The sequence below is a fragment of the Protomyctophum parallelum genome (assembly GCF_964188405.1).
Source record: "Protomyctophum parallelum genome assembly, chromosome: 4".
In the NCBI taxonomy this organism is placed as follows: domain Eukaryota; kingdom Metazoa; phylum Chordata; class Actinopteri; order Myctophiformes; family Myctophidae; genus Protomyctophum; species Protomyctophum parallelum.
The window spans coordinates 27,912,782-28,056,960 of record NC_139700.1 but is presented as its reverse complement, the minus strand read 5'-3'; the positions used below and the strand labels follow the sequence as shown (position 1 = coordinate 28,056,960).

At 42.9% G+C, this 144,179-nt stretch overlaps 5 protein-coding genes across 14 annotated transcripts in view; 3 read left to right on the top strand and 2 right to left on the bottom strand.

Annotated features, from left to right (window-relative positions):
• Nucleotides 1-21,627, bottom strand: part of kif21a (kinesin family member 21A) — a 79,435-nt gene extending 57,808 nt beyond the window's left edge. For all 5 annotated transcript variants that reach the window (XM_083762648.1, XM_083762650.1, XM_083762649.1 and 2 more), the window contains exon 1: nt 21,233-21,627. In XM_083762648.1, coding sequence (XP_083618774.1) covers nt 21,233-21,276 — 44 coding nt within the window. In that variant the 5' untranslated portion in view covers nt 21,277-21,627. The remainder of the gene's footprint in view (nt 1-21,232) is intronic.
• A 13,733-nt stretch (nt 21,628-35,360) lies between these two features.
• Nucleotides 35,361-37,559, bottom strand: LOC310857141 (tuftelin-interacting protein 11-like; the record flags this gene model as incomplete). Its single annotated transcript, XM_083762752.1, has 1 exon — nt 35,361-37,559. One exon carries the CDS (start codon nt 37,557-37,559, stop codon nt 35,361-35,363), a length of 2,199 nt encoding a protein of 732 aa, XP_083618878.1.
• Nucleotides 37,560-43,220: 5,661 nt separating this feature from the next.
• On the top strand, nt 43,221-46,157 carry LOC310857140 (pre-mRNA-splicing factor ATP-dependent RNA helicase DHX16-like; the record flags this gene model as incomplete). Its single annotated transcript, XM_083762751.1, has 1 exon — nt 43,221-46,157. The coding sequence occupies exon 1, from the start codon at nt 43,254-43,256 to the stop codon at nt 46,155-46,157; it is 2,904 nt and encodes a 967-aa protein (XP_083618877.1). The 5' UTR covers nt 43,221-43,253.
• A 7,753-nt stretch (nt 46,158-53,910) lies between these two features.
• ankrd26 (ankyrin repeat domain containing 26) lies at nt 53,911-107,662 on the top strand. Of its 6 annotated transcripts, none has more exons than XM_083762508.1 (46): nt 53,911-54,050; nt 56,123-56,306; nt 56,678-56,825; nt 60,052-60,166; nt 61,194-61,367; nt 62,191-62,297; nt 63,193-63,330; nt 65,078-65,214; nt 67,182-67,218; nt 67,299-67,368; nt 67,456-67,513; nt 67,857-68,056; nt 70,444-70,636; nt 71,160-71,221; nt 71,554-71,650; nt 73,419-73,501; nt 73,862-73,931; nt 74,031-74,075; nt 74,685-74,990; nt 75,508-75,606; nt 76,204-76,286; nt 76,980-77,975; nt 79,135-79,355; nt 79,924-80,109; nt 80,472-80,502; nt 81,307-81,442; nt 81,739-81,952; nt 82,553-82,736; nt 83,299-83,445; nt 85,351-85,813; nt 86,637-86,836; nt 88,150-88,455; nt 90,410-90,562; nt 91,303-91,478; nt 91,710-91,803; nt 92,879-92,905; nt 93,862-93,939; nt 95,183-95,317; nt 96,055-96,167; nt 96,432-96,576; nt 98,241-98,380; nt 98,664-98,814; nt 99,269-99,504; nt 102,320-102,554; nt 105,654-105,699; nt 106,104-107,662. In XM_083762508.1, exons 2-46 carry the CDS (start codon nt 56,240-56,242, stop codon nt 106,232-106,234), a joined length of 7,233 nt encoding a protein of 2,410 aa, XP_083618634.1. In that variant the 5' UTR covers nt 53,911-54,050; nt 56,123-56,239; the 3' UTR covers nt 106,235-107,662. The 6 variants fall into 6 exon arrangements, with proteins under 6 accessions (XP_083618634.1, XP_083618633.1, XP_083618636.1 ...); XM_083762507.1 differs by having other exon boundaries at nt 53,974-54,044; XM_083762510.1 differs by lacking the exon at nt 53,911-54,050 and adding an exon at nt 54,830-54,906 and having other exon boundaries at nt 75,508-75,528.
• On the top strand, nt 64,001-64,546 carry LOC310857980 (ADP-ribose glycohydrolase OARD1-like; the record flags this gene model as incomplete). Its single annotated transcript, XM_083764024.1, has 1 exon — nt 64,001-64,546. One exon carries the CDS (start codon nt 64,001-64,003, stop codon nt 64,544-64,546), a length of 546 nt encoding a protein of 181 aa, XP_083620150.1.
• Nucleotides 107,663-144,179: the final 36,517 nt, after the last annotated feature.

Here is a 144,179-nt window from a genome sequence, read left to right as displayed (position 1 = left end):
ACCATTAGTGTTCATGTTCAACTCATCTCCGTTGTGTGCATTATTCTACAAAGCAACACTGCTGAAAGCAGCCACATGACGCAAGTAACGAGGCGCTGCAGTGACCAGTAACTCTAGTGTGATTATCAAATTTGGAGGAGTAGTGTTGTTATATTACTCGTTACCGACCAAAGTAGTGTCGTTACAGTAACGAGATTTTCCGTTACTCGTTACACCCAACTCTGCCGCTGAGCCACATTGAGGAATGTTAACCATGCCAAGTCAAGGTTAGCAATTTTTAAGTGTGTTGAGTACAATAATAAGTTTATGAAGTCAGAATATTCTTTGTGTCTTTATAACCCTGGCCCTTCTACATCAGGCAAATGTCTTATTACGGATATTGGCCATGTTCTTGTTTTAAACCCAAGGCTTACTGTATGAAACACCTTTGAATAAACTTCATGCCGGGGCGAGTGTCCTCGTTTTTGGGGGATTCAGAATATGGACAGTTGGACACCCTACATTTTAAAATGTAGTAAGTGTAGAAATGGGCACATAATGGTCCAGAGACTCCAGACACGTTCAAAGTTAAATTATTTAGTTCTTGTGTATCGCTGCTGTCTGGCGGAAACCTCTTATCTCCACAATTATTAGTCTTTTTGTCGTAAATAATTAATTCCCTACTTAATCATACTACAGCATCACACAAAAGTATCAAAAGAGCAGATCCACAAGCTCAAAATGCGGCATGAAGCGACACTATTTGAGCTGCCTTGTAGATCTGCTAATGTTGATACTTTAGGACTTTTGGAAATACCGTATAAGGTTTCCACCTGATAGACGATATGGTATGCATAATTACAAATGTTCTCATTTTCGGCAAGCAACATCACAAGACAAAGTGTGTTGGTGGAGGAATGTTCTTTATCCCTATAGCAGTAGAACAACCAACCAGGCGATCAAGAGGACAAAGTATTTTAAAATAATACCTGGTGCTCTTGGAATGATGGGGAAAAGAAAACAGGTTTCAGGTTCCAGGCACTCATACCAATTGTAGCAGGATAGAACAAATCAATTTAAAATCAGTTATTGAGGGGAAAAAAGGATGTCTACATGTTTTGACCACACAGCTGGTCTTCATCAGGACATAATGATAGTGGAACATACTGTATCTCTAGCAGTGCAAGTCATGCAACAGTCAAATCAGTAAGAGATAAACAATATGTATGCCGTTTCTACGCAGCGCCATGACATAAAAGCGCCCTCTTCCTTTGGAGTGGTCCATGTCCCAGAGAAAACACAACTCACAGTCTTTCTTTGTCTCTTTTACCTCGACCACTCCTAACGTCAACACGAGTCATTTTGGAAACATGTATTCCGAGACACTGGGTCCTGTTCTAGGCATTGTTTTTGGGAGGAAAACATTTGTCAGAGCAGAATGTGATCACCAGTGATGTAATAAACTGCATTTGATGATGATATAATATACAGTATAGTGACTTTTTCCCAAACTAGGTTCAGGATGGAAATGTATCCATTCACTTCATTGTTTCCTTTGTGACCTTTGAAGATTTGTCCAAAAAAGCTGTACCTTTCCAGCTTTGTAAGAGTTCACCACACTGTCTAGCGTCTGGTTCTCAAAGTGGGGTCCCCAGGTGTCCTCGAGGGGTTTCCAGTGGGTCCCCAGCTAAATTAGTTAATATAGCATAAAAAAAAAACACAACCACTTTAAAACTTTTCCGGAACAGCTATTTTCAAATACCTGATACAGTAGGGTTAAACATTTTGAATATTTTTGAAAGAAAAAATATCGTTTGTATGGGGGTCCCTGTACGACTAAGTATACAGTAGGTACATGATGACAATCAAAGGGGGGCGGGGTCCCCCAATCCCCATGTACACATAGGGTCTAACGTACCCAATCTGTCTCCTCATCTCAAACGTTCCAATATCAACAAATGCTGTTTTGGCAACGAAAAGAATAAAGAAGGAAAAAAACTAATGGGAAGGCTCAGTGTAATCCTAGTCGAACAGGTAAAAGCATGTCCCTCTCCAGGGAGACACTAACAGTGTCAGAAAACCAAAGCCAAAACCTCTGCTCGTGCAGCCTGAAATCTTCCTGTGCAAAGAAACAAAAAGGGATAGGAATTAATTGGACTGGTTTCTACACAAGAAAGTGTCATAATGATGGATTAGAGCCCAGCAGAAATACTGTTATTAGCAGGTCCACATATGCAGTATGCACTCAACTCTACAAGTACACAAAGGAAAAGGTAGACAGCTTATTACTTCTTGGTTATTATATAGCGATAACTCAGGAGTTCTATTGAAGACCTAGGATTAGAGATGGGCTGATGCCATTTTGTCCTTCCGATAACAATACTGATACTTCAAACTTGAACTTGCAGGAATAGGGTTTTAGGTCACAGGTTATGTTTTATGTTCTGTATGTTACGTTGCAAATTTGTACTACTGCTACCCTGAAAAAGAGAGATCTTGATCTCAATGTGTTTTCCATCTATAGTAAATCAATTAAGGGTATTTTGTTTTTAACGCATAAGCCGCACGACATTTATTGTCTCCACCAGGCCGAAGGCATGGGGAGAGAGTATGTTTTGCACTCTGTCCATCCGTCCGTCCGTCCGTCCGTCCGTGTGTGTCCGTCCGTCCGTCTGTGAACAGCTAATCTCTGGCACCATTAACCCGGTCGATGCCAAATTTCCAGAACGGCCTGTTATAGCGCCACCAGGATGCCACTTTGTGCAAAACAAGGTTTTGGACAGTACACCTACAGATTTTGTCCAAACATCACGCAAATTGGTACACAGTCTCTCTAGAGCCATTCAACGAAACAAGTCTTTCGGTTTCTCAGACTACATCCTGATTGGCTAAGATTGGCTTCCAAAGTTCGCAGGAGTGCTCAGTGTCAAACAAAATGCTGCAAATCATGAACACATTGTGTGATTTCCGTTAAATTGTGCACGCACATTCCCACTAGGCAGAGGAAGAAATGCCACATGAACATTTTCAACTCAGCCTCATGGTGGCGCTATAACTGGCCGAAAAGTGTTTTACCTCTAACTGCACGGATCTGTGGATAACTTTGTATGTCAACTACCTAGAGGCCAAGGGAAAACCTTTGCCTGGAATTTTTCACATCTGCTCTTTATAGCGCCACCAGGAGGCCAACATATGTAAAACACATTTTCTAATATTACTCCTTCAGATTTTTCTAGTTCCATTGTCTTCCATGCATAATATGCTAAACCCGATATTTGTTTAATTCGCCGTTGTTAAATGGTTATTATAAAAATATTTTTTTGTCGCGACCATTGTAACGAGGCGGACGCGTTATGATGACTGTACGGAAATCAACCAACCACCAGCTTGCAAGGGCTTCTGGGACACTGAACGAGGGGGTAGGGACAATATTGGCTCGCTTTGCTCTTTGTCTGTGACCCGGATCGAAAAAGTGGCTTATGTGTCGGCTCAATAACAAATCATGGGACTTTTCAAGCGGATTTTCATGGATCAAAGGCGCAAATACTTTGTGGCGTATGCTCCAAAGGTAATCCCGGCAGTCACGGTATTTTGTCAATTATACTATAACGCGTGGTATGTGTTAATAATAGCAATACAATACTGATCTGATACCAGTGCATAAATCTACATAGCTATTTATTTAATAAACTGTAAAAAATGCAGCCACAATAGTGCAGTACAGTATAATAAACAATAATACACATACAACATCAACTTAAAAACCAAACATAAAAATATCGGATCCTGTATAGACTTGCATACTCCCAAATATCAGCATTTTAGGGAGTATTGGAGGCATTGAAGGCCAAAGTTTTAACCTGTGCTAGTAAATAAAAACAAGTACCTAAACCCCGTACTGTCTCTTTTAGTTCCACAAAAAAGGGATAAAACAGAGCATGAAAAACAACAAGTTTCCAAAGACAAACATGGTATTAGGGTGAGCCGGATCTTGGGATGAAATACTACAGTATTATTAGCAGACTCCCAAATGACAGTTCCTGAAAAGCACACAAGGGAAAGTGCTAAAAATGAGATGGGTGTGTCTGATATCAAGAGGCCATACAACCTATTACTTCGCCTTTGATATTTCATGGATGTCTGTTGCCGTTTGCTCAGTTTAAAAGATAAGTCTTAAAAAGACAAAAGAGTGGCGGCACACACCGATAGCCAAAGTGCTGATTATTTATTAGGACGCAGAGTAAGAAACCAACTTTCGGCAGATGCAACTGCCTTCTTCAGGTATACCTATTTTCTTTTCTTATTAAGACTTATCTTTTTAGATGTTTCTGCTTCACACTGGCACCACTATTAAGACTGGTGTGCGTATAGCATCCTCCTGCACGCCATTTGCTCAGTTGCCATAGACCGAGTCAACAAAACTTGCATGTGGGTGCTCACTAGGGCATTAACCAAACGTGATTTTTGATAGTCGACTCGAATACCATCAAAATCGATTTATAGTCGATTAGTCGGCGGTAAAATATGATATTTATTCCATCCAATGAAGCATTAAAACATCGTGTTCTGAAACAGCCAGCGAGTGAAGCAAAACAGAGCCGGTGAATGCAGGCCGAGTGGAATAGTACTAAGAGAGTGGCGACACCTATGGGCTATAGTTCCAAACATTGGAACTATAGTCAACGCGAGTGTCACCACTCTCTTACTAGATTACGCTGAATGCCGCTCTGATTGGCCGAAATTAGCTCAGCTGTTTCAAGTCAAAGTTGCAAGTCCACAATGACTCACGGATGGACGCTTTGTGAGCTTGTAGATCTGCTATTTTTGATGCGCAAGACCGTTCTACGGAGCAGCATAGCATGTTACGTTGTTCACAATGTTTGGAGTGGAGACTGGAGCGGGGAGGAGGAGGAGGAATGAACCATGCAATGTTTTTCATACAACCCTAAATGTTCAACAACAAGTTACAACCACAGTTCCTTTGGTTTTTAGAAGGAGCTACAAGCTAGGAGGAGGTTATGATTACATACTAGGTTAGCTAGCTAGCAGGCTGCCAGGCTATGAAGATGATCAACTACTTGACTTCATAGCGACTATTATAACTATGATCGTGCGGCATAGCGGGTTGTTTTTTTGTTGGATAAGCATCACGGCAAGAGCTACTGTAGTTTGACTGTCACCAAACTGGATAATATTGGGCAGAGTGAGGAGAAACTCCTGCTATACTTTACTGTACCGGACGACACGACGACACGTCTCCAATCTAACTTGTTGAACAAACTACAGTAATAAACTCACCAATAGTAAAAGTATTTACACACTGTAGTTGTCCCCATTGAGCGTATGAGCCTATGAGGCATATCGCATTATGCTTTTCCCAAAGAAAAACTGTCTTGAATGCTGCTAGTGCCACCGCCGATCCGCCGCCGCACCTACACGAGTGAGGGTGACGGCAAAACCCACGTACAGTAGGCTGATATGAAAACAATCAGCCAGGAATGGATTAGTACTGAAGTTGGCGAACTACCAACAAAACAACCGAGCTCACAGCTGCATGCCTGCATGTCTGCTGTAGAAAATAAAATCATAATCATAAATAATATTAAAAATAATATTAGCGAATAATCGGATGTCAATTAACAGTGTCGAATAGTGTTTTGCTAGTCGACTAGTCGACTATTCGATTATTATGTTAATGCCCTAGTGCTCACATGTTTTGTTGACATTTTAACAACCTCTAGGAAGGAAGAGAAACCACATGCCTGCATGCATCAGCCCCACCTAACCCTTATCTGACATCTTATTATTGGACTTAACAGCCTGAAATTGAAGCCAGACCTTGGATATGGAACATGTCTGGCAACCTGTGAGGCCGTAATGTTGCCCTGACTACAAATAAAGATAAAGCAAGTCAGTAGCCGGGTGGCCTCGCTTTGGTACGATTACATTAACTGTCTGGATCAGTGGTTCCCAAAGTGGGGTCCGGGGACCCCCAGGGGTACTTGAGGGAGTTCCAGGGGGGACCCAGCTAAATGATAATTTGGAACCAAATGGACCCTTTGGGTCTGTAACTCAGAGTGTACAAATGGAATGGAATTTGTATGCTCAGAGTTAAATTAGCATTGATTTTACCAAATAAATTGGGGGTCTCAGAGATAGAAATGTTATTCAATGGGGGGTCCGTAGATTAATGCATGTCAAACTGGGGGTCCTTGAAATTAAACAGGTTGAAAATCACTGCTATAGAGCCATACAAATCTTCTCTTATTGGGGTCCCTGGCATATATTTTCAAATGGGGGTCAGCAGGCAATTTAGTGTCAATTTGGGGGTCCTTGACATGAGAAAGTTTGGGAACCACTGGTCTAGATGTCCAGTTCAATCCAACCACAGCATTCCTGTCCTGGACACAAAATGTTGTCTAAATTGTGTACAGTATAGTAGTACTGTTTGCATTTGGTTGCACAGATAGTGCTGGCCTGCTGGGTGTATTTTTGAGTGGTGCAACCACTCCAAGGAACATCAATGTCCGTGTGTATGCACCTATGTGGCCATGAGCACCAGTATATGACTATAGGGTACCAGTAGGGGCGCTGTTGTGCCAGAGAGAGAGATAGTATTAGTGCTGCACTGTTGCCTGTTATGAGAGAGAGAGAGAGAGAGAGAGAGAGAGAGAGAGAGAGGAGAGAGGGGGGGGGGGGGGGAGGGGAGTTGCACCACTCAGTTCACACGGGTGTGATTCTTTTCCTGCAACACAAAAAACACCTCTTCTTGTCTGGGCATTATTGCAAATCATCATCAATGGCTGCTGTGCAGTGTGCTATGTCCAGAAGTGAAGCTGATCTGAGATCTGATACACACGCACGCACGCACAGTCGCACACACACACCCTTCCAAAACAAACAAGGCTGTGTACCCTCTGTGGCACGTTGATAATGGCTTTACTGCTTCCTGTGGGGTCAGGAGGTCATCAAGCAGACCGCCCCCATCATTATAAGAGGTGTGTGTGTGTGTGTGTGTGTGTGTGTGTGTGTGTGTGTGTGTGTGTGTGGGGACAAAATGTCCCCACAAGTATAGTAGAATTTGAGAGGACTTTTTTTTAGGGGCTCTCATATGCACAGCTTTGTGTGTAGGTGTGTTTAAGAACGTGTTTGTGTTTGTAGCACGGAATGTGATGATTTGATTGGCTGATATATGATGATAAGGGCGGCCCTCACTTCGCACAAGTGTGTTTTTTATGTTAAATATGATTTTTAGAGTTAGGATTACATTTAAGAAGAGATTCAGGGTGGGGTTAGGTTAGACATTTAGAGGTTAGGTTTAGGGTTAGAGTTTTCCTTATTTTATACTTAGTTATACAGTGATGTCAGACACAGAATAATTGCTCATCTGAGAAAAATATATGTAACTAGAACTGCACTCTGTCGAGTGCATACTTGCTTGTTGCACACTAGTAGGCCATGAATGGCCAACTAGTGCGCAAGCAGAGCGCGCAAGTACTTTCGACCGCTGTAAACTGTCAAATCTCAGTATCTCTTTGAAGGAACGTTTGAAATGTATAATTATTAGATGTAACTATTTGCTACCTACCTACCTACCAACTTTATGCATAATCACCTAGTATTATTAAGTATGGTTCAAGTTTCTATCTATATAAGAAATACACTTTTATCAATGTAGTTATATTCTGGATCCCTTTTTAGTTGTTTAAAGAAAAATAAATCATTGATATGTGATGAAAAAAAGGTATATAAACTGAATTAAAATATATTATACAGTATAATTATTGTATTATTTATTGTAAATTGTCAATTGTTTTAAATGTATTTCATCTTGGATTATAGAGATATTAATACTAAATCATGATCAGAGTAATATGTGTCTCTAACTTCAATTTCTGTAATAATACTTTCACATTTGTTAAAATATACATGATCTAAAATACTTCCGTAATCTGTAGTTGGATTTGTATTTAATTGTTTAAAGCCTAATCTTGACATGAAGGTCTTTAAACTTCTATCTTTCTCAGTATAATGGTCTTCATTGAAATCTCCTATTATCATAATTGCAGAAGTCGGAGATGATAGATACTTTACCATGTTTTCGAGAAATGTGTTTAATTTTGAAAGGTCTGTTTTAGTTGATCTGTACATAAGAATGATATATAGATCTTTATCTTTTACATGTATACATACGTGTTCTACTCTTTCTAATATCCTGATTTCATTTTGAATTATTTCAATGGAAATATCTTCTTTTATAGCAAACATAACTCCCCCACCTATATCATATTCTCTGTCATTCCTGATTGTATTGTAATTCGTGTTTTAATTTAAAAGTAATGTTATTATTTTTCTTTAAGTGTGTTTCAGTAAAAGCTATTAGATCCAACATTTCGAGTTGGGAATCTGAGTTTATATCTTCTAAATGTGTTAGATAACCTCTGACGTTCAACAATCCAATTTTTAATGAATGTTTTATTGGTAATTGAATTATCTTCCGTATATTTGGATTTTCTAGAGGTGATTGTCGTAATCGTATCATTTCTCTCTCTACATTCTTATCCACTTTGATCTTTTTAGGATTAAAGTCAAGTATATATAGATCTCTTATCCTTCTGGTCCCAGCAGATCAGGCACAATTAGCTGTTTTATTTTTACTGGTTATGTATATAGTATACGTATGAGTAGCTCTAAATGATGACGTAAGACATACGTATACATATACATATACTATATAGAGTATGTAGTTGTAAGTTGATTAGCGGTATACTGTGGTTACTTTGCGCCAAAAACCGTGACAGCCAACCCGCCATTTTATGATTATGCAAAAAAACATCAAATCTGTGCCTGTTTTGCTGGGACCAGATTACACAAATGACCAAATGAGCTAGTCATACATATACACACCACGTACTCTGGTCCCAGCAGATCAGGCACAATTTGCTATTTTATTTTTACTGATTATGTATATAGTATACGTATGACTAGCTCTCAATGATGACGTAAGAAATATGGTCATTTGTGTAATCTGGTCCCAGCAAAACAGGCACAGATTTGATGTTTTTTTGCATAAACATCAAATGGCGGGTTGGCTGTCACGGCGAAAGAGACTGGGCGAAATTATTACTTGCGCGCTCTGCTTGTGCAAGTAACAATGTCAATGCCGTCCTAAAATATTGATGTCCTCTGAAGTGTAGTAATAAAAACGTGTTGGTTGGAGGGGAGGGGAGGACAGGAAGAGTCAGGAAGGGATGATCTATTCTCTAGCTGTCAACATAGAGAGGAGACAGAAACAAGACCCTTCCCTCGTCGCATATCCATATTGCTGACACGACAAACACACATTCACACACCTACACATGCAGAGACGTACTACTACTACTACTACTATAGCCTCACTTGACGGTATGCAGAAAAAACATCTGGCAATGCACAATGTTTACAGTATTTCCTACAGCTCCCTGGCTGAAAAAGGCTAAAATGACACGATTTTAACTTGCCTAACGTGCAGGCCGGATACTCAACTGTAAAGTGCAGGGTGCTATCCAATGTAATGACACGGCAGAGATCATTCCTAAAACAACTCAAAATGCTTCTTGGTCATCATGCCAAATGACATAATTGTACTGAATAAAAAAAGTAAAAACAAACAGACAAAGCATAAAGCCCTGCAGATTTCGGTACAACCTTTGTTTGCCATTTGCGCCCCTAAATGTAGTCTGCTACTCTGTCTACACAATCTCCACACAGAGTTTGGTCCACAAAGCACGTAACAACATGTGTAGAGTACAAATGGCGAAACGGAAGAAATAAGAGTAGCAAATGTATCAAATCAGAGGCATGCATTCATTTTAATGCATGCATGTGTTAAACAGCATGAAAGGAGTCAGCCACACTAGTGCTTTGTTTCCTATACAATCAACACAATACGTAGAATTACGTTTATTCTAAACATTCTAAACCCAGTATGTTCATGCTTTTCTACATACGGCCACCCAGTTAAAGAAGATGAGGCCTTAAAGGGACATTTCAACGCTGGAAGAAACTGCAGTCACTCAATGTTAATAGTATTTGTAGTAGATAACAGTAGCACAATTTGAAATTTGCACCCTATGGCCAGAAAGAAAACACAGACTTCATGTCTGTGTGTTTGATTGCTGAATTCCTACAATGACCATAATGCTTTGGTCAGTTTGGTGCACTGCTCCTCCTTGTGGAGAGGGGGAGGGCTGTCTTAGTTGAGGCAACATGTAGTCCAGAAAGGAAGTGAGACCAGTGTATATGACATCAGTCACATCACTGGCACTTTGAAATACTAAAATATATATAAAAATAATAAAAACATCTTACACACAAAAACCCCAGGAAAATGTTTCTTGTGTCCTAAACATCATTAAAATTAGATCTGGTTGCAAAAGGGGTGAAGTGGCCCTTTAACCTTTGCTCTTATGAAACATCCAAGGTTTTTATGAAAGACAGTTTACAATTTAAGCAACAGAACATTCTAAGGCTACTCTGATCCACTCGTATACTCTTTAAACTCGTGAAAATGACTGAAATCAGTCGTGGTGACTGACAACTACAAAGCATGCACATGGATGGTGTTTTTGCCCTCTTCCACCAGCACTCAGTCATGTCCTGTTGACACAGGGTACCATCTCTGTCTGTGTCAACAACGGGCCAGTGGCCCAGGGAGGGAGTGACACTAAGGCCAGCCCTGAAAACATGGCTGGCCAACAGCTTTCAAGGAAACAAGATAACAGAGATAATGGGTCGGGAGATAAGGTTAGGATATATGCAGCTATTATTGCACTTTTACTAAAGTAGAATGTCACAATACAGCAGGCCTTTCACTTGTAAGTTACAGTATTTCTATATTGAAATATTGCTACTTTTACTTACTGTAAGTACTAAGTAAAGAAAGTTGTCTACTTCTTCCACAGCTGGTTATAATGTGCCAGAAGAGCCTAGGTCATGACAAAGTTAACGCATGTCTATGGTTAAACATTTGTGTCTCTGTTTAGTTGGGAAGATTTAATGTAAACTCTAAAAGGGCTTGGAGATATGACAAATCAATATCGTGATCACTTTTGCCTCGATTACGACTTAACTCGCCTGCCGCGGCGCCATCACCTCCATCTGATTGCTGAATTTATACTCCAGATCCGCCACCGTTCACTGCAATGATAACTGTCTATATAAATGCACCATTCTTTATTCTCTCATGTATCATCGAGCCTTGCACCTATAAGATTTTTTTCTCTAACCTGGAGTATTGCGGGTTGTCTGCTTCGGCAGTACTCTTCTCTTCTCAGCCCTAGAACTGCACTGCTATCTTTTGCCAGTGATCATTGTGTAACAGTGACATGATTAATGCAGGTGCTTGTGGGCTTTGCTGAACCTAAACAATTTCACAGTTTATTGGCCGGGTACCTGCCGCAGTGTTGATGCAGTTGTCTCTCTCTCTAGCTAAGGCCCAAATGTATCATTCATTACTTGGTTGGCAGAGCGAGGTTAATAACACTGTCTGGTGGATCCTTCCTCACACCTGATGCAAATACACAAACTGCTCACACTTCATGGATATGCAGATTAGACAGCTGCGGGCATGATAGCAGCAGGTGGACTGGGATTAATTTGCATACACTGCTTACTACACAGTCTATACGTAGCCTATATTTTAGTCAAGAGACACAGGGTCAGACATTCTAGCCTGCCTGGCGGTGTGAAAACTAAAAAGCACTGAATAATAATAAGCTACCCTTAGTTCGCGGCAGCATGCTTCCTTACTGTATTTGGAAACACATCGTTTAATAGTCATTTGCAGATATAGACTGGAGCAATAAATAACAAGGTGACAGCTCACTAAAACAAGCAAACCGCGCTATTTGTGACCGTCTGAGATCTATTTCTGATGCTGTTCTTGGCAGTTTGACGACGGTGGAAGTTAAGTTACATCCATAGCCTATTTGTAGTATGGTCTCCACTCCACATAAGATGAGGTGCAAACCTTGTCCACGCAGCAGGGCCCATAGCAGGCCAGTTGATCGGTATCTTGAGGAAAAGCAAGATTGTACAGATAAAGAACATTGTACGGTACTGAAATAAAAAGGTTATAGAGGGAGCAGGAACATAAGAGACGGAGAAAACAATTAAGAGAGGGGGAAGTGCTGTCCAGCATGTAAAGACAAAGACAAGAACAGAACAAGCGACTTGCTTTCATGCGCGTGGATTGAAAGCGAGTTGCTGTAGTAACTGTACTGTAGTACTGTACTATGCAATTACAACCGATTTATCCTGTGTCAGCTTGCTTGCTTTCTGTGCCCGTGCGGTTAGAGCATATCACAATGCATCATCCGAACACCAACATGAGCTTCTAGATTGGCCATTTTTGCTAATTTGTGTAAGCTATAGAGCTTTAATATAAGCATGCAATTTGTTGTTTTTTGGCATTAGTAAATGAAATAAACAAACACCAGAAAGCTTGGGAAACCACTGCCTACCAGGCTACCACTATCCATTATTCTTTTTCTAAAACACGGGTACACACACACAGGCCTTACGGGAGGTCCAGTAAAGCCACATATATCAGATCGAATTGTAAACTGTAAACACACCATCCCACAACAGTAGGAGACATAATCTCCATTCCATGCCATAAACATGTCTACACGTGGTGGCAAGTGGGGGGGACGCATGGTTTCTGCGTTGGTGTGGATGCGTCTGTCAGAAATGTGCTGACTCCTCACACAGAGGTCATGATATATAGATAACTGAGGACTTTAAGTGACGCTGTGGTCGCTCTGCGTCTATTTCGGTGACGACTTCAGTCTAAGTGTAGGCTATGCTTAGCGGTGTCTTGGAACACAACACTCATCAGTCTAGGTCTAGGAAGAAAAGTGTGGCTACTAAAGAGCGAAAGCTCTTGAGAACCACGCCCCACTCTTTTAGACGACTGCATTACAGAGTTCTATTGACAAAGGCCTTTACCATTCAGGTTTTGTCCTGGTGCAGAATGGCCCTTTGGGGACTGAGTGACTATGCATGACAACAGTAAAAGCAATGAGTCCGTTAGCTGATTTGAGCGTAAATCTATGCATTTTCCTCTTATTTCTGACCATTTGATAAACATAAATGCTGAATTTTTGCTTGAGTTTATTGAACCCAATTAACAACATGGTGTAAATAACTGTGTTAAGCCCGACAGCGATTTCCACTGCCATTTTACACCACTCCACCCTGTGTCCCCGTTTTTCCTACCCGATTTCGCACCAGTGAGGGGTGGGAGGGGCTGGGGGCCGTCTGGACGGTTATGAATCTTGAACATAAGGAAACTAAAACAATTGTAAAGGTTGTTTGCTGTAGTAAATAAGGCAGTGTTTGAATCTCACTGGTGCGACATCGGGTAGGAAAAACCGATGATACCAAGGTACTGGTAGTAGTGTCAATGCCAATTACCCATCACAACGCCAAGTAAGGTCAGTTATGTTGTGAGCTATTCAAGTCTAATCAGCTATGAGCCAAGTCTATTCAAAGGTGATATTGGTTAAGTTCCAAACAATCCTTCTATTTAGCGCTCAAGGCAAAGTCCTTGTAGATCTGCCTCGGTAGTGATACAGTTACATTGAGTCATGCTTAAGTTGCAAAAAATAATTATCTTCGTATAATTCTTCTCTGAATGTTCGACCCCAGAATAGTGACACTTCTTCATCAATTACATGACCACTCATCATTCATTTAAATAGACTATGCTGCCTGTAATATTCATGAAATACAGAACTATATGTTCCTTGGGTATAAGGAGAGTTGGGCTGTTGATGTATGGTACAAACCAAAACTAAGAACATATCGTCTTATTAAAAATAATTATGGCCCTGAACCTTATGTTACACAAAATGTATCCAAGATCTTTTTGTGCACAGCTGCATTCTGGGACCTTACCATTTAATTAGCTTTAGAAACGGGTAGATTGGCCCAGGCCGTAGCGTAACGGTCTGGGCACCGGACTGGTAATCCAGTCGCAGTGTGCCGCGGGTTCGACTCCCGGACCCGACACGGCCTTTACTGCATGTCATCCCCCCATCTCTCTCCCGTTTCCTGTCAGCCTACTGTCTGTCCCTTCAAAAATCAATAAAAGGCGTAAGCCGCAAAAAAGAAAATATAAAAAAAAAAAAAAAGAAACGGATAGATTCATTGGTACTCCTGAGGAGGACAGAGAGACAGTGTGTGAATTGAAAGATTTTTTTTGTTTTACTGCCCATTATATGAATAATTAAGACATTATTTTGTAAAATGACAACCATCTGTGTTTTACCAACTCATGCCGGGCGTACACCGGCAGAACTGCTCAGCCTGGTATTCCTAAAGTAAACTAAGTAAATGATGCTTAAATGGTTAAACCTAGCCTGTATTCCTAACCTTAACCTCAGTAAATTGGAGCCAAAACCTAACCTTATTCCTAAACTGGTTGGTTCTTCTGAATAGAAGAACCTTCTGAATAGAAGAACCAACTGCACCAAGCGGTCGGCATGAGTTGGCGGGGGAAAAAAACAAGTGTGAGAAGGATTATGGGCGACGGTACCCGTTAACCTTCCAATGAGTATGTTTAACCAGAGAGTTGAAAATGATCACTGTGTGTGCGCTGAGTGCTCTCAGTTCTAATTGGATGTGGCAGTTCCACCCACTCCCTCTGCATTGTGTTGACATGTTCAGAGCCGCCCAAGCTCCACAATGGGCTGAATAGTTGGAAGCAATAGGCAAAAGAAAAAATCACACCCGTGTGAACGGAGTGGTGCAACTCCCCTCTCTCTCTCTCCCTCTCTCCCTCTCTCCCTCTCTCCCTCTCCCTCTCTCTCTCTCTCTCTCTCTCTCTCCCTCTCTCTCTCTCTCTCTCTCTCTCTCTCTCATTAGCAGGCAACAGCGCCCCTACTGGTACTCATTATATGATGCTCACACATACGTCACATACATAGGTGAACACGAACAAAGCTGTTCCTTGGAGTGGTTGCACCACTCAAAAAATAGATCACTCTCTGCTGATTTCTAATCGTCTGCACCTTTGATAAATTGACGCACACACACACACACTCCAATTCGAAACTGGCCCCTGTAAAATCTGAATCTCCCCACCCCCACCCCCCCCCCCCTTTTCCCCTCACTGTATATGTTTATTTTCCCTTTTTGCTTCCTTTATGATGAATTCCTGTTCTGTTCTTTAACTATATAGAAGTGTCTATTTGTACGTCTCTAAATGTTTTGATGAATTGAACAAGGTGGACCCTGTTGTAAACAAGTGTAATGCTTAATTGGGTCGTCCACTCACAGTTAACAGTCTTTGTATTGAGTTTGTGCTTGAAATGTACTGTAATTCTGCAAACTGTTAATAAATATTTCAATCAATCTCTGTCGCTCTAATTAATTAGTCTCATGTCGCGCAGCATCTATGGCATATGCCTATCCCTATGCCATAGAAAGCATAGGTGGACACCAGGCTAGCGTATCTGAAACACAGGAGGATGGGCTGTGTCCGAGGTGAAGGCTAGGTGTGAGGTGATGACGGCACTGAACAATATCATCACTGTCGAGTGGAAATGTCCAAAAGTGATACTTTTCAAGGAAATGGAAAAGGGAATCTGTGTTCCAAATGGATACAAATAGTAATTTAGTCTCAAGCTCTTGTTAATACTATACATTGGTTCAATATTGACTGAAAATCTAAAATAGCCGATCTACAAGCTCGTACAGCAATTTTTGCTACTTCAATGGGAGGCTAGGGTATTCATTTGCAAATCATACAATACGAGATAAAAGGTTTCTGCCAGACAGCAGTGAGATTTACTGTTGAGGTTGTTATGCCACTGTTCTTTGATTATTTACCTTTAATATATTATATATACAAATTTCTCTATTATACAACCTTGAGTCGCAGTGTTGTTGTGTGTAATACGTTTGGGTTAAGGAGCTTGAGGTTTTTGCCTTGGGATTGAGCAATCCCTTTAACCTTCCCCCAGCTTAGTTCAACACAAGTCGACCTGTTCTTCCAAACTCTGTCAAAAGGTACACAACACTCTGGACATTTTGCTCCCTGGGTGTGCATTAGCCCGGCTAGCCCTGGCATAAACATAGTTTATGTTTACATAATGTGCAATCAGCAAGCTGCACAGACTGCGCCTTGCACATCACAGCATGCATACAATATACAATATATTGTAGTTTTTGGAGGGACGTTTTATTTGCTTAGTGCAATGTACCACCATTGTTTGTTATTGAGGGTTAGGTCAACACTGAAGGGAAGGGTGGTTCTGTAACAGTTCTGGTTGAACCAGCCTGCTAAGGTTATTATTTCAGGCAGGTATAATTGATGTTCAGGGTGATGGCAGACAAGCTTTAAGCATCCAAGCAACAAGTGGAGTATTATGGTTTGTGAATATATACACTACCAACTACTAGGAGTACTTGTCTGCTCTCTCTTGTTCTATAATGCCAACAACAAGGCTGACAGTTTGCAGAGATTAAAATACTGTAGGGTGCATGTTGCATCCCAAAACGCAGTTTATACTTAAGGGACGCAATAAAACAAGGACCTCTGCATCCACGCGATGCACTACTGCAATGTTTTTATTCTAGTTTATTTTGCTAGCTTTAGTTATAATAATCATTTCTTCTTCTGTTTTCTACATGAATATAACCACATTATAATGATATAAAATGAAATGGGAGTTAAATGCTGCAATTTGTAAAAATGGCAAAATATGACTCCTAACGTCGTTGAAATGGGACTCATAAAATGTCCCTGGGACTCATCTAAAAGACCATCCCTGCATCCCGGGACTCATTACATAGAAAACCTATTTACATCACTGAGTTTGTACTGTATGCCACCACTTCTGCTTGACATTCTAGGTGACGACAGCCATGTGGATCAAATATAGAAGGCGTGTCACATCCTGTGATTTTCTACAACTCGCTGGAAGTAATTTTGCAATTACCAGTGACATGACATGATCGTTTAGCTTCAAATTAAAACCTGCAGGCTGTAGGCTACACGTTGGCCACTTCCAAGTTGTTTCAAAGCAGGTGGCGTGTTCTTCCTGCTTACTGATGTTTCTGTACAGTTGAAATGCATAAAAATGCTAATGGAAAAATGAATCACTACATCACTTAACCACCAAGTTAAACCTATACTGTACTTAGTTGAACCAACAGAGTCCCCCAGGTCTCTATACTAGGCCCACCGGCCCAAGTTGGTTTATGGGGGAATATTAAGGGCTTTGGAGTAAGGCAAACCATTCCGGACATTTGTAGTACTGTATATATAATTATATATATGCTAGAAACACACTACAGGACTATTTGTCACATCTATTGTCTGGACACTCTATACTAGGCCTACTGGTTAATAGTAATTTTGACAAATCAAACTAGAAAATTCAACATTATTAATTGCACTTTGATCATGTTGTCAAGAGCCTTTGCCAAAGGCTTATACATTTAACATTCGATACCAAACAGTGCTCAGACTGCTCACTGATTCGGAATGAAATACATACTTAATATGGATGAGAGGAGGAGCTCAGATGTGTGCCTGTCACCCATGGCAGCAGTGGTCAAACACAAAAGGTCTGACAGAGACTAAAGCCTCCCCAGAACCTCTGCTTTGTTCAGCTCCGCCGAACCAAGCAGCCTGGGTCAGGAGTCAGCCACGGACCCACAGACACTAACAGCACAAACAGACTACCCAGGGTACCTGCTCTCACTACACAGTTGATTCTTACAACAAAACTGACGATTGCTGGGATGGGTTATGCTGCCGTACACTTCAAATGGACAGCTGAACCTCAAGCTACCATTAACGTCTGTTCTATATCTCTTCGTATTCATTCATCAGAGGTCATTTCATCAGCACCATTGATTCTGTTGTTCACCCCGTCAGTATAGTCACACTGGAACAACTGTGACGCAGCATCATGCTTGTTTACACTGCAGCACTGCTTGCTCACAGCGCTGGATAGAGGATGCAACAGCTCGTTGACTGTCTGACTCCTGAGTGGTTTCTCTGTAATCTTGTGTCTCGGTGGTGCTTTGGTTGTAATTCTAGCTTTGCCTCCTCCACAATGCCTATTTAGTCTCTTCACAGTTCTGAGACCGCTCTCCGAGATGCTCAAACCAATTTGACTTGACCATAATAAAAGCATGTATTCTAAACCTTGGGACTAAACTTATCTGAGATAAACAGGGGCATTTAGGTGAATTGCACTGTTATTTAAATGTCCCATTTCCTCGTTTAGTGTTTTATGTTGTCATTGTGCAACATGAAGAGCACCGTTTCCATCAGACTGAATCTTTTTAAACCTTAAAGCTCTGTGGCCTTGTGGTTAGAGTGTCCGCCCTGGGACTGGGAGGTCAGGGTTCGATCCCTGGCCAGGTCCAGAGCCATCTAATAGAAGAGTTGCGATATTGAGGGGGCAAATAACAGCCCAGCCACGTGGTTCATGTACTTGCACGAGCCCATAGACTCCAATGCATTCCGTAGACTTCCAGTTATCCCCATGCTCAATATAAGTCTATGTAGAAGAGCCGCCATTGGACTAGCCCCATGAAGTGAACGGAGTTTGCGAAACTCTGCCTAACTCTATGGCTCTGGCCGGGTCATACCAAAGACTCTGACAAATGGGAACAAGTGCCTCCCAGGCAGCTCAACCATTGATGTTATTGTTGACATCAAGAGTTGGATTTGGGTAAGTCCCTGCGTCATAATAGTGTCATGTCCAGAGGGTGTACTTGTACATCATGTCCAGGGGGTGTACTTGTACATCATGTCCAGGGGGTGTACTTGTACATCAAGTTGCCACACGCTAAGGAAACAGGAGATAGGCTCCTGCCTCCTGCCCTATTATAATATGGGGCTCATGGCTCGGCAAGGCTTACTTATGGATTCCCTTCCTCTAGGGAAACCTTGCCAGTCTCCATCTGAAGTTTGCTAGGGATTCAATGCCTTGCTCCAGAATAAGCCCTTAAGCCCTCCTGTTTTGCTTTTGTTTTGAAAATTATCGTTTTTTTAATCTTTGAATTTTCATTTTTTAATAGACAAATTGTTGTGAACTTGTGTAACTTGTAAAATATTTTCCCACTAACCCTGGGGGAGCCTATGCAGTCAACTAAGTGCATATGGGTTTAAGTAGTTACTGTATGTGACAACCTCAGCAATGAACCTATCATTGTAAATGACTACCTTGAGCACATGATAGCCAACATTCAAGGGTGGCCATAACTGAATGGACAGAGTTGCCTTCTGGGGATCAGAAGGTCCCTGGTTCGCCCCGCAGCCATGGCCTGTGTCCCTGAGCAAGTTCAACCAGGTAAAGGACAGGACAGGAGATGGTTGTCTACTTTAACTAGTGATCGGAAATATAGTCCATTAGGTTTACCAGTGTGTCCTTTAGCAGTACACAAGCACATGCCACACACACACACACACGTCACACACACACACACACACACACACACACACACACACACACACACACACACACACACACACACACACACACACAGTTATAAGCGTGTCAGTGAAATGTCTGTATATTCAAATGTCAAATCAGACTGGCTCCAAAATACACATATAGAAGGGTGTGTACATATAAAAATGCACTTGACAGTAAGCACTGGAAACATGTGAGGTCATTAGAGCTATACACACCCAAACCCACACAATGGGAATTCAAAACCCTGCAACATTATAAAGATCAATTATCTTTTTCAATAGATGCAAAATGTGAGTGCTTCAAGTAAATCCTGATGTGCATGCCCACATTTTGCATAAAACAAGAGAGGCGGTCAAAAGACAGCATGTAGAGACTAGAGAGACAGAAAGGGTGACAGAGGAACATGACAGAAAGAGACAAACAGATGCCAGCTGTCTTGCCCTGCATCTTGCCTGTTACTGTGCCACATCACCAGGGAGCGGTCCATTTCATTCAACACAGTGGCACATCGATAACACACATGTAGGCCTACAGTATTGAACTGATGATGGACCTGAGTTTGGTTAGTTTGTTGACAAAACAAACTAAACATTGTGGGCAGTGGGCACCATAGATATGGTGTGGGCACCTCAAAATCACAAATGGGTGTTGGTCTCAATCAGGTAAAAAAAAAACAGCCTCAATCAACATTACTAAGTAAAGTAACCGACTGAGTAGCTCAGCCAGTCTCGTTTGAAAACACAAAGCACTACATTTAGCACAGTGCAACAAAGCTCTGAACGGTTGCTTTCCTTGACAGTTAGCTGTCTATGAAGGACTTTCTTTCATCGATTAACCGTCGCTCAACAAACAGTCGAGTCTTTGAGGGGGTGGATGGATTGATGGACGGATGGCTGGCTGGCTGCTGCCCACACGGGAGGAGAGTAAAACGCTATGTCCCCGGTGAGGAGGCCTTGAGGACTGGCTACTGTACAACCCTCCTCCCTCCCTCTGACAAACTCCCAAACCCTCCTATAACCCGCCGTAGTTGACGGTGTCACTTCCCCCCCAAAAAAGAACTGAGCTACAATTAAACGATCAACGCGTTGCATGCATCGCGACGCATTAATCGTAGACCTTTTTCTTCAGCCGTTACAAAAGATGATATCATCCATCCGTCTTTATGTCAACACGGGCTGGCAGGAAATCGGCTCCTATGCGCCGCCGCCTATGCACCTTGCATCGCCACGGGGGGCTGTAGGCCTACTGTATGCAATGCTGTGTCATGACAAATAAAAAAGCACCGTAAAAAAGACCGCAAGTAGTAGGCTACCTCAAGACAAACAGCGTCATGGACATGGAGGCTCACAGAATGTCAAAATATCCTCATTATTGCCGGCTGACTGGAAATGGGTCAATAGTGTGCTACAGCTCAAAACATGATGGGAGATCATGGGACTCGTCTCTATCTGCTGGCCTATAGGCTAGCCTTGGGTCAATACTATCATATTTTATCGAGTCTGACTTTCGTATCGTAGATGTCAAAATGATAAAAACGATGAAATGCATAGACCGTATAATTATATAGTCTTGATCTTGATCCAAGGCTACTGCTGGCCATCATCAACACATGCTGCATGTCATGACCGATTCGATCAAGCACACCAGTGACAGGTGCAATTAACATGATTATAATATCAATTAACATATCGCAGCACTCAAAACAAGATATGCTTTTTTGCAGCATTTGTACTAAACTTGCATGCAAGGTGCAGTCAAGAGTCGCTTACCTCAGAGCCACTCGAACAGTGCTCTCATCCTGGCCCGTTGTCATGGCTCCTCCACAAATAACGGATTTGTTGTTTTCTTCGTGAGAGGAATGGAAGCCGAAAAGAATCCGAAATGTGGCGTTGTTAAAATATTTTCATTGGAATCTCAAAAAAAACTATAGCGCGCGCACACAAGCTGGCTAGCGAGTTGAAGGTTCAGCGGAGCCGAGCAGCGCCTCACCTCGACTTCAACATCGCCATATCTATTAATAATAGCAGTAGAAGCTATAATAATCACCATAACAACCGGTTAACAGAAGAGGCAATGTGCGCCCTCATGTTGTCCCCGCGTTTTGTTGCGTGCATTCATTCCCCCCCTGCTGCTTCTACACGTTCACACGGCACTAGACGGCATCAGTACACTACACAGGGACAAATGCACGAGTCTCTCTCTCTCTCTCCCTCGCAGCTCGCTCGATCCGCAATGCGTCATCAAACCACGCCTTGCGAGCTGACGTCATTCTTTCCACACATGATCAAAAATGTAGCCCAGCTTTGCATAATAAAACAATTAATAACAATAATTGTATATTATATAATATGTATAACTTGTTGCAGTCTTGTATAGGCTACAAACATTGTTTTTATGGTAGCTAGCTATATACACTTAATAATAATATCCCTGGCCTGCTGGCTGCTGGCCTGCACACTAAAATGAATAGTCCTGTGGTGCTGACACACACACACAGTCACACAGTCACACACACACACACACACACACACACACACACACACACACACACACACACACACACACACACACACACACACACACACACACACACACACACACACACACACACACACACACACACACACACAAGAAACTGAATCCATTCTCTTCAGATCTAATAGTAATCTCAGCAAGGCAGATAGAGGGCTTCTTGGTTAGAGTGGGTGACAATATTATCATACGAAAAGATGAAATTACCTACCTAGGTTCCATCCTGGAGGCCAATCTTTCCGGTGATAAACAAGATTCCTTTAGTTTACAGGATCTCCTCACTGTTCAACAAAAACACCTTGAAGACCTTAACAGGATCCCTCGTACAAGGTTTCTTTATATGCATCCACCTCTTGGTACCACAGCACCTCAAAGGCCCTTAAAACAAGGCTCCAGACCTCCCAAAACAAACTGGTCAGGCTTCTTGGCCTCACCCCCCGAACCCACCTCACCCCTGCTCACTTTGACAGGCTGGGATGGCTTAGGGTCGACGACAGAGTACAGCATCTTGCAATGGGTCTGGTCCACAAGATTCGATACACCACCAAGATACCCATGTACCTGTCTAAATACTTCCTTAATGTTAACGAAGTCCACACCCACAACACCAGAGGGAGTGCAACAAACCATGTACAACCCAGATTCGGCACAAACAAGGGACTAAATTATTTTCGCTCCTATGCCACCAAAATGTGGAACGCCCTACCAACAGTCATTAAGACATGTGAATCCCTTGACTCCTTCAAAACCGCTCTCAAAGGGCACCTACGGATGGCTGCAATTCGAAACTGGCCTCTGTAAAATCTAAATCCCCCCCCCCCCCTTTCCCCTATGTATCTTTTCCCTTTTTGCTTCCTATATTATGATGAATTCCTGTTCTGTTCTTTAACTACATAGAAGTGTCTAGTTGTATGTCTCTAAATGTTTTGATGAATTGAACAATGTGGACTCTGTTGTAAACAAGTGTAATGCTTAATTGGGTCGTCCACTCACAGTTAACAGTCTTTGTATTGAGTTTGTGCTTGAAATGTACTGTAATTCTACAAACTGTTAATAAATATTTCAATCAATAAAAAAAAACACACACACGCACACACACCACCCACACACGCGCACAAAATGCACAGGCTTTTACGTACCTACGTATCTTTAGCGCCATCTGGTGTCTATGAAGGCGGAAACATACCTATTCTAATAAATGAGCTTTGAATACCCATTACCCAGCACTAACAGCCTGTAATTTTAGGGAACGAATGAATCAAATGAATTGTAATCTCAATATCTGCTTCACATTAAATGATCAAATATATATTTATTTTCATGGCACACTTATCATGAAAATAATCCCATACATTCCATCATTGTAGCTGGGGGCCACAGATTTGGCTTTTGGTGACTAGTTTTTGAATTTCTGCGTGGTGTATATATAGGTATATATATATAGGTATATAGCCTATTATATATGTTTTCAAAAAGCTGTGCAAACGCATAGTGAATGGATAAAAGAGATTTTAAATGGATTCTGTTACTATTGGGTGTGCTAAATAACACGAACATTTTAGGAAAACCAGAAAGGCATTGTTTTCAAGATGGCGTCCAGGTGGCTTTTTGGCACGTGCGTGCATGCATGCGTTCGTTCGTTCGTGCGTGCGTGCGTGCGTGCGTGTCTGTGTACAGTTTGGGCAACTTCACAGAATTATAAGAATAAATATTTCTTACATGAATACAAGCGGCCAAAATGAGTTTTCTTCGACGGGTGGCTGGCATCTCGCTTAGAGATAGGGTGAGAAGTTCAGTCACACGAGAGAGACTTGGAGTAGAACCGCTACTCCTTCGCCTGGAAAGGAGCCAGCTGAGGTGGTTCGGGCATCTGGTTAGGATGCCTCTCGGGCGCATCCCTAGGGAGGTCCTCGACGCACGTCCCACTGGGAGGAGACCCCGGGGCAGACAAAGGTGCAGTTGGAGGAAACACATGGAACATCTCGGAATCCCCCAGGAGGAAGTCACTAATGTTGCTCTGGAGAGGGAAGTCTGGAGCACTCTGGTGGAGCTGTTGCCCCCGCGACCCGACTACGGATAAGCGGTTGAAGATGGATGGATGGATATTGTCAGTATATACTGTAATAACATGTGCTGAACTAGGCTACCGTCCAAAAAGGCACATTGTGTCAACAATTGTCCAAAATGACATGTTGATTGATAGAAAGGGGCACAGCCGCACAGCTATAGGGAACCAAGAAGATAAGATAGTACTCCTAGTGCCATATATGGGGCCGTATTACCATATATGGAGCCACCACTGCATGCAAAGCTTGGCCTTGTGGCTATAAAAGGTATGATATGTATACTGAGTTATCATTTTATGTGTAACCTGTTATGTGGTGTTAATATAGGAAACATTTATACTCTATCCTGTCTTCACCATCACATAATATTAAGAAGCAACACTTATATTCAGCAGCATGGCAGCAGAGGAGCAGGATAACAACGTAAATCATCATCAGATGCAAGATTCCTCCACTCAGACAGGACCTCAAACAGAGCAGGACAACAGCTTAGACAAACCAAAGGCAAAAGACACCTCCACTCAAACAGAGCGCAGCCCTGATGAGCTGGACAAGACCTCAGATAAACAGAACAAGGAAGATGCCTGATGAAGGGAATCTGCAGATGAAAGGTTGAAAGGCTGAGGCCGATTAGATGAGATGCTGAGGCTGACAAATAGGACGAGGCAGAGAATATTGACCTGAGGAGAGAAAAGGACCATAAAAAAAGTTACAGAAAGAGAGTGACAACCCTTCATTAAGACTCTCTGTTATTCTGAAGCTATGTTTTAAACCTTGTTATTATCAACGACCGCCAGTTTGGCTTGCAGGGTTCATTTAACTCTTGAGTGTTTCAGACCCATAAGAGTCTATTTATTTTGGGCTGGACCCAACGGTGATAAACAGTATTTTGAGCGGTGCTAAGCACTCCGTGTGGCTTTGTGTCTATATCTACCCCCTATGACATCATCATCATTATACATCATCAACATGACAAAAGACACGGCTCACTGAAAGCTCAGTTATTGTTAAACCTTTATGCTGCCTGTTGTGATAATGTCATTGTGATAATACAATTGATACAATGTAATGTTATGAGGAAACAATAAGGTTTAATACACTTCTTTGTCAAGCAGAAGAGGAGCGGCGCTAGTGGTATTCATGAGCAGGTCATGGTTAGAGCACTGACTGAGTACAAAAACATACTATTTATAATTTTTAAAATACTCCGTTTGGCCAGAAAACAATCGCATTTTGGTCATTTATTACATAATTTAATGTGGAAAGGCTGTGCCTGTTGCCTTTTAGAGGCCCGTAGCATAAACACTACTTTATCCGACATCGACTTTAGCAGAATAAAGAAATCCTATAGTACCATATATAGACCCATATTACCATATATGGAGCCACCAACACACAAAGCTTGAGCCTGTAGCTATAAAAGGTATGATATCTACTGAGTTATCATTTCATGTCTAGCCTGTTATGTGACTGCTAATATAGGAAACATTTGTACAATATTCTGTCTTCAGCATCATGGATAAAGCAATCACAGAGCCATCGGCAGTCCATGACAAATCCAAGGCTCATCTAAAGTCCAAGGGCGAAAGATGTGCATGCAACAAATGTGCTTTGAACGAACAACAACAGAATTGGGACAAATCTAGCAAGGCTAAGCCAAAGAGAAGAAAAGCTGTAATTAAGGAGCCAGAATATATGACACCTATCTGGGTGTCGCCCTTGCGCCCCATTCAGAGCATGCAGGTTAAAGTGAAGTGTCAGCTAGAGGACGACTCAACTCAAACAGAAAAGTCCGCTTTTACAAAGGATGATGACGGTGACAAGGCTGAGGTATGGACCAAGATAGATGCAGATGACACGCCCAAGTCAGATCAACTGGACGTGGCTGAAGCTGGTAAAGGGGACATGTCCAAGGCAGATCAACTGGACGTGGCGGAAGCTGATAAAGGGGACATGGCGGAAGCTGATCAACTGGACGTGGCTGATAAATTGGGCAAAGCAGTGGTTGATGACCAGGGTAAGTCCATGACTAAGCCTAAGTTGAAGATAAGAAGTACAAAACCTTCATATACTACCCCTATGTGGACATCATCTGTGCCCCCCAGTCCGCATGTGAAGCAACAGCAGCTGCAGCACTCCTTCACTCAGACAGGACCGTTACCAGATCCGGTCATCACCTCAAATGTGCTGGAGGACACCTTCACGCAAACGGAGTGGGACTCTGGTGAGCCAGACATTAAGGCAGAGGCCGGTGAAACGGTTGAGGCCAACTCTGAAGCACAGAATGAGGCCAAGGCCGATGAACAGAATGAGGCCAGTGAAGGGGTCACGACGGAGGCCGGCGACCAGGGCAAGGCTGAGGCAGACTAAGGAAAGTCTGTGGCCGATGAAGCGAAAGTCTGCAGAACCATAATCAGGACCACAAGGCTGATGAACAGGACAAGTCCATGGTTGGTGATCAAGGGCAAGGCAGAGAAGGCTTAATGAACAGGACGAGGCTGATGAACAGGACTGTCTGAGACTGCCAACTAATGGGACAGCTGGGGACTGGAGGACAACAGGACAAGACTGGGGCTGACTAGGGAAATCTGCAGCCCATGAAGGAATTTTTTTGTCCCTCTGCTTTTTAGTTTGCAATACCTTGCAATTCATACACACATGTGCCATTGTCCACTGTTAAAGCTACAGGCCATGGTGTGTATTGTGTTTACACACAGGTACAGATCCTGGTGCTGAATGGAGTAGAGTTAAGTTTAGCTTGCTTGTTGTGGTTGTAAATTGAACTGTTTAGGCCCTAATTCAATTTTTTTCCTTAGTAGCAATCCACAGAATAGAGAATTACAGTTTGTCTCCAGAGAAGTTTCAGTAAATGAGAGAGGAGGGGGGAAAGAGAGAGAGAGAGAGAGAGAGAGCTACCGTGGCATGCAAAGAAAGACAGACAAAAGTGATCTGAATAATCCAATCATCTTTTTTGTTTTACTTATTATGCTATATTATGTTTTACTTTTTACGTTACCGGTATTTAGATGTCATCTCTCAGCAGCACTATGGTAATTTTGCCCAATCAACAGCATGTAGGCTACAGATTTTGCAAGTTATGCAATGTCTTGAATACAAGGAGGTTTTTTGTTTGTGTTCATTTACAGCGAACGAAGAATTTAAAAAACAAGAAAATACTTGATGAATCGAAGTATAAAAAATGATTAACAACTGCAAAACGATATCAATATGTGTTGGTTTGTAAACAACACTCACAGTGTAATCCAAATCACGCAGTGTTTACCTTTCTAAAATATAACCATAGATGAAGAAATCAGAGCCTTTAAACTACTTCCATGCAAAATCATCTCATACTCGAGTGATGCACCTCCCTTGGTGTTTGAGTGAGTGTGAATGAGCTTCTGTGGAACGACCACGAATCACGCCATGCACGCATGTCATGTTCGTGTGAATGTGCAGTTTGTAGGCTACATCCACAGTGAACATTTACCAGTAGCCTAATTGATGACAATGACAATTTATTATGTATGATTCCATTTTTGCCCAACTCAAACAACTCAAACAACATATTATACATTTAAAGTTGTATAGGCCTATGTACTGTATGCATGTTTATATCCAGGATTTTGCATATATTTCATGTATATCTACATGAAATGTACACATTTGAAAGTGCAACTTTCTGATTGAGAGCATTAAATAACACAGTCTTATATATATCATCTTTCAAACTATGGCTCCATTCTGATGGGTAGGGTCAACGGGTAGTATTGGGATTGGATGAGATATATAATCTGTGGAGCATCTCCTTCTAGTTTGCAATATTCCTTCTTGTTGCATGTTGTTCAACCTGCAATTTCAGCTGTTTTTGTTGTGTGGCCGGCTGCTACACTACCATATATGGAGACAAATTACCATAGCCTATATAGTGAAATATCACCATATAAAGAGCCACCAACACACGTCCAACAAAGCGCGGCCTGTTGGCTATAAAAGCTTGTATGTAACTGAATCATCACATGATAATGTGCAACTGCTAGCTCACAAGCAAGATAAAGGAGAAAGAATTATACTACTGGTTTCATCAACATGCACACAGACAAGAAACTCAAAGTAACCGAACTAGAACCGGTCCCTGTCCGGGACAAGTCCAAGGTCAAAGATAAACATAACAAGGACAATGGTGATCTCGACAAGTACAAAGCCTATATGGCAAAATATAGAAACAGCACACTTAAGGCATATACTACATCCATCGGACCCAAGCCCACTATCTCTGTCATACCCAAGTCCACATCTAAGCCCACATCTCTGTCCACATCCAAGTACACCGCACCGTTCACACCTATGTTCACACCTAAGATCACATCTAAGTCAATCATTCAGCGTGTGCTGAAGCAAAGTGTGAAGACATATCCGACGCACATCTCCACTGCTTTATCTGTGCCCATCAATCAGTGTGTGGTGATGGGAAGTGTGAAGACACATCCGAATCAGGAAATCCCCGGTCAGACATCGCAGGACTGCTCCACTCAGACAGAACGTATAACAGAGCTTCACCATCCAGATATGTATCAACGACAGGACTGCTCCACCCAGACAGAATTTATACTAGAGCTGTACAACACAGATAAGCTGCAGGACTGCTTCACTCAGACAGAGTCTACACTAGAGCTTGAGATCACCTCTGATAAGTCCTCAACAGAATGGAACAAGACGGAGGCCGCAGAAAGACCGGACAAGGCAGAGGCCAGAGAACGGGATGCGGAGGCAGAGGCCTTAGAAAAGGCTGGGGAACAGGCCAGACAATGGCTGGAGATGAAGGCCAGACAAGAGGTAGAATCCGGAGAACGGCTGGAGACGGAGGCCAGAGAATTGGTAGAGGCTGCAGAATGGATGGAGTCCATGGCCAGAGAACGGGTAGAGGCCGCTGAATGGATGGAGACAATGGCCAGAGAACAGGTAGAGGCTGCCGAATGGATGGAGTCGGTGGCCAGAGAACATGTAGAGTCCAGACCTGGAGAACAGGTAGATGAAGAATGGCTGGAGACAAAGGCCGAAGAACGGGAAGAGGCCAGAGAATGGATGGAGACAGTGGCCAGAGAACAGGTAGAAGCCAGAGAATGGCTGGAAGAGAAGGCCGAAGAACGGGAAGAGGCCGCAGAATGGCTGGAGGCGGTAGCCAAAGAACAGGAAGAGGCTGCAGAATGGCAGGAGGAGGAGGCCAGAAAATGGTCTGAATGGCTGGAGGGTGAGGCCAGAGAACGGGTAGAGGTGGGTGAAGCCAGAGAATTGGTAGAGGAGGGTGAGGCCAGAGAATGGGTAGAGGAGGGTGAGGCCAGAGAATTGGTAGAGGAGGGTGAGGCCAGAAAATGGGTAGAGGAGGGTGAGGCCAGAAAATGGGTAGAGGAGGGTGAAGCCAGAGAATTGGTAGAGGAGGGTGAGGCCATTGAATGGGCTGCAGAGGCCAGACAATGGTCTGAATGGCTGGAGGGTGAGGCGAGAGAACAGGTGGAGGAGGGTGAGGCGAGAGAATGGGTTGCGGAAGCCGGAGAAAGGGGTGAGGGCGAGCCCACTGAACAGGGCGAGGCTGCTGAAGGGAATGAGGATATGGCTGCTGAAGCGATCAATGAGGTCGTGTCCCCTAAAGTCAATGACGAGACCAACACGGAACCTATACAAGAGCCTGACACTAAATGGGACAGGGAGGAGGCCGGTGAATGGGATGGGTCCGAGACCATTGAAGGGGACGTGGACCAGACCGAGACCACTGAACGGGTCGTGGCTCAGGCAGAGGCCACTGAACAGGGTGAGTCTGCGGCTGGCAAAGGTGACAGGGCCGCTGTGGCCACCAAAGGGGATGAGGCTGTGGCCACCGAAGGGGATGAGGCTGACATCGCTGAACAGAATGAGGCTGTGGTCGTTATCAGTGATGAGGCTGTGGCCGCTGAACAAGATGAGGCTGTGGTTGCTATCGGTGATGAGGCTGTGGCCGCTGAACAAGATGAGGCTGTGGTTGCTATCAGTGATGAGGCTGTGGCCGCTGAACAAGATGAGGCTGTGGCCGCTGAACAAGATGAGGCTGTGGTTGCTATCGGTGATGAGGCTGTGGCCGCTGAACAAGATGAGGCTGTGGTTGCTATCGGTGATGAGGCTGTGGCCGCTGAACAAGATGAGGCTGTGGCCGCTGAACAAGATGAGGCTGTGGCCACCGAAGGGGATAAGGCTGACATCGCTGAACAAGATGAGGCTGTGGCCGCTGAACAAGATGAGGCTGTGGTTGCTATCGGTGATGAGGCTGTGGCCGCTGAACAAGATGAGGCTGTGGCTGCAGAAGGAGATAAGGCTGAGGCCACTGATTAGTCCTCCACTAACTGATGCAAAACCTATAGCTATAGAGCCGGCCTGATAACGTTATCAGGCCACTATCCAAGACCAGGGACGGCTCCGGGGACGGCTTAACCCCCTCTGTTGAAGGCGTAGGGCTAGGGCCCCAAACAAGCCCAATTGACTGACTCCTATGTAAACCAGCCCCCCCCCCCCCCCTCTAAATAGCCAGCATCCTTATAGCACCCCCAGTCAAACATTTATGGAGCCGTCGCTTTCCAAGACTAAGTAGAAGAAAAGGGGATGACTAGGACAAGTCCAAGGCTGATAAATGGGACACGGTGTATCCATGTCACTGATAGAGGCCAATATGATGTGAGGGCTGCATGGGATCAGCTGACACCAACTTGACTTGACTTACCACCTTCTACTCTCCCCTTCCCAGCATAAGGCCAGACCTTGGCAGTGTTGCTGGCCCTGCTGTCATGACACAATGTGGTGGTTGTCTTTTTTTACCCCCCCTATTATTTTGGCCTTCTTTTTTGGGTGTGGCTTTGTGTGTTGTCTATGCATTATTATTCCACCCCAATTCCCATTAAATTAAATGGGAATTACTTGTGGGTTTGTGTGTTTATGCATTATTATTCCGCCCCCAATTCCCTTTCAAGTGAACGGCAAAACAAATTTACTATGACGTCATCAGTGAGAGTGGCGACACTAGCGTTGACTCCCATTGTAACAATGGGATGTGGAAGTGCTCCTTCTATCTCAATGAGATAGTTCCAATGTTTGGAGCTATAGCCCATAGGCACCCGCTTTGCGGTGAGATCAAAGCGTGTCATCACTCTCTTTCTTACTATTCTTCTCGGGACGTCATGTGGGCCACTACATCATTATCAGACATCATCATCATACATCGTCAAATACTTGCTAGTGGGTATACATTAGATCAGCCCATCAAAGGCACCGCTCACTTCACACTGGGGTGTGATTTTTTTAATCTCAGTTTAGTCATTATACCTCTACCACTGTATATGGTCAATTGTGTTCTCTGGAGCACCACCCCTGTGGCACCCGGATGCCCCATGGTGGCTGTCTTGTGTACACACAGACCTTGGCATTTCTTTACTGTACTGAGTGGGCTGCACTGTCATGTGGCCACATGACGCCAGAGATCCACGCGGAAGCCACACCATTATTAAACCCCCACATTTCTTGTGCACACTGTCAGTAGTCCCAGTCCAAATGACTACCCCCACTCCACACATTTTTTTCAAATTTTTTAATATTTAATAGGACTGTATGTTTGTCTGCAGCTAACCTCACGAATCACTTGAACAATCAGTGCCAGTTTTCTTTACACTGCCAGTAGGCCAAAGAAGTTCCACACATTTTTGTATAGTCTCATACTTTTTTTAACCACATTATGTTCTTAAATATCAGTCCAATCAATGCCGGGGTATAACTGGCTTTCGATGGTGACGTAATAAAGATAGGTTTCAGATTACATAGACATATTACCTTTAATTCACCCAACATATCTTCATTACGTCACCATCAACATCAGTATATTATACCTCTGAGCATACGCACATTCGTACGAGCACGACCACAGTACTTAACACACACACACACACACACACACACACACACACACACACACACACACACACATTTTGTATCTTATACTTGGCACAAGATACATGAGATATGAAAATATACTTGCCGTATATATGGCAACATTACTGGCTGCTATTACCATATATGGATCCATATTAGCATATTTGGACTGGAGATACCAAAACCAGTCCCAACTTGCATGACAAAGTAGCGGCCTGGTTGCTATATAGGTTATGGTTGCCTGCCGAGTCATCAGTTAATCGGCAGCCAATGTGATACTTTACTGAAGCAATTTACTCTGCTTTGTTTGCCCCATCATTAGGTTATGTTGAATGTACTGGTGATAGAGAAGATGTCCAAGGCCAATGAATGGGACAGGTCTAAGACCAATGACCTGGTCATTGGCCTCAGCCTGGTCCCCGGTCAACGGGACAACACCGAAGCTGAAGACCAGGACAAGTTTATGGTGGAACAGGACATGTCTAAGGAAGACCAGGACATGTTTAAGGTGGAAGGGGACACTGCTATGGCTAGTAAACAGGGTGAGGCTGAGACCGAAGAAGAACAGGACCGGTCTAAGGGATCGGCCTCAGAATTGTCCATGACAAAGCTGAGGCTAGTGACCAGGTCATTCTCCTCAGACTTTTCAGAAATAACGACCTTGTCCAGGCTGAGTGAATGGGCTCTGTCCAAGGCTAATGAACTGGACCCCCATAAATGGCCCAAAGTACAGGACAAGTCTATGGTTGATAAACAGCCCTCTGCTTTGTCCATGTCCTTGGAATCTGCCTTGACCTGTTCATCAACCATGGACTTGTCATGTGTTGATGATGAACAGGATATGTCCATGGCTGATAAATGGGACATGTCAGAGGCAGAAAAACTGGGCTTGGTTGAGGCCGATGACCTGGACAAGACCAAGGCCAATGACCTAGAAAAGGCAGAGGCCGAAAAACAGGATAAGTCTAAGGTTGATGAACAAGATGAGTCCAATGTTGAGAAACGGGACACGTCAGAAGAAGAAAAATATCTGTCTAAGGTCCATGACAGCAAGGACAAGTTTGAGACTGATAAACAGGTCCAGTCCAACCCCAAGGTATCAGATAGGTCTGAAACATCTGAGGCAGAGGCTAATAAATTGGTCAAGACTGACAAAGTTGTTAGACAAGTCAAGTCCAAGTCCAAAAAACAGGACGCATCCAAGGCCGATAAACCGCATTACAAGTATACTGTCGATAAACAAGGCGAGTCCAATAAACTAGACAAGTCAAAGGCCAAAAAACAGGACATGTACAAGACTGCTAAATCTTACAAGATTAAGACCAATGACAAGGACACTTCCAAGGTCAATGAACAGGAAGAGACGGAGGCTGATGAACAGGAAAAGAGGGATGCCATTGAACGGGACAAGTTATTCATACTGGAAATGTTCAAGCCCAATAAAGAATGGGCAAGCTGTCAAGACACAATGTGTCTATGTTGTCGATGGAAGCCAATTTGAGGCGAATGCGTGATATCTCCGGGATCTCACCATCCATCTACTCTGTCCTTTATAGCATTAATTGTCTTTTTGTATAGACACTGTCCAGGGCCTTCTGGGAAAGACATGTCTTGGCCCTGTACAGCAGTATTGATTCTACTGTAGCCACTAGCCAATAAGCAACCCAAAGTCAGTGTAGCAGAGTGGCTCAGAGCCTCTGCCTGATGGCAAATGTCTAATATCTTCCCCAGGTGGTTAAGATGTTGGACTTTCACGCGGGAAGCCCGATTTTGAATCCCAGGTGTTACTTTGGTGCCGTGACCCGGATCGGGTTTCCCTGTGGGAGGTCAAAAGGGGGGTGAGTGTAGCAGAGTGGCTCAGAGCCTCTGCCTGATGGCCTCAAAAGTCTAATATCTCCTCTGGTCCAGAGGGATATCCCTTTGGTCTAGTGTTAAGCTTGCATACTGAAACCTTAGTTTGACTTCTTTCCAACTACAATATCAAAATATTTCAAACTGCCCACTGGCAATGTACACAAGATATTTGGTCCTGAAACGGTTTGGGAGATTAGATCCTGGACAAACAAACCTGGACACATGCGCATCAGAAAAATTGCTTCATAAAAATATGCCATACTCTGGTGAAATGCATTGTCAAACAGCCACACTATACAAACCTGTAATAAATCCACATAAAATACTGTGGTCAGAAATACGGTATTTAAAATACTATAGCCTATAGTCGTATACATACATGCACCCATGATGAACTTTATTTATTTTGCAATCACTTTGTTATGTTATGCACTTTATGTTCTTTCTCTCTACCTTTAACTGCAATATGAGCCTGCACAACCAAGTTTTTCACCCACCTTACTTGTAATGTGATGTGAAAATAAAGATTGATTCTGATTCTGATACCATACACTACTTTAAGGGTTTCAAACTCATTTTTGGTCACATACCTACCTGAATTGGCTAAATTCAACTTAATCCAGGTTGAACCAGTTGTCCACATTCATGCAAGAACCTTCTCTTATGTATCACAGTCTCTGCTTCTACTGTTCTACAACTACACAATGTTTAGCTTTATGAATTTAGATTTTTGTTTAATAGAAGAATATTGCTGATTTCTCCCCCCTCATCCAACAAAAATGTTTGGTCAAACCATGTGACTCCCATTGAAAATGAATTGGAACAGCAATCAAACAGCAATCAGACATCGCACACGGACCGAACATTTGTTGTGTAGGTGTGTATGAAGCCTCATCAAACGTTTGTGCTTGATTGCTGATGGTGTTCTGCCACTCCCCCCTCATCAAACAAAAATGTTTGGTCAAACCATGTGACTCCCATTGGAAAAGCATTGTGGTGGTCCAAAAAAACGACCAAACATTTGCTTGATTGGTGTTTGGTACGTGTGAATGAGGCCTCAGGCCTAAAAAAATATTAACTAGTAATAGCCGGTAATATATGTTGCCGTTTTAGACTTACTTAGAGTAACTGCATAATGGTACGCCTCAGTAATGGCTGCGCGCAACACCTCTCTGTGGATTCGTCTATACTCTATACTACTAAATTAGGCTTAGGTCAAGTTTTTGATATAATGTGTGGTGACGTTAGAGTTGTATGTATCGGTTGTATGACCGTAAAGCGGAGAAGCGTGTTTTCAGTCCAGGTGGTCAAGTGTTGGCTTTATTGCCTATATTGTGGGCTCACCGCACGTTCCAGGCTAAATTGTGGTTATAATGTGGTGAAACAGCTGTCTGATCAAAATTATCTCATTGCCAGAATAATAACCCATACAACTGTCACAACTCTGTTTCAGCCATATGTGGACAAATAATAAATTAACAGCACTTTTCTGAGAGCATCATTTGGCCATATCTATCAGATTCTGTAACGATGTGGGTACCCATGTCTTTTCTCTGTGTACAAATACTACTCCTCTGTCAATGTAGATGACAATACGTCCAAATGTGTACAACTGTTTGCCCTCGTGGCGTTTGGCCACCAGGGGCATGAAGACGATGTTGTTCTCCTCTGCTTTGGTCTGGATCAGGTCTTTGAAGTTTGTCGGCAGACTTGCACCATGGCCCCTCTGAGCCACGCTCTCCGCATCCCTACGCTCCTGCAAGGCTTCGTATTGGAAGTCCTTATGTCTCTGTTTGCACGAGCTATACGCAATGTTCTCCCAGACCCTCGCACCAGGCTGCATGTATTCAGCCATGCCTGACGACACTGCCCGGTTCATAATGTACAGTGCTTCATTGAATTTGTCTTTGATGAGTGGTTGAGATAACACCATATCGCTGAACATGTTCTTCCAACCTAGGTACCACTTTGTGATTTCCTCATAATTAGGACTGTTATTCAGCCACGAACAAAGGACCTGCAGCCACTTGGGAAAGAAGTTTTTGTCCAATAAGAACACAAGGCTGGATGGGGACAGCATGCCATCCCAGTCCATCACCCAGTGGAAGTGCTCCATCTGCTGGTGGTGAGGATTAATAACCAGCTCCACAAGACACAGAGCTAGTTTAGGGATGATGTTTTTAACCATGAAGGCTTCCCATGCTCCTGAGGAGAACACATCTTTCCACGGCTGCAGTATGAGGCGAGCCGAGGTGTCACTGGGATGCCACCACTGTAGAGCATTGGCTAGCTTGCTGCGGATGGGAGGGTACAAAGGCTCGAGACGTGATTGGAGTAATGGTAGCCATGGGTGAAGCCAGAAATGGATGGGCACCGTGTCAGTTAAAGGGTTCCAGTTATCCACCTCTCGCTGAAGGCGGGGTAAGATGAGTTGTTCTAACAGGTGATCCAGTATCCAGAGGGGGAGGATTGGAGCCCATACTTCCACACAGTCCACCATGGGTCCAACCAAACAAGGCTGCCAGCCTGACACACAGGTCCGCATCACTGGGACCCACACCTCCCACAGAATTCTATGGTAGGGGTCCATGCTTGCTTCCGTGGTACTAGAGTGCGACTGTCTCGATTCAAGGATTGCCCTCCATTGCCCAACCTCTTCCAGACCATATGAGCTGTCCTTCAATGGGTCCCAAGTACGCAGCTTCTCTTTAAGTAAAGGATGAACCACAGCCACAGCCAGATCACCCATTCCCATAGTCTTATATTCTTCATAATATTCTGTCTGCAAGGTTTCAAAGATCTGAGCACATTCCTGCAGGCTGGGCCCCACCCCTGGTGCCAAGTCTCCAGACTCTAAGCGCTCCACCAATTCCAGCACAGCCTCCATTCTCTGAATGGCATCTTGCTCTACTGTCAACCTAGTCTGCAGGGCAGCGGATTCATGGCTCAGAGACACAACATCTCGCTCATGCTTTAGACGTCTGGCACTGTGCTTGTTGCTCATCTGACTGTAACCGTAATACACCTTCGGTTCTCTCCCAGTCATATCGATCACCTTAACCTGTGCCAGTTCTCCAGCAGGTGTTTGCATGCTCCATCCAGCCAGCTTTCCTTTTGCCTTCAACTCCTCTACAGTCCTGTAGGAATACTTGGGCTTCTTCTTTCTTCCTGCATCTGTAGGATCCCTCCTCCACTGGCCGAGCTCCTTCTGGAATTCCTTTTCCTCCTCATCCTCCGAGTAAAAAACGGGAAAGTCCTGGAGGCTCTGCTGGGTTAGCTCATTGCTGTAAGCACCAACTGCTCCCTTGCCCTTGTGAACCTTTGCCTCGATGGGGGTTAGAATACCTTGCGCATTCTTGCCCAGGCCTTTTCCTGGTTGGTAGCCCATCTTCAGTAGAAGTTTCTGTCCAATCCCTTTCGTGTGCTTCTCCCAGCCACCCAGGTCTTGACCAGTCCATATCCCAGCTGCAAACTTCTTGGACTGGTGCACACGGAAATTACCCCCCATCTGGAGTTTGGTGGACGCAGACTCAGTCTTACGGATACCTCCTCTGACAAAGCTCACTGGTGCAGTATAGTCCTTAGATCTCTTGCCTCCAAAGCTGGGCCTCTCATCATCTGAATCTGAGTCAGCCCAGATGCCATAGGTGGTCTGATCCTTGGTCTGTCGTGTCTCTGTGTGTCGCGACTTTAGCATTGTAACAATGTGGTAAGAACTTAAACGAGATGCCTAGGTCCTTGTATAATGTAGAGATATCTGAGTTGTACAGCCGAAGGCAATGGAGTCTCTCTTTGTGAGGGCTGGACTTGAGAAGACGCACGTGGGAAGGAATGTAGCTAATAGTGCTTTCATTATTTAACGGGTAATAGGGCTTGGCTGGATGCTGATGTCACAATGACATGTCAATTGTCTGGAAGCTTGTCACGATGACGATGCATAATGGAGTTCTGCATTAATGATCCCAGTGCTAGATGCCCATATATGAGGAACTACATCAGCCTGGTCCAAATACGAGGCGGGACTTCCCCCCTTCTTCTTCGTTGGTTTTTATTTTGACTCGAGTGGGTGGGAATCCCGTTCATAGATTGTAACGGTAGCCACGCCCCTCAGAACATACGCGACTTTATAATTTTCTTTTTAATAAATGGGACCATAATTTTCCCAAAAGAATATTATGACATTAGAAATGAGACTTTAAACTAGTGACTGGAAGCAGAAAGTATTCATGACCATGTTTATTAAGGTAATACAGTCTAGGTGAAGTTGGGCCCAAATACATGGATCTCTATGGAGCTATGGGGTTTTTTGAGCCCAATGACAGCGCCACAACAGGCCATTATATGAATTTTCAGGAAATCCCGATTTCCTTATGGCTTCACAAAATATCTGTCTGACTGCCCCCCTGACTGTTATTCTCCCTTTGCACAATGTAGGAGGCGGGACTTCCTGTTGGAATAGAGCCCCTGGGATCACTTCCGCCCTATCCACATTGCATGGATTCCGTTGTTTTTCTAAGGTCAATTATATTATTTTCTCATCACTCGTATTTTTTTTAATTACGTTTAAAAAAAACTTTTATTTGTATGGTTCATTAATATACCTTTCGTTTTTATCGGAATTGTTTCGGAATGTGTTTATTTCCAAAGAGAAATTATGTGGATTCTACACTGCCTAACACTGTAGGGCAGGCGAATGGCTGTGCACACTGCTAGATTCTAAGGTAAACATATTTTATTATGCTACAATCTGTTTATTAAGCTAACGTTTGTTAAGTGTTTTTATCAGTGGTATCTTTTAAGCTTTTGGGGCTTTATTTAATGTATAAAAAAACGTTTACCGTTAGAGCAATGCACAGTTTGCTGGTTTAATCACATTTGTTTGTGCATGTAAAGGCAAGTTTTCAAAGAAAGGATGCCAGTGAGGGATATGGTGTGAAGCTCTTTCCAACGCGTGGTGATGATGACAGTAACTCAGGTCGTCTCGTTGGGACCGTACCTATGTTCCCTCAGCTCTATGTTCCCTCAGCCTACGACAACCTACCTCCTCCCTCACCCTAACCCTAACCTCCACCGGGGCAGACACCTAAACCTAACCGCAACCCTCTCCCGACCCGCAGCGCACCTCGGGGCTGAGGGAACATAGGGCTGAGGGAACATAGGTATGACCCCGTCTCGTTGAGTGCATTTAAAAGGTTTTATTTTGCTTGCAGGGTGGATAAGGCATAACATAAACCCGGTACTTAAACTTTAACTTAAACAATACCTCGTGATGCAAAATAAACAAAGGATAACTCAAAACAACTGAAAACAAACAAAAACACGCACGATTGAAAAACTGTGTGGCGTTTCCCAAAATCCCTGCTGCCGTGCACCTGTGACGCATACAAGTAGGCTGTGCCTGTGATTGACTGAACCCGCCTATGCCCAGGTTGTCATAGCAACTTCACAACAAGTTAACCACAGAATAAAATGATCAAATTGGCTACAACAGTGCATATACAGCATATATCATTATATGAGACATATCAATTCAATTGTGTCACCATCGCGTTTGTTAGACCTAGACTCGTTTGATAATGACAAAGAACACTGTTAGCAACATTAGCATCATCATCATGACATTAGCATCACAGATTAGCTCCGTCTGAAGCCAATCTCTCTCTATATGGCCATTAAATATATCCCTATAGAACGTCTGTGCTCCACATACATTATTCATAACTCTAGGAGTTACATTATACTACTGCTAACTCAAATGCGCAATGTTAAATGGGGGACCTGTCTAATTCGGTGTTGTCCTCAAAGTAGACTTGTGCGATGCCATGCTACACATATGGATATGGCTTAATAAAGTATACATGTCCCTCTTTGCTCTACATCAGCTTCAGTCTGTTCGGTCAGTTTCCATGACATCCCAGCTGATGCTGAACTGAGGGCAAGGTGGCTTGTCAACATCAAAAGGGATGACTTCATAGTTACTTATGGATGTGAAAGCAAGGCATTGTAAGAATGGTAAATGGACTAACTCACAAGCAAATGTCAAAAATGTGTTTTTCTATGACAATAAACATTTCCAGCTGACTGGTGGGAAGATCCTCCAGAGCTCAGTCGAAAGGAAATTGAAAATATCGCGCAAAAGTGGGTGGCACGAGAGATGGAGAAGGTGCACAGAGACATCAGTTTGGCCACATATGTTGTGGTGGAAGAAGAGACACCCCCAGGAGAGGATGGCAGAGGGACATGGCAGGGAGGAGAGGAGGCGAGTGTCTCTGAGCCGACCCCTCAGGCTCTGGAGAACATTCTGCAGCTGAAAGAGATCCGACAGAAACAGCTGACGGACCCTGCAGAAGAGGACGGGGAGGACGGTGAGAATGAGATGGCTGTGGAGACGGGCGGCTCCTCATCTTTCAGCGTCATATCTGAAGCGGAAGTGGAGAAGAAAACTGCAAGCAGGGTGCCATGATCAGCAGTTTGGCTGAATCAGCTGTCGTGAGGAGGCTGATAAGAGAGGTGAGAAAGCCACTCTGTGGAGAAAGGCGTCCTTCCCCATTACAGAAAGCCAGTGGTGGAAAGACAAATGGCACCATAAAGGAAACCACAAATACATCTGACCATGACCAACAAGGTGGCAAGAAAGAGCCGCCTCTGAAGAAGAAAAGAAGATGGCATAGGAACCGAAAGAAAAGGAACAAAATGCCTTCCCAGGAGAAGCGAGAGCAGAAGGAGAAAGAGGATGATGATGTGACAAAGGAAAGGGACTACGACCTGCTTTGCTTACTGTGGTGGCTTGAGGGCTACATCAAGACTTCTCCAGACTCATAGGCATCCGTCCGTCAGTGATGACGATGGATTGCGCCTGGGTGGTCATGATTTCTTGCAGCGGCGGCTGTGGCTGGACAGCCCCGCTCCGGAGTGACAGTCTTTAGCGCAGTTTGTGCAGACAAAACGAGAGGGGACTGGCACAGGAGTGGGGGCTGCTTCACGCAGTTTCCTCTTCTGTCTCTTCGCCTGCAGCAAAGAGATGTGTCTCTCCTCGGCACGGCGAGTTCCTGCAGCGACAGTCCGCCTCCATACGCCACGGTCCTTTGCAGCTTCCTCCCAGCTGTTGTGGTCAATGCCTGCCTGCTTCATGTCACGTTTGCAAACGTCCCTGAAGCGCAGGCGTGGGCGACCAAGAGGTCTGGAGCCTGTTGACAGCTCTCCATACAGGACGGCCCTGGGGAGCCGGCTGGGGTCCATCCTGTGGACATGGCCAAGCCACCTGAGGCGGCGCTGGCTCAGCATGGTGAACATGCTGGTGGAGTGAGCACGTTCCAGGACTTCTGTGTTGGGAATTTTGTCCTGCCAAGAGATTCCCAGGATGCGACGTAGACAACGCAGGTGGAAGCTGTTGAGTCGTTTCTCATGTCTGGTGTATGTGGTCCAGGCCTCGCTGCCATACATCAGGGTGCTGACGACACAGGCTTGGTAGACCTGGAGTTTTGTGCGCGTAGATAGGTGGTTGTTTGACCACACTCTTTGTGACAGCCTGGCCATCACTGTGGCATATACCACATACCTTGAATAATGTTTTTTGTGTTTGGCTTCTTAAAATGTTTTTTTTTGTAATTGTGTCCATACTGTGCACAATTAGGGGGGAGTGTAGAAGCCATCCTCACTGTTTATGTATGTCTACTTATTATTATTATTATTATTATTATCACAATTGTTGTAGCTATTTGGCATTATTGGGCTTTAGTTTGATGGGTTATACAGGGGCACGCCTCCCCAGGCCTACGTAATTGCTTGCCAGAGGGTATAAGTAGGCCTGGGTGATTGGGGAGCGGCATGCACCTGGTGGACAAACGGTTTTCAACAGATAGACAGAGTGAAAGACAGCACAACACAGAGATCATGCCTGCACTTCTAAAGGAAAGTAAATGCAACCCAAATTGACATTGAACCTGTGGACAATCTGTTTCTTATATCTGCGTACATCCAAAGTCTCTGGGTGCATCAGTGGGCTTGTTGGCAATGTGGAAATGTTTGGAACCAACAATAGAGCCACGACAATATTATTTGGTGATACAGGAGTATTGTTTGGACAGTTCTGTTTTTCACCAACTTTTACAGAATGACACAAAACCACAACATTGCAAGCTTGATCAATTTCAGTGGTTACTTGTTTTTATGGAAACTGGCATGCATGTGTTCACTAAAGATTTCTGCAATGATTCCTTTTTTTCTTTTCTTTTTTTCCTCTTTTAATCTGTGATTGCAATTTGAAATGAATACAGATTAGATTTAATCCATGTTTAAAGTTACAGCAAATATACTGCAAATAGATGGGTGGTCTAAATTCGACACACTCGTTCCACCCCACGACAGGGGGTGCAGTGCCTGCATGGTGTCGAGTCGGTCAGACAGAACCGCCCCAAAAAGGCCTCTGCCCACGGGCTCTGGACCTGGCCCCTGCCCATTGTCCAATGTCCATATAAGCTGGCCTGTTCTGACATCACACCACTCCATATTTGGACATGCCTGACACAGAACTCCATAATTATGCTGGCCTGTTCTGACATCCCAACACTCCATATTTGTCGGACCCACAGTTGTCCAGAACCCCATGAAGGCCTCTGCCCGGGCTCTGGACAGTGCCCCTGCCCAGTGTCCATATATGGAGCTGGCCTGTTCTGACATCATTCTGACGTCTGCATAGACTCCATGCCTGACAAAGAACTCCATATATGGGCATAAAAGGGACACAGACATAATACAGCATCTGGGTGCATGGGCCACCACTGTAGAGGCTCCAACGGGCACCGCTCTAGTAATATAAAAAATATATATATTGAAACTGTACAAACTTACCAGGTCAACAACTGAACCTAGCATCTGTCAACATTTAAATTACATTTTACCTTTGTATAAGTGTTACGAAGGAACGAAGTGCCTCTCTGACATCATCACAGGGGTGTCAGAGGTGATGTCACTCTGACATACCTCTGACATCTCAACACTATAAATATAGGTGCCTACTCGAGCATAGATGGATTTAAGCTAAGAACCGAGATCAGGATGCCGACCTAGGACTTCATACCAAGAACCGCTCGTCTCAAGAGGATTATCTATCCCTTCCGAAACTTTGGAAGGTTGGATTCTCTCGGCCCTATCCCCGACCAGATCCCCATACTTGGGCCTCGGTCACAATAAGACTGCATATAAGACTGCATGAGCAAGTTATGTGTTGAGGTAGGCTATACAGAGTTGGTAAGACAAGTTTGTTATATTATATTATGGTAGAGTCATACTGTAGCGTGTAGCCTATGAAGGGGACTGTAATCATCTGTATTACGGTATTTTGCCAGTTGTTGAGAAGCCGGCGAGAGCGGTAGAACGACATGCCATAGAGATGGACAGGAAGAATCAGACGTACACCTTACTGGAGGACAGCGAAAGTGATGGAGAGGCAGTGAAAGAGAAGGAGAAAGGGGAAAAGAAAAGCAAGGACAAAGGAAACAAGAGGAAGCACATCAGGCAGAAAAAGAAGAGTGAGTCATCAAGTGAAGATGAACCCACAAAAAGAGACAAGCAGGAGCCCAACAAGAAAGAAGTAGAAGAAGAAGAGGAGGAGTGGGAGAAGGAGGACAGAGAGCGAATACAAGACCTAGAGGAGAGGGATGCTTTTGCTGAGCGAGTGAAACTGAAGGACAAAGACAAGACACGGAACATAGCGGAAAGGACAGACAAGAAGGCTTATGAAGAGGCTCAGAAGAGACTGCAGTTGGCTGAAGATGACCAAAGGAAAATGTTGCCAGAGCTGAGGAAGCGATCCCGCTGGGAGTACCTGCAGAAGAGAGAGGCAGAGAAGCTGGAGGACCTTGAGGCCGAGATCAAATACGACGAGTACCTGTTTTCTACTGAGGAGCTGACAGAAATGGAAAAGAAAGAACTGGAATACAAGCGCAACCTCCGCGACCTGGCCAAAGACTACAAGAAGGCCGGAGCCCACGAGAAAGATGAGAGAAAGAACAGATACTACATGCCAGAAGAGAAGAGAAGCAAGGAGGTGCCACAGAGGGACCTGGAGTTCGATGACATGCCCATGGAGCTGGGAGGAGAGCAAGGTCGCTGGGAGGAGGAGAGGCTGAAGATGGCCTCCTTGAGCTTCGGGGCCAAGAAGGAGCGGGAGCAAGGCATGCAGGAGGAGCGAGAGAAGTACCAGTTGATCCTTGAGGAGGATGAGATGATCAACTTTGTCAGCAGTGCCATCACCATGAAGGGTACCCTGTCAGAGAAGGAGCAGGAGGAACCGTCCGTGTCTGAGGCACAGCGAAAGAAGCAGTCCCTTCAGGAGGTACGACGCAGCCTACCCGTTTTCCCCTACAGACAGGACTTGCTGGATGCCATTCAGGAACACCAGATCCTGATCATCGAGGGGGAGACGGGCTCCGGAAAGACCACACAGATCCCACAGTACCTCATTGAAGATGGCTACACCAGAGGAGGCATGAAGATTGGTTGTACGCAGCCTCGCAGAGTGGCGGCAATGTCTGTGGCAGCCAGAGTGGCAGAGGAAATGGGCGTCAAGCTGGGCAATGATGTGGGATACAGTATCCGTTTTGAGGACTGTACCTCAGAAAGAACAGTTTTGAAGTACATGACAGATGGCATGCTGCTAAGAGAGTTCCTCACCGAGCCTGACCTAGCCACCTACAGTGTGGTCATCATAGATGAAGCCCATGAGCGGACCATGCATACAGACATCCTGTTTGGACTGATCAAGGACATAGCCCGCTTCAGACCGGACCTAAAGGTTTTGGTGGCCAGCGCCACTCTGGACACGGAGCGCTTCTCCAACTTCTTCGATGACGCTCCCGTCTTCAGGATACCAGGCAGGAGGTTCCCGGTTGACATCTACTACACTAAGGCTCCAGAAGCAAACTACCTGGAGGCATGTGTGGTGTCTGTGCTACAGATCCACATCACTCAACCTTTAGGCGATATCCTGGTCTTCCTTACTGGACAGGAGGAGATTGAGACTTGTTGTGAGCTGCTTCAGGAGAGATGCAGACGACTGGGTTCCAAGATCTCTGAGCTGCTGGTGCTGCCCATCTACGCCAACCTGCCCTCTGACATGCAGGCCAAGATCTTCAACCCTACTCCGCCTGGAGCTCGTAAGGTGGTTGTGGCTACCAACATAGCGGAGACCTCTCTGACAATATACGGTATAATCTACGTCATTGACCCCGGCTTCTGCAAGCAGAAGAGTTACAACGCCCGCACTGGCATGGAGTCACTAATTGTCACGCCGTGCTCACGGGCATCGGCCAACCAGAGAGCAGGCCGTGCTGGCAGAGTGGCTGCTGGGAAATGTTTCAGGCTGTACACGGCCTGGGCCTTCAAGCACGAGATGGAGGAGACCACAGTGCCTGAGATCCAGAGGACCAACCTGGGAAATGTAGTCCTTCTGCTCAAATGTCTGGGTATCAATGACCTGATTCATTTTGACTTTATGGACCCGCCCCCTCACGAGACCCTGGTATTGGCTCTGGAACAGCTGTATGCTCTGGGAGCTCTAAACCACATGGGAGAACTTACTAAGATGGGTCGCAGGATGGCTGAGCTGCCAGTCGATCCAATGCTGAGCAAAATGATCCTAGCCTCTGAAAAGTATAAGTGTTCAGAGGAGGTGTTGACCATAGCAGCAATGTTGTCAGTGAACAACTCCATCTTCTACCGACCTAAAGACAAGGTGGTACATGCCGATGATGCCAGGATGAACTTTGTGGTGCCAGGAGGGGACCACATGGTGCTGCTTAACGTCTACACTCAGTGGATGGAGAGCGGCTACTCCACCCAGTGGTGTTACGAGAACTTTATCCAGTTCCGCTCCATGAAGAGGGCGCGGGATGTAAGGGAGCAGCTGGAGGGTTTGATGGACCGTATAGAAGTGGAGGTCGTCAGCTCCCAGAGCGACATCACTCCCATCCGCAAGGCAGTAACAGCGGGGTATTTCTACCACACTGCACGGTTGAGTAAGTGCGGCTATAAGACGGTGAAGCATCAACAGACGGTCTATGTCCACCCCAACAGCTCCCTGTTTGAGGAACAGCCACGCTGGCTCATCTACCATGACCTGGTCTTCACCACTAAAGAGTTCATGAGACAGGTGATTGAGATAGAGAGTGGCTGGCTTCTTGAAGTGGCTCCTCACTACTACAAGAACAAAGAGATGGAGGACAGCAGCAGCAAGAAGATGCCACGCAAACAAGGCAAGACAAAAGAGGAACTGGCTGAGCATAGCAACAAGTGACACAATCCCACCCGCACTGGTGACGGCTCTGTTTGCCAACACAGAACTGAGTGATCGGTCCAGAAAAGATCAAAACCTCACGTGGAATTGTGCATACGCTATTATCGTTGTGTGAGTTCAGCTGCAAAAAGGGAATGCTTATGTCCTTACATTTGAACTCCCTGCATCAACACAGCCATGCCTTGCAGCAGCAGAAACAGGACTTGCTGGGTTGGTTTTTACGCCTCAGTAGAAAACATGAGACTACTACTGCTTTGTAGTAGGGACCATCCTTTAGTCCTGTAGTTAGTTAACCATCCTCAAGGAGACCCTCAGCCCGAGAGGTTTAACAGAACCCTACTGTCAATGTTAGGCACTCTGAGTCAAGAGAAGAGACGACAATGGAGCCAACATGTGCCATATTTGGTGCATGCCTACAACAGCACCAAATGTGATGCAACAGGATATTCGGCCGTACTTCTTGATGTTCGGCAGAGAAGCAAGACTTCCAGTAGATGTATGTTTTGGGACGTCTCCAGATGGAAACAAAGGGGGTCATCACTCGAAGTATGTGTCAAAGCTGAAAGAAGACCTGCAAAGAGCTTTCAAGTTAGCTTCTGCCACTGCAGACCAAACTCACCAGCGGAATAAGAAGAACTATGACAAAAGAGTGATCTTCCAGACTTTGGAACCAGGGGACAGAGTGTTGATGAAGAACCTGGGTGTGCCGCCCTCGTTATATAGAGAGAATAATTTGGCGGTGAGCATAAACGCCTTCCCTTCATCAAGACTCTGGAGACGTTCTCTCTTTGTCCACAGGTTTATTGAGAAATAGAAGGGTAAAACTGAAAGCAAACAAAAGCATAAACAAAACTATGCTTACTGTAAAGTGTAAACTGCATATACATTGCATGTATAAACTGACTGCATGTATAAATTGCATGTACTGGTAATTAAATCACAAATGTAACTAACATTTATCCATTGCACATTACACAAATTCTATAATTACATTCAAGGCTTCTGTACTGATGTGAGAGTTACAGTACAAAACACAAATGTGTCCCATTGGCATAAACACTATTGTTGCACAACAGATTGAATTGTACAATGAGGCCTTTCTGCATCAGTAGGCCTACAACAAACTCAGATAGGTAAAGGGAATCAACTTCACAAAAACGTACTTTCCGTACAGAAAATAATTAACTAAAGATTCATCAGGTGAAAAGATCACAATACATACCAACGATGCTACGAGTAGGAGAACATATGAGCAGATGTTTGCAGATACAGAAAGACAGGAGCCTTGTGCTCATGTGCCATGAATTGTTTGCAATGGAAACTAGTGCACTTCCTGAAAGAAGTCACATGACCTGTGTCACATGACAAACTGAAACCCAACTTCCTGTATTTCTTAAAGGGATACTACCTTCCACAAGAAAACAATGAATTCGCATATTTTTTAAATAAAACACAAAACATGAAATAACAACCGTAACAGAACACTCCCCGTCTGGCGTGATACTACCCAAGTCAGTTACTAAGGCCTCTTTTAGACGGCGACCATCTCCATATAACACGTCAAAGTCCCGTTGCGTTCTCATTTTTTCTTACCCTTTACACGAGAACGCACACGTTATGATATGATGTGCTATTATGCTATACTGTCGCTAGGTGGCGATAACGGGCTGCCAAATAGACAGGTCACCCACGTACAAGAAGAAGAAACCTTCACGCAAGCCTGCGCAACACGGCTCTGGGCGCGCCACGGGATGGTATATATTTTATAATACATTAGGCTACATAAACGCTGCTGCCGCGGCTGCCGTCTATCACAAGGCTTTTTTTTTACATCATGGTTTTACATTCAACATCGCTGATGAGCAGCACTTTGTAGGCGAGGAGGGAGGCTTGTTCAGGAACTCCATTATATCATAATGATATGGCTCTGCATCAATGTAATAAACATATGCGCTGTGAGCCAACGTGAGCCATGATGTCATAAGTTTTGCGGATTCACCGTTTTGCCTGTTTATATGGAGACCATAGGAAACGGCGTTCTGAATGATTTCCACTCTGGGAGGTGGTTTCACTTCGTTGTGTTTTCACCTCCTGAGAACACGGTTCTCGTCTAAATGACAGCAGCAAACGATACTTTATTTTGACGTTTTATATGAACACCATCCTCGTGTAAATAGCACCTAAGACTCCCTTTCAGGAGGGAGGAGCGGGATTGTCTTTAGTGTCGCGTCGTGGTGTCCTTGACTTCCACTTGCGTGCGTGCGTCTATTTTGAAGTCATGAATGTTCTTGAAAGAGCCTTCCCTGTATTTGCGAGTGGGATCTCCTAAGGGCTCCTTGCAGTAGGCCCGTGAGACTGCTGATGCATTGGGGGTCCGGATAGCTGCGGCCGTTCGACTTGTTTGGCCGTAATGTGATTGGTGATGGCTGGGGGCTTTAGACATGTAGTGGTGCTCTTACTCAGCCGTGACAGAGCTCTGTTTCCTCTGAGAGCACTGGTGTTGGTGGTAGTAGCACACCTGGAGGTGCCAAGGGGTTTTGTTGCAGTTTGGTTGGCAGTAGGACAAGTGTTGCCGTTGTTGCAATACTAGTTTTACTCCACTACATTTATTTGGTTCATAGGCTACTGCATGTATATGAGAAACCATACATTTCCATGTTTACTATTGTGTCTTGTTGAATTTCAACAATTTAATGATTTTGATGCGCACACACACAATTTAATGATTGTGCTATATCTGGCACAATCAAAGAACACTTCATAAACTTTTATTGAAAGCAATGCTGACCTTACATTGGTTGAGGTATTTTATGACAAAAAAGATAACCTCCACTAGGCATATATGCCTTCTCAAGTTCTCAGGTAGCCACCTTTCAGGACTCCCAACTGTTTGGTTGAAATATTATCATCTCAGAGGTGTAATGATTATGTAACTTGATAAAATAAAATAAATGTCTAATGGTCTAACTTTTTACAAACAATTTCGTTATGCCAAATTAGTTGTTTAGTAGTGATTAAGCTATACTAAAGTAATTAAAATGTACTATTCGCTATGAATAGAATTTATGCTATTATGGTCCATTTAATGTAATCTTTTATGATAAAACTTTGCGTGAAATGTTCTACACACAATCTATAGACCTCTAAGATATATAGCTGCAAGCAGCAATAACGGGTACTTTATTCCCCATTCTTCTTCTGCCAAAAATTGCAGTTCTGGCTTAACCGCTGCTTTTTGTGAAACTTGGCAATATATCCTATCCAATTAGGAGAGAGAACTCATACAGAATAAAACAACTACTACAAAAAACATGCCATCAATAGTAGACCTCAGGTAGCACAAGAGCAGCAAATATACTGTATTATAAGTTATTATTTACTTGATACTGATTGATTTTTAGAGAGAGTTTGCCTGAACAAGCTTAATGCAGATCAAAGCTGTCCCTCCCACTACAGTATATAATACTATACAATAGTTATAATATAACTGCCATTATGGTGGTATAATGTCAGAAAACGTGACAAAGTTATGTAGTGGAGTAGGAACAGGAAGCTGCTGAACTGCATTTGTCCTCACAAGGACATGACTTCCCACAGTGTCCCTGATTTTCAGCCTGCACAGGTGGAGTAGAGAGGGGAAACCCTCTACATGCACGCACACATGCACACACACACACACACACACGCGCACACACACACGCACACACACACACACACACACACACACACACACACACACACACACACACACACACACACACACACACACACACGTTAAGTGTCACTGTAAATATTGCTGTTGAAAGGTCAATATATATATATATATATATATATATATATATATATATTATATATATATATATATATATATATATATATATTATATATATATATATATATATATATACAGAGAGAGAGAGAGAGAGAGAGAGAGAGAGAGATATCTAGTCCTATTAAAACACTGCGCTGATTGGTTTACAGTTAATGACAAATATTATGTATGAAAACATAATAGTGTGTGTGTGTGTGTGTGTGTGTGTGTGTGTGTGTGTGTGTGTGTGTGTGTGTGTGTGTGTGTGTGTGTGTGTGTGTGTGTGTGTGGGTGGGTCCTTGGGTACCTTCATGATGCTGCAGTGACATCATAGAAGGTAGGTTTGTTTCCCTGCCATTTTTGAGGGGTGCTAGCCCCTCCTATATTCAGCTATTAGTGTAGATTTTCATCTTACACAAACATTCAATTCCCATTGACAATGAATGGAGAATTTACGTCATGTGTGGGTATCTATTGCGTAATGTATGACATCTCTATCAACCAGTTATATACAACTGGTGGTCCCCGCCGTGGCACTGCTGGTACAATCGTTATGCGATGCTTAACCTATGGCATGCACTTCTCCCACCCAATTTGCGTCTTCACTTTTCTGTCCCCACTTTTTTCTTTGATGTTTGTGTTTTTAAAGAAACTACAAGTGAATGTGTTGTACAAACCAACAGGCCCATCTGGTATCCAGGTCTTGCTTTTCAGTCGCTGCTGTAGTACTTCAGATAGTTTTGGCGACAGAGTTGTCCAGTTCATGAACGCCAGCAGGTAGTTCAGCATCTTGTTGTCTACCGTTCTAAAGCTACAGTAGAATGATTGATCAGTTGAGTCATTAATGCATAATGCACATCAACACTCTAGCACAGTGGATTTCATATCAAGGTCCATTAATTATTCTGCATTTGAGCCACAGACCACCATTTGATGAAATTATGCCTCTCAGACCCAATACAGAATATGTTGTTGTCATTGGATAGGATTTTGTCCACAATTCCATGTTGTATCGATGTGGTACCATTAGGAGAGATGACAGGCAATTCTCTCTAGGTCATCCTAAAATGTGTCCCTTCTTGTAAATTAAGTAATGCAGATGTATGAACAATAGTTTTACTCTTGAGAGTGTAAAATGAAACCAAAGGTTTTTTGGTTTCATTTTACACCCCAGCCTGTCAAAGTGGGCAGGGGTGAGGTGGGTTCGGGGGGTGAGGCCAAGTAGGAGCCTGACCAGTTTGTTTTGGGAGGTCTGGAGCCTTGTTTTAAGGGCCTTAAAGGTGCTGTGGTACCAAGAGGTGGATGCATAGTCAAAGAAACCTTGTACGAGGGCTCCTGTTAAGGTCTTCAAGGTGTTTTTGCTGACCAGTGAGGAGATCCTGTAAAGGAATCTTGTTCTTTGATTGACTTTTTTGATTACGTTGGTGGCCATTTTATCACCGGAAAGATTAGCCTCCAGGATGGAACCTAGGTAGGTAATTTGATCTTTTCGTGTGATAATATTGTCACCCACTCTAACCAAGAAGCCATCTGCCTTGCTGAGTTTACTATTTGATCCGAAGAGGATGGATTCAGTTTTTCCCAGGTGTAAGGATAGTTTGTTATCAGCGAGCCAGGTGCAGATTCTACCGAGTTCAGAGCTGAGGGTCTTTTCAACCTGCAGCTTTTTCCTGTCCGAGACCAGCAGTGCTGAGTCATCTGCGAACAGGAACAAGTTGCAGTCACAAGCTGAAGTCATGTCATTAACATAAATTAGGAACAGTAAAGGCCCTAGTATGCTTCCTTGTGGGACACCACAGCTCACTGGGAGGGGAGGGGACAGTGTTCCGTTCACCTCCACCATCTGTTCTCTCCCCTCCAGGTAGGATTGCATCCAGCTCATTGATGTGCTATCAAAACCAATAGCTTTAAGCTTGTTAACCAGTATGGAGTGGTTCACGGTGTCAAAAGCCTTTTGGAGGTCCAGCATGACCATGCCGCAGTATTTTCCAGCATCCACCTCGTGTTTGATGTGATCGCTCAAATAGAGGAGGCATGTGTCAGTGGAGTGGGATGTTCTGAAGCCAGATTGGAACTCGTACAGCAATTTATTAGTGGCAAGATACTTTTCAACCCATGTTCATAGACTATTTTTTCCATCACTTTCAAGATGGAGCTTAGAATAGAAATAGGGCGGTAGTTGCCGGGTTCTAATTTACTCCCTTTTTTGTACAAGGGGGTTACTTTGGCCAGTTTAAAATCTTGGGGGACCTGTCCCTGTTTGATGGAGAGGTTAACTATGTGGGTGATGACTGGAGCTATGGAAAAGGCTGAGTCTCTGAGAAATTTGGAGGGAATATTGTCATGGCCAGTGGCCTTGTGGGGTTGGAGGGCACTCAGTTTTTTAAGTACCTCCTCGGTTGTTACCATTGCCATTTTAAAATCATCTTTACAAACACCAAGGTTTTTGTAGAAGGCTTTGATGTGCTCTACAGTCTACACCAAAACGCCCAGAGTGGGAGGGCAGTTTGCTAACCAGCTTTGTGCACATGACATGAATGACACAGCCTACGTTTTTCACTTCACTCGAGTGACGAGTCGTTTTGTTTGTGAGCGAAGCGGCTGTGCACTCAACTACATGTGTTCAGCTTGTTTGTGTTTGGTTTCCATTGTGTGTATAATTCCACTTTGTGCAACCGCGGCGGCGCGGCCGATCTACAAGCTCAGTCTCGATGCGTTGTGAGCTTGTAGATCTGCTCTAATTCTGCAGTGCATGGCACGGGTGGATTCATACCACATGCGATGCGATGTGCGCCGCTGATGATGCGGCCAGGCAGGTTAACTTTAGAGATCGGGGCCCCATGACGGAACGGCCGGGCGTCGCTTAACGGGAGGATGGACCGCGTTAACCGTAACGGTGCCGGAGATTATAGCTGGTAACGACGTACGGACACATGGACGGAGGGCAAAAACATTTGATACAAAAACATTTAGCCAGGCTACTTTACAGTACTCAAGCTAGTAAATGCACTTTTTTACTTTCCACCACTAAATAATACAGAGTTTAGCTATGGCAAACGTTGGACTGGAGGAAATAGGAATGATTGTGATTTGTATAACATTGGCTATACGTTTACATGGACAGTTAAATCCCCTTTTCATTCAGAATAAAAGTTAAATCCTATTAAAAGTTCTCATGTAAACACCTACAAAAACTTAAATCGGAATGAAAATGGTCAATCTGATTTAAACTTAGATCTGATGTAACTGACCGGTTTATTCCATTTTTAAATCCTATTGAAACAATTGTGGACTGTAAACACTCATTCGGATTGAAGTTCATTCTGGTCTTTCTGTGCATGCTTGTTTCCATGTAATTGGTATGGCTATATTATGCTCTTGTTTTGCGATTAATTATATTAAGAAATTATATTAGAAACCTCTCATAGGCTACAGGATACATCAAATATAAAGTAATACGGCATAAAAGTGTTTTTCTATTATTATTATTTTGTTTTACTGAAATGTAGTGTAGTAAAAGTAAAACAATTGGAAAGTAAAGTAGAAATACCTCAAAATTGTACTTTAGTACTAAAGTAAATGTACTTTCCACCACTGCATGGACGTAAACATATCCACCCGCCCCCTATCCAATCAGAAGCCTTCCCAGCCCCAAACCTGATGTGGAATGAAATAATGGGATTTAAAAGTATTGTCCATGTAAACACTCATTCGGAATGACCTTTCCCATGTAAACACGCAGCAAAAAACATTACTTCTGAATTAATTCATTCTGAAGTTTTCATTCTGAATGAAAAAGCCCTCATTACATGTAACCGCAGCCATTGTAAATCACATTACAGACTCCGAGACTACCGAGAAGAGAGATGTCGCCATCATGTGGTAACGTTTAGCCAACGCATACAAATCCTTGGCTGGTAAACCAAACTATATCTCATCCTCAAGCTGCGCTGCTGACTGGCTAAACGAACGAAACATTTGCATCCACACGAATCCTGATTGGTTCATACTGTCAACTGACCAGCATGTTTTCTTGTATCCGCTGCTCTGCTTAACAACCAACACGGCATCAACAGGTTTGTGTACGTCTCTTCAGTTTAACATGATTAATATACGAGTTTATCTTGAAAGAATGTGGACTTACATGAACGGTTGTTACGGTGTTTAGTAGTTATACCTTTACCTAGCTGGTATCGGTTGCCACTCAACGCCTTAAATTCTCACTGATCACACCATTGCTACTTGAAGCTGACCAAGCAGGAACAGTCAGATTAAAAACGTTTTATTATGCCGGGTTTGCCTTCATTTTACAAAATAATAACAACGCTCCGCGGTGCAACGCGCTGTTAGCTTATAGATCAGATATTTTAGGCTAGCGACACCATTCTTCGTGGAGGGGTGTTAGCCTACAATGTTACCGAATTCATTTCAAATGTGGCGGTTTGTATGGTTTTGTGAAGTGACGACGTGGGTGGTCTGCTCTAGCCTCTGTATGACTATGCCCAGATAGAAATGACAGCAATAATAGGCTAATACGATTTAAGGACTGACAACATTACATTATTTTTTATTTTACTTAGAAAACAGAAACTGTGTAGCCTATAGCTTAGGCTATAAGTGTATATCAGTAAAATGTATATAGTTTACTATATCAAACGTGCACTTTTACATGGAAAGTCTATTTAAACCATAAAAGTCAGCCTGTCAGTCAGTGAGTTAATATCGGAAAATTACGGAAATTATATGGATAAATAACGGTCCCCGGCCGGAACTTGCCGGAAGATACGCGAAGCATCTGTGCCAGTCTGTCCGTTACCATGGAAACGTGGTAAACCCGTTGGTTTTACAGGGACTAGCTTATAGCCGGTTGTGTTGTAAGTGTCTGTCGCTGTCTAGGCTATGTGTCAGCTGTCCGCCCTCAGTCTGAGCTCTGCACAGGTTGGTCAAATGTCGTAACCACACAATGATCCAAAACGGTGTGTTGTCTGTGTGCTGTAATTCTACTCTAAATGGTAGTATTTTTTAAGCGTGGTCGGTCGTCGGTCGCTGTGTGACTGTGTACACGTAACGTTGTCATTAGCAGGACAAGCTATAGCCAGAGTGAAAGATGAAGCAGACACCCCCACAGCCCATTTTGTAGCCTAAAATTGTGTTTGCATATTCAACTTTTTCATAGATGGCTTCATAGACTTGATGACAGCACTATCATCTGTTTTTGTGTAACTAAATTAACGTTTACTTATGTTAATGTTTGTTTTCACATGATCTTTGTTATTAATGTAGTATTGAGGGGTATTATTAATTAACCCCTCAATACTTGTACATAGCTGTTAGTCTTGACCTTTGGCTCTGTACTTGGTTGGCTCTTTTTTCTCTGCACTAAACATCATATGAAATACCACAGTTGAATTTTTCTTTGTAGTCTATAGTGGCTCTGGTGCTGACAGATGGGACTATACTAGCGATGTGGGTGAATTTCAAAAGTAGTGTAAAGTGATATGTTGTGGCTAAAACAAAGAGTTTTTGAGCGGTGCAGCCGCTCCTATGCACAGCTTTGTGTGTATGTCTGTCTGTCTGTCCATTTGAGCACAGTTGACATCATTGTGATGAAAGGCACTGCTCACTTCACACAAGTGTGATTTATTTAAATATATTATATATATATTGTTATAGATAAATTATATGTCATAGCAATTATTGCTCAGTAACAGGGGTCTGCTCTGCCTGTCTCTCCAGCTCTTTAGTTTAGTAAACAGATTTATTTTAAATTATTTTATCCAATTATCCATTCAGTACCCATTCAATTGTATAGTGCTCCAGTTTTGATCTTGTCTGCTTATTCCTTTGTATCAGTTATCACTCCAAGTTCACCCCCCCCCCCCTGTAACATGTATAAGTTCTCTCTCTCCTGATTTGATGAAAGTGGTATCCCAACCTGAAAATAGATTTTTCTGTTCACTAAAGAACTGGAGAGATTCCCTGTTCCTGAACAAACACTATAGCATCAGAATATAGAACTATTGAACACTCATTTTAACGAAAAAACATATCACAGCACCGATAATATATCCCATTTGATGTCAAAGCAGCATGCTCTCAAAACGCCGGGTGTTATATCGAGTGGCTAATCAGCTTTGCACGCCTTTATTTTTAGAGATGGGAGAGACTATAGAGAGATGCCTGTGGTGATCCTCCACCCCAGTGGAAGGTGGTGACCGGGGCGAAGCAAGGCGATGTGGCTGTGTAGCTGTCAGCCGTATAGCCGTAGACCATGAAAAAGATCTTCAGCTTCACCAGGAAGAACAAGTTCTCCTCTTCTTCCTCCTCACTCAACCAAGGTTATTATAGTTTTGCATGTTTCATTAGTTTGTTTTTTATTCTGTTTTCATCTTTGAATTTTTAGTTTTGAATTCAAGCCCACAACATTTTGTGAGCTTCAGCTTGTAGATCCGCTGTTTTTGAAGAACAATATTGGAAGATTTCAATGCTAGTCTTATGTATGAAATACTGAAACAAAGGACATCTTAGGACTAAGGACTAAAATAAATATGTGTTAGTTTTGCAAACAACACATTTCAATTAGTTATAGTTTTTTATTTTGTTTTTTAGCTATATTTTTTATTTCGGTTGAGTTTTGTCAAGTCTACGTTTTGCTATATTTGGCCAGTTTTAGTTAACTATTCTAACCCTTCCCCCTCAACGCCACCAGACAGTGGGAGTGTGCAGTCTGCACATGGCTATGAGCTGAAAGAGAAGGACCTGGGCAAGGTTCACAAAGCTGCCTCAGTGGGTGATGTGTCCAAGATCAAGCAGCTTGTCAAGAAGAATGATGTCAACCAGCCAGACAAGGAGAACAGGTGAGCAGCGGGACTCCCATCCGAGTGGTGGAAGAAGTATGCCGCTGTTTTTCACTTAAAGCTAAGCTCCACTATGTGACTTTCCTGTTCTACTCTAGATTTGAACCCAGGTCTTCTTCCGGTGCTGAAATTTGAACCACTGAGCTACTACTAGAGCATGCCTGCCTTTCTTCTCAGGGGAGACATGCAATCTTGCCCTTCAGGCAGACCTACCACTTGTCAACAGCTGACAGGATCAAAATGTCCCAATAGAAGAGCAGGGAGACAGAATACAACCATCCCAATTATACAAGTTATATTGTATTAACATTAACATATAGGCCTACACTACCATACAGATTTGACAAAATAACATTGTAATCACAAAACAAAACACTACATAGTAAAGCTTTAAGTAAATACAACAATATAGAAAGAAATACACTGTTTCAAGCAAATACACTGTTTCATTCAAATTGTTACTTGAGTAGGAGTACAAAATTATCTTTCGCTAAGCCGTAGTCCAATGCCAGCTTACCAACCTTTGCTAAACTGGCATCTGGTTCGACAAGTCATGGCCACATATCATTGGAGTCAATGTAATCTAGCCTTTGTACAGAAGATAATTTGCAGCATTAATAACAAGATTTATTAAGATTAATACTAATTAATAGTTAATACTAATACTAAGTAATAATAACACTGGTGAAAAGCTGCTGCTGGGGGACCTGCCACGGTGATTCCACCTAGTCTACCAGAGCGGTTGGAGGGGACTTTTCTCATTAATTTCCCCCAAGCTGAAATTGGCACCGGCAGGCTACACATGCAGTTGAAGTGTTTATATTTTTGATAGCAGGTGTGTATTTGTCATGGTTACGGTCAGTGACTTCCAAATGGAGTCTTGGGGTCGGGTTCGTGTTCAACAAACCATATCACAAAGCAACTCGTATAGTACCACACTGTTCGTGTTTATTCATCTATTTATTCAAACAAGGGTTCCTTTAATCCTTTTCTAACATTGGGTGGCGGAGATGTAGGGGGAGAAGTTTGGTGAAAGGTCTAGTCACTGCATGGCTTAACAATATACCTAAAGTACCAAAAGTAAATTTATTATTATTATTATTATTATTATTATTATTATTATCTTTTTTATTTGAATTTGTCAAAATCTTTCAGAAATCTACAAGCTTTGCGTGAGGGTCTACTCTAAATCAACCTGCCATGGTTTAATTTACATTAATGATCCCTATTGATTCTCCCTCTGCTCATCCATTTTCCCAGCTAAAATAAGTACAGGTATGCTTGAACCAAAATAACCAGAATAGCATGTGTGATAAATGTTATCTTATCAGACTTGTTGGAGTTTAGACACTGGGTCAAATGAACTTGACACTTAAAAGCCTACATGACATTATTTTGTTTCTTCTTATGTTTCAAAGTTGGATCTAGTTACCTCTGACCGGTAGTAATTGAATTGGGAGTTTTAAGTGGAGTGCCTAAGCTCATTTACACAAATGATTTCTCGCTAATGAGAATCGATAGCGAGGCACCTGCTATTAATTAAATGTAAAAATGAACAAATTCAAATTGGCACAGAAAGACATTGTCAGGTGCTCTTTATAAGTGTTTGAGACAACCCTAAGCAACAATATTTCTAAGACCTACAGTAATGACATAAATAAAATGTATCCCAGTGCACATTAATACCTGTTAGAAACAATAGAAATATAATTATTTCCAGGGAAATTTTGGCTTTTTATAGATTATCCAATCAGTTTTCTAAATCCATAGTTTGTACAAATCATGTTTTACAATGTGTACTGTATTCTATGGTTTGTAACATATTTAAACAAACCATAAATGTACAGACCCCTGTTTAATAACAGGGGTCTTCCTGTCTCTCCAGCCAAACAGAAAATACATTTTCAGGTTCAAGGTTTTGCTTTATTGTTACATCTAAGAGTAAAACCTATTTTAGCAGACGAAATTAGAACTGGAACACAACCTGATTAATGATGTTTATGGAGTTATCTCTCCTGAAATACTGTAGGTGTCCCATCTGTAAATCCATTTTTACTAAAGAGCTAAAGAGCTGGAGAGACTATCATTGGTCTCTGTAGCAATGATTACATTGTCTCCACCAGCCGAAGGCATGGGAGGGATGGGGAGAGTATGTTTTGCACTCTGTCTGTTTGTCCGTCCGTCTGTCTGCGTACAGCTAATCTCCGGCACCGTTGGCCCGGTCGATGCCAAACTGCACACACACTCCCTGGATGCCAACGACGAACCTATAGCGCCACCATGAGGCCAATTTAGGAAAAACACATTTCTGTATATTACTTGTACATATTTTATCCTTACATCACGCAAATTGGTATACACTATCTCCATAGTCATGTAATCAACACGCACCTGTCCGCTTTCCCATATACCATCCAGATTGGCTAAGATTGCCTTTCAAAGTTTGCGGGATTGTTCCATTTTGAACAAAATGTCTCAAATCTTGAACACGGCGTGTGATTTCTGTGAAATTATGCACACACAATCCCACTAGGCAGAGGAAGAAATGCAACTTAAATGTTTATACCTAACTGCACCGATCTGTGTACAACTTTGTATGCGCACTACTACACGTTATGAATACACTGTTATGCCCTGTTATACAATCACGAGAAATGGTAAATGGTGCATTTATATAGTGCCTTTCCAAGGTGCTTTATTTGTGCATTACATTCACCCATTCACACACACATTCATGGCTGCGGAAACCATGCAAGGCACCAACCAGCACATCAGGAGCAATTAGGGGTTCAGTGTCTTGCTCAAGGACACTTCGACACCAACTCTGGGGAGCCCAGGTTCGAACAGGCAACCTTGCGGTTGCTATCCAGCCACTCTACCCCTGAGCCACCGTTGCCCCACCAGACAACAGATTATTGCAAAAAAACAACAAAACATGTTTGTAATACTCCTACACATTTGGCCCAAGCATCACAAAAGCTATTATCCTGGTTTTAGACCAGTCCCCCGAGAGGCACTTTTTCTAGTTTGTCTCTGTAGCAATGGAATCTATAATTGCTACACAGTATTAATAAAGAGCGTTACCCTTTTAACAAAACATGTGTTCTTTTAACCAAAAATATCACTTGTACACTTTTTAATCAGTTCCTTGTTTTGAACAGAGATACCTCGGCTCAGTGTGTGAAGGTTTGCATGTAAAACATCACCACCCTTTTCTCTGTTACAGGACAGCTCTTCATATTGCCTGTGCCAATGGCCATGTGGAGGTGGTTCACTTCCTGGTTGAGGGCAAAGCCAAGCTTAACCTATGTGACAGTCAAAACAGATCCGCCTTGATGAAGGTAATTGCCATGGATCTTTTCCACTTTAAGAACTATGTGAGCCAGCCTTGATGTGCCATCTAATGTATTTCACGGGATGTCATGCATTTGTTTGCTATGGCTCGGTTTCAGATAATGTTTTCAGAACCACATTTGGGCCTTGCTCAGGAAGTAGTACTACTAACCCTGAGATCGTGAAACCCAGAACATAGAACTTCAAAGTAAACAAGAAAAAAAACTAAGTACCACAATTGTTTTGGTCGTGTTGCGGCGTGCTATGAGCTTGTAGATCTGCTATGTTTTAACTCTGTGGTTCTCAACCAGTGGTCCGGGGACCACCAGTTGTCCTTGACGAGGTTCCAGCTAAATGATGGAAAGTTGGTAACCATGTGGACCCTTATTAGATATTTTTCTCTTTCTCGAGAGTGTAAAATGAAACCAAATTAACCTTTACTGGTCCATTTGTGTTTCATTTTACGCTCTCAAGAGTAAAAACTATTGTTAAAAATCTGCATTACTTACTTACTTAGAGAAGGTAGAAGAATTGTTATTTTGATCAATGTTTGCTTGTTAGCTCTCCTAATGGTACCACCACATCAAAGCAGCATGGGACTGTATACAATATCTTATCCAACGACAACTAAATATTCTTAAGTTTAGCCTAAGTCCGAGAGGTTAAATCATGTCATCAAATGGTGGTCTGTGGCTCAAATGCTGAATAAATAATGGACCTTAATATGAAAAGGATTGAAAACGACAGTTTGAGCTAATGTTCTTCCCCCAGAATATGAATGCTGTGCCTCAAGTGGTAATTAAAGGACCACTTTTCAACGTATCTTCATATAATTGGTCCTCACTAATGATCATGATAAAGTAGCAAAAAATAAATAAAAAATGTAGTGTCTCATAGGAGGGCTTTGGGCAGTTCAGAAAGAAAAAATAAATGGTGGTATTTTATCATGATCATTAGTGAGGACCAATTATGTGAAGATGGGTTGAAAAGTGATGAAGTGGTAATTAAGTGTGTACTCCGTGTCCACCACGGCAGGCGGTGCAGTGCCAGCATGAACGCTGTGTCAGCATCCTGCTGGAGAACCATGCAGATCCCAACCTGGCGGACACCAATGGGGACACAGCCCTGCACATGGCTGCAGCCATCCCTTCCATCTCCTCTGCTGCACTGCTGCTGGAGCACAGGGCTGCCGTTGACGCCCAGAACAAGGTGACTCCCCCTGTCTGCATGTGGGGCCAACTGACTGGCACAGCACGTTGTTCTAGGCCTCAGACCCCAATGGTTCTCAATTGTTTTTAATATGATTTTGGCCGCAGACCCACATCTGAAAGTACCACCCCCCCCCCCTCATCCCAGTACAAGATTTGTGTTGTTAAAGCGGTTTTAAAATATATTAAACGTTTTCCAATGTTTTTTTCAGACTTCATGTTTGAATTGGTAAAACTAGCAATAGAATGTTCAGAAGCATCTTCCATACCCTAAAGCTAGTATATATTTTTTGGTTATTTTCTTTTAATCATCATTGTTCTAGACTGTTTTTTCAGTAACAGGATTCTCTCCATATCTTTACCTCCAGCTCTTTATTAAACAGAAAATACATTTCAGGTAGGTGGTAAAATGTCAGGAGAGAGTATCCATTTATCAGCTTAATTTCTTTTGTATCATCATTTCCAATTCCAACTTCACTGGTTTAATCTGTATCTTGTCTGATTTCTCTATCCTGGATAGAATTGGTATTCCCACCTGAAAATACATTATTTTATTTAATAAAGAGCTGGAGAGACATGTAGACCTATGTTACCGAACAAACACTCTAACAATGAGTGGCATCAGAATATAGAGCTATTTAACAGTTATTTTACCAAACAAAATCGCTTACCCTACCTGTTAATTGTCTCTGATATTTCATAAAAGCATACATACAGCGCTGATTTGATGAGGGTCCTCCTTTCACATTGTTTCACAAATCACGGATTGGGACATTTTTGTTGTGAGATTTGTTTTAGCTTTAATCCCTGTGATTTGCTTCCAGGAGGGTGTCAGCCCCCTGACCACGGCAATTCGTAAGAGTCACGTGGAGATGGCCGAGTTTCTCCTCAAGGATGGTGCCGACATCAACGTTAAGGACCAGGATCAAAGGTCACTTGCTGGTCAACATGCATTACGTTTCTGTTGGGCAGAAGCATCCTATCTATATTTTAACTTTTTGTGATTTTTTTTGCCCCACCTACACTTACTACAGCGTCACACAGAAGTATCAATAGCAGATCTGCAAGTAATCTGGACAAATAGTGTAACTAGACGATTTTAAAGCACCGTAAATCAATTTTTCTTTTTTTTTTGCCGCATTTGAAAATATAAAATAATTAAATATGGCCCGTTTTGGCCATGGTACATTATTGGTTTGTTCAATTGCACCAGTCATTTCTTTGTATATATCTTGTAAAGATACATTTTTCATATCTGCCCCGTGCAACAGAAATGTATTTATATGTTCAAAACCAAATTCAATCAATTCAATCATCAATCACAATTATTTGTACCACAATTAATCCTCAATTGATATCTTCTGCCGAAATGGCTGGGTACTGACCAGTGTGGTTTTTGTCAGGACAAAATCTACGGTTGATTTTGTTCGACTAAAATGTATTTTGGCAGGCCTTGATGCCGTCGTAATGACTGATTTTACACTTGCTGAAAATAGCAGATCTACAAGCTCACAACGCGTCGCAGCGCAACATGTTGTGAGCTTGTAGATCTGCTATTTTCAGCATGCAACCAAGTGTAAAATGACTTCGGATCTCTTGTCCACTAGTACCCTTCCTAGCATTTTAGTCTAGTTTTTAGCTGTTGACGAAATTGTCAATATATTTAGTCTTAGCTTTAGTCATCATAGCTTAGTTTTCATTTAGTTTCGATTTAATTTTCGTCAGTGAAATAAAGTAGTCGACGAACATTTTTCGTCTTAGTTTTAGTCAACGAAATCAACTACTGACACTGTGTAATACCACTGTCATTGTCACTCTGCCTAAAGGACACCATTGATGCTGGCTGCTGGAAACGGACATACGTGCATGGTGCGACTGCTCCTGCAGTTTGGCGCCGACATTACACTGCAGGACGCCAGTGGCTGCACCGCTGACAGCCATGCAGTGAGGAATCAGCACCATGCGTAAGCTCTTTTAAAAAAAATTGCATCAATCCGGCTTCTAACTTGCGCACTCCACACACTCACAAGTCTCACGTTTTAGCTCTGGCCCCAAACAATTTAGTTTAAAGTGTCATAGTCTTGCGTAGCCAGCAACTATTCCACAATCTCTGAATGCTGAGATAGTCTGGAACTACACCTCCAGAATTATGAGTAAGGAAGCTGACATTTCGGGAGGAGTCTCCACTTCCACTTTATCACTTACTCATGATAGAGCTTCCGTTGCTCCAGACTGTATGACGGAAGCATTTGAAAATTGCAAGAGTCTTTTAGTCTTGAGTCTGGCAACGCAAGACTAAAAGTGTCACAATATGAAATGGACTAAGGACTGTTAGGACTACAGGTTGGCCTTTCAGTCTCTGCTCTGATAGTTACACGCTGGTGGAAGCTTCCTTGGCATCCGGAGGTCACTGCTATTTGCTCTGTGTGTGGGTCGACTATTGCATCATCACTGTGATGTCAGTCACGCCCAAATATGGAGCTCTATGTCAGTATTAGTAACCCCTATTCCGCTGGTATCATCACAACCACTTCAGTGTTGTAGGTGCCAGTTACATTGATTGGGTTCGTTTTGCAGACAGTCTTCAAACTTCAAATTGCTCTACTCTACGATTCGTCGCCACCAAAAGCCGTCATGTCAAGTACACCAACCAAGTCTGCCGGCTGGAGCCCGAATCTTGTGAGTGGGGATCTTTTCTCCTGTCCCGAGGACGAGTCTTTGGCCCACTGCATCAGCGAAGACTGCCGCATGGGGAAAGGCATTGCGTTGCCCTTCAAGAACAAGTTTGGCGGCGTGGACGAGCTGAAGGCACAGGGCAAGGTCCCGGGACAGTGTGCCGTGCTGAAGAGAGGTGGGCGGTTCATCTACTATCTGATCACAAAGGAACGGGCCCATGACAAACCCACCTACGAAAGCCTCCGACAGAGCCTATTGGACATGAGGTCGCACTGCATGGAGAACGGCGTAACCGATGTATCGATGCCGCGGATCGGTTGTGGCCTTGATAAACTGAAATGGGATAACGTCAGTGAGGTATTGAAGGACGTTTTCCAACACACTGGTATCTCTATCACAGTCTACAGCCTCCCGGAGAAGGGCACATCTAAGCCACAGCAGGGACCTAGGCCAAAGACGTCACATCTACACAGGACTGGGTTGACTCCTCGTGTGCTAGAATAAAATCGTACAACATAACCACCACTCACGTCCTGAGTACCGACTTCAGCTGGAGGTAGTGATTTCTTCATTTAAAGGACCCCCAGTTTGATATGCAATTAGGCAAAGAGTGCCATAACTTCCATTCCTGAGTACAAACATCATCAGATGGGGAACTTGATGCCCCCAAACATGGTCATCCCTAACCCCAATCTCTGAGCCTGAGCAGTGGTGTGGTCGTACGTGGTTGTACCACCCAGGCACCCACACTCCCTGCCGTCCCCCATAAGACGCCAAATCAATACAATTTTTATATTCAGAGAGGTTTAAATTCCAAATATTACCATGGCAGTCCTCAACCAGGTATTTGGACAACCCCACCAGAAGGGTTGATTATCGATTGGGCTTTTTCAAATTGATATAGTGCCAGACCCGGTCAATCATGGTCTTTTTTTTTGTTTGGCAGAGGAAAGTTTGAACAATGCTGTGCTGCTGGGGGGACGCTCAGAGTCTCAGACAGTTATTTTAGTGTTCAATGTTGTGTCTCTGTCTCAGGTGTTCACTCCTCATCATTGAGCATGGCACCAAGCAGAACATCATGCTGTCCCTGTCTCATCAGCTTCCCAGCAGAAGTCCTCTGCGTGGAAGTGAAGCAGCCTTCTCTCTGGGAGGACCAGCCACTGACAAAGACGGTATAGGAAAACTACAGCTAATCAAACTGATCTCCATCGCATGTAACGATTTATCGTAAATCGATTAAGTAAAATTGTGATGCAAACAGCAGAGGGCGTTTAAAAAAAGAAAAAAGCCTAGTATTACTTGATTATTAAAAAAACTATCGATCTATGAAGCAATCGATCAATACCCGATCGCTATTTTGGGCATGGGTGAAAAGTAAAAAAAGAGAAATCGTGAGGGGCACTCTTACCATCATACATAATCACACATCTCATTCAGTGCACAGCAAATAATTTCCATGGTACACACAGACACACACAGCTGGGCATATAGAGGGCTGGCACCCCCTGGGGCGGCAGTGAATAAGTCACCATCCATCATCACTGGATCATGGAATTTTCTATTGTACATCATATACATTGCGGGTTTTCAGCGAGCTCACGCAGTTTCTGCAGGAACTGCTTTTGTAGTTATTCAAAGGAATCAATGGTTGCATTCCATTGGCATTGAAGAATTGCTATGTGGTTGTGTCAGACTTGGTATCGGATGCCTGTTCATCACTGACTTTGATTATGTTATTTATTTTGTCTCGGGATTATTTCTTAAAATCCTCCTTTGCCAAAATGAGAAATCTCTGGTTTCTCTAATGACAATTAATCCAGAATTAATAGTATTTTATTTTCCGTTCGTTAGCTGCTTTTTAGCATCCATCGCTAGCCTCCGATGGCTCCCATGGTGTGACGTCATCTATAACTCCTTCGATTTTAAGATTTTATTATTAACTTTTAACACATTCAGACCGTACGTGTGGGAACGTCATAACTAATCCAACCGACGGATTCATAGGACGTGTGTACACACGCATTTTCATTGATATCAAACGAGAGTAAAATATTCCGATTATTTTTTGGGGTCTTTAAAACGACCCCAAACATATTTGGGGTTGTCTACTCAGTATCTTGTGAGCATCCCAGTTTTAAGCTTGATTCAGTATTTTTAGGTACCGGTATTTGATATTTAGCTGCCCGCCCCCTTCCTATACGAACCCATTGTAATTTCAAACTCCACTAATATGTGGGGGGTCCCATGTTTTTTCTATAACTTGTTTTTCATTAATTTAATGACAATATGTATTGTATTTAATTGTTTTCATTTCCCCCCAAAATTACAAACGAATTAAAAAAAGTTATTGAAAAATCACACCCGTGTGAAGTGAGGGGTGCTCTTATCATCTACTGCTTCATTGTTTTCTTTGTGTAGCACAGAAATAGCCAATTTGCTCGTCTACATATGACGTAAATTCTCCATTCATTGTCAATGGGAATTTAATGTTTGTTAGGACAAAAATCTACATAGCTGAATATAGGAGGGCCTAACGGTCCCCTCACGCATTAGAAGGACAAACTAACTAGAAGGACAATATCATTCACCAGAACCAAGGATGGGTGTTTTAAATGAGTCTAACATGGTTAAAATGGAGTTTGAAGTTACAATGGATTTTTATAGGAAGGGGGCGTGTCTGAAAAATACCAAATATCTAAACACTGAAGCAACTTAACTGTCTGGGGAGCTCAGAAACGCCTGAGTAGACATTAAAATGTCAAACTAAAACATTTTCACAAATTGTGCCCTTTTGAGGAAATTTGTATAAAAAAATCACACTTGTGGGACGTGAGGGGCGCTCTTATCATCATACATCACAATAGTCATTCCGGCCATTCACTTTTGGCGTCTTCACTTTTCTGCCCTCACTTTTATCTTCAATATGTACTTTGCTCAGCCAATCAAATCGTTGCTATGGGGTGATCATCCAATCACAAGCCAATGTTTGTGTTTACACAAACCCGGAAAGCTGGGCATAGGAGGCGCTATCGCCCCACTGAAATAATTAGTTTTAGAGAATAGAGTTTTAAGCATATTTTATTTCCCGTGCTAATATCGTTAAGCACAATATTTGACTACACGTTGTACTGTGTTGCAGATACTGAGGACAATTCACAATCTGAGTCGGCAAGTCGGTGAGTAGGCCTATACATTTCTCTTGGCGGTACGTACACTCAGTTAGTTGTTCCTTCTCAAATCCTTCTTCCCTGTTCAGGGCTTCAAAAAGTGCCGTGGATGATTGGCCATCATCAGGAGACGATGACGAATTAGATTTAACACCAGAGGTGATTGTTCACATTTATTTGTTACTGAAAGGATTGATTCAGATGCACACATTATTTTGTCACATTCTCCCTTCCTTGTCTTTTCAGAAACCACAGAAAGTGAACTTGAAGAAACTGATTGCTTCCAAGAAGGGAGAAAATGCTGGTAATAGTCCCCCCCTTCCCTCCCCCCCTTAATAGATTGAGGTTGTCTGACAGTGGTGGACAAAGTATACTTAAGTATTCAAAAGTACAAATTACAGTACCTTTTCTTTATCAATGCGTCGCTGTATTAACATTTTTAACAATTCAAAAATACTAACTGGGTTAATTGGTTCATTTTAGTATAAGTTCGGGTCCCAAGAATCCCTTGGAAATGTAGTGGAGTCAAAAGTAAATAATTTCTATTTTGAAGTGTTGCAGAGTGAAAGTCATATACTTAAAAAATCCAACTTAGTCCACCACTGTTGTTTTGGTCGTAGTAACCTCTTGCCCTACCTTTCCTGTAGCTTCCACACAACCCGACAGATCCTCAAGCGGTGTCGCGTCTGCGCCCGAGAGCCAGCACAGAGTCCTCCAGAGAACCCCGTCCTTCCCTAAGGCTTTACCAGATAGCCAAGCTCCTCACAACCCATTAGCTCCCCCTTCTGCTCCCTTTTCCATTGAACCTCCCCGGATGACGCACACCCTTCTCCAGAGCTCCAGAAAGGTAAAATAATCATGTTAATAAAACGTCAGTTTATAAGGTCTGTGACATGTTCCGTGTTTTCTCCCTCTCCTTCTATTCCTGCACCTCAATGCCTCCGGTGGAACTGAGCCAGAAGGTAACAATGCCACCTCACAGCAGCCTTCAACTAGCAGAACGAGATCAGACTCGCCTGAGGGGAGCCCAGAAGCAGAAAACTCTGAGGAGGAGGAGGAGGAGGAGGAGGAGGAGGATGAGGAGGAGGAGGAGGATGATGAGGATGAGGAAGAGGAGGAGGATGATGATGATGATGAAGAGGATGATGAAGATGACGAAGATGATGACGACGACGACGAAGATGTTGAAGACGAGGATGAGGAAGATGAAGAGCAAGACGGTGAGGAAGAGGAGGGTGACAATGTTGCTGTCTCTGTCCCAGAGAAGAACACTGGAAGGCATATACAAGAGCCCCCCTGTGCTGGAACCATCGAGGTTAGTGGTGGCGGCACAGATGAACCTACTGACATGTCTGACTGCACAGCAGCTGGTGCTGCTCTCGTGGGTACGGCTGAGGACGTAGAGGCACAGAAGAACGCAATGAGCGCAGAGGGCACGACTAACAAAACCGTCACCACAGCAGGAACCTCAAGTATAGGTTTGCCGATGACACTAGACCTAGAGGATGGCTTCATTGTGTCAGCCATCAGGGTAGAAGCCAAGTTTTCCGATGAGGATGACAGCCTTGGAAAGGTTCACGAAGGAGATTTTGATAAAGAAGGCGATGGCGATCTTCCAGAAGGTGATGATCGTGGCATTGATTCCGGGAGTGATGAACCAGACCATGGTGATACGATATGGAATGACAGTGATGATGACGTTGAAGTTGATCAAAAGGTTGCTTCTGGTCGCTCCACAGTACTCGCCAGGAGAAGCCGCATGATAGCCGGGGGAGAGAGAGAGGACGGTTCTTTAACACCTAAAGACGACGACGAGGGATTAAATGACAATATTTCTAAAGCAGGGAAACGCAGATCATCATGGGGCTCATCATTAGACGAAAGTGACGATGACAACCGCGTCTCAACAACAGAAAAGAGTGACAGAAACGAGGACACGTTTGAACAGGATGGTCAAGGATCAGAGGAGCTGCCAGGCCCAACAGTCACTCCCCATTCAAAATGCATATCGCCAGAACCAGATCCAAAACTCGATACACCGATGTCTTCCTCCTCACCGCGGCTCCTTCAGTCTAGTTATGGATCCCCAACAAAACAGAAGGTGGTTGAATCCGAAACGCAGTGGGATTCTTCTTCAAGTGACAGCAACCCAAAAGATGGGGCCTTCACTATCAAAGGTGATATGTTGATGGTTTCAGCAGAAGATCAAAAGCTGTCCGAAGAACAGCAACTTTCCGATGACTCTTGGGAAGATGACAAAGATGTCTCCCCAGCACTGTCACAAGAAGCTGAGGGTCAAAACGCCAACGGTAAGGTAGGAAGTAATGGATCAATTGATAAACCTGCAAGTAAGGAAGGAAAATCAGAAGAAGAGAAAGAAGATGACAACAGTTGGGATGATGACGACGACGACGACGACAAAGAGCCTGCGCAAAATGAAACGTCTCGCCACCAGGCAGAAAGTTCAGAACATGGACATACTACTGGTGTTTCTCTGTTACACCAGAAAAAAGAGCAAAAGGAAGCTGACTCTGATATCTCTGAACCTGAAAACTATGATAAGGAAGGAGAGGATGACCATGTTCCAGTGTCCGTTATCTGTGGGGATGAAGATTTGTCAGAGGATGACATGCAGAATGAAAAGGGGCTCGCAAGTGATAAGGAAAGGACAGAGGATTCTGACAGCCAGGACCAAAAGCTGCGGTACGATTTCGTCAGTGGCTTGGTCAAAGTGCCCGACGCAGGAGAGGATTCCGACAACACCCCCGATGGATGCCTGAGTGACGAGGATGAAGGGCATGAGTCTGCGCATGAGGACGAGCCTAGATTAACTGCCTTTGTTTCATTAAGCAGTAAAGACGACATGGTCGATACAGAGGCTGTGAAGCAGGCCCACTGTGATGGATCCTCTGATGAGGAGTTACCCCACACCGACATAGACCAAGTTCACGTGGATTCACCTGTTGAGCTAGAGGACAGGGACAAGGGAAGGACAGAGTTCAGAAACACCAAAGAGGCAGAGAAACAGGTAAACCAAGTTGTGTAGGTGGCAGCTAGTGTATAGATATGTAGTGTAAGTAGGTGGCTCCTGCAGATGTAGCATTGTAGGTATTTGGCCTCTGTAAAGTCAACAGTCGTGGTAAATGGCACTGTGTGTTTGTACATGTCTGTAAGTGGCAACAGCATTTGGTATACCACTTCATTGTGGATGAAATGCATCTTTTCATTGTACAGAAAGAAGATTCCACAGAAGATGACGAGGAGGAGGAGGAGGAGGAGGAGGAGGAGGAGGATGAGGAAGGTAACTACAGAGATGAGGAAGAAGGAGACAATGAAGTGGACAAGGAGCATTTTGAAGAGGATGGAGACTCGCCCGTTACCAGCACACCAGGGCCAGAGAATGAAATCTGCAAAGACAAGCAAAGGGGTAAGGACTAAGGAGTGAATCATGAAATACAATTATGTGGCTTACCCCATAATGGGCCATTTTTAAATGCAAAAACTAGAGAACTATGATAAACTATGAAATAAAGGTCCACAGAAAATATCAGTGTATTGACCACTCTATTAATTATGTAATAAGCAATATTTCACGAGAGGGTGTGTTTTACTCACATGTAATATTGCAATTACACAACGGTTACCCTTAAAACTAAGATATTTGCACACAAAAAAGAAATTGTTAATGACACATGTAGCCACTACGACCACAAATCCCAAGAAACTCGCTAGCCTAGCAACCCAGTCAGCTGCACTCTGGGAGAACAGAGCAGCTGATTTCTGTGTTTTGATTTGATCATCATGCTCGTTTGAAGCAACCAATCAGATTGCTTCCTCGAAACGACCTGTTAGTATTATTAATTAACTAATAATTGGCAAACTGCCAAATGCTCCACAGATATGTCTTTGACCAACATTTTAATCAGTCCTCCATAACGTGTCGTCCACAGATTTCCTGTCAGAGTTGGGTCTTGAGAAGGGAGAGGAAGAGGAGGACTCATGGGACTCTGAGGCACAGTGGCATTTATTTATGACATGTCTTTATAAGATCACACACATTGTTTTTTTTTTTTTTTTAAGATATTTTTTTGCGGCTTACGCCTTTATTGATTTTTTAAGGGATAGAAAGTAGGCTGACAGGAAACGGGAGAGAGATGGGGGGATGACATGCGGTAAAGGCCGTGTCGGGTCCGGGAGTCGAACCCGCGGCACACCGCGACTGGATCACCAGTCCGGTGCCCAGACCGTTACGCTACGGCCTGGGCCAAGATCACACACATTGTTATTCACGTTGTTGTTCTTTACAGTTTACACGTGAGTTTACGTGATCTTTTTAATTTTCAGTCCCGCTCTGAAAGTCCCCAGAAGACACGGCATGAAGCGGAGAAGAGCTCGGTTGCCAAATCTCCCATGTCTGTTGTTCAAGAGGAAAATAAAGAAGGTAAATCCTCTTTGTTTTATCCAACAAAATAACTAATGACCAACATTAGAGCTTCAGCCTCCATTTCATGCAGCAGAAACATTATGGCCTTAATAAATTAAAATAATAATAATATAATAATTGTATTGTTGACGGTGCTGCAAGTGATATTTATAGTCTCAACAGCGATGATTTCAATCAGAATATAGAGCTTATATCAGAATATGTAGTGTCTGTTCATTAACAGGGGAACTGAGCTGGTCCAGAATTTTGTCACTTCAAATTTCAATTGTTTATTATATATCCTGTTCTCTGACCTGATTGTATGCTGACCTGAAAATGCATCTTCTTTTGACTAATAGCTGGAGAGACGGGTAGAGTAGTAGACCACCTGTTATTGAACAAACACACTATAGCAATTATAGCGGCATATAATCGGAATGCACTTGTGTCCGCCACCAAACGAACCGTGCTTGTCCGCCATATGTAACAGAATGTTACATATGTTCTCCTTTGTAGACCTGTTTTATGTTAGGATGGCCGTTCTAGAGCCCTGGAGGAGTGTAGACAGCCCCAGAGGCTGCCAGGCACTGCTGGGTAGGAATGTCTGTCTGAAAAGCAGCATGTTCACCATGTCAGAGGACTCACCATCATATCATGATCATTATACTGTAGGCGAATGCATGCCCCCCTGAACCCGAGCATTGAAACCTATATACTCTATTGATATTTTCCATAACTTTATGGCACACGTTATATTGCCATGTGCCCATCCACATGGTGATGGAGGAGGTATAAACAAAATGCTAAGATAATGCGAATGCAGACTAGCCAACACTAAAACTCAGGACTCCTGGATCGCTGCCCTTCACACCCTCCTGTCTAACATCAGGTCCACGTTTCTGATGTGGTCCGCCCATGTGACATCAAATTACATTCTCTCTGATGTGGTCCGCCCATGTGACATCAAATTACATTCTCTCTGATGTGGTCCGCCCATGTGACATCAAATTACATTTGTAGCATTCTTGTGTAGATGTCATCCAGGGCCTTTTTTTCTTTTGTTTAGCAAACCCCTTTTTCATATTGTATCCTCGTTTTGAAATGTAGATGCCATATGCAGGCTGAGACTAGAATGAACAGAACCGTAACTGGTGTTCATTGCCTAATCACACACCTTCATGGCACGCTCATTAACCACACGCTCAACTGCATGGACACGCTACTTGTAGTGGCCTGGCTTCATGGAATAGCATGCTGTGCAAACTAATCCACTTGGCTCTTTCCCATTATATTATAGGGTACTTAATCCAGAACCTTCCAGAACCTGAAACCTTCCAGAACCTGTGAAGTTCTGTGATGGTTTTCTTTGCATACGTTTCTAATTATAATAACCACAACCAAGTTGGACCAACCACCAGTGAAGGTGAAGGGGCGGTACTTATGTCATGGAAACAGCCGGTCAACAAGTGCACAACTTGTCGCAATACGACACATTGTGAGCTTGTAGATCTGATTTGAGCTATTTTAGAAAATACATTGAAAGTATAATCTCTGTGTTTGAGGTTCCCTGAAACAAATCCACAACCTGTGAAATACGTTTCACAGCACTGTACAGTTCACTTACTTGTTACTACATTCTGTCCAGTTGTGCTTCTTGTGCCGTACACACACACACACACACACACACAAACACACGCACGCACGCACACACACACACACACACACACACACACACACACACGTTTTTGTTTTGTTTTTGATTACTCGTTTTTTTTCCTCCTTTCAGTTGTTAAAGATGATGTTGGCGGGCACAGTGACAGCAGTGGCAATGATGGTGACATTAATGACCAACACGTGTCACCGAAAGAGGTAAGTTCATCAAATGAATGAATGTAGGAAAATGCTGTTTTCCTTGAAGATGTAACTAGAGCTGCAACTATCAATGATCTTCTTGGTGATTATTCTATCCATTACTTTTTTTTAAATATATTTTTACACATGTTTATTAAACAAAATGACCGTAGCCCTATTTTATACTTATACAACAGTGTTGCATGAAACTGGAGATTTACAAGCTCACAATGCGTGATATGCTGTGATTTGTAGATTTTTGGCTCTTTTTTTTTATCGATGACCATTACAATAAATTATTTATTTGTGATTGATTAAATCGGCTAGTTTGATTATCCAATTGCATCCCTAAATATAAATACTCATCCTCTCTGCCAGACTGAGAAAGCAAAATGGGAGCCACTATCTGTTCTGAGCAAACTGAAAGGAACCGGTAATGGAAAGACAGGTAGACCTACGTTAAGTTGTATAGCCTTCCTGAATTCAATTATATAATACATTGCTGACTCGATTTACCCTTAATATTTTACTTAATTCTGCTTGATAGACTTAATGGAAGAGCTTGGTCTGGGCGATGTTGATGATCTGGAAGGTAAGAGAATGCATTTAATTGACTTTCTGTGTACAGATCATACGAATCATACATGCAGTGAATCTTATTAAGTAGGCTACCCTGAATATAAATATGTTTTTCTTTCTTCGTACTTTTATGAAGCTCACAAAGCAGGTCAGTGTCTACGTGAAACACACTAGTTGTAGTTGTTCCCTAAAGCCTCCTAAAGTCACTAGGTAGCATAGACACAGTGGTGGATGAAGTACTCCCATTTTTTATTTTTTTACTTAAAGCTGTACTATAACCTTTTTATTTTGTCCAATCTGTATGTTAAGGGTGGTTGTATTTGCTCTTCTATTGATATTTAGATCCTGTACTGTGTGTCTGGTTTGATATGACCTTTTGACCCAATCCTGTTTCTGATTAGCTTTGAACCTGATGTAATTTCTCCTCTGAGCAAGCAGACTATAGCTTAGTGGCTTAGTGGTACAGCACTTGTGCATGCATGCAGGAGGCCGGGTTCAAATCCGAGGTAGAACAGGAAAGTTTCATAGTGCAGCTTTTAAGTGCAGTACTTAAGTTACATTACACCACTGATAGTTAGGCACACTTGGTCTCCAATGGTTTCTATCATGTTACTGGTACCAGATGCCTCAGACTGGGACTCGGCCAGCACCACCAGTAGGAGGACGCTCCCTGGCCGCAGGACAGCTTCCTCTCCTGGGGTGGAGGAGCTGCCAGAGTCCTCCAGCCCTTCCCCAGTGCCACTGCCGTCTGGTCAGGAGCAGGAGGAGGTGGCGGCGCCTCCTGCGCTTCACGGGTCAGGCCAAACGTTGACACCACTGCCACTGCCCGGTCCGAGGTCCCTCGCCTCCCCGTCCCCGACTCGGGCCTTACCCAATCCCCAGCCCCGTGCCAGGAAGATGGCGCCTCAGAAAGCAGAGAGCGAAGAGGGTAAGGACCTTGTGCGACCTTATAATTTTCTAATTAGCCATAGTACTGTTGGATTTGCTGGGGTGGATGTTTTATTTATCCATGCTTCTGGTCACACTGAATTTAATTATGAATTTATGAATGAATACACACATTTATTTTGGGGAAATGTAGAATGTAGTCTTTGATATTTTTTACAATAAAGTGTTTGTTTTTTACAACAACCACACATTGCCGTAGATGTACGGCAATTGGTCTTTTATAGTGTTCATGATCGATCAAGTCGTGATGCTACTTACATTAGCACTGGGTTGCTAGGTGATGTTGTCAACAGCGATGGAGTGCGCCATCTTGAACTGCACACGCACCCGTATCTGTTTCTTTCGATCGATGTCCTATTCCTTGTCCCAGATGGCATTTCTGGTCAAAACACGTTTTCTTTTTACTGCTGATAGCCAACACTGCATGTCCCTTTACCCTGATTTATTCTTTACAAATGTAACACTGATGGCGTTTAATTTCCCTCTGTGCTTTTCAGACTCTGATTGGGATTCAGACAGTACGTCCTCCCCTCCCCGTCCGGCGAAGACTTGCAATCAACTGCCACATATAAGCGAGTCTCAGGTGGTGATCTCGGGTAATAAGCTAGACTGTTTGTGTCGACATGTGCTCTATGCTCGGCCATGTAGAAAATATAATATTGCTAGCTATGTAGTTGCGCCAAAATATCGCAATATAGTATTATTGAGGAGTGGGGAAGTAAAGGGCTGTTCAATACTATACTATACAATAACTATAGCTTTAACCCTCTAACACCCGCATTAATTTCTACTTTCAACCTTACTACTACTTTGTACTACTAGGACTAAGACTAAGACTTTTATTAGGGTAAAGGTCAAAAGTCCAGACATTTTTTATTTGTGTGAATTTCAGCCTCTGTGGGGGGTATTTATATGCAAATATCATGACCAATGGCATTGAAATTGCATTGCAATGAACATCACTGATGACGTTTAGGTGAAAAAATAACAGAAAAAAATCATAATTCAGTAATTAAATTAAATAAAATTGTTGCTAAAAAGCAACGCTGGAGAGGGTTAAAGATCTAGTTTTACAAATCATTCTATCCCAAGTGAATGGCAACGTATTATGGAATATCGGCCCCATTCCTATTGTCATGTGTTGTGTTCTCACCCTGTGCACGAGCCTTCACCTGTGTGTTCTCTCCCTGCAGATTCCCCACACGCTGTGCACGAACTTTCACCTGAGGCCAGAGACCGGGAGATCATTCTACAGGCGGAGGAACACACACCAGAGGTAGGTCACTGTCACTGAAAGCCCTGTTCACATCCATCCTACCTCATTTCTCATTGTCATTGTTTTCATCCATTCGTACAATGTTCTTATGGTCTCCCACGTGTAGCAATAGTCAGTCCATTGAATTAATAGGTGCTCCAGTCAGTTCATCTACTTAACAATGTTTTGTTTTTTGTTTATTTGTTATTTCTGAACAAGTTTGAGTGCAAACTCAGGTGCACGAGTTCCAAGAAAATGGTCTGAGACCGCCCATCAGCAGTTCTGAATGGCATCAATTTGTAGTTCTATCACCTCCCTTTCTGAAAACTTCGGAAGGAGCATGTATTGCTCTTTAGTCCTACTGGAGTCAAGGTTGACGATTTCAGTGTTGTATCCTAAATACTACCAGATGGATACTACCACTATAGATCTGCTAAATGACTCCCCGCATTAGCATGCACAGATTGAACCTAAATAAAGGGATAAATCTTTCCCTCTTATCACAAGATATTACTTTGAAAATGTAATGCAGTAATTGTGATTGAAGGAAAGGAATTCTAACACATACTAACAAGCTTCCACATCCGGATGAATCTTGCCAATGCCATACTGTAATCCCTGTGTGTTAACTTGTAACATCAATGCCAGGTTTGTGTCTTTTATTTTTGTCAAGTCCCCGTTAATTGTATTTCTTTGTCTGTCATGCTATCAAAGGAGAAGGATGATGCCTCAGATACATATGAGTTAGATTCAAATACGCCCTCTGGCCACGGGGGGCCTGAAAGTGGAAAAAACAAGAATGAGGTGATTGAGGAAGCTAGGCCCAAGGCGGTCGATGAATCCGATTCCAATCAGGAGGAGTTCCCATGGGAGAAACGTTACGAGAAGCTATGGGTTGAGGTGGAGAAACGGGAGGTCAAAACCACCTACAAGAATGTGACCGCAGAACTGAAGGAGAGGTTCGGAGAGTTGCCCGAGTCTCACAGGTGTTCCCCGGAAGACGGTGCAGAAGAAGAGCAGGCCATGGACGAATCTACTCACGCCGAAGAAACATCGAGCGACGAAGAGGAAGGCGAACCCATCGTGCGTCCCACAGCCAGGGCGAGGAGCACGGCTTTGCTCACCATACCCGAGCAGAGGGAGTCGGGCTTAGAGGACTCCCAAACCGAATCTGCGGAAAACTCCCAGTTTGAGGAGCAGAGCCAGCAGTCAGTGCTTCCAGGCAATGAGGGCAGCAAGGCTGAAGAAATTAATCTGACCAGCGACGGTGCAAGAATGTTTCCTTCTCCACAACTCTCAGCAGGGCTTGGCTCTGCGGACAGCGACATGAATAATGATGCTGAGGCTTTTGCCTGCGGTCTTGCCGAGCACATTATGTCTGAGGACATTGACCTTGATTCGCCTTTGAAAGATGAGACCAAAGCTGAGCCACTCCAGTGCTCACCACCAGAGTCTACCATGGAGGACAACTATACACTTCCAGATGAAGGCGAGGGGGAGCAGAGCCCCGCTGGTTTGGAAGAGAATCCCCAAGAGATGGTTGACTCTCAACCTTATACAGTTCAGTCAGTTGGCATGCGTTCAGCAGCTAACCTCGGTGTCTCTGATGAAGAGCTGGAAGAGGACATGCAGAGGTTCAAGCAGGAGGTAGGGATGCTGAAGGTTGTGCTGCTGGACTTGGAGAAAGAGAAGGCCCAACTCCAGAGCGAGGTAGAGGATGGCCGTCACTCCCTCCCATAGTCCGTCCTAGAGAGCCTCTCTTTCTTCATCTTTCCCCCCCCCCCCCATTTCATTTCATTATCTTCACTTGTTGTGAGAGTTGTGAGAAAAGCCCCAAAACCATGGTCACAGATCATAACTTCAGTCTGTTCCTGTGTGTTAATTAACATAGAAAAGATATCCTTGCATGTTTCTAGGGTTTGTCTATGTAGCTCGCATTGCCATTAATTTACATTTTATCACCTTTTCTCAGAACTAACGGGTCACTTTAATAGTTCCCTGACATCACTAACAACAAGCCGTTTGTCCTCCTAATCTATAACATGTGTTATAGATATGTTCCACATATCAGAGGCCCTCTTCTACTCCCGTACTTGTGCCTTTTTGTGTTTCTTCATGCATGAAGTTTGCATGTCACTTAACATTGTGGATTGCTTCCATCTAGAATCTAGATGGCGTGCTGTGAAGTGGGTGTGGCAAACGATGCTCTTCTTTTCTGTGAAAAGAAGTTTTGTGAATGATGTGTCATTGGCAATTATTTTTTATTTTTTCCTGCATGCTGTTTGATGTCATCCTTCATGTGAATAATTTGCTCATACAACATACCATCCATATACTTAAAAGAATAATTCAACTTTTGGCCAGCCTTTTCAATGTTTTCCAGCACCAGTGTTTTCCTAGGAATAACCTGAATGTGACGGTTTCAGATTTTAGTCATGCATGACTTTGACAATGTCCAGGGTGAAATTCAGGGGATATGTTATGGTTGCGAACTGAGAGTAGGATTATGACATGAAACTCAAACAAACAACAAGAGTCAGCAATCTTTAGCCAGTGTCCAATTCTTTGACAGTTACAGGGCACTGTTCACAAGTAGGGTTTGGGGAATCCAACTGGAACATACTGATGGAATGCAAGTTGACCAAAGAAACAACGCTTCATTGTAATTAGCTCTGACTACCGTATTACATGGTGTAACCACAGTTAGGTGTTAGGTCTCCCGAAGGAGGGGTTACATGCTGAATTATGCATGGCAATGCGTACACGTACCTGCTCCAAATTGCATTTTTAAAGGCTGGCCGCAACCCGCTTCACTCTGGCCCTGATCATGCTCATCATTAAACATTTACCGGTACCCTTGTCTTTTAAGGCCGGCAAAGAGAGGACTAAACCCAAAACGGAGGCACAAAAGCCCAGTGCTTTCTGGGATTTTGGACCAAAAGAGGAAGGACTGGAAGCAGAGAAACCTGAGACCGTCTCAAGACAAACAGAAGGCTGTGCGTCTGGAGGAGATGGAGCAACTGAAATGGAACAGCAGCTCACTGCCACTGACAATAATGCCCAAATACTGGCAACTAGAAATCCAAAGAGGTATGCACTTTTCTGTTTTCTTCGTCTGTGCATTAGAGAAGAATATCGTTGCTGTTGGCCAGATATACCTCTTACAGTATCTCCAAATTCTAACTTTTCTTGTTTTTTTTCGAAAATGAATCCCCTACTTGATCATACTACAGTGTCACACAAAAGCATCAACAGTAGCAGATCCACAAGCATTTTGAGCTTGTCGACAGAGACCATGTGTGTTTGGATTAAAAAACATAAAGTGTACAGTGCATTCTATTCAGCAGTGGTGCTCAAACTCTTTCCTTTGAAGGATCCACAAATGAATATGTATTTAGTTGAAAATTGTTTATGCCAGCGATCCCCCTATACACTTTGATTTGTGTCGTTTAAAATGTAAAAACATTTTCAACCAATTGTTGTGCACGCATATCATTGTTCATACATACAAACATACTTGTTGCAGGATAGTTAAGAGGAGGACTTAAACCCCGATCTGAGAGATGATGCCCAGAGCAAAGAGCATGCAGCTGTTAAGTGTTATCATGTCATGGGGGTGTTACCAGTCATTCACCAATAGGTTTATTGCTTTCCTTAGTGGCGGCAGAACCCCAGCGCAGCCTCATGTCCCACCCCAGCAGGTAGAGGGGACCCCACAGCCGCAGGCGGTCCGAGGGGCGCGCCGCCGCCGCACAGCCCCTCAGACCTCGGTCCACATTAACGGAGACCCTCTGTCCGTGTTTGACGATAGCACTTTAAGCGAAGTGTCGGACGATGAAGGAAGGTATTCTATGCTGTATAACAACGCCGCCTTTTTCCTTGTCCCTCGCCACATCACCTTTTCACTCTCTCAACACTTCTGCCGTCGATGGTGGGGGGAAATAATCGGGAAACTCTTTCACCTCTCTCTCTCTCTCTCTCTCTCTTTCACCTGGTTAACCCTCAGTCTAGTTGCATGACTAACCAGCCCGGAATGGAATTGTATACTTCATTATACCACATCACACACACGGCCTCTTGAACACAGTCGAGTCCTCACCTCTTAAAAGCATCCTATGCTTGAGAAGTAAACCGTGTGATGACATCGTTTTTTTTTTCTCCTCCAAATAATCCCTTGTCATTTTACCCTGTTTTTGTCTGTCCCAGGTCTCTATCTGCAGCCAAAGGGAGAGACGAGGTAAGGTGAACAAAGTATACGGATTTTAGACCTGAGGACGATTAAAAAAGAATCTTCTAAATCAGTTTTCTGAAAATCCCATGTTTCTATATCAGTGGTTCTCACCCCAGAAATTATATGTAAATGGCCGCCGACCCCCATCTGAAAATATGTCGTTCCAGGGACGCCCCCAGAAGCAAAGATTTGCGTTAAAAACGTTCGCTCTGAAAGAATATACATTAAAAGATTTACGCCACATTTTCACGATTTAAAAAAAATGGCAGATATACAAGCTCATAGCATGGCATCCAGTGCCGTGCTATGAGCTTGTAGATCTGCTATTTTTCAATAGCTAAAGTATAACATAATGGTTAAAACATCAAAGGGGGTTACAGAATGGATTAAGTGGTTAATGTAATGGTCTCTGTGCATAAACTGTAGTCCCATGTTTCCAGAAGGTGGCCTACCATACTACGGCTCAGAGTTTCATAGCTTCATTTTGATTGATTCAGCAGCAGATTTGAACGACTGGAAATATAGGTCGAAACGTTAGTCATGTTGTATACTACTAATAAAAAGGCTTAAAATGTCCGTGCTGCTCCAGTGTCCTCTCCTTTCACACAAAGGTGTCATTTGAGGTCACATTGAAATCTGCTGCTGAGTCTATCAAACTAAGGTATGGGACACTGGACTGGAACAGTAGGCCACCTCCTGGTCACTTGGGATCAGCACAGAGGGAGCCTACAGCATTTGTTTTCACTAACTGATACTGTACCTCAATAAAACAATGGGGGTAATAATAATATTTTGTCTGCATTCATTCAGAATCCTGGCGACATGGAGCTGGCAGAGGACTTCGATGAGCTCACTCAGTCATCAGACACGGCCACAGATGACTCCCCCACCTCAGGCTATCATCATGCCTCCCTGCTTGTCCAGCAGCTGGACTCCACCACTTTAGGTACCGACTAGAGCTAGGCCGATATAGCCGTCTGGCCGATATGTCAGCCATTGTTTGTACTTTTGGGGGCGATATCGCTATTAAGTAGCCGATGTGTCCTGAGTTATGACTTTCACCCTGCTGTCCCTGATTTGGGCATGTCATTATACTCAACTGTACATTTTCTAAAATGTACAAGCTCACAATGCGTGTCATGATCTGGGTGGGTCGGCTATTTCTAACACTGGAGACTGGGCTGGCACACGACAAAGTATGAATGGCGCTTAACTCTCCCACACGTTGTGGTGTCCCATCAGACTCGAGGAGCATGGTGAAGCTGCAGAACATGTTCCTGGAGTATGAGCGCTCCATCCAGAAGGCCAGGAGCCGCCACGGTCACCTGACGGACAAGGTGAGACAGCTGGAGATGGAGAGGGCCGAGCTGAAGTCTGCCATGGAGGACGTCAAAGAGGACAAATCTGCTCTGGAGCGCCACCAACTGGAGCTGAGGACCGACGTCAATAATCTCAAGTAATACAGTCAATATTATTATATAATGCATCGTCTCTGTTGGGTGGAAACCTCATACATCCAAAACTGTTACTTTTCTGTCTTAAAATTGAAAAACGGCAAAAGATGGACGAGCTGAGAACACGTCGCTTCGCGAAGCCTTGTGACCTTGTGGATCTTCTACTTTTGATGCTTTTGTATGACACTCTGATATGATCAAGTACTACAGGGCGTTAATTTACAAAATAACCAAAGTTTTGAATATGGAGTTAAGAGGTTTCGGTCCGACAGCGACGATATACAGTATGTCATTGCATATATATTACTGTTATATATATTTCTATATTTTTTGATTCCCTACATTAATGCCTTACTTCGTCATACAATAAATGTAGAAAAAATGACAGATTTTACAATTTTGTCTGACCAGTGACTGGCTTCCAAAAATGTAGAAGGATCTCACTTTTCTAGTCTGGCCGTTTGGAACTGTTCTCCGTGTTTGTTTCCACGTGTGGTGGTGTAGATATCAGCTGAAGCAGGAGCAGGAGAACCACCGTGTTCTACCACCGTGTTCTAACCACCGTGTGTTCTCCGTGTTTGTTTCCATGTGTGGTGGTGTAGATATCAGCTGAAGCAGGAGCAGGAGAACCACCGCAACGCCTCCATGATGTACAACAGCCTGCGGGAGAAGCTGAAGCGGATGGAGGAGCAGCAGCAGCTGGAGGTGGAGGAGAAGCAGCGTGTGGAGCTCACCCTGCGCAACATGGAGCTGGACATGAGGACGCTGCACAACAACATGAAACAGGTTTCCACTCTACTAGACATGAGACATGAAAGAGGTTTCCACTGCACTAGACATGAGACATGAAACAGGTTTCCACTGCACTAGACATGAGACATGAAACAGGTTTCCACTGCACTAGACATGAGACATGAAACAGGTTTCCACTGCACTAGACATGAGACATGAAACAGGTTTCCACTGCACTAGACATGAAACAGGTTTCCACTGCACTAGACATGAGACATGAAACAGGTTTCCACCGCACTAGACACTTACAGCACTGTCTTTTTTTTTCTTTTTTTTTTTTTTATATATATATATTTTAATTGTATTAAAATGTTACACATTTTAAAAACAACAAACTAATCTAAGAAATTCCATAAATAAAAATTATAATAATGAAGAAGCACAGAAAATTGCTTGTATATCTGCTATTTTTCAACGGCTAAACTATGAAATTATGGTTAAAGTGGTTAAACTAAACGCTAATCTGACACAGACGCATTCCAGCCAGGTCTTAATGCGTTGTAAAGAGGGGAATCCCACATCGGTCTCTTCTGACCTTGTGCTTGTTTGTGCTCAGCTGGAGGAGGACCGCAGTGAGAGCCAGAGGCTGCTGGCCCAGGAGCGCAGTGCACGCACCATGCAGGAGAACCTGCTCAGCACGCACCTCCGCAAGCAGCAGGAGATCGAGGAGGAGAACCGCAGGAACGTCAGCAGAAGCAATGAGGTGACCTCAAGTTTCATTATTCTAGACCAGGCCTCAGGCCTTGTCTCAGCTGACCGAGGCCAGTAACGTTGTTTCCTGGTCTTGTCCTCAGGCCTTGTCTCAGCTGACCGAGGCCAGTAACGTTGTTTCCTGGTCTTGTCCTCAGGCAGGGGCGTCACTACCGTGACGCAGACAACGCGATTGCGTGGGGGCCCATGACGCCTGAGGGCACACCCAGGTCGGGAGAAAAAAAAAAAAAAAAAAAGAGGTGGCAAATTTAAAAAATAAAAATCAATAAAGAGGCGGCCGGGCCCCTTAACAATATATTGTTAACTGAGGTTGATTTTACGTCGCAAACCATTGTAGAAAAATACAATCACGATTTAACCTGTGAATTCCCCATTCAACGTGTATCATTCCGTGAGTGCCTGAGACAGCAAGTATCCTTGATTCCTTCCAAGCCCACTATACCATGTAATATACATCCTGCGTCTACTACATCCTGTAGTTCACTTAAGAAATAAAAGTATTGATACAAGCAGCTTTTATTTTGAAGAGGAAGAGGAAGTTGTTTCGGTTGTAGCCAGCTGCCATGACAGTCTACCGGTGCGGGTGGCAGTGGAATAATACAAACAACATGCTTTTAGCCAAAGTTCATAAAAACCGCATGCGTCTATGACTTAAACAATGTGGGCTAAACACTTTGGAATTACGTTAAACATGGTATATCCTCCGTGGCGGCGTCATTAGGTGAGTACTAGTAAATGAATTGTTAAGTTTCATAGTATCATTCATCATCAACAGGCTGTTGTCGATGCCCCCCAAAATGAACAGGTTACAGCCTACAGGATTCTCATTATGTTACTGTCACTGCCTGCAAGGATGGCCGCCGTGCCATTTCTTATAAACTATCTAATTCATACGTGGGTCGTCGTGGGTACACGTGGAGTTGTTGTTATTGTTGTTCATGCGCCACGGTGCGCGGCGTGCCATGGAGAGGGCATCAGAGCGCAGCGCAACAGCCTTATGGTATTGTCTGAATGTCTGTAGCCTACTCTCTGCACTAGCTCTTTCTGTCCAGTCCTATAGTCCTACAGGCCATAGGCTGGCGATTGTGGCGACTTATATTCGTTAATAAAGAGAGAGCTGTAAAGGGGATATTGTCTATGGTCAGTTCATGGTGTGTATCATTCTCGTTTTTAACCATAGAGTTAATTAGGGCCGTGATAATGTGGCGCAATGAAGGTAGGCAGTAGGCTATAGCCTAATACAATGTAACCAACTTGCGCAAGCATAAAAAAATGGGTTTTAATTGTCTGATAACGGAAAATAATCTAATTTATTACTTTTCTCAGAAGGTAATCTGTAACGGTATTAAAGGGATTATTTTTATGGGCAGTAATCCAGTAACCTAACGACGTTACTTTAGAAAGTAACGATGCCCAACACTGCATATAATGAGCTGTGTTTTTATTTATTTATGTTTGATAGTTTGGAGACATTTTTTGTGCCCAAGTCAGGGCAGGTTGTTTATTGATGAATATACTGTATGGACACTGAGCTTGGAAGCTGGTGCTGTCTGCATGTGGTGCTGAAAGGCTGTTTTAATGAGTGATTGAAATATTTGTTTGTTTGCAGAATTACAGTACATTTCAAGCACAAACTCAATACAAAGACTGTTAACTGTGAGTGGATGAGTTTACTCAATGCTGTACCATATGTTCTCATGCCAATAAAGCCCCTTTGAATTTAATTGAATAATTTAATTGTGTGGCCGGTCACCTCACCTGTAATGTTAGTCTATACCTAGTGTGTGTGTGTGTGCATGGGAGCACTCACGCACACTTGTTTATGGCGGTGGTGGGGGGCCTACAAAATATTCTCGCACCGGGGCCCACCATGACCTCCCTACGCCACTGTCCTCAGGCCTTGTCTCAGCTGACCGAGGCCAGTGACCGGGAGAAGGAGCTGCTCCAGCAGAACTCCTCGCTGCAGGAGGAGCTGGGCCTCCTGCGTCTGGAGCTGGAGCGCTGCCGCGCCAACGGCGCCATGGAAGAGAGCCGCCTGGCTGAGGAGAGCGAGGCCGCCAAGGAGCGTCTGGAGGACTCGCGCCGCGACCTGAAGCTCAACGAGGAGGCCCTGGCGCAGACCGTCTTCCAGTACAACGGGCAGCTGACGGCGCTCAAGAACGACGCCGTGGCGACCGCCGCTCGCCTGGAGCACGAGCGGCAGACCCGCGAAACGCTGGAGACGGAGCTGGAGTCCATGCGGAACCGCCTGACCGGCGCTCTGCAGGAGGCGGAGCGTTGCCAGGCGGCGCGGACAGACGCAGAGAAAGGCCTGCTGAGAGAGAAAGAGGAACACCAGCGGATTAAAGACAAGCACACTGGTGAGCAAACAGCGGGATGAAGTGATGGCAACGTTTATACTATAGCCAGTAATTCTCAACCCTGTTGAAATAGGATTTTGTTTGTTGGTTAGCTTCTAGAATCTAGATCGATACAACGCAAGCTGCTATTTTTAACCACTTTTAAGTAACCAATCCTATCTGGTTGACTGTACTCGGGCACCTGAAGTTTTCGCTCTACACAAAATATCTTTGCCAAAAATAGCCGATCTATAATCTTACAACGTGTCACGTTGTGACGCGTTATAAGCTATAAGCTATAAGCTACGTATAAGCTATAAGCTATGGCTGATGTTCGGCCCAGAATATGGATGCTGGTGTTCAAGGCTTCAGTGGTTAAATAAATTAAATTGTGGCAAACTGTTCTCAAATGGTAACTTTAATTGATTTAGTTTTTCCAAATTATAAATGGATAGAACGGCGGTTTGAAAAGAAAATCACAACAATGTCACAATTTAGGAAAACGCCAACGTGGTTTATACACAAAAAAGCCCAAGCTTTTTATTGTGGTACACCTTGAAACAGAACAACATGCAACAATCTGTACAAACAACCATGAAACAAAGACTAATAAATCCTTATCTTTAAAGTTGGGATCAAGAGGTACCCCAAGAGAACCCCAAGGAAGAATCCAATGCAGAGAGGGCTATCTTGCAGGGAATTGAGGGATTTCAGGAATCGATTCGAACATTTAGCACTTTCTGACAAATTCTAGGTGAAAACATTGATAAATGGTGGCCTAGGACTAAAAATAAATGACACCATTCTGGCTCTCTAAATGTTCTTTCTGTGTTCTTTGCTATAGGCGACGCAGCCGGTCAGCGAGATACGGTCAACAGCCTCTCGCTGAAGCTCTCCAAGTCAGAGGCGCGCGCCAACAGCCTGGAGAACGAGGTGCACCGCGCTACACTGCAGCTGACCGAGAAGGCCCTGCTGCTGGAGGCCCTGCAGCGCGAGAAGGACCAGGTGGCTGCACGCGCCAAGGAGCTGGAGACGGCCCTGCAGGTAGAGGGCTGTCATGCAGCAGTGCACTGGTTCCCAAACGCTGGGTCACATTTTTGTTCATGAGTGAAAAACTAAAGTCCATGATTCTTTCCATAATTGCATGAAGAAATACTAGAAAAGTCAAATACTGTGTAATTGTCCGGGTAGCTCAGTCGGTAGAGCTCTCGCCTTTGGAACACAAGCTCATGGGTTTGATCCTGGGCACCACCAACTCACCGCTACTCAACACTGAGTAGCAAGGCTTGGTGCAGCAAGTCGAGCGGGAAGTACTGGGAGCTGATGGTAGGTGTAGCACTCCACCTCATCAATCCATCTTCCAGGGGTCTAGTGCATTGTAACGGGGATAGACTCCTGCATGTTACCGGCTGTTACCGACAATAAGCCACTCCCGACCTACCTATTATTACAACTACTACTATAGAGTCTGGAACTACAGCTCCCAAAATCTGAGTAAGGAAGCTGGAATTTCCATTCACAAAAAAAAATCACTTAAAATATCTTCACATTTAATGTTTTTTAATGTTGCTAAGCAGCAAGCTACATATGCTTAGATGATTTCTATTTATATTATTAGGATACATTTGTGCGACTGTAAAGACGAAACGCAAGTGTGGAGGAGGCTTCACTTCTGCTTTATGGCTTGCTCATGATCAGAGCTTCCATTCTTAAAACTGTATGATCGGAGGCATTGAAAGTTGTGGTTGGTCTGACCATGCGAGACTACAGTATATTAAGCCAGTCAATCTATGATTTGACCCAAAATAAATTGCAATAGTCATCCAAATAACATATTAAACATGGATTATTATTATAAAAATGGTGGATCATGGTAAATTCAGGGGTTGAACGTTGGGGTACCTACATTTCAAATTTGAATTATGCTTTAAGTAGTAACATGTCAAACTAGCAGTTATTCATTATTCTGAATCCATTCCAAGCATTAGTTTTGCACGAAAAACACTCCTTGGGCTAAATTTGGCCATAGACACTAGCCCAAATGTGATGACCTCATGAAAACTGCTTTGGCCGATCATAAAAAACCTTGAACGATTACTATTCCAATTTATTTTGGGTCACCCCCTTTTTCAGCTTAGATTGACTGCCCTACAGAGTAATGCAAGTAACGATTCTAAAACAATCGAAATGATCTCAAAATAATTGCGACCTGATGACTGTACGACCTGCTCTTCCAGTGTTGAGTTTGTCAGCACATTTTGTGTGTAGTTTTCGTCAGTGTAGAAAAGGTAGTCGACGGAACATTTTTCGGCATAGTTTTAAGTCAGCGAAATCAACAGTGTGCTGTACCCCCGCAGTCGGAGAGGGACGTGGCCAGTCGGACGGGAGCGCGCCAGGAGGCCACACAGGAGCGCCTGGCCCAGGCCCAGAGCGAGGCTATGCTGATGCGCCAGCAGCTGGAGGAGGCCCAGAACAAAGGTGTGGCCAAGGAGCGCGCCGTGACGGACGCCCAGGAGTGCTTCAGCGATATCCTGGACAAGCTGCGTGCCGACGCCGAGGAGCGGGTGCATCTAGTGGAGGAGAGGAGCAAGGAGCTGGCCGGCAAGGCGGCCGACCTCCGAGACAACGTCTACAAGCTGGAGGAGGAGAAGAACGACCGGGAGGTACGCAGCTGGGTCCATAGAGAAACATTTTCGTATTTTGAACTGCAGGGACTGGGGACACCCCTACACCACTACAGATACATATTGTGACTCCGCACCCTGAACTGGGGACACCCCTACATCACTACAGATACATATTGTGACTCCGCACCCTGAACTGGGGACACCCCTACACCACTACAGATACATATTGTGACTCCGCACCCTGAACTGGGGACACCCCTACACCACTACAGATAAATATTGTGACTCCGCACCCTGAACTGGGGACACCCCTACACCACTACAGATACATATTGTGACTCCGCACCCTGAACCCGGGGACACCCCACCACTACAGATACATATTGTGACTCCGCACCCTGAACTGGGGACACCCCTACACCACTACAGATACATATTGTGACTCCGCACCCTGAACTGGGGACACCCCTACACCACTACAGATACATATTGTGACTCCGCACCCTGAACTGGGGACACCCCTACATCACTACAGATACATATTGTGACTCCGCACCCTGAACTGGGGACACCCCACCACTACAGATACATATTGTGACTCCGCACCCTGAACTGGGGACACCCCTACACCACTACAGATACATATTGTGACTCCGCACCCTGAACTGGGGACACCCCTACACCACTACAGATACATATTGTGACTCCGCACCCTGAACCCGGGGACACCCCACCACTACAGATACATATTGTGACTCCGCACCCTGAACTGGGGACACCCCTACACCACTACAGATACATATTGTGACTCCGCACCCTGAACCCGGGGACACCCCACCACTACAGATACATATTGTGACTCCGCACCCTGAACTGGGGACACCCCTACACCACTACAGATACATATTGTGACTCCGCACCCTGAACCCGGGGACACCCCACCACTACAGATACATATTGTGACTCCGCACCCTGAACTGGGGACACCCCTACACCACTACAGATACATATTGTGACTCCGCACCCTGAACTGGGGACACCCCTACACCACTACAGATACATATTGTGACTCCGCACCCTGAACCCGGGGACACCCCACCACTACAGATACATATTGTGACTCCGCACCCTGAACTGGGGACACCCCTACACCACTACAGATACATATTGTGACTCCGCACCCTGAACTGGGGACACCCCTACACCACTACAGATACATATTGTGACTCCGCACCCTGAACTGGGGACACCCCTACACCACTACAGATACATATTGTGACTCCGCACCCTGAACTGGGGACACCCCTACATCACTACAGATACATATTGTGACTCCGCACCCTGAACTGGGGACACCCCACCACTACAGATACATATTGTGACTCCGCACCCTGAACCTGGGGACACCCCACCACTACAGATACATATTGTGACTCCGCACCCTGAACTGGGGACACCCCTACACCACTACAGATACATATTGTGACTCCGCACCCTGAACCCGGGGACACCCCACCACTACAGATACATATTGTGACTCCGCACCCTGAACTGGGGACACCCCTACACCACTACAGATACATATTGTGACTCCGCACCCTGAACTGGGGACACCCCACCACTACAGATAAATATTGTGAAAATATATGATCTACACCATCTACACATCGCTCACAGCATGCGCTGTGAGCGATGTTTTGCCTCTTGCTTACGTAATGTTTGAGAATTTGCCCAATTTGGTGTTAAAAGTCATTAAATTGTCACTTTAGAAATGTGCAGATATTTCCTGTATACACTTATACTGTATGTTGGTTTGAGGACCCACCAATCAATCAATAAATCAATCATTCACATTTTATTGTCACAACACAAATACAGAGTAACTTTCTTATCACCTCACTCTGGCTTTCACTGTTGCAGCTTGATATGTAATTTCCCCTCGGACTCCCTTTTTTGATAAAATGTTTACAAATTGTGCGTGTGTGCGCAGAGCCGTGTGAGACAGCTGGAGCAGGACCTGGCTGACTCTCTGAAGAAGCTGGCTATGAGCGAAGCGTCCCTGGAGGTGAACACGCGCTACCGCAACGACCTGGAAGACGAGAAGATCCGGCTGCTCAAAGACCTGGACAGACTGAAGGACAAGGTACAGGGACGCACGGGGGGGGGGGGGGGGTTGTTTGCTATGTTTATTATTCCCATAATATAACTGGGATCTATAACATTTCTCAGGCTAGCTAGCTTGCCATATTTAGCTCATTGAGAGGTTTGACACACAATCCATACATGTTTTGTCCATTGTCTCTTCCCCCCCCACGTCAATGACGTGCTGCTGTGTTGAACTGGCAGTGTGCTTTGGCACTTTATTCTGTCCGTGAGCATCCGTAATATTGCCTCTATTGGGTAGAAATGAATGAATGAATGTCCCAAACTTCTTTTTTTACTTTTCATGGTTCAAGTAAAAAATAAATAGCAAAAGTAACAGATCTACAGGCTCAAAACCAGTTCAAGCTTGCGGATCTGCTATGTTTGATGTTTTTTTGTTTGACACTGTAGTTAGTGTAGTATGATCAAGTATGGCGTTAATTTACAATAAAACACAAAAAGTGAACATAATGGAGATGAGAGGTTTCTGCCCTACAGCAACAATATGCTTATCATACACAGCTGTTCTAATGGCATGTACACCATGGCCAGCTTTGTGTGACCGATTGGTCAGCCACACGGATTGGTCAGCCACACGGTCAGCCTCTGACCTAGCCTCGCGTTACGATACTAATATACCACTGCGCTGCACTGCGTGGGGGCAATATGCATTGCAAAGGCAGATGGAAGGCTGGCTACACCAGGCTACCTCTAACCCGTGGTTTACCTTCCGTCACGCAGGTGCAGGAGGGTGAAGATCAGTACGTCCAGGCAGAGAGGCGCATCAACACAATGAAGAGCAGCCTGGATGACAAGGAGAGAGAGGTCTGCACCACCACCCAGAGGCTGCAGGGGGCGCTGTCGGCCTCGGCGGCCACAGACGCCACCACCAAACAGCTGGAGGAGGCTGTACAGAGGTAACCCAATCCAAGGATCCCTCAGGTCTAGGTTTAGACATAAGTTACATTCATACTATTGTTACTTTTTCTGTGTACATGTTGACACACTAGAGAGAATGAAACAGTAAGTACCCCCCCCCCCCAAAAAAAGAAAGAAAAACCAACAGCTATAAAATAACATGCCCAAAATAGGGAGGCCAGGGTGAGTGCAGTTAATGAATGTCAATATAAATATGGCGTCCCTTTTAGACTGGAGATAGAGAACGCCAGGCTGGAAGCCGCTGCCAAGCAACAGAGCAACAAAATTGAAGCGCTGCAGAAAGAGGCTCAGGAGGCTACCATGGTAGGTGATATTATCCACTCAACACTCACCTTTACACACTGCATGGTAGGTGATATTATCCACTCAACACTCACCCTGACACACTGCATGGTAGGTGATATTATCCACTCAACACTCACCCTGACACACTGCATGGTAGGTGATATTATCCACTCAACACTCACCCTGACACACTGCATGGTAGGTGATATTATTAACTCAACACTCACCCTGACACACTGCATGGTAGGTGATATTATCCACTCAACACTCACCCTGACACACTGCGTGGTAGGTGATATTATCCACTCAACACTCACCCTGACACACTGCATGGTAGGTGATATTATCAACTCAACACTCACCTTGACACACTGCATGGTAGGTGATATTATCCACTCAACACTCACCTTGAAACACTGCATTGTATGTGATATTATCCACTGAACACTCACCTTGAAACACTGCATTGTATGTGATATTATCCACTGAACACTCACCTTGAAACACTGCATTGTATGTGATATTATCCACTCAACACTCACGTTGACACACTGCATGGTTTGTGATGTTATCCACTGAACCATAATTTAAAAAACTTAAAACTTTTCATCAGTTATTTTATTATTATTATTATTTTCCAAAAGTATTTAATAAATATAATTAAATAATTTCCATAAAGACATTTTAAAATAGAAGATCTACAAGCGTACAGCCTCAAGTGTTGCAAACATCTAATTTCTCTTTTGGGTCTTGGGCGGCTAAAATTTTTGGGAACCACTGCTCTAAACACAGCATTTTAACACAGCATTTTAACACTCCATCCATGGTAGGGGATATTATTCACTAAACAATCATTTATTTCACACAGGATCTCACTGATCTCTTCAACTTTCAAAAAATAAATCTGAATATGATGATACATTGTCCAGTTCACACAGATATATATATACTGTACATGTAGTTGTACTCGAAATGTACTGTAATTCTGCAAACTGTTAATAAATCAATCAATCAAATGTGATTGTTCCAGATAGATGAGTTTGGATCGTTTCCTGTCTGTAGATGTGCTATAAAGTGTTCCATCTTTTCACAGCCATCTGAGCATTCACCTGGAGGAGGGGTTGGTATTATGAATGTAGACCTTTGTCTTTCTGCGTGGGTTGACTGACTTCTGCTTTGGTTTTGCTCTTCCCAAAGATTCTCATTGTCAGTCAGTGCACACTATGCTATTAAAGGGCAACTGTGCTTTTTAGTTAGTTTTTTTTTTACTTGAACCAACCATTTCAATTTAAACATTTAGCAGACGCAGAGTAAATGTCATCATCTCGTTAAACGGCAAGGTGATATCTGCAAAAAAAATCTGTTAAGTTCTTCAAGGTAACTTGGATAGTGGATACCAGGTATTAGGTAAACATCAAACCCAGCATCTGTCTAAACAACATGCTATCTAAATAACATACTTAGCTTTTATGGACAAGCAAGGAAAGTCTTCCCTAGGGAGATCCAGTGATATTGGCACGTCGTCGACATGCCAATATTATATGTATATAATGTCACATTTTCACATGTCCTCCTCACTATATAAAGGTAAATGTTTTTGCTACAGTAAGTTGCCCTTTAACGACTGCACTTTGATATTGGAGAATGCAGAAAGAATCTAAAGACATGTTTATAGCTTAGCTTAAAATTACTTTTAGTTTTAGATCGGCTGTTCTGGGAGGGAATGTCTTGGTGGTGGCCTCTCTATTATGTCATCACTGTCATGCAGAAACCTTGTATCTCCCTATTTCATCATTTTGTGTTTTTTATTTAATTTTTTTCTCCATTTCCTGAAAAGTCACAGTTTTGGACATACAAGGTTTCTGCCTGACGGTGACAAAATAAGTATTCTCCCTCTAACTTGATCTTGGTTTGTGGGATTCTTTACTCCTTTCCTTTGTATCTGTGTGATGCATGACACTTTCTCTAAGATTAAAGTTTCATTGGGAGTGGTGGACATATTAAACCCGATAAGGTGGAGGTTTAAAAACCAACAAGGAAAAAGACAGTTTATCCAACTCCAGCTTATTCCCTCAGGTTAGGGGACGATTGGAGGACTTGGTAACAAACCTACAAGGCAGTAAGATGAATTTGGAGGACCAACTCGGTCGAGAGGTCGGTTGCATGCTCACTTATTTTACATAATGAAACTTTAACTTCTAAATCAGTGGTTTTCAAAGTGGAGTCCAGGGGTCATTCAGTTAGTAATGGCATACACATCTGTTTAACCACTTTAACCCTATCAGCTATTTTAAAAGAAAATCTTGAAAAAAAATAAGTGGAATCTTATTTGAATGCTTTTAACAACACAGATATTGTTTCGGAGGCCCTGTTACAAAATATTATAAGATGGGTGCCCACGGCCAAATAAATACATATTCATTTGGGGATCCTTAAATTGCAAAAAGTTTGAAAACCACTGATTCCTTGTTCTCATCTCATTTTCCCCAAGGCTTGTCTAACTGGAGTCAAATATTTATGCAACCCTTGTGTTGTGACCCTTGTATTTTGAAGGTATGGGGTTAGACAAATCGAGGACAAGTTGATACAGAAATCATACCATTTTCAAGTAATTTAATACACCAATGGGACCCCAATGGGAACAGATTTTTGCCAACTTTTAATAACGTATTCAATCAAGCAATCAATCAGAAGAATGAAGAGGAACTGTACATAGATATCGTTGTCAGGCTGAAACCTTGTATTTATCGCATTTTTTTAAGTGGTTACGTCTGTGGGTTCTAGACTGGCTGTAGACAATGGAAGTTGGAGATCCATGCCCCACCCGGCTATACAATACCCGTGTCAGAGTACCCTTTCCACCCATCTGTCTGTGTTCCTTTTATGCCCATATAGATTTCTGTAACTGTCTCTCTGTGTCCCTTTATTCCTATATATGGAGTTCTGTGTCAGGCATGCCCAAATATGAGGTGTTGTGATGACAGGCCAGCTCCATATATGGAGATATAGGGGTGGGCAGGTTCAGAGCCCGGGCCGAGGCTTTTGTGCTATCCGACGGACCCCACACCGGGCACTGCACTCCCTGTGGTGGTGTGGAACGTGTGTCGAATTTGAAGTCGGTGGGGCGAACGGTTTTTGAGTTACGTGGATTACAGATGTACGTACAGACGTACAGCAACGTGGTGCATTTATAGATGGATTGCACGGATTTAAAAAGCTTGTGACTAAAATAATGACTACATGGAACATTCGTTCTTTTCCCCCATTTCCTGAAAAGTAACAGTTTTGGACATACAAGGCTTCCACCCGACAGCGATGATAATATACTGTGTGTGTGTATATGTATATATACACACACACGCACTGTATAATGTGATCACTGTCCTGGATCCTCCAGGTGCAGAGGCAGAGCATGCTGTCCCACACAGCCCAGGACTCGCAGGCGTTGTGGGAGGAGGAGTTGAAGAGCCGCTCCAAGCTGGGCCTGCGTCTGGCGGAGCTGGAGAAGGAGAAGGGAGAGCTGGGCAGCCTGGTAGGTGACCCACCACAACACTGTCACATAGATGGCTGCTCGGAAATGTTCGCCAACAAGCCCCTGTTTTGACAGCTTGTGTATTCTTATTGACAGTAACGACCTGTCAAGACAGAGGCAACAGAGCCTCTTGAGATATAACCATGAAATACAAACCAACAAAGACACAATAGAGTTCTCCACAGATGGGAGATCTTTTTGTAGGTCAACCTGGAACTTACAAACTTGCTTACATACTTTGTTATAGCCAAAGTAAAGTAAAAGCACACAAGGCTTAATAATTTGTGGTGGAAACATTGTATAATTTATGTAGTAGACTAAAACATGAAACTCTCTTATGCTATCTACAGACGTTATTTTCTGCATGGATCAAAAATGAAATTAAAGCTTAATTTGTAATTTCCTGAAGTAAGTCATTTCAAACGAGCAATCCATTTAGACGATTTTGTACTTTCTTAAATCGACGATTCAGGTTGCTGTTATTGGAACTTATGCCTCTGTCCAAAAAGGGTTAACTCAGGATGGATTTGTTCATAACGTAACAGAGCAGTGTAGGATGCCATCAACGGCGAGTTTAATGCGTCCTGTCTTAATCTGCACCAGAAACGCAGGTTGCACAGTTTTCAACATCACTGTGTGTGTGTGTGTGTGTGTGTGTGTGTGTGTGTGTGTGTGTGTGTGTGTGTGTGTGTGTGCGTGTGTGCGTGTGTGCGTGTGCGCACGTCTGCGTCTTCCAGATGGAGATTGAGAAGAAGAAAGTGAAGAAGATAGCGGAGCAGAAGAAGTCAACGGACAGCAGGCTGGAACAGGAGATGAAGAGAAACACTGATCTCCAAAAAGAAATGTACAGGTGACCTTACCTCCTCCACCCGCCCTGCGCAGCATCCACCACTGGCTCCCATCCATGTGTACTGTACCTCCTCCTCCTGCCCAGTACAACGCATTCCTTCCTGGCTTACGTAACACTGGTGTTAGCTCTCTGTGTTTGCGCTACAGAGATGTGGTTTGGATACTTCAAGAATGCCTGCAATATTAACATTGCACAGTGAAACCGGTGTCAAAGTCAAACTGTGTGTGTGTGTGTGTGTGTGTGTGTGTGTGTGTGTGTGTCCAGGCTACGTACTCTGTTGAAGACGGCGAAGAAGAAATACCGGGAGCATGAGGGCGGGGGAGCAGAGTTTGGCTCCTCCCCCATGAGCAGCATGAGGATGGAGACTGGACGATACAGCCAGAACGATGGCGGACGCATGAAGGAACAGGTCCGTTTATGATGGTGGTTCTCAAACCGTGGGTTCAAGGGCGTCCCCAGCTAAATGAGTTAATACAGCATCAAAATCACTTCAACCACTTAAACCCCTATATACTGTACACTCGGTATTCACTCTCTATTTATCCGATCTACAATCTCACAACGAATGAAATGTTCTCAATGCTTCTCATGTATTTTGTAAATACCACAGATTTATGCGGTATAGCACTTCACTAAGTATTCAAAGTCACTTTATGTGGGAAAACAAGAGAAACTATTAGGTAAAAGAATCAAAGACATTTTGTGGTAAAGGAAACTGTACAAGCAAGTGAGGGTGGAGGACAGACAGACAGATGTTTATTGATCCCAGGAGGGACATTCAGTCACCAAGGCAGTTAACACCCTGAGCAGCATAATAATAAAAGGACGGAACTTTATTGATATCAAAAGCGAGCGTACCGCTCCACAGGCTGGGAGCGCATCGCTCCACAGGCTGGGAGCGCACCGCTCCACAGGCTGGGAGCGCACCGCTCCACAGGCTGGGAGCGCACCGCTCCACAGGCTGGGAGCGCACCGCTCCACAGGCTGGGAGCGCATCGCTCCACAGGCTGGGAGCGCACCGCTCCACAGGCTGGGAGCGCACCGCTCCACAGGCTGGGAGCGCACCGCTCCACAGGCTGGGAGCGCATCGCTCCACAGGCTGGGAGCGCACCGCTCCACAGGCTGGGAGCGCACCGCTCCACAGGCTGGGAGCGCACCGCTCCACAGGCTGGGAGCGCATCGCTCCACAGGCTGGGAGCGCACCGCTCCACAGGCTGGGAGCGCACCGCTCCACAGGCTGGGAGCGCACCGCTCCACAGGCTGGGAGCGCATCGCTCCACAGGCTGGGAGCGCACCGCTCCACAGGCTGGGAGCGCACCGCTCCACAGGCTGGGAGCGCACCGCTCCACAGGCTGGGAGCGCACCGCTCCACAGGCTGGGAGCGCACCGCTCCACAGGCTGGGAGCGCACCGCTCCACAGGCTGGGAGCGCATCGCTCCACAGGCTGGGAGCGCACCGCTCCACAGGCTGGGAGCGCATCGCTCCACAGGCTGGGAGCGCATCGCTCCACAGGCTGGGAGCGCATCGCTCCACAGGCTGGGAGCGCACCGCTCCACAGGCTGGGAGCGCACCGCTCCACAGGCTGGGAGCGCACCGCTCCACAGGCTGGGAGCGCATCGCTCCACAGGCTAGGAGCGCATCGCTCCACAGGCTGGGAGCGCAGGCTGGGCAACATTCAATGTCATTTCCGGTTGGGACGTCATCCAAAATGTTCCCCCCCCATTTTAGTGGATGAGACCGAAAATCTTAAAACATGAATAACTCATAACTGTTGATCTAAATCAATCCATCCAATTATAATCAAAGATTATGTTTTTGACGGCCCATCGCGGTCCCGCGTTTAATCATACCTCCCGTTGTTGTCGATCGCCTCGGGGGTGTTTTGGTTACATCTAGGTACTTCAAGCTACTTCCAAAATGGCGTGGAGCAACCTTGAAATAGGTCCTGAAGAAACAAATCGCTGGGCGTCCTGATTTAATGGTTACAAATACCCCTGGGCGTTCGGGGTGTTAACAGCAGTTCTACAAAAACAATTGCATAATAGAGCTTGAACTATAACAACCCTTGTGCAGGTGGACGATCTGCAGATGCAGCTGGGCAGGGAGACGTCTCGCAGCAGAGAACTGGACAAGGTGAATGGAGATCTGCAGCAGCAGCTGTCCTCCATGAAGGGTCTGAGCCGTAGCAACGAGAGGCTGGAGAAGGCCAACAGGTAGGGACATATCCACGTCAACTATTCACTATGTTTTTAGTCATTATTCTGTTGAATGCTTTTACGTTTAATCGAATATTTTTTGCTTTGTTTTGTTTTTTGAATATATTTCTCAATGAATTGATTGACTACAGTTTATACTTTGTCGCACAACAGTGTCGTGCAGAAATAATTACAATTGCTGCAAGCTATTTTACAAGCTCATAGAGTGAGCTTATTCTAAAAAAGAATGCAAGTGATCTTGAGTGGATAACATCCTATGGATACCCATGTGTACCAACAGACAGCTGGAGGAGGAGCTGACAGGCCTGAGGCGCCAGGCGGAGGCTGGCATGCTGGACCCAGGCCAGGCGGAGCAGTACCGCCGGGAGGCTGAGGACAGAGCCCGCCTGGAGATCCGTCACAAACTGGAGGAGGTTAACCTCTTCCTGCAGGTGAGCGCTCTGCTCTGCAGCTCCCACAACCACTTTCAATTAACATTTTTCTCTTTTTGTTTTTAAATCCCTACTACAGAGATGCAGGCAGCCTCTCCAAGAGGCACTGGGTCTAATTTATAATTCGACAGAAAAATAAAATACTTCCAACAACACAAAAACATAAAATAAACACTTTCGCTAAACCATAGATCAGGGTCTAATCTATTAGTGTCTAATCACTAGTCTAAAGGCCAAAGTCCCTACACCAGTTTTTCACCATTTATTTATTAACTACAACATGTTTAGGGAAGGAAAGTGAACATATTGTATTGGACAACTCCACTCAGGAGCAAATGGCATGATTTATTTATTTTCTTCCGAAAACCTGTGCATCTGTGGCATTTTAGATTTTTGCGTTACTTTTTTCATTACCAATCATGAAAATGTTTAACATCACCATTCCCTCCTCCAGACGCAGGCCGCGTCCCAAGAGGCTCTGGACCAGCTGAAATCGGCCAACGAGTCCAATGTACGCTCCAGTCTGGAGCAGAGGATCCGGGAGCTGGAGGTGGAGCTGTCGCGCAACCGCAACACGCAGCAGGACAGCCTCAGTCAGAGGGACAGCACTCGCACCGAACTGGAGCGATACCGCCACCTCTACACCGACGAGCTACGCACCCGCAAGTCACTGGCTGCCAAACTGGAGAGGTGAGAGAGAGACAGTGCCGTCCGTCTCCAGGGAATAATCAGCCTGGGGCACTTTATTCTTCAAGTTCACCACCCATAATAGCAAGCAAATGCTCACATATACAATAAACAACAACACAAACGCCTTCACCACCAGCCTATACTTGTAGCTACACGTATAGGCTCCAATTATCCACCAAGAGAACAAAATTAATAACAAAAGATATTAGCCTACAGAACATACATATATTGTCATGTGGAAACACTATTGCATGCACCAACAACAAAACGATCAAATACAATTATGTTACCAGAGCTTATGGAGCTTATTAAGCAATTTGGCAGTATATCCGGATATAAAGTTAACAATTAAAAATCTTCTATAATGCTCCTTAACCCAAAAGAGAGGGCTAATCCGCCGAATTACGCAAGTCACTTTAGAACGGTAGACAAATGTACCTATCTAGGTATCCAGATTGTCCCTAAACTAGAAGATGTGGTAAATCAGAATTATAGCCCAATTATAGAGTCTATTACGGAAGCACTGGACAGATGGTCAAGCCTTCCAATTTCTCTTATAGGTAGAATAAATATCCTCAAAATGAACACACTCCCTAAACTGTTGTATTTGTTTCAGAATATCCCCTTGCCACCTCCTGACGGCTTTTTTACTAAAATGGAAAAGTTGTTTCGTAATTTTATTTGGAATAACCGACGCCCCAGGCTCCGTTTATCTTTGTTATATTTACCTTATGATAGAGGAGGGCTAAAGTGCCCTAATATGTTATGGTACTATTGGGCAGCTCAGTTGAGAACTATAATGTTCTATTATACGGAGAAGGGATCCCCCACATGGAGGAACATTGAATCATACTCTTTGAAGCTCCCACTGTCCGAATATCTTTACTCTAATTCGAGTAAAAAACTGATAAAATACACAGCTAATCCTATTGTTAAAAACATGATTAAAGTTTGGCAGGATGTCAGACTTTATCTTTTGGATATCCAACCCAGTTTTCGATTCAGTCCAATTTGGGGAAATTAATATTTCACCCCAGGAAGGGCGGATGGGGGCTTCAAGATATGGGCCAAGCAAGGGATTAAACAATGGAAGGATGTTTTTGACAAAAGGGGGAATCTATTCTCTTTTGATGAACTAGCTGCTAAATACAATTTACCCCGTACACACTTCTTTAAGTATTTACAACTCAAATACAATTATGTTGAAATATCTCCACGGCGGGAGGAAAGGGAAGGAGGAAAAAAAAGACTGCTATGCACCACCATTCACCAACAACAAATATAGTTGAGCATTAATTTATAGGCTGCAGTGTTTTTGTTATGTTGCCATCTCCACGGCGGGAGGAAAAGGAGAAAAGCCTATATGCACCAACCAACAACAATAAATATAGTTGAGCATTGAGTTATTAAGCCTATATAGTGTCTTTCTTTATGTCGGGAGGAAAGTGGGGGGGGTTCACTTCACTGCCAAGCATTATCCAAGACCATTGACAGTTCCAACTTCCTCAGCTAACTTTAATGGGACAGTCAAACCCTGACAGAGATTAACAATAACAGCAGCAACAAATTAGGCTAATGCATTTTGCTAGTGCATAATCATCAACTAAAATATAAGAGACCTAGGTGCATGTTTCATTTATTTGCACTCATGACAAACGAACGTTTCTTTCCACTAAACAGGCTACGCAGATATCTGTCCCATTTCACCTGATTTTGTGTGTCAGCACCGAGATCCTCTGTCTGGTGGAGAAGTATGTTATGGTGGAGGGGGCTCTGTGTCCGAACGTTGACTGCTTGAACTCCCTGCAATATTAACCGTGGTGATGGTGGTGATTTCACTATCATCGTCTTCTTTGTCATCAATCTGAAAGTGGTGGTGGGTCAGAGTTTGCCAATTTTTGCTCCGTTTTGGCTTTGAGCCAGTTCCTTTAATCCATGATTTTACCGGTTTGGTTTTCTCTCTGAAGAGATTTGAATTGAACCGACAACACACAGGTAATGACGTAGCAGTGGTGTTGTAGCCTGGTTGCCAACGGCTGATTCGGTCTGGTTTATTAACAAGGCTAGTGGTGTTGAGGTGCACTGCCGCTGACTATTGCCAGTGTACTTTTTATTATTGCATTTTTATTAAACTATGAATTCATTTGAAAATTTATATATTTATTATAATTACTTTATTTAAAACCTGTAAAACATTAAAATAATGGCGGGGTAGGGTTCTACTGGCCAATCTGGACTGGGGGGGCACAAAGTGTAATCTGGGTGGGCATTGCCCCCTAATGACCCCCGTGGCGACGGCAGTGGAGAGAGACCCACACCACATTGTTTAGACCAGTAGGGTCCATGGTAGCCCGGAGGTCCTTGAAGGTGTTCCAGCAAGTGTCTCCAGCAAAATGAGTTGATAAATGAGTATCAAAATCAGTTTAACCACTTAAACCCTATTTGATAGTTTTGAAGGATGGCGGGCACAGCGCTAGTTTGAATCCGCCCCTCTCTAGTCCATGAAAAGCTCGGCTACTTTCGAGCTAGTGTGACTTCGACGATATGAGGCTTTAGTGGTCAGCTAACCAATGAACTGTGCTGTTCACCCTCCTGCAGGTCAAACACCCTTTAGTGGTCAGCTAACCAATGAACCTGTGCTGTTCACCCTCCTGTATGAGGCTTTAGTGGTCAGCTAACCAATGAACCTGTGCTGTTCACCCTCCTGTATGAGGCTTTAGTGGTCAGCTAACCAATGAACCTGTGCTGTTCACCCTCCTGTATGAGGCTTTAGTGGTCAGCTAACCAATGAACTGTTCTGTTCACCCTCCTGCAGGTCAAACACCCGTCTGTCTGACGCCAACGCCAAGCTGCTGAATGAGCGCCACCGCACCAAGGCCCTGTTCAGCAGCAGCCTGGGAGGAGGAGGAGACATGAGCTCCCTGGGGGGCTCCCCCACGGGATACGGGGCCTCGCTGGGGGCCCTCAACAGGAGTCTGGGCTTAGGGCTGCACCAGCTCAGCCCCATGTCTGAGGGACACAACAGTTCAGTGGAGGATTACCTGGCCAGGGTCAGCAGCACACGCACACACACACACACACACACACACGCACACACACACACACACACACACACACACACGAATAGCACACCAAAAGAAAAGAATGGTGACGGAGAAACCTCACAAAATAGCCAACACCTGTCCTTTGAGTTAAATGGACAGGTGGCGGCATCTTGTGATATTTGCGCTATTAAAACGTCACATTCTCTGTGTGTATAGTATTTAAGGGCCTGTGTCCATAGAAAAAGTGTATTTTGAGCTGCCAGCTCACAACGCGCCATGCTTGTAGAACTGCTGTTTCCTGCTAATGTCCGTCCGTCCCCCCCCCCCCCCCAGAATAGGGATGCGAGAGTTCAAGTGGTTAATGTAAAAATAAAAACAAAATGAAGTCCCTATCACACAAAGTATCTCTGAGGTCTCCCTGAGGTCTCCCCTGTTGAAATGAAGGCCCCTGTTCTAGGATATTTGTGCAAATAACGCAGATTGCATGATGTTGGAGCACAGTGGCAGTTGATAGGTTTGGAGTGGAGTGTGCTTTACTCAGAAGTGTTGTGGACATGATATGCAGTATCCCTCTTCTCAAAAAACACATAATTATTTTGTGACTTGATTTTCCATTGTCATACTGTGGTCAGTGTCTGTATTGTTATGTGTTTTCATCTGGTGGTGCTTGTTGTGCAGCGGCGAGTTTGACATAAACTGTGATTGTCTTCAATGTTGGTAGAATAGTGTCTGGAGTAATGTTTCTCCAGACATAAATGTCCTAAATGTAACTTCCATATTTAATTGAATCTATCAAAAGAAACTGACTTCACTTATTATATTGCTCACTCCAGGCGATCTTCCTTCTCTTACCTAAACATCCTTCCTTCTTAATCTCTTCTGTGTTATCCTGCACCATCCCTCTCTAGTGTAATGGCTAATTAGCATTTTGCTGTACGACAGTATCCTATGCTATCATAGCAGATCTACAAAGCTCACAATAATTGACCTTTTATTTATTCAGGGGAGCCCATTGAGAGCAAGCTCTCTTTTTAAAGTCACAAATTACAAAAAGAAAACCACAATAACAAATAACACAATTTCACATAAGGTGAAATATAGTGGAATATAGTGGACATTATGATGCTAATGCACTGAGGTTACAGAAAATCGGTACAGATGTTATGTGCAGTGGTGTCATGCTCGTAGAACGCAGTGGTAAACGTAATCTTTGACATGCACGTGCAGGGACGGAACGGAACAGTGCATGTGTGCTGTTCCGATACCAGTAAAAAAAACACCATGACACCACTGGTTATGTGTTGCATCATCAAGTAGTGCCTTAAATGACTAAAGAGATCAGTTCAGTACGTGAGATCTTGCAAATCTGTTGTTTTCGGCACAAGACACTAGTTGTACCCTAGTATTAATCAGGCTTCAGTCTTCCGCATAATCTTTTCTTCTCTAGCGGGACTTTAACGCTGTCTCTATTTCTCACTCCTTCAGCTTCTAGCTAAAAAGTCTGTCTCTCACCTCTCGTCCCTTCAGCCAGACTCGTGACCAGGTGTGTAGGTTGTGTGTATCTCACTGCCTGTGGTTGGCTGATTGGACTGCTTTGTTTGAACCCCACGCTTTCAAGTGTTGAAGTGTCGACTTTAACACCTGAAAGCTTTTTCAGTTGAAAAGCCTGTTTTGTTGAGTGAACGAGACATGCAGCAAAGTACAGTATACATTAGCCTGAACTGTGGTATGTTTGGGAATATGAACTTGGGCCTGTCACAATTATTACATAATTGTCTAATCGCAATTATTTCAGATAATGGCAATTATTTTGTCTAGTTTCCACGTTGAAACGTTTTCAAACATTCGTGACACATTGTCAGCAATTTCTTTACCTAGTTTTTAAGTATAAGAATAATGAACATAATATCAGTAATTTCATTGGATATTTCAGTTGTCATATCTGCCCTGCAGATTAGCAGGACAATTATTCATATGCTCCGATGTTCAATGCCAAAAACATAATTAAATCGTTAATCGCAATTGCATATTTTTTTATTCATGACAGCCCTATATTTGAACTAGAAACTAGGTACTTGCATATAGTGTATAGATACTTGTATCACATGAAACCTATCTTGGACAAAAAAATATATCCAGATTTCTTCTAAACCCCTTTGATGTCTCTGTTTGAGTTGGACTTTGTAATGCTGTGACACATCTACATGGCATTTCACCATATTCCTATTTTATTTTAGTTTGCCAGCAGCTGCACCAAGATGACTTTTGCAATCAGCTTGGTTGACATTTACTGAATTGGACTGAAGATATTTGAACCTCAGACCACACAAAAACCACTAATACGGTGTACACTTAAATTACAACTAGAAGATTATTTTTCAATTTACTCTCGTTCTTATGTCGTCAGTTTTATGTAGCTCCTGTGTCCAGCAGAAACACTGGACTGATGCAGAACTTGCATGCTCCCATGTTGTCCTTTGTTCTCTCTCGTATCTCTGCTTTTCATGCAGTGTTTTTGTTCACCCATGAATATCCGCTGTTGAATGTTTACATTTACAGTAGTCCTTAAAGTCATACTGTTTTTTGATTAAACAAGTTATTTTTATATAATCTTTCACTGGTAGGCTATATATTTTCAGAAATACCCAACCATTCCAACACAATTTAGACACAGAAAATGCTGTAGGCACCGGAAATGTACCAGAAATGTATTTATTTGTATTTTAATGTTAATATATCTAGGCTAGTATACCATTTGTGACTCTCTCTGGACCCTATCTTGCTTTACCCCTTATGCCTAAACTATTTTGAAAAACCTTTTAAAATAGTGAAAATAGGCGATCTACATCGACATGCTGTGAGCTTGCAGATCGTATTTGAACAAAAAAATGCTTAAAAAGTTTAGGCATACTGTAAGTGGTAAGGCAATGACATGGTGCTACCAGTAGGTGTCAGCAAGAAGGACTACTGAAATTCACATTAATAGAACACAGTATGACTTTAAATGTTGAATTGTTTTCATATTTATTTAGCTATTTAGCTAATGTAGCCTATTACTAAGTTCACATCTAACTCCATGTTTGTGATTTCCTTCCTTTCCTCCAGATGCGTAGTGAACTGGAGAGAAACATATCAAGGGAACTGGCTCAAGGTGAGTGTGATGTGGAACATCTAATCTGTGTAATCTCATCTTCCCAGGAGGGTGCTCTGGTGGTGCTGTGATAAAGGACCTGTCCAGTGGGGTGGGAAGGAGGGGGCGTCGGTTAAATCGACGTAATAAAGTAGAAAAATAGTCTAATCATGTCATTAGAGGTGAAAAAGTTCCCGGCGTTTGACTTTTATAAGCTCAAGGCACATCGCTTCACACCACGTTTCTAACCGCGTTTTGAGCTTGTAGATCTGCTACTTTTACTTTTACTTGCTTTTTTGTGACGCTGTAGTATGATCAAGTAAAAATATGAAAAAGTAAAAATATGAAGATAAGACGTGTCTGTTCTTGGAATGGAATAGGGATGCTAGAATTGATGTGGTTAACTCTCTCTCTCTGGTCCCCAGGGAAGGCAGAGTTGGAGGGCAGTCCGACCCGCATGTCCCCAGTGGGCTCTGCCTGTGGAGTGGAGCTGGACCCCGTCAGCAGGGCCACACAGGACTACCTGGAGGTACTGAAGAAGAATTACATGATCTGAACACAGCTGGCTGGACCACAACGCAGCCAGAAGGATCAAAGGAGTTACGGCTGGCCGGTATGGACAAAAGCAAATATTACAATATTCTTTTCACCGAAATTCCTCCATACTGACATTGTGACGATAACATGATTTTCATAGTATAGAATAATATAGGGCCCAAGTGATTAAAACCAGGAAAATCAACACTTACAGTATGTCATGTCATGATGATTACGATATCTAAAGATCCCAGTCAATATCTAGTCTCGTGTCACACTGTCAAAATCATATCAATATATTGCCCAGACCTAGTTCAAGTTCATGTCCAATGTTTTTGGTGGAAAATACTATTTTTAACAACAACGCACAACGCTTTCGCCAAAGCATAGGTTAGGCCAAAGGCCAAAGGCACTACACCAGTTTTCCACCATGTATCCTTTAACTCCCAACACTTTTTAGGAAGGAAGGTGAACATATTATTATACATTGCACTTACCCACTCAGGAGCAAATCGTTACCGTCGGGTGGAAACCTTGTATGTCCTAAACAGTTGCTTTTCAGGAAATGTTTTAAAAAAAAAAAGAAAGACGGATGTAGTTATTTATATGTAGTTATTTAGTCACATGCTCATGTTAATACTTTTCATTTGTTCAATATTTATCAAACCTACAGAGAAACGTAACCACTTTCACTTAAAGAAGAAGAAACAAAATATCAATGCCAAAGGAGGGCCTTAAAATACAAACAAACAAATAAAAGGTTGAAATATGGAGATACAAGGTTTCTGCCCGATTTTTTTGGCATGATCTTTTTATTATATATTTTTTGTCTTGAAAGCACATTTTTATGCCATATTTGTAACAAAAGTTATTATTGATGGGTACAACAGGAGAGCAACTCTTAAGTATTTGTTCCTTCAGATGAATAATGTGTCTAATCCATGTGTGCGTGTGTGTATATACAGTATATAGCGTTGTAATTTGGGTTTTTAATCTGTGAATATTGGTATGGAGATAAAGTGAATTTCTAAGTATGATAAGTAAGTAATATTGCCAAGATATTATATTTGGTACGTGCCATGTCATGGTGCAATTACTTTGTCTTGGTTTTGTTTTATTTGACTCATTTGAGTCATTTTTCTTTACATGATATACTTGAATGAGACAAACTAGAATATTCTCTGGTTGCTGAAACAGGGTCAAACCAGTCATTTCAGAGGTTTGCTTAAGAAAACAGTATTTATTTTCTTTTTCTAAATGAAATATACTGTAACAAAAGAACATTATATAAGGGACAATATCAAACGCCTGTACATTACAGAAGATGCTGAAGTTGTGAATAAAATGTGCGGAAAAACTGAGTTTACGTCCACCGTTCATATCTTGATGTTAATTTATTTCACCGTATACAGGGCAAGAGATAGAATTAAAGGACAACTTTAGTTATTTTCAACCAAGGTTCATGTTCAGGTTAGAGAAAGTGAAAGATGAGTGTTGTTTTTAATTTGCTGCTTTCTTTCGTTTTAGCGATTTTAGCAAAATAATGTGAAGGGGGAGGTGACAAACTGACATTGAGCCTACAACTATGGTGTTGTAGTAAAAAAAAATATGAACACTTTTACTTTCTCTAATAACAACCTAAAACATGAACCTTGGTTGAAAAAAAACTAAAGTACTGATATTTACTGATACAATCCAGGTGTTCATAGAAACAGGCTTTTGCCTCTGCTTTTGATATGTCCCTGGAGCCAGTGGAGAAGAACCTCTGCCCCACAGTTTTCACATCGACCTGTTATAGGGCCACCAGGAAGCCGAAGTTTGCTAAACACATTTTTTAATATTATATAGATAGATATTGGATATCCTGATAATTGTTTCCAGCGTCTCTCGATGTATGAGCATGTAGATTGGTTATTTTAGCTTGTTATAACTTATTATTATTATTATTTATTTATTTTACTTTTTTTTTTTCTTTTTTTTTTTAACAACCTCCCCTTGAGGGGTGGTTGTGGTTATAATGGAGAAGTAGGAGAAGTAAAGTAAAAAAAACTTCACAGGTCCTGGAAGGGTATGGGTTAACCCTGTCCCTGTCTTATCAAAACGAGCCATTAGACTTTAGACATTAGTCTCAATTATTGTATGCATAACTTACAGAGATATTGAACTGGAGCCATCTCATTCCAAGGTACACGCACGCACGCACGCGCGTGCATGCGTGCGTGTGTGAAAAATGAAGCTTGATATCAATATCTCATTTTGTAACCCAACCCTCATTAGTTGTTGTATTTCACTTCGCTGATACCCTCCCCCTCCACACACAAAACACATGAACATAACGCGCTGGTTTAGAAAAGCATTCCCCTCACTTATTAAAAGATGTGTTTATGCCCCCACTGCTGGCGTACCTCGCATCACTTTGATGTCCCCCTCTCTCTGTCAGCCCTCAAATGTTAGATATTCAAATTCCGGTTACGTTTATTTTTGTTTCTTTTTTTTACAGTAAGATGGGCACATCAGACAGACTGACTATTAGCTGGTTTTATTATTCTTCCCTGCCTTTTATTTCCTGTTTTAATAGACGCCACTTCATACACTAAAGGTGTGAGCCTTGTTTTTGATTGAGGAGGAGGTTACAAACATTGTCACCGAGCTGTAGACAAGAGAGGAATACAAATAAGACACATTGTGAATAAGATGAGTTGAAAGGGTTGTTTTTGAAAAAGCAGACGAAGGCTCAGAACAAATCATTCTTCCACTGGGTTCATGGTGTTTTCTGTGTGATGCCCACTCTTGTTGTCTCACACTTGTCAGACCAACAAATCGGCTATGAAGACAATTCCTGCATTATCGACTCTGTCGTGTGGAAATTGTGTGTCCAAAACTGTAACTTGTCCGGAAATTGAAAAAGAAAAAAGAAAATAAGAACCTGTGTTGCAATAGAGTGTGGGTCTCAATATTCGGGGTATGTAGGGTTGAACAGATTTGTATCGTATATTAACACTGGCACACCTGTCCTACACAACAAAAAGCTAAAATAGCAATTTTACAGTTATGTATCAGTGTGTGTTTGTGCGTATGTGTGACCAATGTCCTCAAAATGGGATTAGGTGGAAGGCATCAGGCCTAAAGGTAAAATTATGACAAATTGAGGGGGACAAGTGGAACAAACCTTAGTTGTGTTTGGTCACCACACTCTAAATTAAATGTCTCCACCGTTACTTGTTGTCACCAAACTGAGCGCAGAAAAATCTAATCTGCCACGGGTAAAAGAGAGACACTTTGAGTCACATTACAGAGAGAAAAAATCTAATCAAACAAGCCCTTCGACTCGACCGGGCGCTGTTGACAGTGTCGTCTCTCACTGTACTTTGTTATATTTTTGGCATTTGGCCGTGCATCTGTGCTGTCAACTCTAACAACGAGCTCTAAACAGGCTTTAAACGGACTTCCATCTCCAACATAACGTGAGAATAAGCTGAGTGTCCTTTCATGATCCAAGTGATTTACCTGACAACATATGAATAGAGGGTTGAAGAATCGGCCGACACAAGTTTAGGTGTTGTGATGTTGAAGAGCTGTGAAGCGGAGCTGGAAGAACTACTCAGATTTTCTTTACTTAAGTCAAAGCAGCAATACCACAATAGAGAAATACTGTAGAATTAAAAAGGTTAAAGTATAAAAGTTTACTCACATTTTCATATTTAAAAATAATAGAAATATAAATAAGCCTTGTATTGTGATGCGCTGTAGATCTTGCACTAACCAATAACCAATTCCAATAACATGTTGCTTAAATGGTTAATGTTTTGTGATAAGAATCTAAATCTGCAAAGTAAGTCGTGTTTACAAAGAATTGTAGTGGAGTAAAAAGAAAAATTTATTTGGATCATGAGAAGCCATGTACACACATGGGCCAGAAATCATCTGTGAAATTGATAGTTCATATATAGACAGTGGTGGTAGAAATACTTGGATATACTCAGATATTACATACAAGCTCACAATGTGCCATTCGTTGTGAGCTTTATGCAGTCGCTGGTGACAAGAACCACTGCAAATGTGTATTGTTACTTTTCAGGATTCAAAAATAGCAAAAGTAGCAGATGAGTCCCATACTGACTTTGTTGATTGTGCGAAGAGATTTGAGATGGTTAGTAATTTATTTTTATTAATATTTCACGAGGTCTACTCCGTGACTTGAAAATGTGGATAGCGTTAATCATCACGCAAAGTTTGACCCAGCCACAAAGCGGTGGCCAGTCAAATCCGAGTGTTTGTGACACACCATCATCCACAAACCAACAATAATAATAACAAGGAAGATGAATATTGCATTTATTTAATTCCTGTTATAATTCCTTTATTGGTATAAGTTCTGTTTATGTGGCAGATAAGAATATTAATTTAAAGAGCAGTTGACGTCATGCACATTCCTTAGCTGCAGCGGACTGCAAGAAAGTCAAAGTCAACGTGAATGAAGGCATGACATTTGATGAAAGGATGATAGCTGTTAATGAGCATTTCATAGGACACAACTGTATGTGATCACTAAAGGTATGGATGCCTTGTGTTGTTACTATAATTTATACAGTAAGGTCAACCATTGACTTTATCAAAACTGCATCGTATTCAAACTAATGAGATCCACATTGTCTTGATTTCTGTTTGTTTACCCAAAGAAATGAAAAATGGAGCAAAGTCGTACGACATTCCTGAATGTGATGTATGATTGCACACCGCACATCACACAAGTGTGATTTTTCATTTCAAGGACCCCCAGTTTTATTTTATCCCACGATTTTGCAACCCATTCTTTTCACCCAGTGTCAATTATCTAATGTAATACTGGGCGCTACACCTCCTCTGCCAACCTGGGGGGGGCAGCGGACTAACCTCATGCTTCCTTGGATGCATGAGGAGTCCAATCAGCGGGGGAATTTCTCCAGCCGGACGTAGTGCGTGGAAGGAACACGTTATTCCGACCAGTTCCTTTCCCCTCCATCAGGCATCCCGGCTGGCCAAGGGGAGGCAGTTTAGAGACCAGGATTACTGCATTTTTTTTGTGAGGGTACCTACCCTAGGCGACACGGGGAGAACATGCAAAATCCACACAGAAAGGCCCTTTCGCCAACCCCGCATCAGTTATGGGCACTGATGACGCGGAGGGAACACGCCCACAGCGTCCCCAGCGGGAATCGAACCCAGGACCTTCTATCTGTGAGGAGACAGCACTACCGACTGTTCCACCGTGCCCCTCAAGGACCCCCAGTTTGATTAAGCAATATTACACGAGAGGGTGTGGTTTAACGTGATTATATGCGGTCAGGAACGTTCCACAAGCATCACTGAAGTTACCCTTAAAACTAAGAAAATCGCTGAAAAAAAATATTTTTTTAATGACAGATGTCCCAAGAAACTAGCTAGCCTAACCACCGAGTTTGCTAGCGCTCTGGGAAAACAGAGCAGCTGAATTCTTTGTTTTGATTAGGTGGTGAATTGTGCTGGTTTAATCCACGGCTAGAAGGCTGTTTCAACCAATCAGATTGCTTCCTCGAAACGACCTGTGGTATAATATTCATTAGACCACGGACCCCCATTTGAGACCATTCATTTAAATCTCTTCAGTTCTGTTTTGTACACCCTCAGAGTTACAGACCCGCAATCGTCTATTGGGACCCTTGGGTGCTCCCCCGGGCCCAACGTTGAGAACCAGCGTCTTCATTGCAAACTAGTGCACCAGTCTCTAGCTGTGATGACAAATGTCACAACAGTCCAGGCAGAACTCCATGCACTCCTTGGACTCGCAGCAGTTGCAGGCCTCGAACAGCACAGAGTGGCACTGCTGGTGACAGCGAAGCTCCTCCACGGGGGCGTCCTGGAGGGCAGCACAGCAGCGGGCACAGCCGCCGCAGCAGGACGAGCACAGGGCGTGGAGAGAGGACGAGCAGGCTTCCAACAGAGCCAGGAGCAGCGCTGAGCACTCACACCACAGACAGGCTACGAGCAGGTGCATACAGGAGCCTGGACAATAACAACAACACACCACTTACAAGGTTATTATAGTTTTACATTTTTCATTTATTGTGGTTCCTGGTTGTGGTCTCTGGTTTTTCGACGTTTGTTCTCTAACCTGCTTTTTGTTCCCTTTTGCACAACAGAAAAGTGAAGCTTTTGGTCATGCTTCACACCACATTCACAATACATAATATAAACGGTAAAGACGGAATTTAGTTCCCAGTGGATTCGTCGCGACTCACATCAGTGCAACCACACTTGCAATTTCCCAGAATTGCCTTTCTAGTTGCCTTTCTTTTGTCTCAAGTAAGATGTCAATTGCTGGGTTGTACGTTCCATCTTACTGTGTCAGGGTCCCCAGTTGTCTAGCTTACTACTGCCAGGGACCACACAGACGTTGTACAACCTATCTGTACTGATACTTTCCGTGTTGTATCTTGAACTAATACGTTCCACCGTCACCACAAGCTTCCATGCATCTCCAACATACAGACTACCCTGTCCTTCGCCTCAGTGAAACATCCATGTTGTTGTTGGATCCAAACTAGAGTACGTAACATAAGCTATTTCAAACAGCAGCCATGCAGACATCATAGTAGTAGGGGCACAGGGATTAACGATACTATTAACCTTTAAATTAATCATGCATGTTTATCTCCCGTTCTCCTTCTTAGGACTTAAAAAGGAGAAAACTACAGTTCTTCCAGTGATCAAGTGTGAGTGTGGTTTACTTAATCACAGAACCTGGATCAGTCTTTAGGGAAAACAAACGGGTCACTGCATGGGGCCTCCATGATGACAAACAACAACCACAATCAAAGCTGTCAGCGGATAATTGCTCTCGTAAACCAAATTGGGCGCACATTAAAAGTGCATGTATTAACCCTGGTTTATATGCAAGAAGAAGCCCGACTTATAAAAAGTCAGATCTGCAAGCTCATGACGTGTCATGTTTGTAATGCGTTGTGAGCTTGTAGATCTGCTACTTTTGGCGCGCGACACCCTCCGCACGACGTATAGCTGTGGCTTTATTAACTTATCCGTTGTGTTATTATTAGCGTGCTGCCATTTGTTTCATCACCAACATGAAGCAGGTGCAGACTCTGAGGCAGGCTGATGCAAATTGAGGTTCTTTTATCCTGTTTACTTCAGGAGGTAAATGAAAGGAAGATGGCAGAATTCCCTGGGGAGCGGGGTTCAACATTTCCTGCTTTAGCTGCTTGAATTATTACCCCCCCCCCACACACACACACACACACTCACTGTGTGCGTGCGTGCATGAGCGTGCGTGTGCAGATTAATGTTATGTGAGGCCACACGATATTCATTTAATGCAGAGCTTTATAGTGATAGCAACATGACCACAGTTCATCAAATACCTGCCTTATATCGCAGACGCTGATTGTTTTGTATGAAATAACTGAAGGTGGTTGAACTTCTCTTATGTTTGTTACTAAATTATATATATTTTTTTATAGGTTAACTCTAATACTACAGTCTATATGTTATCCTTTATTATCTGCAAGCAGAAAATGCTGGGTTATTGCACTGCTGACAATGAGTCACTTCACAATGCAGTGGTCAGCGTGTTCAGGTTTTTTTTTTACCCATCATTGGATGAGTTATTGATTGGGTGAAATAGCCAAACAATAACCCACCCTATCTGGGTTATTGAGTGATTCCTTTTGTCTTGTCTTTTCAGAGATGTGGTTGCACAACTTGATAAATTCCTCTATCTATAAATCCATGGAATCTTAGTGAGTGTACCACCAGGCACCAGCGTATCTTTCCCATATGTGGGCATAAAAGGGACACGGACAGATAAAAAGGGGACTGACAGTCTGACAGCAGGTAGAATGGGTACACTGACAGAGACAGAGGCACTGACAGCAGGTAGAATGGGTATCACTGACAGAGACAGAGGCACTGACAGCAGGTAGAATGGGTACACTGACAGAGACAGAGGCACTGACACCAGGTAGAATGGGTATCACTGACAGAGACAGAGGCACTGACACCAGGTACAATGGGTATCACTGACAGAGACAGAGGCACTGACAGCAGGTAGAATGGGTATCACTGACAGAGACAGAGGCACTGACAGCAGGTAGAATGGGTACACTGACAGAGACAGAGGCACTGACACCAGGTACAATGGGTACACTGACAGAGACAGAGGCACTGACAGCAGGTAGAATGGGTACACTGACAGAGACAGAGGCACTGACAGCAGGTAGAATGGGTACACTGACAGAGACAGAGGCACTGACAGCAGGTAGAATGGGTACACTGACAGAGACAGAGGCACTGACACCAGGTACAATGGCTATCACTGACAGAGACAGAGGCACTGACACCAGGTACAATGGGTACAATGGGTATGCATAACTGGTTGGGGCATGCATTCCCACATTGGAAATGTTCCTGATAAAAAATGGAAAGTAAGTACATTTACTGAAGTACAGTACTTAAGTAAAATTGAGATATTTGTACTTTGTACTATTTGTACTACTTCAGTATTTCCAATACTTTTATTTCTACTCCACTACACATCTCACATCTCAGATCCAAATGTTGTACTTCTACACCACTACATTTATTTGAAAACTTTAATTACTAGTTATTAGTTACTTTTGTTTGTTACGGAAACATACATTAGCCACTTCAGCCCTATATATTTGGCTATTTGAAATAATAGTATAATATCTGCATAATGAGTACTTTATACTTTTGGTACTTTAACTACATTTTGATGCCATTACTTTTGTACTTTTACTCGAGTACATTTAATGTAAAATATTTGAGTACTTTTTCCACCACCGTATGTTTCTACTTCATGTACAGTCAGCTCATTGCCCCACCAGGGGGATGGTTCTGGTTCCTATCCTACCGTCCTGTGTGGCAGCAGCTATCTGTGAGCGGGCCAGACTGTCCTGGCTCTTTGTCCGCTTGCTACTGCTGGTGCTGTGGACCGACAGGCTGGAGCCCTGGAGTCTGCTCAGCGCTGGGGGGACAGGACCAATGCTGTGGAGTCTAGGGGAGACGGAGGAACAGCATCGGGGACAGCAGCTGGGTTTCACTGGAGATCCCTGAGATGATGCATCCACCATGGACACAGGCTGGCCTGCAGCAAAGTATTATCATCAGATACTATACTATAATACTAGATACTAGATACTATAATTCTGACAATGTCTGAATGTCTGTGTGTCACTGTGACTGCACGTAGCTCCTCACTGCCTGCACCAGTCACTCCCACTTTTCACACAGGCATTGACCATAATATATAGGTCTTAACGAAGCCCTTTTTCCAATTTAACAAATTATAAATTTATAATTAATTCATTAGTGAATAAAAAATGTGAAAACGCACCCAGGGAGCAGTACCCCCTGCAAGTATTTCACAACGGGTAAGGGCTAGTTATAATATTTTGGAATGTTTCGCTAGTTTAGAATTCTTTCACCTTGTTACGATGACTGCTCATGGGTGTTGTCTACAGATATGTAAACTAAACACTCCAACAGCACAAAAAAATTACTATTTCCCTATAATACAGGTTAAAACAAATGCACAATATACTACATATAAATACCAAGAGATAACCTTGAACCACACCTTTTAGTCACACTGCAGGTCAAGATAACCCTGTAACACTGGCAGTTCAGTGAAGTCAAGGCTTCTACTTACTGCTAACGAGGTCAGCGGGGACAGCATTGTGCCGGGCAGCAGGATCATGTGATGATGGGATCTCTTCCCCAGCTGATCTCAACGATGCGTTGCCTTCAACACATTGGTGAACCGAGAGGGTTTGTTTCAACCAATTTCACTTGTTTATCCTGTGTCCTGATTTGAAAACTGGTATAACGAAATATGCTATGGGAATATAAAGCTTAGCTACAGAATAATATCAATTATTGTACCTATTTATGTTAAACACCAGCCTGTGCTACTAGTGTGCTCACTGCTGTACAGTGTTCTGGCATACAGTACATTATTCCAGTGGTGTCCAGGGGTCCTTGAGGCGGTCCCAGCAAAATGTGTTAATATATCATCATCAAGATCACTTTAACCACTTGGCCCTAAATACATTATGGGGTTAATTTTCAGCTTATTACATTGACCGCTGTGCACGGCCATTTCCTTCTAAATTGCAGTGCAGTATGAATGCACATCAAAGCTGTTAGTGATACCGGGCTGAGTGTACAGTAAGTAAGTTCACACATGAGATTATTTACCATTTTACCTTGAGTCATGTCCAGTGTCCTGTCCACAGGCCAGTCGTCTGCTGGTAACATGTCTTCTTATCACCATGTCTGTGGAGGGTCAGAAGAACCCTCATCTTCCTCCCTGCTGTGTCCACGAGTCAGCAGGCTTCCTCAGGCTTCCTCACCACCCACCCGCCTTGCCTGAGTGAGTCACAGCTGTGTGTGTGTGTGTGTGTGTGTGTGTGTGTGTGTGTGTGTGTGTGTGTGTGTGTGTGTGTGTGTGTGCTGGGGGGGGCATCTGGGTGTGGGTGTGAGTGAAACTCCTTTACCATGAGTCTGAAGTTGCGCATCAGTGACTCACTAATGCCTAATTTACACCTTGCCTCAACTGTATCGCACACCGAAAACAGTCGATCTACAAGCTCACAACGTGCTGCATCCGCAGAGTGTTGTAAGCTTGTAGATTGTCTGTTTTCGGAATGTGTATATCCCTTCCAAAAAAGCTGATCATAGTCAGCCTGGATACAGAGACATGAGTCACATGACTGATGTTATCTCCAACTTTCTCGTTTAGTCACCTCACACAATGGAGACACATGCCCCGTAAGAGTGTTAGAATTGTGTGCACAGACTGCACACACACACACACACACACACACACACACACACACACACACATTTGTATTACTATACTTGTGAGGACAGAGATTTTACTTTAGGTCAGATTGTATAGGACTGCCATTTGAAGCCTAGCTAGAGCCAAACATAGCAGATCTACAAGCTCACAAATCCCTTTGCCAACTGCCTAACTCCACAAATCTGCGCTCACAATGTTGAGTGGGGACATTCAACCCTCAAATGTATATTAATACAAGTTCTGGATAAAACACACACACACACACACACACACACACACACACACACACACACACACACACACACACCCCTACCTCATCTAACAATCCTGTCCAGGCCGCCTCAAATCCTTCATTATCCACACAAATGTGACAGAAGGCACCATCCATCCATCCATATTTCTTTTTTGTTTTATTCATTACAATAGATCAACATCTTTTATACAAGTTATTTAATCTGTATTGTCTTGGCTGCTTTGTATTATCATAAAAGAGACTGGAGGTCACCGAGGACAGAGACAAGAATGCGTCTGTTATGATCATCATTGAAATCCAGGAGCACTGAATAGATGAATCATTATCATATATTTATGTTCCATATACAATGCTCTCAGTGCTTTTGTTTCCCATCTGCGCGTTATTCGAGCATAAACACAACATGAAAACAAGATATAGGCCACTTCCTTCACGTCTGACTGTGCTTGTTACAGAAAACACCAGCTTCACAGCTGTACACACGCAGTCGTGATTACAATTATGTTATACAGGCATGTCAACAGTTTGTTTACAACAACAAATTTGCAACGGTACAGGACAGTACAGAGAATGCAGTTTAATAAGTCAGATCAACTAAGCATGATAATTATAATCATACATATGATATGCCATCCACACCACAACTATACCATAGATATACAAAGGTAGTTCATATTGTTTGGGTCACTTGAAACATTTGCCAGCCATTCAAAGTCATTCAGAAGGACATTTGGGATGCAATCTGTCTCACTCAACCTCGGAAAGCTTTATTATTGACAGAGATGAGGAGACGATTATGAGTAACTGTTACCAATACGACCCTGAAGTATATTTTAATGGTCTTTGTCTGTGAGAGATGGACTGCAGGTGTGCTTGGCTGATTTAGAGATGGACTGCAGGTGTGTTTGGCTGATTTAGAGATGGACTGCAGGTGTGCTTGGCTGATTTAGAGTGAGTGATTGATTTTGCAGGGGGAGCTGATTGGAAGTTTAAAAGGGCGGATGTCCCCAGCTCCAGTGGGCTTTCCTCTCTCCACGTCCAGCCAACCTGCCATGTGTTTGTTTGTTTGAAGTCTTTGAAGTGTTTTTAACACTCTGGGTTTCATAGGGGTGGGTAGTATTACGTATTAGCTTACTTTGATGCCACTGTATACAGAACATATCGGTGTGGGCTCTCGCTCGTTATATGTACAGTAGTATTGTTATCGTGCTTGATGTGAATGGCCCCTAGGGCACAAAAATACATGTTGCACATATAAGTCATTGTGATTATTTGCCAGTATAGCCTATATACATTTATGGGCATTATGGAAGTTAAAATTATGCCAGGTTACTAATGATGATTATTACTGTCAGATGTGTAAAATGCAGAAGGACACACATTTGTCACTGATCTGAATGTTTTCTGTTCTTTAGCTATGATGGACTTCATTGGACACCCTCCACTGCTGTCATCGCATGTTGACGAGGAAGATGAGCAGCGAGACCAGCCTTGCCTCTTCCTGAGGTACTGTTAACTTTAGTACCGTCAATGTGCTTTGTTGAAATTCAGTACAATACATGTTGACTCGTCTGTCTTCCGATGAGTATATTGTGGCACTTCAAAGCAACTCACAAATGAAGCAGTCGAAGTGGTGTGATGCCATGCTAACTCTCAGTCAGTAAACACGCCACACAGAGGAGAGCTAATCAGTAAGTGTCATCTAAATGGGCTGACAGTGTATCAAAGGCAGCCTTGAGAGACAACAGCAAGTCTAGAAGGCGCATGTCTTTATCAGCAAAGACAACATTTGACATTAGTCAAAACAAGGAGCTCAAAACTCTGAGTTGAGAGAACTTGAAACCACACAGAGCTTTGTTCTTTATTTTAGTTGGTGAAAGCTGCTGCTTCACTTCCCGTTGATCATCAGTGGATGACAAGCTGTTATTGTTCTGTTTAATAATGACATTGTCTATAAATTCTCTCATATTTACGTTTAGAATAGTTCTATACAGGCAAAGGAGCATTTCAGGGGAGGGGGGGGGGGGGGTGCTGAATTTCATATTTTGTTTGCCTTTCCTTTTTTAAATTAGATTACTCTTGTGTTTACGGTACTTTGTTAAGTTCTTACAATGATTATTAATATTAATTTATTGCACTGTAATTGCACATTGTATACTTTTTTTAGTACAAAGGTTGTTTAGATAACAATAGTTTAGATTATTATAATTATTTAAGCGTTAAATGAAAAAGTTTGTCATGAAAATAGGCTACTTATCAATAATTGTCAACTTTAGGAAATGTAATGAATAGTAACCCCTCATATGTTTATTCCATGTCAAAACAATAGAAAATAGACGTTAAAGCTTGTTGTACGCTTTATTTCTGGGAGACATACTGGACTAATATCAATACCTAACCATAATAACATAATAATCATGAACCATTAGGGTCAAGCATGAATCATTTTGAACTCGGAATCCCCATCTTGGTCATACGTGAAAACTTTCAAAGAGAAGCAGCTGTGTATCTGATCAGCTCACAACGTGTCACATCGCAGCAAACTGTGGACTTGTAGATCGGCTATTTCAGCAATGCGGCAAATGCGGAAATTTGCAGGAGAAAAGACTACCACAACCCATATTCTAGTCCATTTTCTATTAATTTCTAGAAAGAGCATACATTGATGACAAATAGGTATGTGCATCATTAATTCAAGAATGATGCATAGCTGAAATTACAAGCCACTGTTTACTAACCCATATTATTACAGACAAAAGTAGCACACTTTTGTGCATTAGTTTACAGAGTCGAAGAAGAAGAGATACATCAGGAATGTTTACAGTACACAACATTACGTTCCCACTTCCCAGGCTTTTCTTGTCTCACAAAGAAAAAAGCCTTTCAAAGAACTAGAGACAAAAGTGTCTACAGTAACTTCATCTTTTTGTCATTTCCCCAGTCTTTTTTGACCAATCAATCTATCACAGCACACTTTTTTGACTTTTGTGAATGTAAACAGATCGGGTGCAGGACTTAGTTTAGACCAGTCATTAGTCCTACAACCTATCTTAAACCCTCACCCTAACCTCCCACGGGGCAGCACACTTAAACCTAACCTTAACCCTCTCCCAACCCTTAACGCACCCCTCACCAACCTTAATCCGGTCGTCTTAACGCACCCCTCACCAACCTTAATCCGGTCGTTTTAACGCACCCCTCACCAACCTTTGATCAGGGCCCACTTGTAAGTCTCGAAAGTGTTTGTGCCCCACCCATCTGACCATTGTTAAGTGCATGGTCCGATGGATATGGGCTGTGTGGACCACTGGTCAGAGGTCATGCCAGGTCAAACAAGTGCTCTTCAGACATCAAACATTCTTGTTCTTCATTAAATGCTTCCTCTTTAAGGATGAAGGATCTGCAAAACACAGACCATGTGTTTGGTTTGTGTATGGTTATGGGTGATTTAGACTGTATAAATCAGGCATTTAGTGGCTCTGAGCTAGCCTGACTTGGCCCTTTTATTTTTTTTCTTCACCTGAGACAGATTATACCAATGTCTTCTAAATCCAAAAAAGTCCAAAAACAGTTTTCTGAAAAACATATGTTTCTATATCAGTGGTTCTCACACCTTTTCATGCCAAGGACCCCCAAAATGTTATGTATTTGGGCACCGACCCCCCCCCCCCCCCCCCCCATCTCCCCCATCTTCCAGCGACCTCCAGAAGTAATGATTTGACTTAAAAATGTTCACTTTAAAATAATATATGTTCTATGAACTTGTTTATCTGCTATTTTTGAATAGCCAAAGTATAAAATAATTAGTTCAATTCTAAAATGACACCGATGCTTTCCCAGTTGTATTGCGTTAATGCTGTTCAAATGAATGGAACTTACTGCTGTAGAGGTGGGGAGCAGTCAGGGTTAACAGACATGTGTGCAGACGTGTTCCGTTGCATTTCACCTCCATTTTCACATCCATTGTTTCCACCTCTAAAACCGGGCAGAGATGCGTCGCTCAATGCAGTCTGAGAGGAAGACAAAGTCAAATAATCCAATACCCCAAAAAAGAGGATTAAAATCCCAATTTCGAAAAAACAATACCTACTGTATGACCAAAAGGAGTCAATAAATAATCAAATGGCAAAAATAGCAGTTAAATATAAAATAAAATAAACACGCCGGCTCATTCTGGCCAATAACATTTAGCGTCCTCACTTTTCTGCCCTCACTTTTTATCCTCAATACGTACTTTGCTCAGCCAATCAAATATTCTCAATTCCGTGCTCAACCAAACAAATCATCGCCATTTGTCACACAAACACAAAGCTGGGCATAGGAGGGACTAGCACCCCTCAAAGAAGTGAGAGAAAATCAAAAAGGGGTCCATTTTGTATACTCTCCCAGAGTTGAATATACACTGACGAGATAGTGTGAAGCTCTTACCTGTAAGCTAGCTGTCAGCACACTCCCAAACATGGTGTTAGTGGACATAGTCTTCATCAGCACTGCATGTCTGCAGAATGACATTAAAAACGATGTACTGTTAAACAACATGCAGGTACCGTTATATATTAAATGATAAACCTCTGACTGGGACTCGTTATTGATCACAAACGGCAATAACAGGTGCTCATTTGGTGCCGGGGATGCACGATAATTATCCACGATATATTAGCCCAATATCAGGAATTCATTAGGACATCCCGATAAATAAGATAATATAGTGTTATATATTCTTTATTGTCTCCACCAGCCGAAGGCATGGGGAGAGTATGTTTTGCACTCCGTCCGTCCGTCCGTGTGTCCGTGTGTCCGTCCGTCCGTCCGTCCGTGACCAGCTAATCTCAGCCACCGTTAACCCGGTCGATGCCAAATTTTGCACACACACTCCCTGGATGCCAACCATGAACCTCTGCCCCAAACTTTCCAGAATGGGCTGTTATAGCGCCACCAGGAGGCCGCTTTGTGCAAAACAAGTTTTTTCACAGTACACCTACAGATTTTGTCCAAACATCACGCAAATTAGTACACAGTCTCTCTAGAGCCATTCAACGAAACGTGTCTTTCAGATTTCTCACACTCCATCCTGATTGGTTAAGATTGGCTTCCAAAGTTCACAGGAGTGCTCAGTTTCAAATAAAATGCTGCAAATCATGAACACATCGCGTGATTTCCCTGAAATTGTGCACGCACATTCCCACTAGGCCGAGGACGAAATGCCACATGAACAATTTCAACTCAGCCTCAAGGTGGCGCTATAACTGGCCCAAAAGTGTTTTTACCTCTAACTGCACGGATCTGTGGATAACCTGGTGGAGACCTGTGCCCAGAAGGGCACTTTTTCTAGTTTTATATATTTTCATAGGCTTGCAGTTCTGCTAAATGATTTGTTTTATCTTCTGACAAAGCACCCAGAGGCTTTTGGATCTTCTATCTATCTATAAATGCACCAAGTCTCTGTCTGTACGTCTGTCTGTGTGTAATCGACGTAACTCGAGAACCGTTCGCCCCACTGACTTCAAATTCGAAGTTTTGGCGTTCCACACCACCACAGGGGGTGCAGTGCAGTGTCGAGTCAGTCGGACCCACAGTTGTCCAGAACCGCCCCCTTGCATCATTCCAAGTAGGCTAGTGCCCAAGCCGGGAAGTTATCGGTATCGGTTTAAAGCATCGGTTTAAAAAAATGCATGAATAACGTGTAGTTGTAGTACTCTCTGAGAGGAAGGTCAGCCATGTTGGGAGTCATAGCCGCCAGATCTCACCTGATGTTATGTGGGAGTTCTGACTGCTGCAGCCTGTACGGAATCACCGCTAGCTTTCACAACGTCTTCAGGCCAGGACTTAAGTCTAAGATGTACAGGTCATCAGGTGTGTGTGGTCATCAGGTCATCAAAGACGATGATATGATCACCCGCCATGCAACAGCTACTGTGATGTGTTCGCTCTGCAGATTTCCGCCTGGACTCGACCTTCTTCCAGGACAAGGGATCTGGAGTAAATTTCTACCAATTTAATGTGTAGGCTACAGCTCTCCATTGTAGGCAAATGCTGAACGATACCAGCATCCTTCTGGTCGAAGCTGTGCAGAGGACCTGCTCAGCCAGAGGTTGGTCTCTGTGTCAACCACATATCACTTGAGCACACTCTTGTGGTGGTATAGTGTCTCTGGTGTTAATGAAAGAGCAGACCATTGTGGCGGTGTCCACTGTCCAACTTGTACAGTACATCTCATTAGTCCATCCAGTCAGCTGCTTGTATCCTCCATCATAGACATACATGACCTTCCCCAAGACACAGGCTGAGTGGAAGAGCCTCTTCCCTGGAACAGTCCCTGAAACCTCTGGTTTGAACCACCTGTGGGTGTCCACGATACATCTGAGCGCACATTGTAGCGCTCAGATGTATCGTTGTACTTGTATCCTCCCCTGGCTCCCCACATGTGGACGAGATATACGATCAGCACAGCCGCATGGCCCGGCACATGAATTGAACAGCCAGCGCAGTTCTGGTCATCCTTCCCTGCTACACAGCAGACAGTCTGTTCTGTCTGTTTTCCCTCAAACGTTACTAGAGTCAGGTGGACCTCAACCTGACTGACATCTTTAGGATGTTAACAGAACGCCAACATGATCCTTGACAGCCCTATGTTGTACATGTCATTATAGGCATTATAGGCAAAAAGTATGGGGCACCCACCCACTGTGGCTGCCGGCCTGCCACACATCGTCACAGGGGAATGCTGTAGTTGAATTTCCATTTAAAATGCCCGGAAAACAATAATTAATGAATTCCCATTATTAATAAACTACTATAAATGATGATTGTTATTATTAGGAGAGACGACATTCAGGTGGCTGGAGAGACAGAGGAAAATGCAGAAAACAGAAGCAGATGGAAACCGATGATTCGCTGTGGCGACCCCTGATGGCAATTAGCCGCAGTGTTGGACAAAGTAATATTTTAGTCAAAGTAGCCTATCCATACTGCAATATATAAATGCTCTGTTACAAAATAAAAGTCCAGAATTCAAAATGTACTTGAGTAAAAGTTGTTCTTCAAGTACCAAAAGTAAGAAGAAAGAAGGTTGTACCCTGTGATTTTCTGAAACCGATGATTCGCTGTGGCGACCCCTGATGGCAATTAGCCGCAGTGTTGGACAAAGTAATGTTTTAGTCAAAGTAGCCTATCCATACTGCAATATATAAATGCTCTGTTACAAAATAAAAGTCCAGAATTCAAAATGTACTTGAGTAAAAGTTGTTCTTCAAGTACCAAAAGTAAGAAGAAAGAAGGTTGTACCCTGTGATTTTCTGAGACCTCCTCCTCTGAAACTCCAGCTCGTCCACGGTCCACACGGCTCCCTTCATGTTCTCCACACGAACAAAACACTTGTGCAGGCTGAGGTTGTGACGCACCGCATTCTGAGGAACACACAACATTCATACATCACAGCATGTGAGCTTATAGATCTGCTATTTTCACTATATTTGAAATCGGGGCTTACTGTATGTAATTCCTTCAAAATGTGAAAGTTATAACTATCCAAAAATACAGATACTCTAGTAAAGTACAAACACTCACTGATTCACTGTGTTCCGTGAATTTGTTTGTCACACACAAATTAATTCACGGAACGCAGCGATTACACATCAGCTATGGGAAATTACTTGCACAACAAGTTTTCAAATGTATAGGCTACTGAAGCCCAGTACATATTTATTTGGGGGTTGACATGAATACACTGTCATAACGAACCTTCCAAGTTGCTGCATTTCTTCTGAAATAAGCAAATGTCCGTGTGAACCAGCTGTATATCTCATTGAGGGTCAACTGCATGTCCGACACTTCCATTATAGCCTGAAAGAGATCATACGATTACAACATATTTAATTATTTTCTTAGAGATGATTTTCTAATATTTATTCGTCTATCTAATTGGTCCCCAACCTTTTCTGGAGCAGGGCCCACATGGAAATCATCAAAGCAATTTGCGGCCCACCCATCTGACCACTTATTAATGCCACACCACTTAACTTAATGTTCGACGACTACCTTTTTTCACTGACGAAAACTAAATAAAAACTATGAGGACTAAGACTAAATATATTAACAATTTCATCAAAAAATAAATGGTTGCACTCGGGCATTGCGCTCTGAGATCAGCTACTTTCCGCATGCGGTGTAAAATCAGCCATTATAAGACTCCATCAAGGCCTGCCAAAATCAACTGCATATTTTATCGAAAAAATCTTGTGATATTTAGTCGACTAAAACTGTTTCAGATTACATAAATTATGTTTTTATTTAAAGACTATGGCTAAACTAAATAAAAATGTGCTGTCAAAGTGAACACTGAAACATAACGTGGCAGAAAGAACAAAAGAGATCTTACCTGTCTAATGAGTGTGGCGTAGGTGAAGGGAGGTCTGATGTCAGCGTTCTTATACAGCTCAAAGGGGGATCCTTTTTCTGTTTACAATCAGAATCAACATTATTGTCGCATCACAGCTAGGGCCTGTCACTAGGGCCTGTCACCAAATTTAAGTTGACGATTAATTGGAACACAAATAATTGCGATTAACGATGTTATTAGCATTGAAAATGGGAACGTTACAATTTCTACCCCCCCAGAAGCAAAGATTTGAGTTAAAAACGTTCTTTCTGAAGGAATAAATATTGAAAGATGTGCGTCACATTTTCACGATAAAATAAAAATAGCAGACCTACAAGTTCATAGTGCCGCACTATGAGCTTGTAGATCTGCTATTTTTCAATAGCTAAAACATTTGGTGTACCACAAACAGTCATGGAACACCGAAACAGACGTGTCGTCGTGAAGAAGTGGGAGAAAACGACAAGAAGAAATCTTCATCAAAATCTTCAGCAATCTCCACAGGCATAGCCATGTAGTTGTTGTTGTACAAAAACATGTGAAGACCAATGTTCAAAACTTGTCAGGTCAAATTAAAAAACGGCAAAAGTAGCAGATCGACAAGCTCAAACGCAAAATATTTTAATTATTTAAACTTTAATTATTAGATTTCTTTTCTGGTCTTTCAATTTTACATTTTATTGTAGTACCCCCCCCCCCCCCCCCCCCCCCCAAAGATAGGACGTATAGGGCCTTAGTCCTACTCCTCCTCCCAGCCCAAAACACCTTGGAAAGCATGAGTGTCTATTTCAAACAAAGTGTTTTTTGACTGGGGGGTCATATTTTCATTCATCTGAATGATTGTTTTGCAATATCAAAATTAAAGGTATATTCAGTGATTTCACTTAATTCAAATATCACTTATTTTTTTGTTTTGTTGTGATAATCCTTTCTACTATAGAGTGTGCTGACCATATAATGAGTTCCTCCCTGTCCCCAGTTAACCCCTGGGGGTCAAAAAACCTTAGGTTTCGTTTTTGACTCTCTATCCTGATTGGACGAAAGGCTTAGGTCCCAGCCAAAAACGAAACCTATGGTTTTTTGAGTGAAATCACTGAATATACCTTGAAAGAATAACTTTATGCCTACTACAATAATAAATTATGATTTAAATTGAAGGATTTTTTTTTTTAAAGAAAACCTCATTCCTTTTCATACTTCTTTGCCCAAGCAACTGGGAGCCACGGGAGAGGGCCCAAGAGCAGCAGGTTGCCTACCCCTGAGCTAGCAGAAACCATAGTGACAGTAACTAGAAGGTCGTACCTGAGGACATAGGGCAGTGCGAAGGCTGATGACATCTGACGGGCCCCGCATTGCAGGGTGTCCGGGACGGGGATGCTCCTCCAAACCCATGGGATGATACCGACGACGAGGAGGAAGAGGATGATGGTGGTGCGACAGGTGCCAGAGGAGGGCTGGGAGTCTGGACCACGGCTTGAGGACTTGCTGGAGGTAAGCTCAAGGACGCTGCAACAGCAGACACTGTACCCATCTAGATGTGCACAGACAGAGTGATCTGAGCTGGGCCAAACAAGAGCTTCATGAGAGTTGGACAGATGAGCTGCCTAGAGAGGCAGTGCTGGTAGAATTACTCAGATTAGTTACAGTAGAAATTTAACCATATGAATCTCAAAATTGTGTGTTCAAAAGTTGTCTTTTAACAAAAGTATTCACAATTTGTTATTTTTGCTACTTTCTTGCAGAAATTACGCCTCTGTTCAGTTACTTTCCACCACTTCTTTGGAGTGAATAAAATTAAATTTTGTCCAATCTGTATGGTAGACAGGTAGAGTATTCTCATTGTTTTTTATGTCTGGAGAATCCCTTCCAGGACAGGCTCCAGAGGCATCTCCTGCAGGAGACTCTGGCTCAGATCTGAATTTGAACATTCCATATGAAAGGCGTACGCTCTAACCGCTACACAAAAGTACATTAATACAATTTAACTTCTACAGTTGGGGTGGTTGTATTTGGTCTCCCCGCACTTCTACTGACACATTTTGATCCTGTGTCTAGGTTGGACACGACGTTTGACACAATCCTGTTTCTGGTTTGACCTGAAGGTCAAAATAATTGCTCCCAATGATTTATCTCATCTAATGGATGAGTCTGAAAATGTTTAATTGTATTCTCTGCAGTTTTTTGCTCTTGGCCATAAGGACTCTGTTGCTGTTGTTGTTACCAGTCTACGTGCCCTTATTATACTGTATTTGTGCTGTACTGTTTTTTATTTTTAAGTAATTGTTTTGTCTTATTTTTCTTATATGCTACCACAATATTTTTGCATAAGTGGTTATATGACATTTATATGTACATATTATCCTCTTTTTGGTATGTTCAGTATGGGTGTGTACTGTGTGTATATATATATATATATATATATATATATATATATATATATATATATATATATATATATATATATATATATATATAATTGCTCCCCAGACCAAGCAGGCAGGCTCAGTTAGCTCAGTGGTCAAGAAAATGTCAAATGTCAACACCGGATTAAAATCTGTGGTAGAACAAAAAAGTTAGAGCAGCTTTAATGAAAGTTGGTCAGAAGAACAAGGGGGATATTTAAGATGAGTGTAACAGAGTGATTCGATATGCCTCCTCTGCTGTGATTCCGTTAATATTCCCCAAAGAAGGGAGGCAATCATTGCTAATTAAAGTGTGAAATTGTTTGGTTGAGGGTTGTGAATATTTGCTAGATTAACAAATGATTATCCTTCCCTATTATGATGGCATGTGCGTTGTCTGACACACTGGCTGCCGTCTGGACCTAACAGCTGTGCCACCACTGACCACACAAGTGTAATTTCGAGTTTCAGGGGGATGGCAATTGCCACCCTATCGCTTTCACATTCAACCTAAAAATGTTGGTCATATTTCCTCCACATTTTCTCTTTTACAGATTAATCAGATTTTATTTAGATATACACTTTTTTCTCTCTGTTTTGGGCATCAACTGTAATGTGAAGTGTGTGTGTGTGTGTGTGTGTGTGTGTGTGTGTGTGTGTGTGTGTGTGTGTGTGTGTGTGTGTGTGTGTGTGTGTGTGTGTGTGTGTGTGTGTGTGTGTGTGTGTGTGTGTGTGTGTGTGTGTGTGTGTGTGTGTGTGCGTGCTGTACTCACAGGTGCAGAGAGTGACTGTGTTTCCAGAGGCGTGAGGTGAGACAACATGGCCTGCAGACGTTCTCGTTCTTTGGAGAGCTGTTGGCGCAGTAACGAGTCAGTGGCAGTGCCGTGATACAATGAGAAGCGCTTACGGTAGGTTTGAAGGACAACATATCGTGGCCGTGGGTCACCAAAATCTAAGTTAAATTATTTCCCCCAAAACACAAGGGGTCAAGTGATTTTTTTAGCTTATTTCTGGACACACAGACTATAGCCTCCTGCAGAGCCACGCTGTAAAATAATGGGCTATATGCACACAGAATAAACTCTTCCTAGACTTCCTACTTGTGGGCCACTTCTCTACTTCCTTCACAGGTGCTACCGATGATACTAAGGCTCTGATCCATTTAGTGTACAGTGGTACTCCAACTTTTTAATTTCAAGGACCTCCATAACTCTGAGAGTGAACAAATGGAACCAAATGGACCATTTGGTTCCATTTGTTCCATTCCATTTGTATACTCTCAGAGTTACACACCCGTATGGGGCCTTTTGGAACCCAGTCAATGACACTTTGAGACCCACTGGGGTAGCAGAGTGTTTCCAGTGAGACAACACGCACAATAGCAGCACCCTGACTCTGTTTGACCAGAATGGAACAGATCCTTCTCCATTAGTATCATCGGTGTTCTTTCACAGTAACACCTGTGAAGGAAGTAGGGAGGGAAGGGAAGTTCTTTCCAAAACGGCGTGTGTGCATAGGGAGCCCATTGGTATACTAATAGGTCCATGCACCAGGTACCCAAATGATCTCCATGCTCACCTGGAGGTGCAGCTGCCGCACCACCTGCATCTGCACCCGATACTGAGCTGTGCTCCTGTCATCCAGAGTGTGCTCGCTCCCCAAATGCCTGACAATACACACACACATAACCCCACAATATAGCGTCGCTGTCGGGAAGAAACCTCTTATCTCCGTATTTTAACTTTTTGTGTTTTTTTTACCCCTGTAAATTAACTCCCTACTTGGTCATACTACAGCGTCACACAAAAGCATCAAAAGTAGCAGATCCACAAACTGAACCACGACACAAATCTTTTGAGCTATAGATCTGTAGATCTATTACTTTTTCTATATTTGAATCCTGAAAAGTAACAGTTTTGGACAGTTTTCCACCCGACAGAGACGATATGCATGAGAGCAAAACCATGAGGCAGACAGTTCCAGGGTCAAGATTTTAAGATGGCCTGGATTTGACTGTCCGGCGACTATAACTGCCTCATCCCAAATACCCCCTATTTTCCTTTTAAAGCATTTTCAGTTATTTCAAATGTAGAGAAAATAGCGGATTTTTGTTTTTAGTATTATACAGTATTATACATATAGTTATTAAAAATAGAGTATATGTTAGTAAATTTGTTGAAAATTACTTGATGAATTGGCTGATGTTTTCACAGACTGACTCGCATCCGGGCCAGTTGCACACACCATGAGAATACAACATGTGTGCAGACGAACAGTCCACTTCAAGAGCACTGAAGGGAAATGAGAAGAGAGGGGTAAGTGGTACTGGCATAATAAAAAACACAATAACAGGAAACAAGAACAAAAGAAGAATGAAGGTACAGTACTGTATATGACTGAGGGCATTTTGTTTTCTGTGAACAACAACCAAACAATCATGACAGAAAGGTGGAGGAGGGCACCGACGGATAAAGGGAAACGTCTTCGCTTTTGATTCAGTACACGCATTCATATTGACTTTTCTTTGCAGGTGCTGGAACTTAAATAAAATAAACAAAAACAAAATGTACCGTCCCAAGGGGATTTACACAGATTCAGTGTAGTCTCCCCCCCACCCATCCCGTCTCTCAAAGATGAAAACACACATTTCTACAGATGACAACTCTTTGATGTTGTCAAAAAAGAAAAAGAAAATAAGAAGCATTGGAAGTTATTCTAACTATAGTGAGAATAGAGAATATTTATGTAAAATATTTGCCAATTCTTTTGCTGGGGGCCCCCTGGAACCCCCTCAAGGAAGGACCTCCTGGGGTCCCCGGACCCCACTTTGAGAACTAGTGGAATATAACGTAATCGTATACCATTGTGTCTGGTGAGGGGGGGAATGTCTTCCTGATGCCGTAGCTGAGGGGATGGCAGTAAAGGTAGGCTCCACGTGGCTTTCTTCTGTCAGAAGTGCAGTGAGCTCCTTCCATATCTGCTGGCTCTCTGCAATGGTGAGGCTGCCTAAAACACACACACACACACACACACACACACACACACACACACACACACACACACACACACACACACACACACACACACACACACTATATGTAAGTGTAACCTGCATTTATGATCAGGGAAGCAAATTAAAGGTATATTCAGTGATTTCACTTAATTCAAATATCACTTATTTTTTTGTTTTGTTGTGATAATCCTCCCTACTATAGAGTGTGCTGGCCATATAAGGAGTTCCTCCCTGTCCCCAGTTAACCCCTTGGGGTCAAAAAACCTTAGGTTTCGTTTTTGACTCTCTATCCTGATTGGACGAAAGGCTGGGTCCCACAGCCAAAAACGAAACCTAAGGTTTTTTGAGTGAAATCACTGAATATACCTTTAAAGCAATACATCTCTGTCAGGTGGATACTACGGCAATAAAAAAAAAAAAACTTTTCAGGGTTCAGATTTAAAATGATCAGATCTAAAAGCTCCAATGTGTCTCTTCCACATGTTTCCACAGAAGAAGAAAAAGGAGGTAGACCTGTAGACAGCGTAGGGGAGCACAGCACTGCTCTGTGTGTCCTGAGGAGCTGCTGCTGTTGGAGGAACTGTTGGAACAGCAGCTGCTGTGGAGACAGCTGCAAGGACAGGTAAACACGTTACCGACACATTTCACTCACGTAAAATAACCATTTTATAATCCAATCAGATTAACAGGCCAACGAATGCTGATCATTTAAAAAAACACTCGATACGGGACTTGTTTTCAGTCAAAGTAAAAAAGAAAGAAAGAACAAAGCACACACCTCTTTGACCTTCTTGCCTGGAAACTGTAAAAGCTGCAACTGTAGCTGCTGTTTCTGGTAAAAGTCCTTTAAATGTTGCTGCACAGAAGAGACATCATACAGGTACAGTATCTCCCAGGGACATTTACAGTATGGGTTTATTGAAAGGAAGAACACTGAGTGTTGATGGAGAAGTATAGAGAAAGTCAGAAAAGGAGTTATACTCTGTCTTTGTGCACCTAGAAAAGCATTATCGTCTCTGTCGGGTGGAAACCTAATACAATTAATGCAGGCGAGCCATAATGCAGGCGAGCCTTGAGCACAGTGCATGTGGTCAATGTAACGGTACCTGCTGCAGCAGTAGGGCTTGTTGCTGGTGCTGCAACAGAGCCTGCAGTTGAGGAGGAGACAGAAGCTGTTGCATGGCCTGCATGGCCAACACAACCTGAAGGGGGAGGGAGAGAGACAGAGAGAGAGAGAATTTGCATTCAACGGCATGATTGCTCATTCAGTTTTCTTTTCTTTTGTTAATGAACTTATTCATGATGATGATCAACCTTATATATTTCAACACATTATTTATTTGTAATTAATGTCACACAACAGTAGAAAAATAGCCGATCTAAAAGCTCACAACACCACACTATGGGTTTTATATTGAACCTATGAAAAGTATTAAAAAAAACAGCTTGTGACTAAATAATAACTACATTGGATCCATTGGAACACAAACTGTTCTTTTTTCCATTTCCTAGAAAATAACAATTTTGGACATACATGCCATGGTTTCCATCTGACAGCGACGATATGTTCTTAAAATCTCCTGTTTTTGTGCTCTGTGAAATAGTGTTAGTCACAAGCTGCATCGCTATGTCACAGTCATTTTGTTTTATTACTGCATATAATAATGGTTGTTGTGCAGGCGTATACCGTATTTATATGTGTACTAATGCTCATTCTCTGCATTTATCATGAGCGCACTAAGACAAATTCCTGGCAACCTCACATGGAAAGTAAATTACAAAGTCCCTAAAACAGAAGGCAAGTGTCAAATAATAAGCATCACAATGGGAGTGATTGGGACACAATTACAGCGGTGTGTTGTCATCGTATTGTGAACATCATCATGATAGGCTGTGTCACTGACCCTGAATGAGATGGGAGATTGGTTGAACACTTAATTAGCAACACAATTACATGCTTGTTGTGACTCCTAATGGAAGTTTATGGATATTAATGAAGGCAAACACACACAGAATAATAAAACGACAAATAAGATAGGGGCAGTCATACCATGACTGAATTATTCCAAACGTGTCCGTTCAGTATCAAACCGCATCAAATGTGTGACAAAAACCCAAGATGAAATATCTGTGTATTAATTATTAAGTCGAAATATTTTATGAGGAATGCCATATTACTGCTGTCAGGCAGAAACCTTGTATCTCCATGTTTTCTCCTGTATACTGTATGAGTTCTCTCTCCTGATTGGATACCTGAACATGTATTTTCTGTTTACTGAAGAGCAGGAGAGACGGGAGAACCCTATTACTGAACAAACACTCTAATGATACTAATGATTGCTCTAATATAGAGCTAAAGTAATACTTATTTTAACAAAAAACATAGAATATACTCCACCTTTAATTCATATAAGATAGTAACTTCATATGAAAAATGCTGTGGAGGAATAGTGTTTTTAAGAAATACAATTAAGTTAAATATACAGTAAGTCTGCCTCCACTGGGACTCCGACAGCTTCTATAAGAAGCATGTTATAACTGCATATTTCACAAACATCTGCACGTGCACGACATGTGTTTGTGCAGGAGTAATATCTCAGCTTCTTTCCAGACGGAGACTTGTGGGACCTGCATGTGGTTTTCCCGTCTTGGTCTTCGCAGTCCTTCGGGAGATCAGGACCATACTGTACCTGTCATGGAACTCCCTATCTGCGGCGCAATATAGAACACTGCCATTGTACACTCCAGAATCTAGTCTAAAATGTTCACTGTGGCTCACTGTGTTAAAGAACATGCTGGTGTTGAAACTGTTCAAACCACTAAGGGTCATTTCTTAACATATGTTTCATGCCAGCCTTGTTAGGAAGAGAAAATAAATACATGATGAGATGGTCAAATGTCACTCACAGTGGTTATGTTCATTGAAAATTAATCATGCCAGAATATGCTTGAACTCAATACATCACTTCTAGAACCGTTCACTGTGGGGGGTGGGCGTACGGTTTTCCATATTTTGGAAACCTAGCCTGTAGGTGCACAAGATGATGTAAACATGCACGACTTCATAGTGAATAAAGTAGAACAAAACTGCCAAAATGAGTCAAAAGTACTAAACGAGGGCTGGTGACCCTGCGCCGTGTACTGTGGCTTGTTTTAGTAATCTCCTAGATTACATTTCCCTTAGATTGACTTGTGACAGACAACCATGAAATTAGGTTGCGGTTGTGCTTATAGTTCACCCATTCTTGAGATAAGGGACAAAACTTTTTTCAAACTAGATTTTTTTTTTTTTTAAGATGTATTCAAATCAAATAGATGTATTTGTAGACACAGGTCTCAACTACCAATCTTGAGAAGGAACAGGTTTTTCGCATAACATTTCTTTCTAAAATGGGACATTTATGCACTTAATACCTGATTCTTGTCAACTCCGTCAGACACACTAAAATCCCTTTTAATTGAATTTGATAATTTCAACAATAATATACAGTCCTCAGTTATCTTATAATGGCTTTCAGGAATCAAGTTAAGTAATACAATTCTTTTAATATTGTTTTGTTCCAATATCACACTATTATGAAATATCCAATTTCTCAAATCCGTCATTTCAACCTTTATTTTCAATATTATAACATGAAAACCATGTAAAAAAAAAAAGAAAACATCATTACGTATCATTTCAGTTGGTGTTTCAATACATAAGCACAAAAGATTTAACATCGAATTTTCTATTTCTTTGTAAATTAACAAAAACATCATGGGACGAACGTCTGACGGAGTTGACGAACATCTGACGGAGTTGACAAGTTTAACTGATTTAGGTTCTAGACCACCTAGGATCTTGATTCTGGTGACTAATCCCACATTTTCAAGGATGAGGAATACAGTGGTACTATTTATATTGGCCCTGTGACCATGTCAGCCATTTTCAAAATGGCCGCCACCTGCTGTTATTTTACAATAACTCAAGTTCTACACCACCTAGGATCTTGATTCTGGTGACTAATCATACATTTTCAAGGATGTGGGATACATTGGTACTATTTAGATTTGTCCTGTGACCATGGTAGACATTTTTCAAAATGGCCGCCAACTTTCTGTTATTTCCCAATAACTCAAGTTCTACACCACCTAGGATCTTGATTATGGTGACTAATCCTACATTTTCAAGGAGGAGGAATACAGTTGTACTATTTAGATTTATCCTGTGACAATGGCAGCCATTTTCAAAAATGGTGGACCTGCTATTATTTTACCAATTTAGTCAGGGAATATTATCAGAATAATGTTAAATCTGTGAATACATTTCTTACCAAGAATTTTTTCACCAATGTGTTTGTAAAGGTGTCTACTAACATATCCCACATTGGTTTCTATTGAACATTTTTGACAGCTGCTGAAAGTTGGGTACCATACCAAGTGGCTATGGCCAAACTAGGGGTCAAACCCCTTGGGCTAAATTCGGCCATATATCCACTTGCCCAAATGGGCTGACCTCATTTTGTGATGACGGCTATGGCCGTTTTCAGCCCAAGGAGTGTTCTTCGTGCATAGCTAATATTTGGAATGCATTCAGAATCATGAAAACTCCCTAGTTTGACATGTCACATGCTACTTAAAGCATAATGAACATTTTGCCTTATATAGGTTGTTGATGGTACCCCAACTTTCAGCAGCTGTCAAAAGTTCCCCTAGGGTGGTTGAATATAAAGCAAGGTGGGATATGTTAGTAGACACCCTTCCAAACACATCTTCTAGACCACCTAGACCCGACTTCACCAACAGAGACCCGATTGACAACTAAACAACAAGTTTGGACAGCCCCACCAATTAGTGTTACGGAAAATAGCAAGTGTCTACCCTAGGCCCAGAGGGAGACACAGAACTTAGATGCGGCTCACATGTTGCACGACTCCTCAACAAGCTGCCACCAGAGATGAGAGCTGAATTCTGCCGCACAATGCTCTGCGGCCCAGGAGCAACCAACACCATGTTGGAGTTCTCTGAGTTGTTGAAGCACGAGTCCTAGCCATATAGCCTGTGCAAAGGCAAACACCTTGAAGACCTGCTTGAGGTGAACAGTGAGCAGTGAACAGTGAGCGAAAGACTGAAGACAGAAGATCTGCCTTCAGGACTATCAGGCAGGATGTGCAGACACTGAAGGCATCAGTGTCGTTCTGTGTCCCCAGCATGTCAACCAAAGCAATGTTACCAAATCAAAGGAGCCTTCACCTCAAGTCACCTGGGGCTGGGTGAGAAATCGTATCCTGTATCTAGCCTCACAACTAAATACAGACACTTGGCCAGACTGCCGTTTGAAAGGGTTAAACCCTTCATCCTGATTGGGGAAGACCACCCCACCTAATCACACCAACCGAACAAGTGAGGTTGGGGCCTCCAGGTGGGCCAGCAGCCATCTGCACAAGACTGGGCTGGACCCTGCAGGAAAGCAATCTCCAGCCAAGACAATGTAAGTTGACTATAACAGAGCCCCAGAACACAGAGGTCATGAGAAGGATGGAGAAACACTGGCAGGAGGCCACCAAGATCAACGCCACACTGCAGTGGCCAGTGAAGTCAAACTGTGCATCTGTACCTGAAAGGGACAAGTCAAAGGCCAGAAAGCCCACCTCCTTTTAATGTCCTGTCAGTAGCAACTCAACCTGCACCTGAAATAAGCCCTGACCCCTCCCAGAGAAAGTTCATCCTTGAAAATGTAATGATTAGTCACCAGAATCAAGATCCTTGGTGGTCTAAAACTTGAGTTATTGGTAAAATAACAGCAGGTTGGTGGTCATTTTAAAAAACAATGGCTGCCATGGTCACAGGACAAATCTAAATAGTACCACTGTATTCCTCATCTTTTAAAATGTATTATTAGTCGCCAGAATCAAGATCCTAGGTGGTCTAAAACTTGAGTTATTGTAAAATAACAGCAGGTGGCGGCCATTTTGAAAAACAATGGCTGCCATAGTCACAGGACAAATCTAAATAGTACCAATGTATCCCACATCCTTGAAAATTTATGATTAGTCACCAGAATCAAGATCCTAGATGGTGTAGAACTTGAGTTATTGTAAAATAACAGCAGGTGGCGGCCATTTTGAAATATGGCTGCCATGGTCACAGGGAAAATCTAAATTGTACCACTGTATCCCTCATCCTTGAAAATGTAGTCTTAGTCACCAGAATCAAGATCCTAGGTGGTGTAGAACTTGAGTTATTGTAAAATAACATCAGGTGGCGGCAATTTTGGAAAATGGCTGCCATGGTCACCACGAGACAAATCTGTGATGGCCCTATAGCCAAAAATGTTCCTTAAGGCATGCTATAACTGTGTGCCAAATTAGAATACGTCCCATTATTCAAAAACTATAATTTTATTGTTTTAGGAACACTTTTGTCAACTCCGTCAGATACATGTCAACTCCGTCAGACACAAAACCTGACGGAGTTGACGTCTGACGGAGTTGACAAAATGTCATTTGTTTTCATCTTAACCCTCTGTAGTACAATGTAGCCATTTTGTTTTTGCTTCATTTGTTAGCTAAACCTAACCCTAAACTTTTATAATAAACATTATTTTGGAATTCTTAACAAAGATCATAATAATGTCCTGACGGAGTTGACATGTAAAAGCTGTGACCACCCTGATATCAACATTGTTTGTTTAAAATATCAAACAATTGAATGCTTGTCAGACCAGGTGCTCCACTGTTGCAACAAATACAAACGGGACTTGGAAAAGGAGTCTTCAGGCTAAATCTGTCGACAATATTTTCTGATTAATTTAAGACTTTAAAAAAACCTGACGGAGTTGACGGGAGACGTGGGACACACATTTGATATGAGATATCTAATGGAAAATATAAATTAAAATTATTGTGTATATTGTTTGCTATGTTGTTGACAATCTACTTTAATTTAGTATGTATATTGATGTGATCGTGACAGTATTAGACACTTTTTTAGCAGTTTGAAATTATGACCACTTGCTGGGGACAGGCTAAATACAGGCGTTTTTGGGTACAGCGCCTGCTTTTAACTAATTCAGATGGCATATGAAAACAATTATAATGAAATTAATGGCATAATAATACACAACTGTATTACATTTAACTTTGCAAGTGCTTTTATTTTTATTAAATTAATTTATTTTTAACAATAATAAGGCTCTTATGTGTGGGACATGTTTTTTCCACTTTTGTCCCTCATCTCAAGAATGAGTGAGTTATTTGCCTTTCTCTAGCTTCTATTTGGCCTGGGTGATCCTGTGGACATTTATTCCTCCTCCTCTTCTGCACGGACCGACTCACCAAACTAATAACGAAGGACAAACAAGAGTTCTGTGTGTCAACTCCCTGGCTGGGTTCAGATCTCATATGAAATCCCTGCCACTGTCAACAGAGGCTCCAACAGGGTTTGCTTGTGTCCTTCCTGCCTATGGAAGTTGAGATATGCCACATTTCTCGTGACATCTGTTTACTTAAAGCTCGTTCTATTCTATTTCCCCATTTAGGATGGATGGGGGAGGAGGAGCAGGTAGGCAACTGAAAGGATGGAGATGAGGATGCATAGGAGGATGGAAGAGGTGGGTGGATGAAGATTACCTGTTTACACTGGAGTCTCTGCCAGCTTTCTGCGCTCACTCCGCCACAGGAGTCCCCATTAGCCGGTGTCTCTCCTGGAGCGCTGTCTGAGTGACTGAGGAGGCTGCTGGTTGCTGCCGGGGTTTGACGGGCTGAGGTGCTGCTGTGGTTTGGACTGAGCAGAGACTCAGGCATTCCAGCTTCAGGTCCTAACAGAAGACGTACAACCCCCAGGAAACAGTCAGTCAGAGCAGTAAAAGTAGCAATACCACCATGTAGAAATACTCTGTTACAACAACAAGTACTGTAAGAGGACTGTATTAAAAATGTCACTTAAACGTATACAAGTATATTGGCATCAATATGTACTTAAAGTACCATAGTAAAAGTACTCAGATTTGTCCTTAAAACAATAAATAATAATAGGAGCTCTAGAAACTCATCGCACACGGGTGTGAAAGTGGTAAAGTGGGTCTGTAAAAATAACTACATTAAATCAAATGGAACACCATTTCCTTTTTGCACATACAAGGTTTCCACATGTGGTGATGGCACATACCAAGAGTATACAAAACAGAAATCAAAAAGCAGGGCATTCTTCTTTCAAGTCAGACGTCACATGATTGATCTGCTGAATGATTTGGGTTATTACCAAAGTCTAAGAAGTGGACTTTGGTAAGTAGGACAATGTAGGGCATTAATTTAAATACATTTTTAAAATATTGGAATTACAGTATTTATATATACCCAACAGCAACAATCTTCAAAACGACATTGCTGTATTTATATTCAAGCTCTCAAAGTCTTGGCTTTGAGAGCAGAATGAAAAATTTGCTTCGCTACACGTTTGGAAAATCTTATTCTCAAAATCAAAAAGGACTATTTTATTTAGATTTGGTAAAAAACAAATTAAAGGCACTAACTTCAGTCGATTTCTTACATGTGCAGAATATTTTATTTTATATTTCGTTATTTCGTTATTATCACGAACAATCTTTTATGCACTTTGACAGCATCTTGGTCTGAAGACCAATCAGTCCAGTCTCTTTGCATATAAGATTAAAGCCGTGGTTCTCAAATTTTCCGTGTGCTGTATTGATTGGACCCCCAGATAAATATACCCTCATCTGGAAATATTTTATGCCAGGGAGGGACCCCCATACAAGATTTATGTTGTTAAAATGTTTCAAAAAGATTATGTTTTTTTAAGAAAAGAAAAAGTCTGATACTATGTCAACCAATTTAGCTTTGGACCCACCGGAACCCCATCAGTTCAACTTCTCATGCCTTAGTGTATCAAAGAAAACATCCATACATGAAAGAATCATTTACACTAGCATATCTGAACTTTTCAGGCAAGTAGGCCTAATACAAAATATGACAATTATATTCCATTCAATTGAAGAAAACTGGCTATGAGTACACAAAATGACAAGATACAACTCGCAACATTCAAATTTGTATAACATAACATGACAATGAGTGGTTATGTTTTAAACTCTATTTGAATAACTAACCAAGTAAAAACCGGTTATTGTTGCTTTCGGGTTGAAATCTTGTATATCCAAAATTATCACTATCACAGGAAAAAAAAGAAGGAAAGGGAAGAAACACACACACGGACGAACACACACACACACACACACACACACACACACACACACACACACACGGACACGGACACACACACGGACACACTCAACGACTTTCACTTAAAGAAAAAACTAATAGCAGCTACAAGTATAATGTAAGGCGTAAGTGGTGAACATGTGTTTTGTAATGCTAATCTAAATCTGCAAAGTAACTTGTAAATAAAGTTTTTAAGTAATGTAATTGTAAAGTATTAAAAAGTACAATACTTGCCTCTGAGATGTAGCGGGTGAAAAATTATAGCACCTCAAAATTGTACTTAAATCTACGTAGCTTGTAGATTGACTGTAGTTTGATGCAGTAAGGCATTCATTTACAGAACAAAAAAAGAACACCCATAAAAAGTTGAAACATGGAGATGCCTGACAGCAACATTATGTAAATAAAAACTGGTTATGCAATAATGAAAGAAACAACAACTTTCTAAGAATAAAGACTAGTACTATATTACAGCACCATTCAGTATACAAGACAATATTAAAGGTATACGTACCGTTGTGTAGAATAGTGTGTGTGTGTGTGTGTGTGAGGCAACCAGGCATAGATGTACACAGTTTGCTCACAGAGGATGAGAATCCACTGACACAGACTATCTACCTGAGAGGGAGGAGTCAGCCTATCTGTCAGTTAACCAGTGCTGGAAGAAGTACAGTAGCGATAACGTCATGTAGACATACTCTGTTACAACTTAAGTAAAGGGCCTGTAACAAAAACACTTCAGTTGTCTTTCAAAGGATTATCAAATAAAACTATTTACAGAACTGCTTGTCTTCTCTTATTTGAAGAGGATGTCTTTGTATCTAATTAAATACACATTAAACTAAGCTATCTATAGCCTAGTATTAATTAGAGGCATGGGCAAAAAGCCTAAATTGTGTGTACATTACCCTACTTCAAATATGACTGCTTCAAGTGAGGAGGCAGTTGTTGTTTTGTCTTTGTATAATAGCATATTATTATCGTCTCTGTCAGGTGGAAACCTGTCCAAAACGTTTACTTTTCAGGATTCAAATATAAATAAATAGCCGGGGAGTCACCCAAAATTTGAGAGGACCTGTGATGTCATGAAATACTTTTTATTTGTGTTTTTTCTATTAATTTGGTCATTAAGGTCCACCGAATGAGAGGTCTGCTCTGTCGGAAAAGTTATGACCATTTTTATATACCACACCATAGACAACCAATAGGCACAATCTTCCATCATGCTTTAAGTAGCGTGTGACATGTCAAACTAGGAGATTTTCATGATTCTGAATCCATTCCAAGCATTAGTTTTGCACGAAGAACACTCCTTGGCCTAAAAATGTCATCGAATGTGATGAGGTCAGCACATTTGGCAAGTGGCTATGGCCAAATTTAGGCCAAGGAGTGTTTTTATTGTGTGTGTGTGTGTTTGTGTGTGTGTGTGTGTGTGTGTGTGTGTGTGTGTGTGTGTGTGTGTGTGTGTGTGTGTGTGTGTGTGTGTGTGTGTGTGTGTGTGTGTGTGTGTGTGTGTCCAAAGCTGTCAGCAATTCTGCTGCTCTTACATCCTAACCTGCACACAGCAGGTTCATTCAATAAATATTAATGGCAGTGTTTTCGCTTTGTAATCATTGCTATGGAATATTTATTCAAGATCCAGATTCATTTTTCCAACTGCAAGCATCCTTAGAAATTGTTTCTTCTAGTTAAAAAGACAATTTACAATTTAGGCATTTACATCATATACATAAAAAGTAGTTATCATGAAATACATCATGTATATGATGTATTGCCAGTTCTGATTGTAATGGGAAGTGCATTCCAAAGTTTTGGAGCCAGAATGGAGAAGAGTTTGGGACGTGTGGAGCGTAATTGGCTGATCTGAGTGCGTGGGAGGGTTTGTAGGGTTCGATCATACTTTTGGTTGCTATGCTGTTATTATTACAAAACATATTAACCAATTGAGCCCTATTGTAGAATTTTACTTGTAACAGAGTATTATTACATTCACATTGTGATATTGCTACTTTTACTTAAAGGTTTCATGACATAGCCTATAGATTTTAATAGTTTTTCTTGAGTGGATTTTCTGTGTCCTGGAATTTTCTTTCCTGGAAAGTTCTGAAGCCTTTTGAGCTGCAATGAAAACGGGCAAAACTGAAATCTGCTGGCAGATTCCTATGTCATATTTATATGGGATTTGTGGACTGCTCTTACCTCACAATCCACAGGCAAATCAGAGCACTTGTTTGAGCCAGGGTTTTTTTGTGCAATTTAGCTCAGAAATCCCTCACGATCCCTTTACTTATGTAAACATTCAGAGTACTGAGAGTAGTTCTTCCACCAGTGAAGGCCTGGAGTGGGACACAGGCTATAACAAGTTTCTATTGAAGGTTTTTTGTGACTTTCTGCCCCCTAGTGGATCATTTTTACCTATGCTTCTCTTGTGCTGCATGTGAAATAAAGCTGTTAGCTAAAGTTATAAAGAATACAGGAGATATGTTATGCCTCTGCTTTTGCAACTTTCTGACACTATTGCTATATTGTACCTTTCTTTAAGACAAGACCCTAACCATAACATTCCAGTATTAATACCCTTTTGTTCTTGGCCTTTTTTCAAGTACACAGTCAGCAATAGACCAGTAGATAGCCTACAGTACAAAGTTAAAAATATGGTGCAAAAGTGGTCACACATTGGTAGGCTACTACTACCATGGCCTTGTTGCTGTGCTGTATTACTAAGCGCAGTTGTGCGGAACAGGTCTCACCAACATTTTGCTGCATGCTTGCAGCCTAGTAAATAACCCTTCTTCATGATTTGTGGTAGTTAAATATTTACAGAGTTGAAATAAATAGTTGACATTATAGGGCCATGGTTTGAGTGTGTCTTTGAAGGTTTGCGTCCCACTCCCAATTGTGTAAAGAACAGGCTGTCATGTGAATCCTTCGCGGGTCGGAGCTGGGGGTCATACATGTCCCTGGTATGCAGGCTGGGGTGCCATCTTCCAACTATAGCTCTATCATGTGAGTCTGGGTCGGGAACCCTGGGAAGGACGGTCATTTCCCCAGCAGCCAGGAGAATATTCCCAGCCCTCCCTGATTAATCTCCCAGGCTGAGAGCAGCACCCTTCTATCCAGTTCATAGACTTGTTCTGACAACCCTTAGGAGTATTTTAAAAGAATAACTACTTTGTGTAAAAAAGGAAAAGAGAATAAAATGCCTTTGTTTGAAATATCAATATGTCTTATTTCCATGCTCAACCTTGGTCACACAAACCTGTGCTTTCTATTGTTAAAGAGGACCTTCCCTCTAGAAAAGGGTATATTATATAAGTATATTTTATTATTATTCCCTCAAAAGTCCCCGCTGCTATACATACAGTTCAGAATATCCTGTTTCAGAGCTCGTCTTGCCTGGTTGTCATAGTTTGTCGTTTTATCCTGCTCCTATTCATGCTATGGGCGGGCCAACCATTATTTGTTTAAGACAGTGCTGCTCATACAAAAAGTATTTTATTTGCTCAACAAGATTCCAGCTTAAGGCTTTCATGGCACCGCCTCAGAGGTGGAAGGTAAACACTGGTGCAACATCAGTGCAAGCCAAATGTATTAACTGTAGAACTTACAGTAAGTGTAAACTGAGTCATTCTATTCCTATACGGTATAGTTGAATTACAGGAATGAGCTTCTCTGTATGTTATTTTCTTTTCTCAGTGACTGGCATAAAGAAACTACCGGGTATGTACATTTACTCTAGTAGGCTACTCCCGTTTGCTATTGCAGAATGTAGATCACTGCAGGTTTTGAAGTTCCCAAGTATAAATTTGCGTTGCAATCAAATTACTGATCACTAAAATTGTG

What these genes read in the sequence shown, in the direction of transcription:
- ankrd26 (XM_083762508.1), top strand. Translation starts at nt 56,240, where the DNA reads ATGAAAAAGATCTTCAGCTTCACCAGGAAGAACAAGTTCTCCTCTTCT. An exon ending in GCAACTAGAAATCCAAAGAG is followed by an intron (nt 79,356 to 79,923) that starts GTATGCACTTTT and finishes TGCTTTCCTTAG; the next exon opens with TGGCGGCAGAACCCCAGCGC. An exon ending in CAGCCAAAGGGAGAGACGAG is followed by an intron (nt 80,503 to 81,306) that starts GTAAGGTGAACA and finishes GCATTCATTCAG; the next exon opens with AATCCTGGCGACATGGAGCT.